Below are 139,296 nucleotides of genomic sequence, written 5' to 3'. Positions count from 1 at the left end.
ACCTCATGGTCATTCTTACCAACACCGGAGGAAAATTTGGCATCCCCCCTTTAAAATAGCATCCTCTGATAATATGATCAAATCCAAAGCTCTTAATCTTTGTATACACCTCTGTTATGTACTGCATAAGAGAGAGATGTGTCTCTCAAAAATTTGAAAAATTCATTCTCTTTGCCTCCAAATGCCATCTTTTCATTTCAATCTATATTACCATGAAATCACTCATAACAAGCACTGTTTTCTTATTTGTTAGGCTAATTTGCCTATACATTTCCTTCTCACTGTCCCTGTCTTCCACATTACTGTCTCAAAATCACTGCCACTAACTATTTCAGCTTTTTTTTTTTTTTTTTTTTTTCCATTTTGGATGGGCATAACTCCTCTGCTATCAACAACACTCCTCCCTTTCCAACTGTCTGTCTTCACAAAATACATCATGTCCCTCCATTTCTATTCCTGTCAGAATGTCATTCTCATCCAACCATGTATCTCTTCCAACAATTTTGGGATGAATAAACTTGACTAATGCAACAATTCCATTCTTCTGATTTTGTGATTTTGGAATCTTTGGCATTTGTAAACAAACATGATAGCTCATTTCCGATTCTATAAGTGCCACTGACACCACTTCTCGGATGTGATCTTCCATACCCCTCCACACCGCCACCACCAGTGAACCTACAACCCTCTATAGACTCAAATGTTCCCCTCTCCACATTTCAGGCCATCTCAATCCTTTCTTATCTATATATGCATTCACTTCTGCACCAACACTTCTCACAGTGTCTCCCTTACTCTCCCCCAATTTCCTGTCTGTCTTATTCCTGTTCTCTCATTCTCATCACTCATACTATTCACCTCTCAATTCAAAAGTTCCACTACAATCTCTCCTACTACCCTACTCTCCTGTTCTACCAGTAATAGGAAGCAATTACCTATTACTTCCTCAGATCTTCCATTCGCCATCATCATTACTCACCCTTTCAGCAACAGCCTCTCAAATGACTCGCACCTAAACCATTTGAATGCAGTCCCAGTTCCATCCATCCATCCCTGAAATTTATTCTACACATTCATAAAATGAACTTCTCTCTCTTCACATGATCTTCACGTACCATCTCAATTCTTACTGTTATACCTAGGCAATATACTTTCCTCCCACATTCTAAATTAATCACCAAACAGAGCTTCTCTCAAATCATTTGTTACATCTTTCACATGGCCATCTTTCATTCCATTTTTTTCTCACTCTTCCATGTATATATACAATTCGCCTTATTTCACTCAGCATATGCTTCATCTCTTACCTCATCTATTTTCATGTCTTGAATCACTTTCTTGCTGAAACAATTCACACTTTGTGCTATGCACAAAGTGTGAATTGCATGGAGAGTATAAGAATTTAAGACATTAAAACATGGAGAGCAGAGGAATTTAAGACATTAGCACAATGGCCATAATGATACTGAGGACGATCTCTTGTAACGTATTTCTAATCCTTAAAGGATAAAACTGATGGTAGAAATGTTTTAAGTAACCTGTGGGTTCAGATCTCTAGCATGTATGGCTACCAAACTTTTGGATATGTATTACAGTTGTTGCCTAATAAATATCCATTCATTGCTGCCTTAAAGTTGCATAAAAAATGCATATTTGGTATTAAAAGCATGTTTCTAGTATTTATTATTAATTAAGGCAACTCCAAGGAGTCCTTATTGAAGGAGGCCCTAAACATCATGTCAAGAACTATTCAGCATTTGCACAGTATCATATTAAACTTTGTTTTGAACTCATTCACAGTCATGGTACCCACAACAGACTCTGGCAGCTTATTTCACTCATTCACTACTCTCCAAGTAAAAAAACCTAGTTCTAACACCCTTGATAACTACACTCCTGCTCAGTTTCCATGGATGGCCCATAGTTCTCACACTACCACACCTGTTCTGAAAAATTTCCTCTGATGAGCTGCTTTAGCCACTTTTGCTATGTGCCCACTAAACTTTAACTCCTTATCCACTAACACTCCCAAGTCTCTGGGTTCATCAATTTCCTGGAGTAGTTCCACCAATGTGGCATACTGCTGATAATCTTTTCACCCCCAAAATACATAACCTTACACTTTGCCACGTTAAGCTGACATCCATTCTAAACAGTTCCTCTCGGATCCTTTCCTATATCATTAATGAACAAATTAAACAGCAGTGGTCCAAGAACAGAACCCTGCAGCACACCAATAGTCACAGGCTTTCTTTTGGATTCTACTCCTGAATAAATTACATTCTGATGTCTCTCCATCAACCATTCTCCTATCCATCTCACCAACCCTATATCCATTCCCATGTGCTGCAATTTACTGATTAGGATTCCATATGGTGTCCTGTCAAAGGGCTTTGCAAAGTTCAGCAGTATCACTGTAAACCCATTACCCTTATCCAATTCAACCATCACTGTATTATAAAATGTAAGCAAGTTACTGAGGCATGATCTACCTTCACAAAACCATGCTGTCCACATACAGTATCCCATTTCCATCTATCCATTCCTGCATTTTGCTCTTTGGAAATTTATACAGCAGTCTTGGAGCCTCCTTTATGCAATGGAACTATTTCCCCCTCAGTACTAACCCAGAGCTGAGACTTAGATTAAACAACATGGTCAAGGGCACTGACAATTCCTTTTCCACTTCACATAAGAATCGAACTGGTATACCATCCAATCCCACACATGTATTCACATTAAGGTTCTGTAATATGCTATTCACCTCCATTTCATTCACCTCAGTTCCCATATAAGCTATCAGTTCTCTCATTCCTGCAATATCACTGCCTGGAATATAGTCTTGTATGATATACTGCCTGGATGATATATTCTTGCAAAGTGTTCACTTAGTAATTGTACTATTTCAAATGATTCAGTTACCTTCCCACTATCGGCATTCCTTAAAATCATTCTGCCGTATACATTTTTTATTTTACTTGCAGCATATCAAAAGAACTATTTGGTATTATTTTTAGCCTGCATTGCTAACTTCATTTCATAATCTGCTTTTGCTTTTCTTACCACACTGGTTACCATTCTAGCCTGTGCCTTGCACTGCTCATTTCCTTCCTCCCATGTGTCCTCTCCTCCCTCCAATCAACGTTAAAACAGCTGAAATCCCCCATAATAATTGCCTGTCCTCCACTCACTGAGTCTATTTGCTGATGCATACGATCTCCATCCGGTGGTCTACAGTAGCACCCAACTGTTTTATAATAAATTTAGTTTAATCCTTTATCCAAGTGTGAGCAAACAAAGTTTGTGCCTGAAAGTATCTTCAGGACAGGGGTAAGGTGGTACAACACCAGGAAACTCGTTGCAAAGGTGTAGCAAGCTAACATCACTCCTATCTCAGTATCTCCCATAATGCAAAACACATCTCCTTGCAGATATGTATAATCTTATGCATTAAGGGAAGGGCCACTACCCAGACTAGTTTCGACCTTTATTGAGGTCTCTTCAGTGGGAGCCGGGCCCAAGTGGAGATACCAGGCAGAAACATTAGCAAGTTCATCTCTACCTATAGGAGTTGCCAAACGGTGTGCCACCTTTTTATTAAATTACTCTGGATTTAGAGAAATATGTTGAAAGTTTATTTTTCTACTTGGTTAGACTATAATAAATTTAGTTTAATCCTTTATCCAAGTGTGAGCAAACAAAGTTTGTACCTAAAGTATCTTCAGGATCAGGGTAAGGTGGTACAACACCGGGCAACTCGTTGCAAAGGTGGAGCAAGCTAACATCACTCCTATCTCAGTATCTCCCATAATGCAAAACACATCTTCTTGTGGATATGTATAATACTATGCATTAAGGGCCACTACCCAGACTAGTTTCGACCTTTATTGAGGTCTCTTCAGTGGGCAAGTGAAAAATAAACTTTCAACATCTTTCTCTAAATCCAGAGTAATTTAATAAAAAGGTGGCACACCATTTGGCAACTCCTATAGGTAGAGATGACCTTGCTAATGCTTCTGCCTGGTATCTCCACTTAGGCCTAGCTCCCACTGAAGAGACCTCAATAAAGGTCGAAACTAGTCTGGGGTAGTGGTCCTTTCCCTTAATGCATAACATTATACATATTCCCAAGGAAATGTGTTTTGCATTATGGGAGATACTGAGATAGGAGTGATGTTAGCTTGCTTCACCTTTGCAATGAGTTACCCGGTGTTGTACCACCTTACCCCAGTCCTGAAGATACTTTCAGGCAAACTTTGTTTGCTCACACTTGGATAAAGGATTAAACTAAATTTATTATAGTCTAACCAAGTGAAAAATAAAACTTTCAACACCCAACTGTTTATTTTGTTCTGCTGTCCTCCATCTCACACCAGATAGCCTCAAATGTGCTATTTTCACTGTCCTGCAGTCGAACTTCTACTCTCTTTGGCTGTAGTTCATCGGCTATCATCAATAACACTCCTCCTCCATTCTTTTCTCTCTATCCTTCCTGAACACACACTATACCCTTCACATTCTATCCCACTAACTATATCATCTTTTGTTAATCATGTCTCACTAATGCCAATAACCTTTGGCTGGGATGAGCCAACCAAGGCCAAAAATTCCTCCTACTTGTTCCTAATGCTCCTGGCATTAGTGTACATAAAGTGAAAAAGCCCCCTAGGCCCACCCCTATCTTGACGACTTACACTAACTATCCCATTCAGGTTTATTACCATTGGTACTAACTCAGGCATATTATACACATTATTACACTCAACAGCACCCCCCCCCCCCCCAAAAAAAGCCCTGGTTTCCCTGTACATTCACTTTCACTTCATTCAACAACAATTTTTCCAGTCTCTGAATACCAAATCCATTCAGATGAAAACCATCCTTCTTGTATAAGTCCTTTCACCGGTCAAACTCACTCCACAAACTCCACACCACTCCTCCTGCATAAAATACACATCAAGTCATTCGCTATTATGGTCCTCCTTCTCAGCACTACTCTGTCATACTGCAGTAACAGACTCACTATCTTAACTCCCTCAATCTTTTCTTTTGCTACTTCCAGTAATTCTTTCAAGTGCTCTTTCGTATGCCATATTTTCTCCTTTTAAATCATTCATTCCGATCACTACAATCATTTCTTTCACCTTACGCTTTTGAGTATATGTAGTAACCAGTGGCATCGCATGCCCATTTAAGGTGGGTGTGCTGTCGTGTGGCTTATGCGACCTGTGCTACAAAATTCATGTTAATTTTACTGTATGATTGCATTTTTATTGATGTATGAAATTTTTAAAAGTTCATGGCACATTAGCACTCATCTTAATTGGTCCAATGCAAATAATTGCAGGATAACTTTGAATACTTTAATTTATCAATTAATACAATTTTAAATATGGCTATCATAAAGGTCAAATGAACATTAGCTATGCTTCAATTGCAGGATAACTTTGAATACTTTAATTTATCAATTACTATGGAAGATGGCATTGATGGAGATGATTTGTAGTAGAGGTTAGTTGTAGGTGTCCTCCCGCGATGAGTCTTCGGACTCCTTGGCAGTATCAGGAATAATAATAATAATAATATAATTTTAAACATGGCTATCATAAAGGTCAAATGAATTAGCTATGCTTCAAGTGCAGGATAACTTTGAATACTTTAATTTATCAATTAACATAATTTTAAATATGGCTATCATAAAGATCAAATGAACATTAGCTCTGCTTCATGCAGAGCGTTTATGTGAGAAGCACAAAGGGTTTACGCTTCATGATGAGATTAGATTATCATTGACAAATACTAGAGTGAGACATGGATAAATTGAATTTTGTTAAAATATTTAAATGCAGCCATATAATGTGCACAGAAATCAGAAAAATTAATCACTTGGGAAATTATTATTTTTCCAGATTGAACCAAAGACAGACTGAATTAACTCGTTTTACTTATACACAAGTTCCAACCTCCTTCAACTATAATCATACAATCTGCGAAAGCTCTGGCAGAAAACGGGGCCTTCAGTACATCGTCAACACTGTTTCCCACTGTAAATATGGGCAAAAAAGTTATAAATTATTTATAGAAATGATAAATATATATTAAAAACTTGTCTCTATCTGTATCATAAACACGTCGGTTCACACTTCACCCACGTAAAACAGACAAAACTCAGAAAACAAAAGCAGCAACTCATTACAAATGACAACATTCAATTGAATTGCTTCACACAATAACCAGTCACAGCCACTAATGATTTCTGGATGCTACTGTATCAGCACACACACACACCCTGCCTCACCTTCTGGGCCATTTAAAACCATTAGAACAATAAGGCACGTCTGTCTGAAGGGCTCAAAGGTGTCAGTATTAGTAACCACACACTTGGGCTATTAACGCAAATGTGATGTGCAATGTTTATATAATATATAGCAATATCACTGTTATATTGCTATTCTGTCGGTGTGCACAGCACACCAGGAATATTCACCCCTGGTGTGAACTTTGGCCCATATGTAATAACCTTTGCTGCCGGTCTATAATAGTTTTTCAACTTTTCACGAACAAAATTGAAATAAAACACACGCACACATATATGTGTGTGTGTGTGTACATTTTATTTATTTATTTACTATCCCTGACTTCATTTCTGTAAAAGCTCATGATATTTGATGATTGCCAGCAGTGTGAAGACCTCTGTGAGAAAAGGGTATATGTGGAACTACAAGGGGGGGAGGGATTATGAAGAGCTCAGGAGACAGCTTGTGAGTGTAGCATGGAATGGGGAGTTAGCTGGAAAAGAGATCAATGCAGCTTGGGGAATTTTCAAAAACTATCTAGTAGATGCAATGTCTAAATGTATTCCAAGGGTGAGCAGGTTAAATAAGGTAGGTGTGAGATGGATGAATAAAGAGAATAAGCATGCAATACAGAGAAAAAGGGCATTATGGAGGCGGATTAAGAGAAATGGAAATCACTAATTCCATGAGGTTTACAAAGACCAGGCAAGGAGGGTGACTCGGTTGGTGAGGGTAGCTAAAGAGAGGTATGAACAGCAGTTGGCTAATGCAGCCAAAAAGAATCCTAAGGAGTTCTTTCGATATGTAGCCAGCAAAAGACAGAATGATTATGGAAGGATGACATTGATTGGAGAAAATGGTATAAAGACAGCTGTTGCGGAATGTGTGGTGGATATACTTAATGAACAGTTCATAAAGGTCTTTCGATCTTGTGAATGGGACTTCATGGAGAGATTGAGAGCAGTTGATGATGGGGAGGAGAGACTGACTGTAAGTGAGCAAGAGGTGTATGGGGAGTTGAGCAAACTAGATGTTAATAAGGCTATTGGACTTGATAATATATCACCACATATTCTGAAGAAATGTGCCAGGGAGTTGACACCTGCCTTGACATATTTTTTTAATATGAGTCTTGCACTCGGTCAAGTTCCCAAGGAATGGAAGGAGGACAAGATTGTGCCACTTCATAAAGGAGGTGATTGAACTCAAGCATCAAACTATAGGCCTATCTGTGTGTCAGGTTTGTGGTTAAGTTGTTGGAGAAGCTTGTGAGAATTAGGATCCAGAGTTGGGTTGATAACAATAGTATTATCTTTGATGGACAGCATGGATTTGCTAGGGAGGTCAGATGATTGTACAATAAAGTGACTGCTTCCTTGGACAGAGAAGGGTACACAGTAATATACTTGGATTTCACAAAGGCTTTTGACAGATTACCTCATAATAAGTTGACAGTCAAACTAGAGCAGATGGGGCTGGACATTCGAATAGTGCATTGGATTGGAGACTGGCTATTAGATAGGTATCAACAAGTTGTGTATTCGGAAGCGATATCCAGGAAAAGGAAGGTCACTAGTGGAATGCCTCAGGGGTCTGTTTTGGGGCCATTACTGTTTAACTTGTATATTAATGATATTTGCGAAGATTTGGATGGAGATATTTAGTTGTTTGCAGATGATGCAAAGTTGGGACGAACCATGAAGAGTAGAGATGTTGCGGCCTTACAAGAAGACTTGAATAAATTGAGTGATTGGGCACGGAAATGGGGATGTGAATTCAATGTTGTAAAATGTAAGGTTTTAAAATTTGGAAACTAAAGATGAGATGAGAAATTTATGCTCAGTGAGGATATATTGTTGGAGGTGGAGGAAATAAGAGATCTGGGGGTAATAGTGGATAAGGATCTGAAATTTAGGGGACACATAGCCAAAATTGTGAAGACAACACAAAGGCTTCTGGGAATGATGTGGAGGACACTGACTTGTAGAAGTAGGGAGATTCTTTGATTAGGCCACACATGGACTACTGTGCCCAGATATGGTCACCTAGTTTTCAGAAGGACGAAGAGATGTTGGAAAGGGTCCAGAGGCAACTGACCAAGATAGTTTCTAACCTCTGGAATGTCGAGTATGAGAAAAGATTGAGAAGATGTAATTTGCAGAGTCTGGTGGACAGAAGGAAGAGGGGGAGACATGATAGATACCTAACAAGTTAGTAAGAGGTTGTTATAGGATCAATCCTGGAGAAGTTCTACAGAAGATAGTGGGAGATTGGGGGAGAACCAGAGGTCATTCCTGGAAACTATAAAGTGGGTGTGAGTAGGGGAGTGAGAAGCAGGTTTTTTTCATGCAGATTTGTAAATTATTGGAATGCCTTGCCTGAGAGTGTGGTGTCTGCAAGGAGTTTGAGTGTGTTTAAGACACGGTATGATGAGCTGTGTGTGTGTGTGATAAAAGGACCTGCCAGATGAGTCCATGAGGTCTTGGGGTAATAATAAGAATAATAATATGCCACTGTCATATTTATTCCAACTTTATCTATGTTCCCACTAACCTAAGAAACAAAAAAAAGGAACTAACAATATATCGATAAAATAGCAAATAGCACTCAGAAATTGTAAATGATGTGAGCTTAATGTAAGATACAAAAATTCCATTTAAGATTTAAAAATGAACAAAGTATTTGACTATTTCTGTAAATGCATTTAAAGTATTTACAGAAAAAAATAATCAGCAATAGACCGGCAGAAAAGAGGTCAAAATTTTTACACAGTTGAAAAATACTTGTGACGTTTTCTATTAAATTAAAAGTAACACTAATTGCCTGAAGAAATTCAATAATTTATATACAAAACCATATAGACATTATCTGAGGTTAAATGTGAATTTTTAGTTTTCAAAGTAATATGTATATCACATTGGTCCAGTGCATACTACTTGATAGGAAAGTCATAGCAAAACCAATTACCTGTAAGTATACAAAAAAAGATATGATTCTGAATATAATTAATGTGCAAATGCTTGTCTGCAATATACATGACTATAATACTGACATAAGCAAGAGTATACCTTCACGCATTTTATAATTATTATTTTATTACCATAATCCCTCTACTGAGACTCACTGGCAGAGATTTGAAAAAAATCTTCACACTGTGGAAAGGGTACAAAGGCAAATAACAAAGACTGTACAATGTTAGTTATGAGGATTGGCTGAGGGAATGTGGACTGCAGAGTTTGGCGGATAGAAGAAGGAGAGGTGATATGATTGAGACTTTTAAACTGTCAAGAGGTGGTTACAGGGTTGACACTGGGGAGTTCTTTCGCTTGGCCGAACAGCAGGAAGGAGTGATGACAAGGGGCCATCCCTGGAAGTTACGAAAGGAAACTGAGAAAAAGGGTGAGGAGTGGTTTCTTTGCATGGAGGTTGGTTGAACCATGGAATGCATTGTCTGATAGAGTCGTGAGAGCAAGAATGGTCAATGAATTTAAGGAGTGGTATGATAGACTTTGTGTTTCCTAGGAGGGACCTCCCATAATGAGTCTTGATAGACTTTGTGTTTCCTAGAAAGAACCTCCCACGATGAGTCTTTTGACTCCATGGAGGCCTTAATAATAAAAATAATAATCTCACTTCACATGCATTCATTGATGTAGACAACAGAATACTACTCAGCTTGATGCCTCAAGTCCAATCAAAAACTTCAAAACTGTTATCTGAATTTCTTCAGCCCAGAGCTCAAGTTAGTTTCACCTATGTGGTCTATAAGTAGCTTCATTTTCTTCTCATAACAAGAAAAGTGAACTTTAACAAGAATTAACAATTAATTGTATAATAAATATCCATTCATTGCTGCTATAGCACTGCCTTACTGCCACAATTAACAAGAAACTGTATAACAGTTATCAAAACACATAATTTGATTAAAAAAACATCATTATTAACATGAATAGTCAGTAGTAAGTCATATATAATTATTAAATGGGATCTCTCATACTGTACTTTAAACTCATTCGCACTCTCCTATTCACATTATCTCATTCACACTTTACATACTTGTAAACAAAAGATGATGGTGTGTATGTGTGTGTGTGTGTGTATATATATATATATATATTACAATAATCTAAATAGCTTTCTTTAATTAGCTATCAACTGTCTTTACTAAAATGAAGAGCTTTCATTTTAGACAGTTAATGATAAATTATTTTATGGTTCATGTGTTAATATAAAACACATGAATATTATTATTATTATTATTATTATTATTATTATTATTATTATTATTATTCAGGCCTCCAATGAGTCAAAAGACTCATCGAGGGTGGTCCTTCCTAAGACATAAAGTCTGTCAAGACTGATCGAGGGGAGGTCCCCCCCTGAGAAACACAAAGTCTATCATACCACTCTTTAAACTCACTGACCATTCTCGCTCCCACCACTCCATCAGGCAATGCATTCCACGGCTCAACCACCCTCCGCACAAAGAAACCGCTCCTTACCCTCTTGCTCACAGTTTCCTTTCGTAACTTCCAGGGATGGCCTCTTGTCATCACTCCTTCCCGCTGTTCAACCAAACGAAAGAGCTCCCCAGTGTCAACCCTGTAACCACCTCTCAACAGTTTAAAAGTCTCAATCATATAACCTCTCCTTCTTCTATCCACCAAACTCTGCAGTCCACATGCTCTCAGCCGATCCTCATAACTATCCTTGTACAGTCCTGAAACCATCTTTGTCATCCGTCTTTGTATCCTTTCCACAGTTAATTTATCCCCTTCAAATCCTGGGGACCAAATCTGAGAACAATAGTCCAAGTGTGGTCTGATCAGAGACTTATACAATGGAATGATAACCCTCTTATCTCTGCAGGTCAGTGTCCTTCTCATAATAGCAGCAATCCTCTGTGTTACCTTCACCACCTTTGCAATATGTCCCCTAAACTTCAGGTTTCTATCAATCATCAACCCCAGATCTCTTGTCTCCCCAACTTCCTCCAGTATAACTCCTCCCATAGAGTATGCAGCATCCCATCGATGTTTACCAAACCTCAAGACCTTACATTTTGCTGCATTAAACTGACATCCCCATTCATTTGCCCATCTATCTAGCTTATTCAAATCCTCTTGCAGGGCTACCACATCTGCACTATTACTAATAATCCTTCCCAGCTTCGCATCATCTGCAAACAACTGAATATCCCCTTGCAATACACTGGCAATGTCATTGATATAAAGGTTAAACAATATAGGTCCTAGTACTGAGCCCTGTGGGACCCCACTTGCAACCTTGTGTCTCCTTGAAACTGCTCCACGATACACAACTCTCTGATACCTATCAGACAGCCAATCCTGAATCCAGTTGACCAAACTGACATCCAGACCCATGTGTTGCAACTTAAATATCAGCTTATCATGTGGCACCCTATCAAATGCCTTTGCTAAGTCTAAGAAAATTGCAGTATATGCCTTTCCCTCATCTAATGTTCTTGTAACTTTATTATAAAAGGCTAGCATATTGCTAAAACAAGAGCGCCCTTTCACAAATCCATGTTGACCCTCACAGATAACATTACCCTCATCTGCCCAGTGCTGTATACGGTCCCTCACTACTTTCTCCAAGATCTTAACAACTACTGATGATACACAGACTGGTCTATAATTAGACACTTCCAGTCTGTTACCACCCTTATGCAATGGCACTATCTTACCTTCCTTCCATTCCCTGGGCACCTTTGCCAAAGCCAGACTTTCATTGAAAAGCCATGTTAAAGGCACTGTCAATTCCCTAGCACATTCTCTCAAAACTCGTGGTGAAATACCATCCAGTCCCACAGCTTTACTGAGATCCAAAGTACTCAGTATCTGAAACATACTCTCCTCCTGTACCTCCAGACCTCGGACCAGTCCTATCCCTCTAGCATTAAAACTGACTCCTCTAGGATGAAATACTCCAATAAAGTGTTCATTGAACAATTCCTCTGCATCAGTCACTCTATTCCCATTTTTATCCCACAATATCATTCTTCCACAGTCATTTCTCCTCCTACTGGCCACATGGCTAAAAAATTCCCTAGGATTTTCTTTGGATCTTAGGGCCAATCTCCTCTCATATTCCAGTTTTGCTTTCCTTACCACACTAGTCACTCTTCTGGCCTGTGTCTTATATTCCTCATGCATCACTTCACCTGTCTCCTTATATCTCTTCCGTAGCCTCTTTTTCGCATGCAATTCCTGTTAATATTGTTTGTCATCCACTTTACTCCAAATTGCGTCCTCTTCTTCACTCGTGGTATACAACTTACCATTGCTGATAACAAATATTTTTTCACAATTTCCCACGCACTAGTGATATCCCGGCCTTCCAATTCCTGCCTCCATGAAACTTCCCGAAGTTGACGTCTAAGACTATTATAATCACCTGCCTTATAATTCCACATAAGTTCCCGTCTCTTTGATACTCCTGCATGTCTATTCATTTTCCAAGTCAACACCATATGGTCACTCTCTCCAACTGGTGGGAGAGACATCAACTCAGTTATTATCAACTCTTCTGATGCTATAACCAAATCCAAAACTTTTGAACCTCTTGTTCCCTCTGTTACATGTTGCCTAAAACATTTGTCCCTCAAGAATTCTAGAAATTCCATTCCCCTATTGCTACATGCATCTTCCTCTCTCCAATTTATACTACTGAAGTTAAAATCACCCATAACAATCATTCTTCTTGCACTTGCCAAACTTAGCTGTCTAAACATCTCCTGGTCCCCATCCTCTGTGCTCCTGGGTTTGTAGCAACACCCCACTAAATATCCTGTCTTGCCTACCTCTACCTCACACCATACGCTCTCAAAATCATTTGTCTCACTTCCTTCCAAATTCTCCACTCTTAGAGGACATAGGTCATCACTTATCATAACCAGTACCCCACCACCACGCTTTCCCCTCCTATCCTGACGAAAAATGCTATACCCAGCGACTTCTATTCCTGTTGTTATATCCCCTTCTGTCAATGACGTCTCAGTGATCACAATAATTTTGGCCAGGCTGATGCTATCTGCGCCACCAATTCCTCTCCCTAGAAAAATTTCCTCTAGTCGCCGACTAGACTCGAAACCAAGTCTTCTTTCATGCGGCCAAGTGCCGTGGTGGGCAAATGCCACATCCACTGAGCTACACAGGCTCCTGTATATAAATGTTTGTTTTGTGGCTTAATACCATCATTTAAAAATTTTATATAATATTCTATTGCTTATAATATATAAAATATTACAAAAGAAATATATATCTACTAACAAAACTCAGGCCTGGCAATGGGGAACTTTCTATCACCTGTCCAAGCAGATATCTATATGGAAACATTGGGAAGAAAGAGCCACGAGCACTTACCTTTTAAGGCCAAGACTGGTAAAGATGTGTTGATGATGTTTTCTTGATATGGAGTTATGGTCATGACACACTCCTGGAGTCCTCAAATCATGTGAACAACCAACATCCAAAAATCAAATTTTATGACAGAGTTAGAAACCAATTCTTCTCTTCTCTTTCTAAATGTTTGACCTTCTTGTTCTTCAGAGAGGTCAAAGATATACAGAAAAACCAACCTTATTAGATATTTTCATGCTCTAGTCTCAATATTACTGTTTCCAAAAATTAGAGATCATATCAACATTAGGTGCTCAAGCATGCACTCTAATTAATAATGATGATGAAGAAATAACCAAAGAACTAAAATTTCTTTAAGCCACATTCCAGAAGAATGGCTACGATAAAAGAACCATTACCAGACTTTTGTTCCATCCACAAACATGCCATGTAATTAATAATAGCAAAATAACAGGTGGTTTCTTTCCCATATATCAGATCCATTACAACCAGGTTAATGAAAATTCTGAAAAAACACAAAATCCAAACCATATTTATACCTCTAACCAAACTACAATCCTTGCTTCACCTAATAAAACCAAAACATGGCAGCTTGAAGTACCCATGTGTTTACTATCTTTGATGTAATTGCAATGTCCCATATTATGGAAAAATCCATGGAACAATGTATAGGGTAGCATGTTAGTATACTGCACATGTAAGCTCCATGACAACCAATCTACTAGATACCTAGTAAAATGAGGAACATCAGAGAATTTGCATGGATGCTATCATGATTGAAAGAAAGATGGTAATTGAGTAGACTGTTATTCAATAATTCAGCTATGGCAAATGCAAGACTACCATGTCCATGTATTCAACAATACCAGTAGGTTCAGAATAGTTTCAAACAACAGCAGTCCATTTTTAATGTGTGTGTGTGTGTGTGTGGAGCAAGAGAGAGAGAGAGAGTAAAAGTGAAATAGATAAACCTAAATGAAAAACTGTATTCATGAAAATAATGAGCAGCACAGTTTGTGCGATCCAAGGATAGACAGTGAAGATTATGATATAAATTAAGGATCAGTAAGTCAATAAATGTCTCAAATTCTATCAAAGAAATAAAAAGTCACTTAGGTAATTCTGTGACCCAGTATGGAACCACTACTTATACTGAACCAGTATAAAACCCATGTCCCATTTCAAATTATTTAATTCTTAGTTCATCTACCACTCTACTGGTGTATAATAGAAGTGCAGCCTTCCTTTTGGTAAGTGGAGTTACCACAGAAAACATCCTTGGCAAAATGTCCAGATTATCGGCCTTTGATGGTGATACACCACACAAAACAGGAAGGCAGCAAATAAAAGCCCCCCCCCGCTTCCACTCCAAAAATAAAAAAAATAAGAAATAATAAATGATATGGTAGTACAGTTTTTAGTTTGCCTTTCTCCTCCCCCTTGGATTTATAAGCATAACTCATTGAGCCAAATAATTCACACGAGAAAGCAATTTATAAAAAAATTCTAAGTAACTGCATGCACTAGTATTAAATTACGTTTTCTGGTCCACATAAATAAAGGTTATAGTATACACTGTGATGGTCAGTTTACAAAGAAAAATAAATACAGAGCTTGCCTTCTATCTAAGGTAAGCTCTAATTTGCATATAAAGATCCAAAAATCATATTCAGACCATACATAAGGATGAAACTAATATTTGCAGTATTCTGTTGTTGCTTCCTTTCAACAAAGGCATAAACCTTTATTTGTGTCTACACTGACAGTTTGTATTTCACAATTATATATATATAATTAAATATATAAAATTATTTTAAATTACAGAAAATAAAGTGCTTATTTAAGGTGCCCAATCTAATTGCAATTCTGAACAAATTTAAAGATATATGCAGTAAAGGATATAATGCAACATCTGCTAATAAAACAACTTTCCAGTGTATGTCATGGGTTTCTGAAATTTGTGAAAGCTATAGCAATAGTGTTAAGCTGAATTTAGGATTACAGGAGGGAGCAGTTAAAATATTTCTGCATGTACTATATAATGTGTGATGAGACCTGTCCCTAACATTGAGACATCACTAGTGGGGAAAGATAATTTTTTCCAAGAAGTTTTCATACCACTATATCTGTTGCTGTCTGGTATCTCATTGGATAATACTGTCTGGTATCTCATTGGATAGTTAGAAATCCTACTTATTTCACATCCAATTGGGGATTCTCACCAACAAATAGTTATGAGTGATATACAGTTATACTGAAATTATCCTGCGTTTAGTAGAAAAAAGATAAGATTCACCACTAAATACCACCATGATGGTAAAGGGTGAGTTATCTTCTTTTTGAGAAAAGTTAATAGTCCTCTATTTCCAAAACCTCAAGCAAGCAAGCACCCAAGTTGATTTGCTAGCTAACAGAACACTAGCTTAGGGTATGAAGTTGAACTATGAGAGAGATTCAACATAGCTCCCACAGTACATATATCAATGTTGCATCTTTAATACAACCATTTTTTTTTTATTAAAAACATTTAGATACGTAAAAACTTATGTTTTCTAATTTATTATTGCTATTTTGAAACTATTTATTTACTAAAAAGAAAGAAACAATGATATAATATATAAATTACCGTATGATATAACATTCAAAATGTGATAAATCATCTCTTATCTGATTAGGCTTTCTTCTTCTTTTTTTTTTTTTTTTTTTTTTTTAATATGATAGTGAAGCAATTCAATTGTTCATTCTTGCCGCACAATCAGGCAAGAAACTTAGACATTTACCGAGAAGCCATTTGAAATTTCGTATTTCTTTTCAATCTGTTGTTAGTTTATCTGATGCTTCGACAATAAATACACACACGTACATGCTGTTGTTCTTGTCTACATTCAAAAATTGTAGTTCTGTGATCATCAGTTTTTTGTTTTTTTTTTAATTAGCACTCGTTTCAGTTAATGAGTAATAACATAGCTATATGATATAATGAGTTACCTCGAAGAACAAAACCTGCAACATTACGGTTTGGCCAAGATGCAGTAATTTTCTAAATAAAAAGGTCAGTGTATCATAACTTTATTTCCCATATGTATCTTCAAAGATTCACTACACTTAACTTGTACTTTAAAAAAAAAAAAAATGTATAAAGATGCGAGCACAGCTAACCGCCGGAAATTTGGAAATAATCATTTTGAAAACGCATTAACTGCATTCCATTTATTCATTTGAATGTCATCATTCCACGTGCACGCTTATGTTTTATAACCTTTTGCGATGGTATTTTCGCCCAGGTGATTGGTCACATGGCACTCAAGGCTTGATCTTGTGACAAATGCCTTCCCACAAACGCCACAGTGATAAGGTTTATCTAATGCCGGTGTGCGAGAATGAAGCTTCATATGCGTTTTCATGTTTCCTTTCTGCGTAAAGCATTTACCACAAAGTTGGCAAGCATGAAGTTTTTCGCCACTGTGTGCACGCATATGTGTTTTCAGGTTACCTTTCTGGGTAAACTTTTTACCACACACTTCACAAGCGTAAGGCTTTTCAACGGGTGGGCGAGGGTGACTTGGGTGCCCTGCATGGCTTGGATGGCTTGCATGATTCGCATGGCTGGTATGAGTTGCAGGGCTAGGGTGACTATTCATATGATATTCCATGCTTGTTCACTCCGGGAAATAGTTTTCGGCACAATCTAAATAAGAATGATTTGATTCTTACAAGAAAGAATAACTCAGTTCACATTTCAGAGCAACTTACATTCGTCCATCCGTTAATATTCAACAAATATTTTAAAGAAAGGGGTAGGTAACTTTTTAATTCACATTACATTTTTGCCATTTCAGGTGCAAGAAACAACGTCACTTCCGTAACGTCACAAGATTATGGTTCCGAAATAAAAATTGTTAAAGCTGCGCAAGAGAAAAGACGAAAAATGCGTATTTGTTTTGCGTCTCTTTTTGAAAGCATTATTTTCGAGAGAGGAAAAAAAAAAAGTTCCGGAAGGGAAAAGTACAAAATGATGAAATATCTTTCTTTCTTATAAAATATTAGAAGAGTGCTATATTGAAATACTATGTGAAATGCAGCAGCAGCAAAATAAGAATTACATTATAAGCAGACTTACATGTTAGTAAATTACATTGAGTAATTACATTGTTGTTAACCATTAACAACAACAAAAAAGTAATATAAACAAATCGAACACAGTATATATATGATAAACAACATTCGCTTTGTATATAAAATATCACAAGAGTGTGATATTTAATTCTCCTGTTCTAAAAAATGTGATACCAAATTGAGAATTCCATGTTGACCTAACATAAGGAGATATGACGATTTTATCGTTAGACTCAGATTCCTTAAATAATATATGTACATGCATAATTTTTATTTTATATATATATATAATAAATTTTTTAACTTGGGGATATTGTATATTAGGATAACCAAGTAATTTTATAAACTTGGTTATTTTTACTCCTCATCCCAAGTATGCAAACAATTAAGTTTGCGCCTGAAACAAAGTTCAAGTCTAAAAATGTTATAACACCAGGGCAACTCATTATAAAGGTGGGTAAAGCTCTGATCACTATTCTTAATATTTTCCCATAATGTAAAGCACATCTCACTAGAAGATGTATACTGCAATGCATTGTGGGTGGGATCACTACCCAGACCGGTTTCAACCTTTTTTGAGGTCTCCTCAGTGAGTAGCTAGACCCTAAATACCAAGGTTTTAGTAATACGGAGCCTTATCACCTTTACCTATAGAAGTTGCAACAAGACGTTTTTATTTTTAAAAATCTCTGGAGGAAATATAGATGTAATAAATTTTTTAACTTGGGAATATTATAGGTTTTTAATAATATCCCCAAGTGTTGCTAATTGTGAGAGGAGTTTTTCTAAATGAAATTGATTAAGAATTACTATGAATTAGACCTCGTACCCGCGCGGTTAGCCTAGTGGCTTTGCGCTCTTCACAACCATATGCCTGGGGAAGGAGTGTCCCAGGTTCGATTCCCGTTGTAGACGTGAGGAATTTGAGGATCTTCCTCAGGCATAGCCAAGTTAGCCGGTCTTGGGCGCGGTCAGTAGGGCTTTTTTCCGCCAGTTTATCTGGCGTTTTTCATCCCGCAATCAGGCAAACCGGCCCCATGAACATACGCCTCTACAGTCAAAATTATACTCCCCCCCAGCCACAGACCAGGCGACGGGTCGGTTGGGAGTAGTACTAACAAGAAGTCGCATCTAAAGTAACACGCGGTCGTAAAGTAACAAGAAGTCGAATCTAAAGTAAAGACCCTGCATGGGAAGCGGGAATAACGCGTAGTAGAAGAAGAAGACTATGAATTAGAACTCGCCAATGTCATCGATGATTTTGCTAACAGAAAAGCAAGAAATATAACATTTTAGAATGTTGAAATTAAAGTTTTACTTCAAAAATAAACAGAGCGTTTTTATTCATTTCCCTATACTTCGTTTTGACTTTTTGTAGTATTTTTAGAGTGTATTGAGAGGGGCGGCAAACTCAAAGACCGCCCCGGGCGACAAAAACTCTAGCTACACCACTGTACACAGGTGAATACAGTATAAAGATTTAATTGATTAACTAAATCTACAAATATTTCGGTTTAAGTATCTTAAACCATCACCAGTAACAAACAAAAAAAAAAGAATTGGGAAATTCAAATAATAGCAATGTAGGCGTACGTCCGAAATAGATGTGTAAATATAACTTTCAAAAAAACAAAAAAAAAAACTAAGAGATACTCTTGCCGTTAACAATTTTGGATATAGATAATCCATCGATGAGGTTGAGGTTATGGCGGTGGAGAAGGAAAACTCAAAGACCGCCCCGGGCGACAAAAACTCTAGCTACACCACTGTACACAGGTGAATACAGTATAAAGATTTAATTGATTAACTAAATCTACAAATATTTCGGTTTAAGTATCTTAAACCATCACCAGTAACAAACAAAAAAAAAAAGAATTGGGAAATTCAAATAATAGCAATGTAGGCGTACGTCCGAAATAGATGTGTAAATATAACTTTCAAAAAAACAAAAAAAAAAAACTAAGAGATACTCTTGCCGTTAACAATTTTGGATATAGATAATCCATCGATGAGGTTGAGGTTATGGCGGTGGAGAAGGAAGGACCTCGGCACTTGAAAAAGACATTCGAGTTGATGGGAACAGCTGCATAATCATTAGCATTCCCAGAGGATCACGTGGATAGTAGAAGTACAGTAATTCCATTTTCAAAAAGGCGATTATGACGCGTTTTGGTTCGGCATAGGAAAGTGTTTAGAAACGCATTTAATGACCGATTGGCCTCATTGACGGAAGTCAATTAACCTACAAATACATGGATATATTTTTTATATTAAAAAAAAATCAGCTAACGCCTTTTTATTCCCGTATACGGGAGTAGGCGAGGCCATTTAGCCCTATCTAACTTTTGGAGACTGAGTGGGCAGTTCAATCTCCACTGGTACCCAATCAGAGACAGATGGCCCAAGGCTATCACTAATTAAGCGGTACGCAGTGAAGAGAGACGGCTCAAATGTGCCGCCATCTCGTGGTCCCTAACCCTAACACAATATATTTAATGTCTGAAAATAATGTGGGTTCTACGGTCGATTTTCTTGAGTTTACAGGACGAAAAACCCGAGTTTCCGGGAGGAAAAACCTGCTTGCCCGTGCCAGAGATCGACTAACTCGGGAACCGGTCGAAAAAAGGCTTAGAAAAATTTCCTCTAGTCGCCGACTAGACTCGAAACCAAGTCTTCCTTCGTGCGGCCAAGCGCGGCGGTATGCAAACGCCACATCCGCTGAGCTACACAGGCTCTCTATTTTTTATATATATATTTATATATATTTTTAAAACGCATATTTTTTTACCTACTAGCTTAAAAGAAGAAAGGATATAATTCATCCAATCTCAGACGAAAAATATACATCTGCAGAGAATTCAAGAGGATTAGTGCTGGCCATCGTATATCTATACGGAAACCACCGGAAAGTTGGTGTTCAGTGGTTTAATGAATACCGTGGCTGGATACTCGGAGACTGGAATAAAGTCATGTGGTCTGATAAGTCAAGGTAATCCTTATTTAGGCTGACCACATTTCCTTGAGACAAAAACTGGACAGTGAGATGGCAAAACCGGGACGGGGGTTATGTAATATTCTGTATTCATGAAAAAGACGATAAAAAATTTTATTCCATAAACATAATGCGCTTACCATTGTTCTTCAATGACAGAACCCATACAAAAAATTTAGGTAGACGTAGATGGGGAATGTATTTCACCACGATCGTACCATGAATATTTCTCTGATGAAGTGATCTTACGCAGCAAATTTCGGTCTTTCAACGCCTTATCATAAAACTTCTCACACTCCATGACACAACTTTGTCTTACAACTAACATAACCGTCTCAATCTACAATATTACAAAATATCTACAATATTTTGTAATATTGTAGATATCTCCTTTGACCCTGTTCATGACAGAAAATATTCTCTCAACAGGTGCTGTACATCCTGGAAGCCAAAGAATAAACTCTACAATATTACAAAAGTCTTGAAAGACTAGGCGTTTTTTTCTCGTTTCAGAAAAAATCCCTACCATCTATCAGATACAGGTTATTCTATGTATCCAAATGCCTCACAATTATAGATTTTGAGGGTCCACTGATCGAATGCACGAGTTTATTCTGTTTCTGTGCGTGTGGTGAGTGCCTTGCTCATGCTGACCTGCATTTCTTTCCATTCAGGTGTTTTAGTAGCACCCACTTGAACCTCTGTTTCCTAAACTGCACTCCCACTTGTTGGCATATTCTAAGCTGGTTTCATAGCAATTCTCAACTACCTCAAAAAACTTAGCCTCATTAATTTCTCCTGAATCTGCTAAATTTTTTTGTTGTTCTTTGACATCAGTAGTTACAAACACTTAACTTTTTTGGACTTTAAATTGTTTACAAGATTTTCAACGTTCATGGCTTCTGTAGCTGAAATATTATCTTTCTCAATAAAACTAATGCATGTTTGGAACGTAGACACTTGATTTCTTGCAAATGACAGTCACAATTTCAGACTATTTTCGCAACATAACAGGGCATTTTTCTTGAGAAAGAAAATAAGAACGAAACCCATCAAACATGCTTAAAATTCTGTCAGTTGATGGACCCAAGGACAAAAAGCTTCCATGCTCTAACAATTTAGCGTAATTGTTTCTTGCAAAGTCACAAGTTTTTCAGTTCTTCAACCTGACTATGTATATATTGAAGTACAGTATTTGTATACTTTCACTGCAAAACATTGTCTCAATTGATAAACAGTTGACAGCAGGAAAACGCTACAGCAGAACAGACGCGCAAGTGTTGCCAACATGTATTTTTTATTTTCACTGCAGATTCGATATTTAGTTTCGAACAATGCGACTCCATTGTTATATAAATTACTGATAGCCATGATATTGATATACGATTATAGGTTATGAATAATAATTTATGATTGACCAATACTGATGTATATTTATAGTTTTTATTAAAAACGGGACAAAATTGACATTTTTATTAAAACGACGGGACGGTCGGGAAATATGAAAAAAAAAAACGGTACTGTTCCGTTCAAAACAGTACGCAGGGTCAGCCTATCCTTATTCTGTATCGAATGTAGGAAAACAATTTGGCTGTAGTCCCATGAAGCAACGAACCCATACATTCCCCATTGGGAATGTATGGGCCTATCTGAGAAACAAATCTGACAGCAAATTCCGCTGCTCTCGAATCTAAGCCGGTAAAAGGACTGTTTAGTGAACGCTTGATATCCTGAGCACATAGATGCAATTCAGCACTTTGTGGAATCTATGCTAAACAGCATATTTGCTGTAATTCGGGATAAAAGAGGTTCAACCTAGTATTAAATAAAAGTTTCTAATTCAGTAGCCAGTATGGTGTCCAAAGCCTGAGGACGAATACTATTTCTGAAGATTACAACTGCAAATTCAGACCAACCAGTTATGGCAATTTGTACAACTGACGATTTCCAATAGAAAGTGGGTACACATTCATATCTTCGAATCGCACACAAAGGGATCACATGGTAGCACTCAACAGAATAAAAAGGCTGCGCTAAGCCAATTGTGCTCGAAGGAAGCTATTTTCGTAAAGGAATAAAGTTCCAAACTTGAATATTTTGTAATGTCTCAAAGACATCATCTAGATGATTTCAAGCAGGGAAGAATTATTGGAAGGCTAGAAGAAAGCCGTGGAATTACTGATATTGCCAGAGAGTTTGGAATCTCACCTAGCATTGTATCCAGGTTTTCGGCAGCGTTTCGAACCAGTGAAATATATTCCAGACGTTTGCTAAGAGATTTCCCTCGCTCCAGCAGGAAGCACAAGGACGAATTTTTGGTTATAACAGCAAAACGTAATCGACGTATCAAGGCTAGTCAGCTTTCGTGTTGACTCCATTCCAAGCACAGGTACGTGGATATCTCGAAAAACTATAGCAAGAATCTGCGACAATTAGGCCTATATGTCCGAAGTCATAGTCTGTGTCCCCTTTATCCATACCTCATCGTGCTGCACCTTTTTTTCAGTGGTGTTGTATCCATAGAAATTGGACAAGACACCAATGGGCTATGTACCCGTTACAGATGAGAGTCGCTTTAGTCTTTCCTACGATTCTAGACGACACTTGATTTGGCATGAAAGTGGTACTGCTTACCATCGCGAAAATGCTCTTGAAATGGACAGATACGGCGGTGCTGCAGTCATAGTGTAGGGAGGCATTATGCTCAATGGGCGTAACGAGCTACAAGTGCTGGAAAATTGGACTGTGACTGATGAACAATGTTGCAATGAAGTTCTTCACTATCATGTTGGATTGCTCCGTTGTGTTGTAGGCGAAGAATTCATTTTTATGGATGACAATGCCATATTGTACAGGAGCAGTGGAAATACTTCTGGAGACTGAGGATATTAATCTAATCTAGTCGCCACTTGATTAGATTAATTAACGTGTTTGGGACTCAATAGAGCAATGCATTGCTTCTCAAAATTCCCCCCTCTAGAAAACAAACCAGGTCCTATCCGTGCTTTGAAGTGGGTCAGTTTGCCTCAAGAACTCCTGAATCACTTGGTGATAAGCATGGTACGACGTTGCGATAGATGTATCGCAGTTCGGGGTGGACACATTCCATACTGAAATGTCTTTCCACTGGTTTTCGTAAGCACCATGCATTAATTCCTCAACTACCTCAGGAAATTTGTAACTCTTGGCAAAATTATATTTCAATTTAATTTGTACAAAATTTATAAGACATTTTTGTGTAATATAATTTATTAATATACTGGAAATAAATTTGTGACCATATTTGGCTAAAAAAATAATCAGCTAACGCCTTTTTTATTCCCGTATATAGGGAGTAGGCGAGGCCGTATTAGCCCTGTCTAACTTTTGGAGGCTGAGTGGGCAGTCTCTTCACTGCATGCCACTTAATTAGTGATAGCCTTGGTACCAGTCAGAAATAACTGGCCCAAGGCTATCACCTATTAATATCAACATGATTTCTTTATTTGGGATGCTTTTTTTTCTAGTTAAACCCACTTTCGGCCTGCATCAATGGGTAGGCCGTCTTCTATTGGGGGGGGGGGAGATTGATGTCTCACAAATCCCACTGTTGAATTCGAACCAGCAACCTATTGGATGAATTATGAACATGCCAATTATGCACAGTTATAAAACTAGCATTCATATGCAATTGTATTTATATAAAATGATTGAACTCCAAAAACTTCGTAAAAGTAATGCAAATTGTGGAATTATCTGAAACTCTGCTCTTCAGCGCTTACCGGAACCTTCGGTCTCCGCAGAGTAGAACACAGAACATTACCGTTTCATAGGGTGAAGCAAAATGCTTTTTTATACTTCCCGTTGTCTGATATCGAGGATACAATAAAGGGGAAAAATTATGAGTTTTAGCTCGCTCTGTGAGGGCATGGGGGATTACGTATCTTCACATGACGTTAAAATGGTGTTAGGTCTTTTGTGTTTGTAGAGATCTTTTCATTGTAGTTCGCAGCTTGTACCAGTTCATTAGCTTGTGTAGTCGTTTTCAAGAACTTCGCTGTTAGAGGGTGTAAGAATGAGGAGATATATGGAATGTTTGTGTCCCAATAAATCTGAACTTTCTGACGAACCATGGAGCATTTAGTATCATTCGTTAACATTTGCTTTGCAATTTAAGAATCTTAGCATTGGACGTATGACTCTAAGCTGGAGAAGCATATGTAATTATAGACGAATCATTATCTGGTAGAGTAGCAGTTTGTTCTTGCGTTTAATTTACTGTGTTTGTTAATTAAGGGGTAGAGCTGGGTGATGGCTTTAGATACCCTTGCACATATGTTCATAATATGATTGTTGAAGCTTAATCTTTTGTCCAGTAGAATTCCGAGATATTTTGCTTCTATTTGCCATGGAATTTTGGTATTAACACGTTCATTGCCAATCACGCGATATCGCGCGATGCGAGTTCTCACCTGGCGGCCGATCACGTGTTATCGCGTGGACGTCGCTAACTAAATAAAAAAATAAAAAAAATTTGGCCACCACACGAAATTCCAATTTTCAGCTTGGCAATGAACGATATCGCGCGATCACGCGATGCGAGTTCTCACCAAACGGCCGATCACGCGTTATCGCATGGACGTCGCTAACTAAATAAAAAAAATTAAAAAAATTTGGCCACAACACGAAATTCCAATTTTCAGCTTGGCAATGAAAGTGTTAAACAGAAAGATGTCCGTTTTGGAGATGCTAATCTCCAAAGGTGACAGTAGACTAATTTGCTAGTAAAGAGTGTAGCTATGCTTTTCTGAGGGTTAACCTTGCAATTTCCAGTCAAATGTTTTCTTGAATTTTTTTACTTACAAGATATGGATGAAGTGATCTAGCTAATAGAGCCATGTCATCTGCATGAAGGCATGGCTAATACAACCATGCCTTCATGCAGATTATGGATGGCATGGGGTTAAGCAGGATATCTGCCATATAGATTGAAATTGGAATCAGAGCCAGTAAGGATCCTCGTGGAATCCCAGCCAAAATACGAGGTTGGGCTGAGACCATTTCATTTTTCTTGCATTGTTCTGTTCATGAGATATGATTTGATTAATAGTATCATTTTCAATGGAATGTTAGAAATAATGAGTTATACAGCATCCCATAGTGCCAAATTTTGTCAAAAGCTTTTGCGATGTCAACGAATGCGCCTCCGGTGTGTTGTCTCCAGTTGTATCCTGTGGTGATGTATTCAATCAATCTGTGAATATGTTGGGTTGTGCTATGATATCGACGAAAAATAGCTAAAGAAATCATTCTCTCTAGACCCCAAGATTCAGTGGATAATCTAAAAATCATCCAGCAAGAACAATTTTTCCTAGATTTGAAAGCAAGCTTAATTTTGAAGTTGATATGGGTCTTTGGCCGATTTGTGTATTTGGACCAAGTCGGCAATTTTTCAAGAGGGAGGAAAATAATGTAGTCTGAAGATTGCATTTATTATGTTAGTAAGACATACTATACCTTTATGGGGTAATAATTTGATAACGTTGTTTGTGATGCCACCAGGTCCTGATGCTTTTTTATTCTTGAGGTACTTTATGATATCAATTATTTCTGCTGGTGAAGTAGGTGTGATTAGACTGGAATTATTGTCAGATTGAGTGTGCATCTGACATGGCGATCAATTCTGTATATATGATTGATGTTTAAGTTTTCATATGCTGGTTTACACTGGATTTCTAAATTTCTTGCTATGGCTTCTGCTTTTTCAGCATCCGTGTGTACAAGGCCCAAGTCTGATTGGAGAGAGGGAAGAGATTTCCTCTTGTGTCTGAGATTTTTTAAGACTTTCCAGATCAGCAGGGTTGATAGATGTTAACCTATTTTCCCATTGTTGATTCCTGTGATTTTTGAGAGCATCTCTGACTGAGCTAATCAGTTTATTAAGATTTTTTTATCTTGAGGAGCACATTTCTCATGATATCTTTTCCTTGCTTTGTTTTTCTCTCTTATTAAATTCATGATATCTTCTGGAAGACGATTGGGCTTGAGGACAGCTGTAGTTTTGGTAACTGCTGCTATAACTTTATTTATTGATTTGTCAGATTTTTTATCAAAAAAAATCAGCTAACGCCATTTTATTCCCGTATATAGGAAATAGGCGAGGCCGTTTAGTCCTATCTAACTTTTGGAGACTGAGCAGGCAGTTCAATCTCCACTGGTACTCAATCAAAGATAGCTGGCCCAAGGCTATCACTAATTAAGTGGCATGCAGTGAAGAGAGACGGCTCAACAAATGCCGCCATCTCGTGGTCCCTAACTCTAACACTCGTATTTAATGTCTGAAATAATGTGGGTTCTACGGTCGATTTTCTTGAGTTTACAGGACGAAAAACTAGAGTTTCCGGGAGAAAAAAACCCGCTTGCCCATGCCAGAGGTCGACTAACTCGAGAACCGGGTTAGTCGACCTCTGGCAAAGTTGCCTTTTTGTTCCCATATAGGGAGTAGGCGAGGCCCTTTCTTAGCCCTATCTAACTTTTGGAGACTGAGTGGGCAGTTCACTCTCCACTGGGGGCCTATCAGAGATAGCTGGCCCAAGGCCATCACTAATTAATCTGCATGCAGTGAAGAAGGCGGCTAGTAATTGCCGCCATCTGGTGATCCCTAACCCTAACACAATATTTTTAATGTCAGGAAATGGTGTGGGTTCGACGGTCGATTTTCTTGAGTTTACCTGACGAAAAAGCCGAGTTTCCGGGAGAAAAAACCCGCTTGCCCGTGCCATAGATCGACTAACCCTGGAACCGGTCGAGAAAAGGCTTAGAAAAAGTTCCTCTAGTTGGCGACTAGATTATAATTTTAAATAATGTTTATATCGCCGAAATGAAGCCTATTGGTTCTTTATATTTAAGTAACTTAATCGGTGCACCTGTTTGACAACTTGTATAGCAGAGTATATAAGTTCTTTTCGCTATACCCTTTGGTAATAATTTGTTCTAGTTACTCACTGATGAAGCCTCAAAAAAGGCTGAAACCGGTCTGGGTAGTGACCTCCTCCCATAATGTAATAACAGCATACATTTCCTAGGAAATATGTTTTTACATTATGGAAAATACCAAGAATAGCGATCAGAACTTTACTACCTTTGCTGCGAGTTGCCCGAGATTGTACTACGTACTAGGACTACTTGCATTAGCTCACGCTGGTATTCGCCGATATTTTTATAGTTTTACTATATTCGGCATGAAACGCTGATTCCAATCTTTTTCTAGTAATAAATTTATGGAACTCAAATTATAATACTCACCAGTATTTTGTTGTCTGTTCAGTTCGTCCGATTCTGCCTCCGGCGTAATCAGTTGCGCCGTGGGTGGCGGCGTTTCTTTGTTCTCTCTACAGTTTAGGCACTTCCATTCTTCTCGTTTGGCATTGGATTTGCGTTGCCATGTTGTTTCTAAAAGTCTGGAACATGTAAAGTGAAAATTCCTATGGCATTTCCTGCAGGTTATATGACATCCGTCGGGCAGTAATTCCTTCAGGCACTTGTTGCACTTTATGACTCACCTTTCTTCCTTTGGACAGCTGTAAAGATGGCGACGTCCTTTGTTCTATACTCGTTAGCAACCGCGGTATACCCTTCAATTTTTAGCACACTGAGATTTTGAATTCCACTTGGCCGATTTCGATTAATTATATGTCACTGTCTTCAGCGTGACAAGTAGAGTTACTTCATGACACTTTTAAATTAAAAACATGAGTTAGAACCACATTAAAACTATAAAAAACGGGACCAACGATACAACCATGCAACCATTCGTATGCCTACACAGCGCCCTCTCTCAATAATAATAATAATAATAATAATAATAATAATAATAATAATAATAATAATAATAATAATAATAATAACATATGAGATCTAATTAATCGGAAACAAAAGTTTGGAAATGAGTATTTTTTCAGAAAATTCATAAATTTCATTCTTCTCTGCATTGCTTAATATAAACGAAAAAAATGGATTCCATTTTTAATTTGCATGGTAATTTCGTAAGCCCGAAAAATTAATAGTATTTATTAATTGCTGAAGCAAACAGAACAACACTAGCTGTTCGTTCGGAGGTGTGGTGCAGCAGTGGTCCCTACCCAGGTTTTGTGTTCTGTATTTCTGCATGCATTCTAAACAAGTCAGAGGAAATGCAATCAATTTTCTTTGGGGGTGGGTTGGTGGGATAAGAAAAGCATTTTACAGATTTAATTAATCCGTAAGTAGACTGAGTATTTTATACAGCACATTTACGGATTAAACTAAGATTGTGGATTAATAAAAATCTAAGGACATTAAATCTAATTTTTCTTCGGCTTCATTATTTCAATTAATAGTGTTAAACAGTCTTTAACATGTTTTGCTTTTGCTGCCTCGATCATCAATGTGCGTGTGTATCATGAGCAGATTTCATAAAAAAAAATCAATAGAATAGACCAGGGGTTCTCAAACTTTTTAAATTTTGTACCACATAAATAAGAATCAAAAAATATATGTACCACCATAAAAGCATTTCCTGATAAAAATCAATACAATTTAAATATTTTGTGTAAAAATTGTACCACCAAAAATAACGTAATGTACCATTAGTGGTACATGTACCACAGTTTGAGAAACGATGGAATAGACAATTCATAACTTGGACGTAACTGTATGTACAAAATGTTCATCTGACTTACTATACTCAATAATTATCGAGGTAATTATTATTCTAGCAAATAATTAGTACTATTGATCTATTAATTGGGAGAAAGTGTGCAATCACCACCCTTATTAGACGAATATGAACATAATGTCTTCATTTATATATACCCTCGTGCCATGCCTAAGATCATATGTTGATAACATGCAACACGCACTGCCGCTATTAATTTGCTTGCCTCTCTATATGCAGGATCTTCAAGAAGGAATCTGTCAAACTTCAGAGCTTGATTTCTAATGATTTTAAACAACATACATAACTATAACCACCACCACCACCACCAATAATACAGTATCAAGATGGATCCAACTGCAAGTAGTTCGGCTGCTAGCAACAGCAGGCGTACTTGACTATGTACATATCGTGGTATAGTTATGTAGTCTAGTTTTCACAAGTGTTCCCAGAACTTGCAGAATTTCATTATGTGCTTTTACAAAAACGATGCCAAATAAGTTTTAAAATAAGAAGTATGTTGATCTCCATTTCAGTTAGAGTTTTTATGATTTATTTATTTAATGGAAACACGTCGGTTGCTATTGAGAAATGCTGACAATGATTTCGTGATATATATATATTCGGAGATAGCTAGTCGAAGAGTTTCACTAATTAAACAGTACACAGTGAAGAAGACGGCTAACATGTGCCGCCATCTCGTGGTTCCTAATCATAACACAATAATTTTGATGTCTGAAAATTGCGTGGGGTTCGACGGCCGATTTTCTTGAGTTTATGGAACAAAAAATCCGCTTGCCCGTGCCAGAGATCGACTAACTCGGGAACCGGTCGAGCAAATGCTTAGCAAATGTTCCTCTAGTCGGGGACTAGATTTGAACCCGAGTCTTTCTTCTTCCGGTCAAGTGTCGTACAGTACAAATGCCATTTCTACTGAGCTACACAGGTTTTGAAATTGAAGTGAATGTAAATGTGTGTGCTATTTGAAATAAAATATGCAATAAAATTGCCATGAAATAAGCACACAACTAAAATAAATAGTACACGAGAGTGACTACCAATCCTCTCACGAAAAATGTAAGCTTGGCTAATTTTAATGATCAAAAATAAAAGAAATGGAACATTCGCGTTATTTGATATGAGTCCTCCGTTTCTTTTCTTTTTTAATAGTTAGCGAACTCCCTTTTTTTGCAAAACATACTTCATCAATTCCAATTTTGTAACTGGACTATTTCAAGCCACTTTTATAGACTAGTTACTTTTTTTTTAAAGCCCTTCACACAGCTCTGAGTTGCTTACTCCTTGAATAAACTTTGAAATAAGCCATCTGGGGATTTGCAGAGCGAACAGTACTCCCTCTTTAACTAGTGGCATGAATGTCTTGAGGTGGTTAAATGAATTTCATTGCATAATCTGAGACTGCCGTATTGCTTATTGGAGGCTTGAAAAAGTGCCATGTTTGTCTAGAGCAGAGTTTCTGCAGTACTTAACCCTTAGCCTTTTCACAATACTCACGTACAATAGATTTACAATCTTTCGTTGGGTCTGACTGATATAAAAATAAAAACTAATAAAATAATAATTCTCAAAAAAAAAAAAAATCAGCTAACGCCTTTTATTCCCTTATAGGGAGTAGGCGAGGACTTTTAACCCTATCTAGCTTTTGGAGACTGAGTGGGCAGTTCAATCTCCACCGGTAGCCAATCAGAGATATCTGGCCCATGTCTGTCACTAATTATAGCAGCCACCGATGAAGAGGCTGGCAAACAAGTGCTGTCATCTCTTGGTACCTAACCCTAACAAGATATGTTACTGTCTGACATAATGTGGGTACTACGGTCGATTTTCTTGAGTTTACGGGAGGAAAAACCCGTTTGCCCGTGCCAGAGATCGACTAACTCGGGAATCGGTCGAAGAAAGGCTCAGAAAAAGTCCTCCAGTCGGAGACTAGACTTGAACTTAAGTTCTGACTTCAAGCGACCAAGCGCAGAGGAAGCAAGCGTCACTTCCACTGAGCTACACAGGCCTCAATAATAATTCTCTTGACATATTAATAATTATACCAATAGAAATCGATAACATCCTAGAAGTGATAATGGTTCATTGTTTATTCGCACAATTTTATATGCAATTAACCCTTGTACGGCAAGGTAGGTAGGTAGGTTCCTATAAATTATCGTGTAGTGCGAAATCATGTTATATAGGACTAAGAAACAGTATAAAAGGGGAAATTACGTTCCAAAAGCTAACTATCAGAAACTTATTTTTATTTGAAATAGTAACATATCTTTATTTAGAGTCCGGATTGTTGCTTCGTTTCAATTTAAATTTTTGTAAGGTATGATACCCTTCCCTCTTTTTTAAGACGATGCAAGATTTGTATCTCTGATCCTAGAGAAATAAAGTTTCATAACGTAGCAAATCCTTAGCGGAGATGCACAAAAAAGAATGGAAATGTTGAAAAATTATAACCCACATAGCAGCCCCCCCCCCCCCCGGTATAAAAGCTCAAAAATACTGTGTTATTTTCTTTACTGTGTTAGGTTTGCCGCAATTTTCTAACCATGTCTAGAGCGAAACTATGTTGCAAAAATACGTGTTATATGGGAGTTGCTGTATTTACTTACCTCTTGTAAATAAGTTTAGAAACAGCATGAAAACTAATTAAAATGTTTTCAGTTTTGGAGTGAGTGAGCAGGGGCGGCTCGTGTATGGGTACTGTGCAACTGCAGCACCCCCAATTTTTCTCGATATATAAATATATTTATTAATTTATATTTACTTGCGATATTTAATTTTATCATCAACAATCCTATACAATTCTCTTATTTTGTATAAAAAATAATAAAAATCCATCTTGTAGCACTTAGGAGGGCGGACGCTAGCAGCACTGTGTTTACCACAGTGTCATATTGCTACCCACAAGCATATGCACGTCACAGTGAGATGTGAGCTATTAGGGTAATGCGGCACTGTCCGTCGCGCAGTTCCATTGTTGTTTATATGCAGTTTGCGCCAGTAGTACAGTGTTCGTAGTGCTTATCGTGTTTACTCCGTCTCTTTAAATATTTGGACATTACAATTAAAGACATAACATATGTTATAGTTTTTATTTTAGAACATTATTGGGGTTATGATAATGGATTTTATTTTTAAGTAATTTTTAATTATACTAAACTGTATAATTTTATCGATAATAAACAATATTTTTTCATGAAACAAAACAAGAAGAATATATTTTATTTTTAAGTAATTTTGAATTATATCAAACTGTATAATTTTATCGAAAATAAACGATATTTTTTCATGTTTAATATTTTTTTTAATTTTTACCATAATTTTGATATTTTATCCAAACACGTATACACTGTACTTACAGTGTGTATGTATATTTCGAAGTTGCAGCGCCCACACGATTTCAAGTCACGAGCCGCCACTGTGAGTGCCTGCAGTTTGTAAATATCGAGTCAATAAAAGAGGCCAAGCTCCTTTTTTTTTTTTTTTAGTTAGCTCCGTTGCGCAACATCCGAAGCTGTTTACGGATTTGTTTTTACGTGGTGAATGCCGTAGAAAATATTGAAGACACAAATACCTATATATATGTTTATATATAAAACACATTTTATATTGTTATTGTTATACAGACATCTCCAGAGAGTCAGGAAAGCATAAATAACTCAACGACTAAAATAATAAGCAAATACAATAAATAAGCTAATATTATAAAGCTACATTCTTCACATGTATACAACCTAGAAATCGGTGGTTGACATTATAGCAATTAATACTAGAAAGGGAAGGAGGCAGGATGGAATGGGTGTTCAGGCCCAAGTAAGACATCCAAATACATTGTATATATACAAAGCATTAATATATGTTCTTCTTTTTCTTCTTCTTCTTCTTTAGCTTTTTTGCATCCACTGCTGAATTTAGCATATATATATATATATATATATATATATATATATATACATATATATATATGCTAAATAAATATGCTAAATAAATAAAGTAAAATAAAATTTCTAGCTGCAAACCTGTTTTGAGATGGACTATTAAAATGCCTGTATGTACTACACTGTATTCACAAAAACTAAATATGAAAACAGATAGGGATACAACTAAATATAACAACCATATTGTGAGTGTCACAAGCTGTTGATTGTGCGCAGATAAAAATTACATGCTGAGATGCGGCTTTCAAAAAATCGGCATTTTTCATGCACTTAGTTCGATGTTCATTCCGCCGGTGATCCGTAATGATATAGAGCTTAGATCAATAAATGGTGCATCAGTTTGCTGGAGGCCTGTACTGACTGTTGCCATGTTTCGTCTCAATAGGAAGGTATCCCATGCACTGCATGGGATACCTTCCTATTGAGACGGACAGGATACAGGATACTCTTCAGGGCCATATTTGATACGCTTTAATTGACCAGGAAGCCAATATCTTCTCCATGAAGTAAAGCGGTTCTTCAGGTTGACCACTAAATAGTACACAGGGAAAGAATCTAATGAAAACGCATGTGTCTTCTTCCCCCGAAATGCTAGCAAATAACCTCAGTACGACTTACTCAGGCAAAGTACCCGTAATGCAACAACATGCGAGGAATACAGTCCAGCCATAAACTTCAGGACCGTGGACACATGTGCAGGAGTCTCATTACCACAATGTATACTGTAGTTTTTTTATGAACTCTTTCATGCCATTAAGAAATGAAAGCTGTCATACGTAAATATAAAAACACTACATATCAGGGAAAAAAAAATTCTTTCGCAAATCACTAAAAACAAGAACTATCCAACCAAAACAACAAACATTCATACCCCCCCCCAAAAAAAAAACACTGTCAACCAATATATTGTCTCTCTCAGAACCTCAACAACTATTGTTTATCTCAGATATATGAATTGCACCCCGTCTAATTCCATTCGCCACACAAGAAGATAGGTTCTCCTCCATGCGATGTAGTCAGAGAATGCCAAATTTGAACACTCCTCTCTTTATGGTTTCTTTTGTTTCAAATTTTCTTGGCAACGTGTTGTTGTTCATTCATGTGATGTCATTATAGCTCTCCCAGTTCTGTTCACTACTCTGACCTTTATTTCTACCTCTGAAGGCTGATTTTCTACAATCGAGATACTCTACTCGAACAATGAGAATACTTCCTTTGGCTACAATATTCACAACTCTAAGTAACTTTCCTTTTTCATTTTCGCCCATCAAGCTAGAATAAATTACAAAGTATTGGCTGTTAGCGTTAGCTGTTCATCCATCCACTTAATAGCATATCAGATATCCTTGTCATCTTCTCAATAACCAGACATTTACTTAACCAACTCCCTCTCCTTTTCTTCTTTCTTTCTTTTTTTTTTTTTTAATTTATTTATGGAACGTAGGTCACGTAGGCAATTTCAATGTCATGTATTTTGAGTGTACAGAATACCTACCTACTGTCACCAAATAAATGAAATAATTTCTGTCCAAGGCAGTCCAAATAACTATACATCTACAGTTTAGACTACACTGAATGAACAAAAACATAAATTCAAAGTCTGGAAGAGCCAATTCAAGAAAACGTACTTCCTACTGAACTCAGCCTTCCAGTTTTTCACAAAGAATATTGTCTGCGCTTCTCACGCATTGTTCTACCTACCTAACATCCAGAGGATACTATCAAAACATCACCTAAAGAAAACGATGATCTTCTGATATTATTATCCTCCAACTTCTGCATAGCTGGTAGACGATTTCATCTTGGAAATTGCCTACCCCTTATATTAAGAGATGCAGGAATAGGTGATTCTAAGATTCTTTGCAGTTTGATGATTAAATCGCTAGACATTCATTAAATGTTGAGGGTTTCCTCTATTCAGATTTCTCTTCCAGTACTTGAGTTATCAAATTAATGAAAGGAATAAGCAACTTGAAAAACAGTCAAAAATGACCGATAAACCACATCCTCATCCTTTGCATAAATGACTTTCATTCACTAACTTCAAAATTCTATGTATAATGTTTTGAATGATAATATATTCCTCTCCTCTAAGAAAACCATATAGTTGTCAAATATTTCAAGCATCAGTTTCTTCCCTGACCTATGCCTTAATGAGGACAATAATATGAACTTCGATGCTACCAAAAACAGTCTTATCTTATTTCTTGCAAGAAGATCTCGCTTCACTTTAGTTCTCAATAGCTTTGGTGATATTAAAATCTCCAGACAATATCATATTTCACTTGTTGGGCTAATATACACTTTTAGCTTTTTCTGATACAAATGTATTACCATTGCAGCCTCCAAAATAATTAGTGTCCGCTTCCATTGGAGACACTATAGTATATAAACGCCTAATCCTTTGAATACTGGTTTCACATTTGAAATGGGGACACTAAAATCTCCCGAAAAATGATTGTGACACACACACAGGCTATCACTTAAATAGATAACTCTTCTCTGATAAGACCTTCTAATCATTTCTCTATGAGTATTTTCATGGGTTCCCTTCTACTGAAATGACATTCCTCTGCTTTCCTTTAAGTTTGTAGAAACAGAAACAGCTATTTTTTAAAATTCTACAGTTTCCTTTCCGATTCCCCCCCCCCACATGAAATGAAAATATCTCATCAAGGTCGATCAAATCTGATATAGGTATTCATTCTACACCATTCTTGAATCTGCCGACTTTATTTTAGTCAGATGCGCTCAAATGGATGGATGGATGGGGGGGGGGGGGTCCGTCAAGATTACGTCTTCTGAAAATGTTCCTAGATGTCACATTGTTTGATTGATTTTGAGCAAATTTGAAATAAAGCCCTGAGGATGTCTGCAAAATCTGACTCAAATAGAATAAATAATCTTTTTTTAATGAAAATTCCGCCATGAAATGTTGGAAATCTATAGCATATTCAAATGAAGAATTATTAAGGATAATCTAGCAAAATATACTCTAGAGACCGAGCATGGTGTTTACATTCCATTATCTGTGCTCCACCTTTTGAATGACTGGATGGCCTGTTAATTAGGCCAAAATATTTGCAGTTATAAAATTATTAATTTAATAAAAAATAACTAACACTGGGTACATTTGGTCGTAAAGTTTTAATACTACTAGTCACCTACTAGTTTCGCCACATAAACTAGTGACTTTATCTGGGTTTGGAATGAATATACAAATATAAATAAACAACAAGCGTTGATTATGAATCAATACATTACTAAAAAAATACCGAACGCATAGGAACCGTTGCACAAGTACGATAGAAATACGTGGAGCGCGGATGTTGGCACATAGTCAGTCATTGTTCAACAGGTGCGTCCGATAGTTTGCAGAGAAATTAAACTCTGATGTGTTTAGAGATTTGATGAATGACTTCCAAATGTCATACAGAACCATCCTTTGTTTTCTGTTTAGGGTACCTTGTGAGTGATTACCACTGTAGCCTCTTTGATGTTGCAGGAGCTGTAGTCTTTCTCAGTGGCGTAACCAGAGTGGGGGGCGGTCCTCCCCGGGCACCAAGCTGAATGGGGACCAAGGGCATGGGATATCATTACTATTCACCATATATTTGTATAAAAATTTTTGTATCATTTTCAGTTCTTAAAAATTATTTAATATTATTGATATTCGGAAATAATTTTTAAAAAAATATGGTGCTAAATATGACATACGTATACAATATGTAGATAGTTAATTCGAATTCAAATCAAAACGCGCGAATTTTGTTTAGTTACTTTTGTATTATTGCAACGTCAAAGCTAGAGGGCGTATAACATCATTCTAATTTACGGTTAGTGGGGATGTGATGTTAAGGCAGAAATAAGCGTGACCTTGATTGAAAACAACCAATAAACTTGACTATTTTAAAATTTAAAATTTTATTGTTTTAAAACCAATCAAAGCAAGGCGAAGACCAGCGGAACAATTTCATAATAAAATCACACATTATTTATCCAAACATGTAAGTGTACACATTCGTATTTTTGTGTTTATAGTCGGTGATAGAATACTGTGTGTTGAAAATAGGCCGATTATAAACAAACTTGAAAGAATAAGTATTTTTGTGTTTGTACTACATAGCAGATACAGTCGTAAGTACAGTTTTTAAAAGTACAAATTCAAAACTTTTTTCTACTATTATTTGTTGATTTTCTTCTGATCGATACAATCTATACTAGTCAAACACTAATCAAACCCTATTTTAAAAATTATAGGAACATGAAACGACAAAGACCAAGTGGATATCAAAGAAGAAAAATAAAAAAATGAAAGAAGAAGCTGTTACAAATATGTCGGGAGCTATTATAAAATACATAATGCCAGCGACATCAGTTTCAACCATAGCAGGTGAAATAGAAGAAATGGTGGCGGATGAACTGCAAGAAATGGAAGATACTTTGAAACAAATAGTCCAGCAGGATAAGAAAAATATTGATGGTAAAAAGAATATTGAACTCAATACGACAGAAGCAATAGAACAACAAGTAAAGAACGTCGATAGTAAGGAAATGAAATGGAGAAACACAATTGAAATATTCTGCGATGTTGCTGCATGGCCAATCCGAGTACCAGACGAAATTAAAATTGATATTATTAACCAAGGAAGTGAAGTATTTCAAAATAAAGATGGACCTTTTGATGCAACAGATAGATCTGGAATAGGAATTAAAGGAGATCGTCGCCAACTTACAAAATCATGGCTTTATAAAGACCTACCAAATGGTGAAAATGTTCTTAGAACTTGGATGGTTTATTCTCGGACAGCAAAAAAATTATACTATTTTTGTTGCCGTTTATTTGCATGCGGTGATACAACTAGAGTATCGAGTTTTTTGTGAATGGTTTTAATAAATGGTGGAAATTAAATCCAAAGATTTCACAACATGAAACTTCGGAACAACATCTTAATTGCTTAGAAATGTGGAAAATTTTAGCAACAAGGTTAAAAGCGAATAAGATTACAGATCAAGTTACTCGAGATCAAATTATTAAGGAAAAGACAAGAATGAAGGATGTTTTGAAGAGAGTTTTGGATGGAATTCGCTTTTTAGCTCGTCAAAATCTTCCTCTTCGAAGTCATAAAGATTCGTCAGCGACAAATAAAGGAAATTTTTTGGAGTTAATTCAGTTTCTATCTCATTATGACCCTGTTCTAAAAGAACATTTATTAAGAAATGAACATCGTGCTTTACATAATATACGAGATACAGCTCAATCTCTCAGAATCCAAATTGAATTCATAAATTACTAGAAACCATGTAAAAGACAAAATATTGGCGGACATAAAAAAAAAGGCTAAATATTACTGGATCCTTTTCGACAGTATTCCTGATGTAGTTCACGTGGATCAAATGTGTGCAGTTATCAGATACGTGCACATCGAGAATGGAAAAGTTGAAGTAAAGGAGTGATTCTTTTTTTTTTTTTCTATCTCAGGAAAATATACAAATGATATTACTTCTGATATTCTGAAGAAATTAGAAGATGGCTAAATAAAAAAAAAGGCTAAATATTACCGGATCCTTTTCGACAGTATTCCTGATGTAGTTCACGTGGATCAAATGTGTGCAGTTATCAGATACGTGCACATCGAGAATGGAAAAGTTGAAGTAAAGGAGTGATTCTTAGTTTTTTTTTTTCTATCTCAGGAAAATATACAAATGATATTACTTCTGATATTCTGAAGAAATTAGAAGAAGACACACGACATCAACCTATGCCGTAGCCAGGGATATGATAATGCTGCAACTATGCCTGGAATGCATGATGGAGTTCAATGTAAAATAAAAAGTATCGATTCTAAAGCGTTATTTATGCCATGTGCAAATCACTCACTTAATCTTTGTGGAGTTCATGCTTTTGGAAGCATTTCTACTTGTGTAACTTTTTTACACTTTTGGAAAAATTATATTCATTTTTTTTCCAAGTTCAACTCACCGTTGGGAGGTATTGAAGGAAAATGTAGGACTAACATTAAAAAAATTATCAGACGCAAGATGGAGTGCTCACTATGAAGCAGTTCATACTGCAAGATATAATATCTAAAAGTTAATTTTAAGTTTAGAAGCACTATGTGATATAAAAGAAAATATTGACACACACGAAGATCAGCTCAAAATTTACTTGGTGCAATTTGAGAGTTTACTTTTTTGTGTTATCTGTCTTTTTGGAATGAAATTTTAGAAGTAAATAGTATTCAAAAATACATGCAAACTAGCGGAATAAGTTTAGAAAAATGTAGTGCAAGACTTGAAAATCTGAAACTTTTTCTTGAAAATGAACGAGAAGGAATGGTGAATAGAGCAATCGCATATGCAACAACAAAATGCGATAAATTAGACATTACTATAGAAAAAAGGGGCAGAAAAAGACTAAAAAGAAAAATGCTGGGAGAATTGTTGGACAATGTTGGTCTTACACCAAGAGGAGGTGAGAAGATCAATGTTTGTGTACCTCGATCGCTTTTTTCTAGAATTATGTACCCGTAACAGAGCAATGGATGAAATAATGACGATTTTTAGGATTCTACAACCCAATATTTTAATACATGGCACAGAAAAAGATTTCGAAAATTGCATCCGCAATTTAACAAATGTCTATGATGAATTTGAAAGCGAAGATATAATTCCTGAAATAAAAAGATTCCAGCAACATCTAACAGCTGTTAATATCAGCAAACAAGAAGCAGAAAAATGGACAGCTCTTAGTATTACAGTTCATTGTAGAGTGGGATTTTGTGGAATCTCTTCCAAATATTTCACTGCGTTTAAGACTTTTTTAACTATTTGTGTATCAGTGGCTTCTTGTGAAAGAAATTTTTCTAAATTAAAATTAATAAAAAGTTACCTGCAGTCCAACATGACAGAAGAGAGACTAAGTAATTTATCCATACTTTCTATAGAAAATAATTATGCCAGCAAGATAAACTTTGACAAAGTTATTGAACATTACGTAAATGTTAAGTGCCGCAGATGTAAAATAAAATGTCTTGAAAGTTAAAACAGATGTTTTTTTTTTTGTTTTTTTGGAATGGGGGGAGAGGGGGACAAAAAATGTCGCCCCGTCTACCAAAGATTCCGGGTACGCCAAAAGAGTTCCATGCCATACAACACTATGTATGGCATGGAACTCTTATCCCATTCAGTGTTGTGGTGAGTGCTGGAGAAATGGAATGCCAATCCTGAACTGTCCTCAATGTTGTTGTTGACGTCACTAATATGATCCTTTTGTCTTATTTCTAAACTTCTCGAAGTTTGTCCTATGTAATTAAATAAGGCCACAAGAATATGGGATGTAAACTCCAGGATGTTTGCTGAAAGAGTTGTGGTTCTTGGGTGAGCATAACAGATTTCGTAATGTCATAATTGGTTTGAATGCTACTTGAATGTCATGAGATTTTAGGAGATTAGCAATTTTTTGCTAAAGTTCGCCAACAAAAGGGATGAAAATTGAAGTTCTGAATTGAATATAATGCATTTGTTATGGAGAGGGATTAGAGAGTAGTATTCTTTGTGGCAATGGATATCCTATTTTTTTAGGATATCCATTGCTGATCACTAGATATGATATATGGTGCAACAGGAGAAATGTAGAGAACGACCTGTGTGGGTCGGTACATACTAAGAGAAATGCCTTCGTCTGCTTGCTTCGTAATTAAAATGTCTAGAAAAAGTCATTTTCTTTCATTCTCAAGTTCTAAGGTGAATTTGATTTTATGGTGGAAGGAGTTAATAGATGCCAGAAAATCATATAACTCAGCTACACTGTGTTTCCGTATTATGAATATGTCTTCTATATATCTCCACGAAATTGACGGTTTAGAATTTGTAGATAACAAGACATAATTTTCGAACTTTTCCTTCCATGAATAAGCCCGGACAAGGAGATAGAGAGCTTCCCATTGCAAGGCTAGAAAGTGGTTTGTAGATTTTTCCATCCCATCGGGGAAAACATTGAGTTGAGACAGTGTTTATAGAGTTAAGAGATGTCTTGAGGAAACAGATTATCTATAAGTACCATAACTTCCTTCACAGGAACATTTGTAAATAGCGATATAATATCCAACCTCCAACCTAGCTAGAATGTCTGTTCATGAGATATAAATTTCTCCTTTTTCTATAAAGTGTTGCGTATTTTTGATATAAGCCCGTGTCTAATGAGCTCGTTTAGAAGATGAGCAAGATGTTTTGATAACAAATAAGTTGGCGAGTTAATACCATCTACGATTGATCGAAGAGTAATATTGGTCTTGTGTACTTTTGCCGATCCATATAAACGTGGAGTTAACGGATACACGGATTTCAATTTTTTCTTAAGATCCGTGGGCAATGTGGTCATGTTGCGTAAAAGGATGTTATTTCTACATGATTTATCCAAATAAGGTCATAATCTAACTGAGAGTAAGTAGGGGTATCAGAAAGTAAAATTGAAAATTTGGCAATATAATCCGTCGTATTCAAGATCACAGTTGAATTGTCTTTGTAAGCCTTAAACACTATCTTTATTCTTATTTAAATTAGACAGCGCTCATTTTTCTAAGGAGCTGATATTCCTTTTAGGAGGACAAGAAGACGAGAGAAAAATTGCAATCTTTAATCTAATGTCATTTGCAACAGGTTCAGGTAGAAAGTAAAGGGCCCTCATCTATTACACATAATATCTATTTCAGGAATGTGCTCTGGCTCGACTGCAAAATTAAACCCTTTCTTTAAGATGCTAGTTTCTGCATGTGTCAAGTTGTGAACCGAAAAGATGAACAGTACCTTATCATCGGGCAGGGCAACTCTCGATTAAAATCTTCTCGTATAAAGCGTTAAATTTCTTGATATCCCTGTTTTTGGTGCTAAGATAAGTTTTATTGTACGTATCGTTGATCATATTACCTAGACGGGATCACAGGTGAGCATCTATGCTGTTAGATAGTGTAAATCAAGACACAAAGAATCAACTGGGTTCAGAGCATACCTTGTGAATTGTATTTTCTCATGTAACATAGCTAATGACGTTTTCCGATAGATCTGTTTAGCTCTTCGAGAATGGAAACGTTCTTTGAAAAGTAAAAACTTCAGAATGATATTATTGTTTTAGAAACGTAACTTGATTCAGAAGTTTGGCTTTCTTCCATTTAAATTGTTCTAATTGATAAGTATGTTAATTTCGATCACAAAACTAATGCAATAAAAATAATTAAGATTTAAGACTTAACTAAGATTTAATACTATTAGTCACTTACTAGTTTAACTAGTAGGTGACTAGTTAAATCTTTAACTAGTATTAAACTAGTATTAGTATTAAATCTTTACGACCAATATAGCCAGTATTAGTTATCTTTTTTACTTTAATTTTGTGGTCGTAATTAACATACCTATCAAAATTATTAATTCTTGTGCCTACGTGTTTCTAATAATCCTTACATGTTACAAATGTGCCATTAAAAAAATAATAATGTGATAAAAAATAATAATAATTAAAAAAATTTACGTATGTTGAGTTGCATTAAAAATCTATAAAGGTCCTGTTAAGATGAAAAAGTCCTAAACAGGACTTTTTCATCTTAACAGGATTTTATTTTACAGAATTTTACAGAATTTTGAAAAATTCTGTAAAAACCGTATTTTTCAATGTTTGTTAATGTTTAGTTTATTCTTTCCAGAACTGGATTCGCAGTCTTTAAACTAGCACAAACATAAAAAATTATTCCACCCCCTTCAATTTTGCATTTTCGTAAATTTTTGACTTCATTTCTTAACATGCATTACTTACTTAAATGGCTAAATGATTCTGCAATTAAGCTACTTTGCGATACTCGATAACAACATGCGTTTATATATATATATATATATATATATATCTAGTATGATGCATTCGGTACATGCCTGTTTTTGTAGCAAATACAAAAATAGGTTTCCTGTTTGCTAAATGATGGCACACAGGAGATCCGCTACATAAAATCACTTGTTGTTACACGAGTCTCTACAGTCATCCTTCCAGAGAACAGTGTTTATCAAGTTTTTTTGAATGGTTCCTTAAGGAGTGCATTATCGTTCATGCAGGTATTCCAGATTAGTGTATTAATATTTACAAAGTAATAGATTTATTGGGCGTATAAAATTCCATTATTTCTAGAAAGTTAAACTGTATAAAGTTCGTTAGTTCTATAAAGCGTAATAATAATTAAAAAGGAAAATTGTTATGTATTATTATTATTATTATTTTTTTTAAAAATCAGTATTGAACTGGCTACTACTTACATTTCGATCTTTCGTCACATTCGTCTGTCATTTATTACAGACGCATCACATCCTTTAAAAATATCAACGCTTCAAAATATATCGAAAATTAAATATATTTTGTATAATAAATAATGAAAAAAACTTTCATTAGTGAATTATATTGAGAAGTTTTAAACATAAATTTCACAGATTCCTAGTTAACAAGCATGCAATCTAAATTCTAAGTCCATTGCGAATATCTATGTATCGCAATGACACTATCATTAGTATTACCATTTTAAATAAATAATTAAATATAATATATATTATATATAATAATAGTATATACAATAAGTAAATATACTTATTATATGTCACCCCAAGATTACAGAGGTTATACGCAATTTACGACAAAAAAAATACTGTTTGGTGATAGGCTGTAGATGGGGGTGATGGTAGTTGTGTGTAGAAGTTCAATAAGTCTTTGGACTCCTTGGAGGTGTCACGTATAATAATAATAATAATAATATTATTATTAATAATAATATTGTTATAAAAATACTTAAAATTGTGTTTACACTTTTTATCTGTAATATCTGTGTTTTTGTAGAAGGTATGCACACCAACTGTAGACAAGAAGGAAACAAACGAGTATGCATAAATGCAGTTCGATGTGCCATAAATTTTACAAGTTTCATGCATGACAATATTAAATAATAAATAAACAAAACAGCAAACGTATTTTATATAACCGGGTTTTTCTATTGAATTTGAGTTAACCGATCCCATATGGCACAGAAGCAGGATTTTTCCTTCTCGAAACTCGGGTTTTTCATCCCGCATACAGGTAAATTTGCCATGAGAACACACGTAATTTAAAGACAAATTGTGGTAAGCGGCAGATAGCATTGTGTATGTGTGTGCGCGCGCGTTCATGGTGGTAGTGTTCTATAAAGGTCATGTTAAGAACAGAATGAAAAAAATCCTGTTTTGAAGAATTCTGCAAAACCGTATATTTCAATGTCTGTTAATGTTTATTTTATTATTTCCAGAACTGGATTGATTCGCAACCTTTAAACTGGCACAAACATAAAAATAATCCCCCCCCCCCCTTCATCTTTGTATTTTCGTAATTTTTTGACTTCATTTCTTAACATACATTACTTATTAAATGGCTAAATAATTCTGCAACTGTGTATTGTAGTTAGAGGATTAAGCAGGAGAAATAGTGAGTTGGATGTAGTGCAGTAGTGTGCCCTCCTATGATGAGTCCTTGAACTCCCTGGAGGTGTTGCGTAATAATAACAATAATAATAAACATGCCTTTATAATCACATTGATCAATCTTTAATGTTCTAATTTTAAATAAATATAAATATATGCCCAAAGAATTATTCAATATTTAGATATTGTCTGCAGATACTTGTCATACTCAGATTGCTGGAGATTTTCTAAATATTTTTTTCCAACATTCTCTATTCTATAAGGATTCTGAAGTTTTTATTTTTATTTTATTTTAATAAATAAAATAATTTGTAATTATTATTTGCTAATAATAATAATAATAATAATAATAATAATAATAATAATACTGATGAATCTTGAATGTTCAAAGAAAAACCTGTGTAGTCCTGCAGAAATGATGTTTGCATCCAGTAAAACTCGGACTTGTGATGAGTGGTAAAGCTGGTGAAAGTCTTGATCATTACGCAGAATGAATGCTCGCTTATAAGTATACTTTTAGAGCACATTCATACGCATTTCACTGATGTAACAAGTGATGTTATTTATTTCTGAAAAACTTGAAACAAACTTGCTTTACAAGATTCTTGAAACTAAAAAAACATTATAATTTGCTTTCAAACACTAATGTTGTACTTATTCTTTCACTTTGGGCACATTTAAAAAAAAAATGGATACCACACACAGCGGAAACTTTGCTAACGAAGTCCTAAGCGTCGTCTGCTTCTGTCACGACTGCAGCGCTTCCTCGCCACCAGTACACAGTTTAAAGAGAATTCGTAAGTCTGTGACAAAAATCCTTACACTTCCATAGTGCTATGTCGTTCGAAGAATTCCATTCTAGCCTCTGACGAGAGGAACTTTTTCTAAGTCATTCCTTGGTCTGTTCCGGATCTGTAGGGGCAAGTAGGGTAATTTCTTCTGAAACTTCGGTTATTTTTAATTCCATAACTCAAGAAAATAGACTATTAGAACTCACTATTTCAGACAATAACATACTGCCTTAAGAGTAGAGATCCTGTGGCGACCATAAGCTGCACGCGATCCGTGCAACTTATGGTAGCACGATCTCGCACTGTTTTTTGCCATAAGATTGAGAGTTTTATGCCATAATCTCTTCAATGAGTGCCATTTAAAATCATTCATGGTTTTGACCAGCTAACTGTGATTGACTAAAGATGAAGATTAACAGTCCCACCTTAGTGTCCAATAGTTTTAAATATGGATAAAACACCTGGCCTACTTCGTTTGTGGAACAAACGGCATTAGTGGATTATATATCAATTTTTGTGTGAAGATCTCAGTTGAAGGGATTTTTTCAACTTGTTGTACCCTAAATGGTTTCTAAAGTTAGTCTCATGCTGTTATTTATATTTTATTTTAATAAATAAAATAATATATAATTATTGGCAAATTAATAATAATAATAATAATAATAATAATAATAATAATAATAATAATAATAATAATAATAATAATAATAATAATAATAATAATAGTATGTTTTGGAAATGTTTAAGGCAAATTAGCTTTCATGTGATAAATGGCGGATCGTTATGGAAGATTTTATCTTTAATAACACAGATTGCATAGATGAAACAGCATGTGATAAAAAAAAACCGAAATTTCTGGAATTCCTAAGGGAAAGAGATCTGCAGTATTGTGGTAGAGAGGCGTACGACATCAAGTTTTAGATTTGGTCATAGCATCAGTGGATTTAATTGTGACCGAACTGTCATGCAGTCTTCGCTACATGCAAAAATATACTTTAAGGAAACAGTAGTTTATGTGGAATTATAAGCAGGTTGTTATAATTGGTTTAGAAACTAGAATGAAGCAGTACAGTCGTTGGAAGCATTTGAAGATAAAGTGCTCCATAATGAATGAGTGCATAAGGTTGTTAAAAAAAAACTGAACATCTAGACCAGGGGTTCCCAACCTTTTTGTTTCCTAGAGCACATTCTAAAATACCGGTAGGGCAACGGGCACCATCTATTTTTTCAAGCAAATTTTTTGAATTTTTTTGTTAATTGAATACATACAAAGTTTACATTATAATCAAATGTTTTATAACTTAAAATTTTAAATTATATAAAAATTTAAATATATATCTGTAAGTTAGTGTGAGGCCTGTGTAGCTCAGTAGAAGTGGCGCTTGCGTTCTCTGCGCTTGGTCGCTTGAAGTCAGACTTAAGTTCAAGTCTAGTCTCCGACTGGAGGAACCTTTTCTAAGCCTTTCTTCGACCGATTCCCGAGTTAGTCGATCTCTGGCACGGGCAAGTGGGTTTTTCCTCCCGGAAACTCGGGTTTTTCATCCCGTAAACTCAAGAAAATCGACCGTAGTACCCACATTATGTCAGACAGTAACATATCTTGTTAGGGTTAGGTACCAAGAGATGGCAGCACTTGTTTGCCAGCCTCTTCATCGGAGGCTGCTATAATTAGTGCTAGACATGGGCAAGCTATCTCTGATTGGCTACCGGTGGAGATTGAACTGCCCACTCAGTCTCCAAAAGCTAGATAGGGTTAAAAGGCCTCGCCTACTCCCTATAAGGGAATAAAAGGCGTTAGCTGATTTATTTAATTATTTAAGTTAGTGTGATCTTTGGCATTGCATTTCATTGGCCAGTGCTTCATAATTAGGAGAATATGATGATATTCCAGTTCTTAAACTGGAATGAACAACTTCGAATGCGCGTGTACTTTACATTGTATGCATTTAATACTCGTCATGTGTCATTAACGCATGCGTCTTATAGCATGCCATGAATTGTTGCATGATTATTTCAAGCTATACCGCTCACGGTTGAACAGCGGCGGGCACACACAAATTGGTCAACGGGCGCCATGGGGCCCGCGGACATAGGGTTGGGAACCACTGATCTAGACTATTAACTTTTTTTTTGTTTTCTAGTTGTGAAGATTTTTGAGAAACTATTAAGAGCTCCTACATAGACTTCATTTTAGCCTACTTTAGTTTATATGGATTTACCAAAGCAACTTGGGTTATGAGGCCATTGGATCATGTCTGTTAATTCCTTGTGTTTTAATGGTTTGGGGGATGAAAAGAGATGAAAACCCCGAGTTTACGGGAAGAAAAACCCTGTTACCTCCGTATGAGGTCGGATAATTCACCTTCAATTGAAAACGCCTGACAAAAATATTTCGCATCCTAGACAGAATTCGAACCCATGTATTTCCAAAAGGGCATAGTCGAAACTAACTGAGCTAAAACGTTCTATATATACTTGAGAAAATGCGCAAAATATTCTCTGTGAGAGTTATGGGTTTGTAAAGTAAGGGGAATCTGTAATCAAAGTAATCTATTTGTCTTTTATAAAAAAAGTAAAACAGTGGTGATTGATGAGGGAAATTCAAATACTATAATTTTTCTGGATTTTGTAAAAGCCTTTGGTAGATTTCTGACCTGACAAGTTGATATTTAAGTTGTAACAGTGTGTGTGTGTGTGTGTGTGTGTGTGTGTGTGTGTGTGTGTGTGTGTGTGTGTGTGTGTGTGTGTGTGTGTGTGTGTGTGTGTGTGTGTGTGTGTGTGTGTGTGTGTGTGTGTGTGTGTGTGTGTGTGTGTGCGTGCGCGCGCGTGTGCGTGTGTGCGTGTGCGTGCGTGCGTGCGTGTGTATGTCAAGGAGAATGAACGCGTTAAAAAATGGGAGTTCTACAGGATCAGTTCTAAAACCTTTACTATGCACAATATTATCACTGGACTGCAAACAGATCTGTTGTTTGCAGAGGATGTGAAGCTATAAAATTTAGTATATTTAGTGACTCTTCAAAAAGATCTGATTAATCTGGAAAAATGGTTAATTAAAAGAATGGAAAGAAGTAGTTTATCGTCGTTTAGTGTAAAGTTTTGAACTTGGGAATCTACCAATGGGAGACTGCATATACCCTATTTGCATAGATATACTTTATGAAGTATATGAACAATGCCAACAGAGATAGGCAGAAATGGTTAATTGTAATAACTTGTCACACTTTGACTTTAAAAATATTTTCTTCGATGAGTCTTTGTCTTCAGAAAAATGAAAACAATCATAGTGCCAAATTTTACTTTTTATTTATTATTTTTAAACACTGCTATCGAGCAGTAACGGAAAACGGTTGGTTTATTATTTCTAAAAGGATTTTTAGGGCTGCCAAAATGTGTAAGTACTTATTACATACGTTTTGTTCTTCCGTCCATGAGCAATAAATCTGCTAACGTCTTTTACTCCCGAAAGCTGTTAAGCGAGGCCGTCTAGCCCTAATTACATAAGTTATTCTGGGACTGGCTATATAGATCTTAAACTACAGTTCCTACATTTTGTCACAGGTAAACCATTTTGAGGAGCAGAACGTCGCTATTGTCTTGCAATAATTTTGAGATAGAAGGAATCTTATAAAATTTAGCATATTTAGCAGTTTAGCATTTAGCAGTTCCAAGTCTGCTGTTGTAAATTACCACCGATCAACATATCAGAAATCGTTGTCAAGGTCTTGGAGAAAATAGTCAAGAGAAGAATATAGGAATGGATAGATGAAAATTGGATACTGTATTGGGAGACAGCATGGTTTTGTGAACGGTTGATCATGACTCAGTAACTTGCTCACGTTTTATAACACAGTGATGGCTGAACTGGATAAGGGTAATGGGTTTACAGTGATCCTACTGGACCTTGCTAAGGCCTATGACAGGATACCACATGGAATTCTAATCAGTAAACTGTAGCATATGGGGATGGATATAGGATTGGCGAGATGGATAGGGTGGTTGATGGAGAGATATCAGAGAGTGGTTTATTCAGGAGGAGAGTCCAAGACGGCCTGTGACTAGTGGTGTGCTGCAGGGTTCTGTTCTTGGACATTACTGTTTAATTTTGTTCATTAACGATATAGGAAAGGATCTGAGAGGAACTGTTCATTTGTTTGCTGATGATGCAAAGTTGGGTACAGCAATAGTGAATGCCCAGAATATTGAAATTTTGTAGGATGATTTGAATAGTTAGGAGGGCTGCGCTAAGGAGAATGGATGTTAACTTAATGTGGCAAAATGTAAGGTTATGCATTTTGGCGTGAAAAGATTAGCAGCAGTATAACACATTGGTGGAACCGTACTTCAGGAGATTGACGAGACCAGGAATTTGGGAGTGTTGGCAGATAGGGAGTTGAAGTTTAGGGGACACATCGCAAAAGTGGCTAAATCAGCTCATCAAATCACTTGGTTGCTGAAAAATACTTTGACGAGCAGGGACAAACAGGCTATTGTTCCTCTGTACAGAGCCTTGATAAGACCCTACCTAGACTACTATGCCCAAATTTGGGCATCAGGGTTTCTTCTTGATTGGGGAGGTGGATAGGATTCAGAGACAAGTAACGAAGATGATAGCAGGTCTATGGAATGAACCTTATGAGAACAGGTTGAAGATTTGTGGGTTGGAGAAATTGGTTGATAGGTGGAAAAGCAGTGATATGATTGAGACATTCAAATTACTGAAGGGTTTCTATAAGATTAATTCAGAAGATATTTTTGAGAATAGGACTGGTGGTGGGAGGACTAGGGACCATCCATGGAAGTTGGGCAAGCGCATGGTTAGCAGGGGTATTAGAGCTAGGTTTTTTACTTGGAGGGTGATGAATGAGTGGAATAAGCTGCCAGAGTCTGTTGTGGGTGCCATGACTCTGAATCAGTTCAAGGCGAAGTATGATAGATACTGTATGAATGTTGAATATTTGTTCTTGACATGATGTTAGAGCCTCCCTCGATGAGTTTAAGGACTCCTTGGAGTTGCCCGTACTACTACTACTACTACTAATAATAGTAATAATAATAATGTTATACATGCTAAATTTTATAAGGGCTTCAAGCACAAGTCCTAGTCGATGGAATGTTAACCGACCTATTTCCTATCTCTATTGGAGTCTTGCAAGGGGACATTCTCGTCCCCTTTCTCTTTATTATCGCATTGGATTACATCTTTCAACAAACTAACTCACATTTTGGCATTGAATTACACTTCAATCAAGAAAGTGTCAAGTTGCAAGAACTCATCAATGCAGATGATGTCGTGTTGTCTTACTTGATCCAGATTCAACAACATGTGGATGAACGTATTATCCTCACCATCATGGTGGGATTAAAAATTAATTTTTCCAAAACTACAGTTCTATCCATTTTGGCTGATGGTTCCTTATATCACCTTAACTACAAAATCGAAAATGTACACATCTTCAAATATCTTGGCTCTTATATTATGGACACTGAATACGATATAAAAGCCCGAAAACAAAATTTCTGCGAAATTTTGTTTTCGGACTTTTATTCGCAGAGAACAATATCATCGGCAAACATGCTCCCTGGCGCTTCCTTCTTGACGTCCTCCACTAGTACATCCATGACCAAATCCACGCGGTAGGGGCTCAGAGTTGATCCCTGATGGAGCCCTACGACAATGGGGAACCCGTCTGTCATGCCGACACTAGACCAGACCTGAGTTTTCGCTCCTTCATACATCTCCTTCACCAACATCATGTACTTTTCCGACACCCTCTTCTTCCTCATACACCTCCATACCTCCTGTCTGGCCACTCTGTCATACGCCTTTTCCAGGTCTATAAACACCATATGTAGATCCCCCTCATCTCCCCATATTTCTCCATCAATCACCTTAGCGCAAATATTGCATGAATTGTCCCTCTTCCTGCATAAATCGAAACGGCTCCTCACCAATTTTTGTTTCCCACTGTATCCTTCAACGTGTGTGACATCAGCTTGATCCCTCTATAGTTGCTACAATCTTGAACATCTACTTTTCCCTTGTACATTGGGACAAGAATGCTTTTCCTCCATTCCTCTGGTATCTTTTCCTGTTGGGATATTTCCGAGGGAGTAGACATGTTATGGGATCATCAGATCCCATAACATGTCTACTCCCTCGCTGCCCAAGCTTCTCCACACTTCTCCAGGTATCTGGTCCGTCCCCACAACCTTTCTATTCTTCGTTTTTCTCAGTGCCCAATACACTTCCTCTCTGTTTATGTCCTGCGTCGATCCTTCGTTTGCCTCTCCATCCTCACACCTCTCTCTGGGATTCTCCTCATTTAGTAGATTAAAAATATTCTTCCTATCTTCCTCTGATTTTGTCCTCCTCTTGTGGTACTTCCTGTGGCGTCGTTTATCTGTTTAACTGATGTTATGTCTTTTGAGACCTTATCTCTAGCTTTCGCTATTCTCAACAACTTAGCTTCACCACCGTTTCTCTCCAGTACTTCATAAACCTCTTCAACTGCCATCGCCTTCGCCCTTGCCACAGCTCTCTTTGCTCTTTTCCTCGCTAATCTATATGCCTCCTTGTCGGCTCTGGTTTCAGTCATGCCCCATTTTTCTTTGCCTTTTTCTTTTCCCTGATCTCCAAATGCATCTCCTCAATCCACCGTCATGCCTCCTTATCCTCGGGTGGCCCGTTTCCTGATGTTATACCGAGCACCTCTTCTCCAATTTTTCTAATATTCCGACTATTTACGTCCCACCATTCTTCCACATCCTCTGGTAACTTCATTCCTTCCTATACATTTTCTTTAAACTCATTCCTTGGACCTTCCTCTTCCAATTTCCACCACTTTATTTTCCTATCTTTCAGCCACTTGCGTCTATTCTTCTTTTCCCCTTTTATATCACAGTCTACCACAACCAACCTGTGCTGTGCCGCTACACTTTCTCCGTTAATCACTTTGCAGTTTTTCACCTCCTTCAGATGTTTCCTTCTGCACATAATATAGTCAATCTGACTCATTCTATCCCCTCTCTTATAAGTTATCAGGTGTCCAACTCTCTTCTTAAACCACGTGTTAGCTATAGCCAGGTCGAAGGCCACAGCATGCTCTACGATTCTTTTACCTTCTTCATTTCTTTCACCACTTTCACTTTCACCCCCGTGCACCCTTTGTTCACCACATTCAGGTCTGTTCCGACGATTACTCTCTCACCATCAGGGATTTCCATTACTACCTGGTCTAATTCTCTCCAGAATGCTTCTTTCTTCTCCTCATCACAACCTACTTGTGGAGCGTATCTACCAGTATTACAACCACGCTTTCTCCAATCTGAAATTTAACACTCATAATCAGATCGTTCTTCCGGCACACCCTGCAGACTACACCCTTCAGCTCCTTGTCGATGATGATTCCAACTCCGTTTCTTCCATTCTCATTCACCCCACTGTAAAACAGTTTATATCCTTCCGCAGCTCCTTTGCTTTATTGCCCTTCCACCTTGTCTTCTGCACGCACAAGATCTTCAGCTTCCTTCTTCACATCATGTCTACGATCTCCCCACTCTTCCCATTCATTGCATCCACATTCAGCGACCCGATTCTTACTTTACACACTCTCTCTTTCTGTTGAACTCGCTTCTTTAGCCAAACCTGTCCTTGGTTCGGTAGCCCAAGCCCACTTCTCACAGTCCTCGGGCGACAGAACTGCGCATCGCTTACGCCGTAGCCGTTGTCCTTTCTCTGTTATTCGACATTTCATTCCTGTTTTTGGCATGTTTTTATGGCCGGATACCCTTCCTGACGCCAATCCTCTCCATTTATCTGGGCTTGGGACCAGCACTCAGATGGGATAATTTACCCTCCCCAGTGGCTGGGCTAATTTTTATTTTATATTTTATCTGCACAGTTGCAGATAAAAGTATAAGAGGACTTATATTTATTATTTTACTAAAATCTGTCAAATTGTTTCGATTTTTGGTTTGAGTCGTTCCATTCCCATGGTAAAATAAACAGAACAAAATTATGTCTAGAGTACATAAGTTAACACTGATCAACATACTATAAATGCGCTGCAACATTTGATGTATTCGTGAAATTTTTTTCAAAAATATCAACATGCAGTCTTATGTGCCACCAGGCACGGAATGCATTGACGATGGTGATAATGTCAACATGGATCAACATGGCTTTGGAAGAGTCGCTGATGCCTCAGTAATTTACTAACTTTTTTTTATAAAAGCGTAACAGCTGAGTTGCTACATAATGATTTGTCTGTATTTTGCAAAGGTTTATTATTATTATTATTATTATTATTATTATTATTATTATTACACGTGACTCTAGGGAGTTCCCCAGACTCATCGAGGGAGGTCCTAAACATCATGTCCACACAACTATTCGGCATTCTCACAGTATCTATCATACCTTGCCTTGAACTCATTCACTGTCATCACACCCACAACAGACTCTGGCAGCTTATTCCACTCAATTACCACTCTAAAAGTAAAGAACCCAGCTCTAACACCCTTGCTAACCACACTCTTGCCCAGCTTCCATAGATGTCCCCTAGTTCTCCCAACACCAGTCCTGATCTCAAAAATATCCTCTGAATTAATCCTATAGAAACCCTTCAGCAATTTGAATGTCACAATCATATCTCCCCTTTTCCGCCTATCAACCAATTTCTGCAACCCACAAATCTTCAACCTGTTCTCATAAGGTTCATTCCATAGACCTGCTATCATCTTGGTCACTCGTCTCTGGATCCTCTCCACGTCCTTCCTATCAAGAAGAAACCTAGGTGACCAAATCTGGGTACAGCAGTCGAAATGCGGTCTTATCAAGGCTCGGTACAGAGGGACAATAACTTGCTTGTCTCTATTCGTCAAAGTATTTTTAAACAACCAAGTGATTTGATGAGCTGATTTAGCCACTTTTGCAATGTTCCCCCTAAACTTCATCTCCCTGTCCACCAATACACCCACGTCCCTGGCTTCATCAATCTCCTGGAGTACAGTTCCACCAATGTGGTATACTGCTGCTAATCTTTTCATCCCAAAATGCATAACCTTACATTTTGTCACATTAAATTGAAATCCATTCTCCTTAGCCCAGAACTCCAATGTATCCAAATCATCTTGCAAGATTTTGACATCTTCTGTATTCACTATTACCCTACCCAACGTTGCTGCATCAACGAACAAATGAACTGTTCCTCTTAGATCCTTCCCTATATCGTTAATGAACAAATTGAACAGCAGTGGTCTAAGAACAGGACCCTGTGGCACACCACTAGTCACAGGCCATCTTTTCGACTCTACTCCTGAATAAACTACTCTCTGTTATCTCTCCATCAAGCACCCACCTATCAATCTGACCAACCCTATACCCATTCTCATATGGTGCAGTTTATGGATTAGAATTCCATGTGGTATCCTGACAAAGGCCTTAGGCATGTCCAGCAGTATCACTGTAAACCCATTACCCTTATCCAGTTCAGCCATCGCTGTTATAAAACACAGTGATGGCTGAACTGGATAAGGGTAAGCATGTCTCAGCAAGTTACTGAGACATGATCTACCCTTCACAGAGCCATGCTGTACCCCCCGTACAGTGTCTCATTTTCCTCAATCCATTCCTGTATTTTTCCCTTGACTACTTTCTCCAAGACCTTGACAACCACTCCTTAGAGAGAATACCTCATGGAACTCTGTTATGTAAATTAGAACAAATGGAGATGAATATGGTTAAATCAATAAGAGGGTGTCTGCTGGACAGATATCAAAAAGTGGTATGTGGAGAGACAAACGTGAGAGAAAAACAGGTGGCTAGTGGAGTGCTGATTATGCGAAATTAGGTAGAACAATAGATAATCACGCCAATGTGGAGAACTTGCAGGAAGAATTAAATAGGCTGTTAGCATGGTAAAAGATTATGGGTATCAGTTTAATGTCGAGAAATGTAAAGTTAGGCATTTCGAGAAAAATAGATTACAAGCCGTGTATCATATTGATGGCACTGTACTAAAGGAAACAGATGAAACTAGAGATTTAGGGGTGGTGGTAGAGAAGGAGTTAAAGTTTAGAGGATATGTTATTAAAGTTGCTAAGGTAGCCTATAAGATTACTTAGCTATTGAAGAACACAATTAACAAGTAGAGATTTTGTTATGAATGAAATAACAACTTCCTACTTGTAGAAAGTATTTTACCTTGGGTATAATAAATGTTAAAAATACCAAGCTAATTGCTTGGTATTTTCAACAACTTCCTATTTGTTATTAGCAAATAGGAAGTTGCTGTTCCTCTTTATAAAACCTTGATATATCCACATCTAGATTGATGGACTCGAGTCAGGTTTCCTGGGATTGTTGGGGATGATGACCCAGTGGAGAAAATTCAGAAGCCAGTAACGAAGACTGTGAGTGGTCTGCAGAATGGTCCCTATGAACATAGATTGAGGGTGTGTGTGGATTACAGAAGTTGATTGATAGTAGAAAAAGAGCAGATATGATAGAAACATATAAGTTGCTTAAAGGGTTTTATAGAAAAGATGCAGGGGTGTTTCAGCAATTGGCTAGAGGAACGAGAACAAGGGGACATCCCTGGAAGTTGAATAAACGTGTAGTTAGTAGGTATGTGAGGAATATATTTTTTGCTTGAAGAGTAGTGAATGAGTGAAATGGGTTTGCCAGAGTTAGTCATGAGTACTTTGTCTCTTAATGAGCTGAAGGAGAGGTATGATAGATTGTGTGGATACATTGGGGCTCCCGCAATGAGTCTTTGGACTCCATGAAGGTGCCCGTAAATTATTAATAATAATAATAATAATAATAATAATAATAATAATAATAATAATAATAATAATAATAATAATATATTTTTTAAATTCTGTAATAACATTTTATTTATCATCTTACAAGTAAATATGTGTATATATGTAAAATACAAGAGCCTGCGTAGCTCAGTGGATGTGGCGTTTACACGAAGAAAGACTTCGTTTCGAGCCTAGTCGACGACTAGAGGAAATTTTTCTAACCCTTTTTTCGACCGGTTCCCGAGTTAGTCGATCTCTGGCACGGGCAAGCGGGTTTTTCCTCCCGGAAACTCCGGTTTTTCGTCCCGTAAACTCAAGAAAATCGACCGTAGAACCCATATTATTTTCAGACATTAAATATATTATGTTAGGATTAGGGACCACGAGATGGCGGCACATTTGAGCCGTCTCTCTTCACTGTGTACCGCTTAATTAGTGATAGCCTTGGGCCATCTATCTCTGATTGGTACCAGTGGAGATTGAACTGCCCACTCAGCCTCCAAAAGCTAGATAGGGCTAAATGGCCTCGCCTACTCCCGTATACTGGAATAAAAAGGCGTTAGCTGATTTTTTATTGTATTTTTTATGTAAAATACATATATACACATATTTACATATATTTATATATTACATATATTTTTTACAGTGAATTTCATATAAATTTTTCCGTTTTTTTGAATTCTAAAATGCGTTAATAGTTACTATTGATGGTAATTTATAGTTTGCAATTGGATAAGGTTACATTTTTAACAGCATTTATAGTAGAACAGCAAGTTATATATATATATATATTACAATTTTTGCTTTTTTAATGTTTTTAAACGCTGTAACTACAGCACTTCAATTTAATAAATAATTCTTTCTTTTTTTTTTTTGTTGATCTCAGTTGAGATATAATGTCTCTGCTTGAATCCGCAAAGCTTTTTAATGAGCTTATCTGAGGATGACCCGGTTAGATATATGTATTTTTTTCTTGATTTGATTGCTGGGCTTGAAGTAGGATGATGTTTGGAAGGTCAAATGAATGATCTGAAAGGTCTGATCAAAGTGAAATTGCCGGCATGTTCCAGTGTTATTGCATCTGTCTTGGTAGTTCACATTCATTTTTATTGTGGTCTTCTTTTTGAACTAATTAGGAGACTTTTTTTCACTATGGCAGCCTTTTTATGTCTTCTGAGCTTTTAATTTGTGACTTCCACAAGAATATCTTGGCATCTCTGATCCACAAAAATTGGTAATTTTTTCTGTTTTTTGCTTTTTTTGCTTGGTACAACAGATTCTGGTTGAATGGTGTTAAATATTCGGATAGGAAGATTAGTGTGTTGTCTTGCAATGCGTTCAAGTCCTGCAACTGGTTTTTTTCTGTCTGCTGATTTTATGAGATTGTCACTTGTGGACTTGCTTGTAAGACGAACTATGACTGTTGCAGGTTGTGGCAAGCCTTGTTTTTTGCTCTTCCTACGAATCCGATTTATGGTCTGAATGTCGTTAAGCTGTTGGGGGGATATCAATTGCATGGCCTAATATTAAAACTACATCTCTGAGGTTTTCTGTAGGCGCAGTTTCAGGAAGACCGTTTATGATAAGATCTTCTTTATGTTATTGCTGATTTAAACATTCGTATTGTAGTTTTAGAGAATGAAGTTCTTGACGAAGTTCGCATGTTTCTTTAATCAAATTGTGTTGCCTGTCATTTGGTGCGTTAATGCTGATTTTGAAGTCTTTTACTGTTTGCAACACTTCTATCACTGCTAAATTATTATTTTGACCAAAGCTTCATATTCGGTTGATTTTTTTATTTGTTCGATCTGTTTTTCGAAGAGTTCTTGCACAAGATCTACTAAGCTGGCTTTTATAGTCTCTAGACCGTTTACTATTAGTATATATAAGGAGCTGAAATTATAGGACTCACCAGCATTTTTTTGTCTGTTCAGTACGTCATCTGATTTTGCCTGTGGTATAATCGACTGGGTCGAAGGTGACCACTGCCTTAGGTGCGTTTCTTTGTTAAACACGCAGATTACACACTTCCATTCCTCGCGTGTTGCATTGGTTTTACATTGCCATGTTGTTTCTGTAAAGCCGGCACATTTTAAGTGCAGAATCCTACTGCATTTCGTACAGGTTATTGGATTTCCGTCGGACGATAAATCCTCTAGGCATTTGATACACTTGACGACTCACGTTTCTTACTTTAAGCAATTGTGGCATGATTGTAAAGATGACGACGTCCTTTGTTCTTCGCTCGTTGTTGACCACGGTCCTCTCTGTTCACTTTTCAACACTTCAAAATTTGGTTTCTTCTTAGCCGATTTCGATGAATTTTATATCACTGTCTTTGGCGTGCCTGGTAGAGTTACTTGGGAATACTTTCAAATTAAAAACAGGAGTTGGAACCACTTTAAAACTATAAAAAAAAAACGGGGACCGCGATATCACTGTGCGCCTGTTCGTATGCCTACACAACGCCGTCCTTAAAAATTGTGAACCATTAAATTTCTCATGCAATTAAAGAAGGAACTCGAGGTCGAAGAATGTTGGATTTGCTCATAGAATCAGAAAGGATATCTGTTAAGAATATGACTATTTTACAACCAATTGGTGACAGTGATCATGATGTGCTTTCTTGAGAAGTACCTAATTTTATTGATGCTCCGATTAAAACAGGTTACATGCTGAACTACAAAACTGGAAATTGTTATCAACTTAGGAGAATATTATCTTTGGTCGCATGATATCAGTTACTAAATAAATAAAAAAAATGTCAGCAATGCATGGAAATCTTTGAAAAAGTGATTAAATGAGGCGGTATCTGAATGTATCCCTAGTGTTTGAAGAATAAATAGGTTGGGAGTGAAATGAATGTGAAACCTTATTAAGCAAGAGATCCACAAGAAGGTGATGATGTGGAAAGAATGTCGTGAGAATAAGAGTGAGAGGAGTTATCAAAATATAAAGATCAATCCAGAAAAGTAAAGAGTATTGTGCAGGAAGATAAATCGCAGAATGAAAATAAATTTTCGGTGCAGGCTAAAGGCAGTCCAAAAGAACTTTATCGTTGTGCCGCAAGCTAAACAAAGAATGAATGTAAAAGAATAACTTTGTTGAATGAAGACGGTACATTGAATGAAGAGTTAGAGGTTCATGAAAATTAGGTACAAGAGCTGTTGCATAAACTGGATAAGAATTTGTCTATAGAAACAAATGGAATATCAGTCCGTTTTCTAAAGGAATTTTCAGCTGAATTGGCTAAGCCTTTCACATGTTTGTAGAACTTGAGTCTCAGCTCAGGAATGATACCACAGGAATATATGATAGTTCCATTATACAAGGGTGGCACAAAAACTGATGTGCCTAACTACTGGCTTATCGGTATCTCTGGTGTTGTGTTGAAGATTTTAGAGAAGTTGGTAAGAACTGGCTTACAGAAATGGGTAGACACGCATGCAATACTCTGCAAGAAGCAGGATAGGTTTACTAAAGGAAGGTCACATTTTAGCAATTTACTCATATTTTATGACAATGTTACGGTCGAGTTGGATAAAGGGAACGGATCCACTATAATAATGTTGTTTTTTTTCTAAGGCATTTGATAGGATACCATACAAAAGGCTGTTGCATAAACTGGAGAATATGGGATTGGAATATAAACTCTTGACTTAGATTATGGGATGGTTGAGAGACAGATATCAAAAAGTGGTATACAGTGGGTGTGAATCTGCCAGATTTAAGTGACCAGTGGCAGGGGCACGCCAAGGGTATTTGCCTCTAGGGTGCAAACTTTTATTGGCCGTCCCTAATACTGCATTGTATAATCCAAACTCAGGGTTCAGTGCTTGGGCCATTATTGTTCAATCTATACATTAATGACATCAGGCAGGGTCTAACATCAGAGGTCCAATTGTTTGCCGATGATGCGAAGACAGGCGGGGCAATCGGGGATGCTACTGATATTCACCACTTACAAAATGATTTGAATAGGCTAGAAATTATGCTCCCTGGATGAGTCCTTTGGCATGATTAGAGTTCCAGTTGCATATTATATCAGCGGGATTATGCTACAAGAAACTGAGGAGGAAAGGAATCTTGGTATTGATGGATGGGAATTTGAAGTTCAAAGGTCACATAGCAAAAGTTGCATATAAAACTCAGAGGATAATTGCGACGTTGAAGCGAACCTTGACATGGATAAGGAAGTCATTTTGACTCTTTATAAGGCTTTGATAAGACACCACCTGGATTATCGTGTGCAGATTTGGTGTCTCGGGTTCCAACAGGGGGATAAAGAAGCGTCGGAAAAGGTGCAAAGAAGAGTTACAAAGATGATATCCGGATTACGGGATTTAGATTATGAGGACAGATTGCGAGTATGTGGATTGCACACTCTGGTTAACAGGAGAAAGAGGTCTATAAACTTTTGAATGGGGTTATAGAATATCATCTGATGAAATTTTTCATTATATGGAAGGTGGGGAGAGAATACGGGTGCATCGATAGAAGTTAAGTTTGTTTGCAGTCAAGAAAGGGGTAGGAGCTAGGTTTTTATCCCAGAGAACAGTGAATGAGTGATAGTTTGCCTTTAGAGGTAGTGAGTGCATCTAGTGTGAATGAATTTAAGAGAATGTATGACAGCTGGTTTGGGTGATTTATAGCCTCCATGGATGAGTCCTTAATTCTCTGGATGTCTCAGATAATAATAATAATTAAACTTTAAACTTGTTTTTTTTCCTTAATGCTATTTCAAAATGGTACAGAATGTCGATGCATCGATAACAAATTCTTTTGCAGATTTACTTTTCTTCTTCCTAGAGTGTATTTATTTTATTTTATTATCTTCGAAATTGATAGATTTTCTTTTACTCTGAACTGTTATCATTTTTCGTTCTTTTTGTACATTTTAATGACCACCAAAATAGAAAAAAAATCACTTTGTAATATGCAATAATTCTACAAGATTACACAATGCAATATCCAATACCCTCGAGAAAAGACAATTACTCCAAAAAAAAAGGGGGGGGGGAGGTGGAAGGCAACCGTACTTGAAATACCGTATTTTCTTTTCTATAATACATGTGTTATTATGCATTCCAACACAGTCCTAAAATCCGTACAACACTTTCTTTAAAACTAGCGTACTCTTCCCAAAATCTATCTCTATACCTACCTATCTACAGCAAAGATAAAGGTAGTCAATGTTTGCTTGTTTTCAGATGTATGCAGTACATGTGCCGGTTTGGTTGGCCGAGTGATTAATGTATCCGCTCCTCAGCCAAAACGCTGCGGGTTCGAATCATGCCGTGGGCATGGATGTTTGTGATTGTCTGTGAAAATACTAGTGGTGATGGTCAGTACATGGCGTTGGTGTAGATGATACGGTTCGCTGTAATTGGTGAATTGAGTGGTGGCGACAGAGAGCTGTAGAGTATGTGCCCTCCCTTTATGAGTCTTTGGACTCCCTGGAGGTATCACGTAATAATAATAATAATAATAAATATGTTTATTTGTTCATTTCATAATGGATTATTGCACTTCAGGCGACACCTAAATAATCATTCAACAATGCCGTTGAGCATTAAACTAGCAGAAATTAATCCCAATTAGCAAAGACATAAAACAAATAAACAATATAAGGAGAAAATCAGAGCCAATGTAGTTCAGTGGAAGTGGTGTTCTCACTCCACAGCGCTTGACCGCACGAATTATGACGTTCAAATCTAGTCGCAGTTTGTAAACCTTTTTTTGATCAGTTCCCTAGTTAGTCGATCTCTGGCATAGGAAAGCGGGTTTTTCTCCCTGAAACTTTTTCATCCCGTAAACTCAAGAAAATCGACAGTCGAAACCAGCCTATTTTAAGACATTAAAAAATATATTGTTAGGGACCACGAGATGGCGGCGCTTGTTAGTCTCTTCAGTGAGTGCAGATTAAATTACTAACCTTGGGCTAGCTATCTGTGATTGGTTACCAATGGAGATGGAACTGCCTACTCAGTCTCCAAAAGTTAGACTGGAATCATTGAATGAATTATCATCAGACCACAATCGTATTCTGCTCCAACTGGGTTATTAGAGGGGACTTTCCCCTTTGCCTCACACCTTCATTCCATGGGAAAAACTATCCAAAATGCTTCCAAACTACATTGATCCCGTCTGTCATATTAATTCCAAGGAAGAAATTGATTCTGCAGTCAATAAACTTACTGATCAAATCAACACAACCATAGCATCAATCACCTCAAATTCAATTGCTTTCAAGCCTAAATGACTACCAGATGACATAATGAACTTAATCAGGGAGGGAAAAATACCACAAAAAAGAAAAAGATACCACAACATCAGAGCACTCTAAGACAAAAAATATCTCAACAAAATGAACAGTGTAGTGAGAGATGTACTTAAAGCCCACAGAAACAAACTATGGGAAGACAAATTAGCCTCCATATCACCTGGTGATCAAACCGTCTGGAAGTTCCTGAGAAACATCAAAAACAAAAACAAATTTCTTCCTGCTCTCAAATCTGATCTGAACACTGTTTACACAGATGCAGAAAAAGCCAAAACTATAGCTAAAAATTTAGAAAAACAGTGTAGCCCTTCATACAATAATCTAAATTTCAATCATATTTACAAAGTCCACCACCACGTCAGACACGTGTTAAAACGGCCTGATACCTGTACCAGCCAACTCACACCTACTTCCCCAGCTGAAATGTATGATATTATAAAGAACTTAAAGAATAAAAAAGCTCCAGGGCGTGACGGCATATCCAACAAAGTTATTAAACTGCTTCCCCGAAAGGCCATCGTACATCTTACAACAATAATAAATGCTATGTTCAGGTTTAAGTACTTTCCCTCTGCATGGAAGTTGGCAGACATAGTTCGTATACAAGCTTGGCAACGATCCTCAGCAGCCTCAATGTTATCGTCCCGTAAGTCTGATTTCTAATTTGGGCAAAATAGCAGAAAAAGCTATCCTTTCCAAAATTCAACTTTCAGTAAAAAAAATTAAACATCCTTCCTTCAGAACAGTTTGGTTTTCGCCAGTTTCACAGTACCACGCAACAAATTCATAGACTAATCGAATTCATTACCACAAGTTACAATTGGCACCAATACACCAGAGCAGTTTTTCTTGACTTAGAAAAGGCTTTCAACAAATTATGGCAGTTTGGACTACTATACAAGTTGATTTTATCTGGCATTCTATTAGATCTAGTCCAAATTATAAAGTCATTTCTTAGTGACAGACGAATGCAAGTCAAACTAAATGATATATTATCTGCCCAGTGACGCATCTTGGCAGGAGTGCCTCAAGGGTCCCTACTGGGATCGATACTTTTCACGATTTACATGGCGGACATTCCGCACAATCCAATGTCTTCCATCATTGCCCTATACGCAGACGACACATCTATACTAATCAGATCCATTAAACCGCACCTTGTCACCAAGAAACTGCAAGAAAACCTGCAGAGATTAGAGCACTGGTTCTCGGAATAGAGATTGCAAATAAACCCTCAGAAGAGTATTGCCATGCTCTTCACTAAAAACTCAATATCTCCCAAAGATGACATCTTCCTATTTAATATCAAGATTCCCTGGAAAGCAGAAGCCAAATATCTGGGTGTATTGCTGGAGAGAAAACTAACCTTCAGTCCACATATAAAAGCCTCATGTACAAAAGCATCAAGAATCACTGCACAGCTTTACCCTCTTATCAACAGGAATAGCAAGCTGGATACCAAAATAATACTGCTCCTTTATCAGTTGATGATTCGACCCATTATTACTTATGGTTCTCCAGCTTGGAGCCACACCTCAAGTACAAATATCCTCAAACTACAGAGAGTGCAAAACAAATGTCTCAACATTATCTTAAATGCACCATGGTATATCAGCTCCACCAGGATACAAATATCCCCTACATCTACTCTTTCCTGCAGTCTTCAGCAGTAAAGTTCTTCTCAGCATCCTCTTCACATCCAAATGAATTAGTGCAACAAGCAGCAAATTATGATGAAACAGACTTCTCCAAATATAAGAGACCCAAGGCCATCCTACTTCCAAATGAAGATCTTTGAATCGCACCCACTCAGGCAGAGCACTTAGCTCATAAACTTTTCCTCACACAGCAACCTTATCAGCTAGCAGGGATTATAAAAGCATTTTGCTTCACCCTTATTGTCAGCAACGTCTTGCGTTTTTATAAAAAAGGAAAAAAATCGGCTAACACCTTTATTTTATCAGTAATTTTATCCCATCATGTATTTTGTTTTTCTTTTTATATGATGGGATAAAATTACTGTCGGAAGAGAATAACGATGCCAACACAAGAAGGGATTATCAGATAAACGGGATACAATAAAAAACGAAACAAACACACTGTGGAAACCTTTAAAGATATTGTACATAAAGTAGCAAAAGATGTATTCGAAAAAAAAAAAGTACATGACTAACCAGTGATAGGCAATTTGGTTAAAAAAAAGAGGGGGGGGGGGGTTTGAAAAGCTTAACAAAAGAAAACAGAATTTCAGAGATATTTGAATGGCAAACCTAGTATCTTGATGTATGAAATTAATAAATAAAGTAAACAGTGAAGCAGAGAAAATTAAATAAGAATACTGGAATAACAATATATCAACAGTATTGTTGATACATTTTTGGGGGTAAAAAAAACAAAACATTGAAATTCCAGTTAAGATAGGTATGTGTGGAATTGTAAGACAGGTGATTATGACAAACAGCCTGTGTAGCTCAGTAGAAGTGCCGTTTGTACTCTACAGCGCTTGACTACACGAAGAAAGGATTTGGTCGTTCAAATCGAGTCGCCCACTAGAGGAAATTTTTCTAAGCCTTTTTTAGGCCGGTTCCCGAGTTAGTCGATCTCTGGCACGGGCTAGCGCGTTTTTTCTCCAGGAAACTCGGGTTTTTCATCCCGTAAACTCAAGAAAATCGACCGTAGAACCCACACTATTTTCAGACATTAAAAATATTGTGTTAGGCTTAGAGACCACGAGATGGCGGAACTAGCTTGCCGCCTTCTTCACTGCGTACCGATGAATCAATAATAGCCTTGGGCCAGCTATCTCTCTGATTGGCTACCAGTGGAGAATGAACTGCCCACTCAATCTCCAAAAGTTAGATAGGGTAAACGGCCTCGCCTACTCCCTATATGGGAACAACATAGGCGTTAGTTGATTTTTTTATTTTATTTTTATTATTATTTTGACACCTCCAGGGAGTCCAAAGACTCGTCGAGGGAGAGTGTGTCGACAGCATCGAACGTTCCAACTACTAACCGCGCTCAAAACTTACTTAACTGAGCCATTAGTAGCAGAGGCTCTACCAATCGACCAACCTTCGCCGGCATACTTAGGAGTAGGCTAACCATACGCAACGTTTTGAACGGACAGTACCGTTTTTTTTTTCACATTTCCTTGCCGCCCCATCGTTTTAATAAAATTGTCAATTTTGTCCCGTTTTTTAATAAAAACTATAAATATATTTTAATATTGGTCAATTATAAATTATTATTCATAACTTATAATCGTATATCAATATCATGAATACCAGTGATTTGTATTACCACGGAGTCGCATTGTTCGATACTAAATATCGATATCTGCAGTGATTTATTCAGAGAAAAAAAAATAAAATAAAAATACATGCTGGCAACACTTCCGCATTGCTAACATTTATTGGGTTGATGGACCCAACGCGTGTTGGATCCATCAACTGATAGAATTTTAGGCATGTTTGATGGGCTTCGTTCTTATTTTCTTTCTCAAGAAAAATTCCCTGTTATGTTGCGAAAATTGTTTGAAGATCCCTGTTTGAAATTGTGATTGTCATTTGCAAGAAATCAAGTGTCTCCGTTCCAAACATACATTAGCTTAATAGAAAAAGAATAATATTTCGGCTACAGAAGTAGCCATGAACATTGAAATTCTTGTAAACAATTTAGAGTCCAGAAAAAGTGAAATGTTTGTAATAGAAAACAATGAAAATGTTAGTAGATTCAGGAGAAATTAATGAGGCTAAGTTGAGGTAGTTGAGAATTTCTATGAAACCAGCTTAGAATATGTCAACAGTGGAAGTGCCATTTAGGAAACACTGAGAACTTCAAGTGGGTGCTACTAAGAAAGATACCTGAATGGAAAATAATACCAGACGGCCTGAACGAGGAACTCATCACCCACCCACCCACCCACACACACACACATACACACACACAGAAAGAGAGGAAACTCGTATATTCGATCATTGGACCCTCATAAAATCTATAATTGTTAGGTAGTTATGGAATAAAGAAAACATTTATGTATCTGATAGATGGGTACAGATTTTTTCGAAAATGAGCGAAAAGTTTGTAATATTGGAGTTATTCTTTGTCTTCTAAGAAGTACAGCACTTGCTGAGAAAATATTTTCTGTTATGAACAGTATATGGTCAAAGGAGAAATCTAGATTAAGTGTTGAGACAATGAGGGCTATGTTAGTTGTAAGACAAAATTGTGTCATGGAGTGTGAGAAGTTTTATGATAAGGTGTTGAAAGACCGAAATTAGCTGTGTAAGATAATTTCATCGGGGAAATATTCATAGTATGATCTTGGTGAAATATAGTCCCCCGCCCTCGACGCCTACCTGAATTTTTGCATGGGTTCTGTCACTGCAAAATAATGGTAAGCTCAGTATGTTTATGTAACAAAACTTTTTTTATCGTCTTTTTTATGAATACAGAATATTACATAACCCCCTCATCCTGTTTTTGCCATCCTAATATCAAGTTTTTGTCTAAAGGAAATATGGTCGGTCTATTGTTGGAAGTTTTTTCACTTGGTTAGCCTGTCATAAATTTAGTGTAATCCTTTATCTAAGTGTAAGCAAACAAAGTTCATGCCTGAAGAATCTTCAGGACTGAGGCAACTTGTGGTATAAGTGGACCAAGCTCTCATCACTCCTTGTCTTAGTATCTCCCATAATGCAAAGCACATCTTCTTGCAGACATGTATAATGCTATGCATTAAGGGAAGGGCCACTACCCAGACCGGTTTTGACCTTTATTGAGGTCTCATCAGTGGGAGCCAGACCCAGAGGTAGCGATACCAAGGTGGAAGCAATGGAGAAGTCATATTTATCTATATGAGTTGCCAAAAGGTGTCTCACCTTATTATTATATTACTTTGGATTTAGAGAAAGATGTTGGAAGTTTTTTTCACTTGGTTAGACTATAATAAATTTAGTTTAATCCTTTATCCAAGTGTAAGCAAACAAAGTGTGTGCCTGAAGTATCTTCAGGACTGAGGCAACTAGTGGTAAAGGTGGACCTGTATAATGCTATGCATTAAGGGAAGGGCCCAGGTCCTGGGTGTGTGAGAGGTAATGAATGATAATGCTTTAGCCCATGAAGTTAACTGAGGCATGGATGTTAGTCCCCTCAGATGACATATGAGCAAATGAGCAGCTCTGCTTGGTCAGGGCCACCCTTAGGAATTTTGCCACCCCGTCTCCCTTATTTTTTGTATAGTTTATGGCAACTTTGCCGCCCCCCCCAAAAAACTTGCCACCCCATGCAAATGCACATCTTGCACCGTCGGTAGAGCCGGCCCTGTGCTCGGTGGTGGGGGTGAGCCTGCCATGGGGTAGAGCCAACGCTGAGAGTTCTTCTCAGTGGCAAGGTGAGCCTGTTACTGAGGGGAACAATGCTGAGTTTTTAGAGTTTGACCTGTACTTGAACATTCAATAAAGGTTGAAACCGGTCTGGGTAGTGGCCCTTCCCCTTAATACATAGCATTATACATGTCTGCAAGGCAATGTGCTTTGCATTATGGGAGACACTAAGACAAGAAGTGATGAGAGCTTGGTCCACCTTTACCACGAGTTGCCTCAGTCCTGAAGATACTTCAGGTGCAAACTTTGTTTGCTTACACTTGGGAAAAGGATTGAACTAAATTTATTATGGTCAGCCTACTTAGGAGGCATCTTGAAGCAGTACCATGGCATAAAGTTCTGCAAGGGGGGGGGGTGTTCACAGTGCATGGGGGGGTAGTCAAGGGATATCTGGAGGAAGCAATATCACGATGTATATCCGAGGTCAGGAGAGTAAATCGGGTAGGAGTTAGATGGAGGAGTAGTATAATTAAGCATGAATTGTGATAAAATAATATGTCATGTAGAGTATATAAGGAGAAAGGTGACCAGCTAAGTAATGAACAGTACAAGGATCAAGCAAGAAAGGTGGCCAACATGATTAAGAAGGCAAAAACATATTATGAGAATAAATTAAAGATGCCAAGAAATTATATTCTTGGTTTAATCCTTTATCCAAGTGTAAGCAAACAAAGTTTGCATCTGAAGTAATTTCAGGACGGGCATATTCGAGTTGCCCAGTGCTGAAATTACTTCATGTACAAACTTTGTTTGCTTACACTTGGATAAAGGATTAAACCAAGAATATAATTTCTTGGTATCTTTACTTTATAGAATAATAATAATAATAATAATAATAATAATAATAATAATAATAATAATAATAATAACCAAGTGGAAAAACTTCCGACATCTATCTCTAATCCAGAGTATTTTAATAATAAGGTGTGATGACACCAAGATACTTGTATATGGAGGAAATATGACTTCCGCATTACTTCTACCTTAGTATCACTTCTGGGTCTGGCTCCTACTGATGAGACATCAGTAAAGGTCAAAACCAGTCTGGGTAGTGGCCCATCCCATAATGCATTGCATTATATGTGTCTGCAAGAATATGTGCATTGCATTGTGGGATACTAAGGCAAGTGATGTGACGTCATCATTATTATTATTACTATTATTATTACATCGCACCTCCAAGGAGTCCAAAGACTCGTCGAGGGAGGGCATCTACTCTACAGCTCTTCGTCTCACTACTCCACCAATTCATCATCTAATGCCGACTACCACCACTAATACTTTCACAGACAATCACAACATCCATGCCCATGGCGGGATTTGAACCCGCAGCCTTTTGGCTGGAGAGCGGATACACTAAGTATTCGGCCAACCAGGCCGGCATTAGCTTTTATATATGAATTGCCCATTCCTGAAATTACTTCAGGTGCAAATCTTGTTTGCTTAAACTTGGATGAAGGATTAAACCAAGAATATAATTTCTTGGCATCCTTAATTTCTAGTATAACCAAGTGGAAAAACTTCCAAAGGATTATGAGAAAAAATCAGCCGATCATGTGAAAGGAAATCCCAAAGAGTTTTTCATCATGTGGCAAATAGGAAGAAGAATGACTATGAAAGGATAATTTTAATGAGTGCAGAGGGTAGAGAGGTAACAGAGGATAGATGAAATTATTATGCTACTTAGTGATCATTCTGGATGATTATATCATGTAAGTGAAGATATTGTTATGACAGGGACTGATATGAGAAAACAGACTGATGAATTGTAGGTGCTTAGGATATTTCAGAATCTGAATGCAAATATGGGATTGGATGGGATATTGACTCGGATTTTAAGAGCATGTGCTGGGAAAACTGGTGAAGCCTTTGACAAGGCTGTTTAAGTCGCAGCTCTGGCAAAGTCTTAAGAGAGTAGGAGGGGAAAATAATTCCTTTGTGGAGGATCTGTTTGTGGTAGCAAGTTATAGACCAATCAGTATCTCAGGAGTGGTGGTAAAAGTACTGGAAAGTTGGTCAAAAAAAAAAAAGAATTCAGGAAGGGGTGGATAAGAATACAATATTATTATTATTATTATTATTAAACAAGACCTCATGGAGTCAAAGACTCATCTAGGAGGTCCTTTTATCTCACACACATCTCATCATACCGAGTCTTAAACACATTCAAACTCCTTGCAGACACCACACTCTCAGGCAAGGCATTCCAATCATTCACAACTCTGCACGAAAAAAACCTGCCTCTCACTCCCCTACTCACACCCTCTTTATACAGTTTCCAGGGATGACCTCTGGTTCTCCCCTGATCTCCCACTATTCGCTGTAGAACTTCTCCACCATTGATCCTATAGCAACCCCTTACCAACTTGTAGGTCTCTATCATATCTCCCCTCTTCCTTCTCTCCACTAGTCTCTGCAAATTACATCTTTTCAATCTTTCCTCATACTCGACATTCCAGAGGTCAGAAACTACCTTAGTCAGTTGCCTTTGGACCCTTTCCAACATCTCCTCATCCTTCTGAAAACCAGGTGACCAAATCTGGGCACAATAGTCCATGTGTGGCCTAATCAAAGCCTTATACAATGGAACAAGAATCTCCCTACTTCTACACGTCAGTGTCCTCCTCCTCAATATGCTATGAGGGGGGGAAGCATGGCTTTGTGAATGGTAGGTCATGCCTTAGTAATGTACTAACTGTTTTATAATAGAGTAACAGCTGAGGTGGATAAAGTAAATGGCTACAGGGTGATTTCGTTGGATTTTGCAAAGCTGTTTGACAGGATACCACATGGAACTCTATTATGCAAACTAAAAAGCCGGCCGAGTGGTTAGCATATTTGTTTTCCAGCCAAAAGGCTGCTGGTTCGAATCCTGCCATGGGCATGGATGTTTGTGATTATCTGTGAAAATACTAGTGGTGGTGGTCGGTGGTAGATGGTGTTAGTGTAGATGATGAAGGTATTTTTGGTTGGAGGTAGTGGTGGAGACTGAGAGTTGTAGAGTGGGTGCCCTCCCTTGATGAGTCTTTGGACTCCCTGGAGGTGTTATGTAATAATAATAATAATATCAAATAAATGTAGATGGATATGAAACTAGTGATATGGATAAAAGGATGGTTTATGGATAGATACCAAAAAGTAGTATGAGGAGGAGCAAAAGGCAGGTGAAGAGTGATATGCCACAGAGCTCTGTGCTTGGACTGCTGCTGTTTAATTTGTACATGAATGACATAGTAAATAACTTGAAGGGAGATATTCAGTTGTTTGTTGATGATGCAAAGTTAGGTAGGGAAATATTAATCAAGGTGGTGTAGAGCTTGCAGGATGATTTGAATAGGCTAATAATATGGGCAAAACATAATGGATGTCAATTTAATATGAAAAAGTGTAAATTTATGCATTTTGGGTTACAACGATTAAAAGCTATATATCACACTGAGGTAAGTGCACTCCAGGAAATTGATGAATACAGGGATTTGGGGATAGTAGTAGATAGAGTGTTGAAGTTTGAAGGGCATATTACTAAATAGCTAGGTTAGCTCATAAGATTACTTAGTTATTGAAGAGCACACTAAAAATCAGAGATAAGGAATTTGTTATTCCTCTTTATAAAGCCTTAATATGAGTACATCTGGATTAGTGTGCTCAAGTCTAGTCAGGTTGGGTTTCTTGGGGAGGAAGAAGTCATGAAGAGGACCCAGAGGCCATTGACCAAATGGTGAGTGGTGTGTGGAATGCTCTTTATGAAGATAGATTGATGGTTTATGGACTGCAAAAGCAAAAGTTGGTTGATAGGCAAAAAAGATCAGATATGATAGAAACATATAAGTTACGTAAAGGATTTTATAGTATTGATGCAGAGGAAATGTTTAGGCACTTGATGAGAAGAAGCAGAATCAGAGGTCATTCCTAAAAGTTGGGTAAGAGTGTGATTAACAAGGGTGTAAGGACTGTATTTATATCTTGAAGAGTGGTGAATGAATAGAATGTGTTCCCTGAGTCAGATGTAAATGCTTTGTCTGTTAATAGTTTCAATGAAAGGTATGACAGATATCGTGTTGATAGTTTGGGTTTCCCACGATGAGTCTTTAAACTCCATAGAGATGCCCATGCAATAATAATAATAGATACAGTATTTATATTACATCAAATTACAGAGAAATTATTATAATACAATATACAATAAACCTTTTCACATGTGTTTTATTGATTTAACTAAAATAGTTGATAGATACACTTAAAAGACAACAGATTAATAATGTACTAAAAAAAATTTCAGAACTAATTAAGAATTAGTTCTGAAATCATGGTTATTTCTATAACCACGGTGTATGTTGCCATAGGTAACTATTTTGCCATTCCTAAATTCAAGAAAACATTCATTTTTTTAAATAAGATATTCATTTAAATCAGATATCAGAGTGTGTGTGTGTATATAAATATATATATATATATATATATATACATCTTCAAGGCCCACTCTTCCTAATTGGGTTGTGGGGGCAAAAGCTGCAAGAGGAACTTCCAATGGTCACGATCCTCTGCCACCAAGCTCAGGTGTTCTGGCGGGATTCCCAAATGTGTCCACGCAAGGTTTTGGATATAGTCTATCCAGCGAGTCCTTGGCCTTCCATGTGGCCTCCCACCCTCTGGCTTGGCAAAGAGGGCCTGCTGAGGGAGCCTCTCTTGCGGCATTCTGACCAGGTGCTCGTACCAGCATAACTGTGATCTCTCAACACGGAGAAGCAGCGGTTGAGTATTGAGGGTTTCTCGAATTGCAGAGCTTCTGACTCTGTTGAGTTTAGTCAGCCCCGCAATCCCCCGAAGGAACCTCATTTCAGCCGCTTGGATTTCTGTCCGCATTCTTTCGGTCATTACCCAACTCTCATGACCATAGGTGAGGATGGGACATAGACTGTATTGAAGACAGCCAGCTTTGCCTTCTGGCTTAACTCCCACTTCAATACTACCGAACGGCCAAGCTCCCGCAATATTGAGCTTGCTAAGCCAATTCGAGTATCTAGCTCTATGTCCCATTTTCCATCATTCGTGAATATGGACCCAAGGTATTTAAACTTCTCCACCTGTCTCATTGGGACTCCACTTACATTTAGAGTGCACTGGGATGGTTGTCTTGAGACCACATACGTTTCAATTTTGGCCACACTGATCTTCATTCCAGCGTCTGCACAAACAGCTACAAACCTATCCAGGGTCCGCTGGAGGTCATCTGTGGAAGAGCTAAGCAGAACTAGGTCATTTGCAAAAAGTAGACGTCCAATGCTAATTTTCCAATTCTGACACACTCGCTGCCTCGGCTGTGCCTATCGATCCAGTCCATAAATATTATGAAAAGGAGGGGTGACAGAACACACCCTTGGCAGAGGCCAACAGAGACTGTAAAAGGTTCAGACTTTGTGCTGTTTACCCTGACACAAAACTCTGGGCATTCATACAGGGACTTGATGGCAGCTAATAGTTGACCATCCACTCCATACTCCTGTACTACTTGCCAAAGCTTATCCCGAGGAATAAGCCTTCTCCAAGTCCACAAAACATGTGTAGACATTCTTGGCATATTCCCAAGATTTCTCAAAGACTTGCCTTAAAGTGAAGATTTGGTCAGTTGTGCTTCTACCAGGACAAAAGCCACATTGTTCTTCCTGGAACTTTGACTCAACTATGCTCTTGCACCATCTTTCCAAGCACTTAGCATACACTTTCCCAGGCAGGTTGAGCAGAGAGATGCCACGATAGTTACTGCAATCCTTCTGGTCTCCCTTCTTAAAGCCTGGTATTATTATGCCTGTCTGCCATTGCTTTGGTGCTCGCCCAGATATCCAAGCAGCCTGACACACTCGAGTCAGCCAGAGAACACCATCTCGATTTAAGGCTTTTAGCATTTCAGGCCGAATTTCATCATCGCCAGCAGCATTGCCCGATTTTAGCGATTTTATTGCTAAATGGACCTCTTCTGCTGTGAGACTAGTCATTGCCCTGATCTGCACCTCTTGGATGTCCACAACTGCTGGGCCACCCGGGTTAAGAAGGCTCTCAAAGTATTCCCTCCATCTGTGAAGGATATCCTTCTCGGTTGTTAAAAGTGCACCATCAGAGGCCTTAATTGCCCTTGCTGTGCATGATTTCCTCCCTCGAAGTCAGCAGATGGTCTGCCAGAATACTTTGTTCGCATTTGCATAGGATGAATCTAATCTTTCTCCAAAGGATTCCCAAGCCTTCTGCTTTGCTGTCTTTACTGCCTTAGCAGCAGCTTTTCGTGCCTCAGCATACCACAAACGCATCTCAGGTGACCTGACTCTAAGCCATGTTAGTTAGGACTCCTTTTTTGCCCAGACAGTTTTTTGGACTTCTTGGTTCCACCAAGGTGTCCTTTTCTCACTGCCCATCGCCATGCCGAGCCACTTTCTGCCACACCATGAGAGTGCAGAGGCAGTGACAGCTGTTCAGAACAGCTTCCATTCCTCCTCAACATCTGCAGTATGCTTGGGAATCTCTTTGAACCTGGAGGAAATGTCATCTGCAAAATTCTTCCTCACAGCCTCATTTTCCAATGTCTCCCATTTCACGCGGTATAGCTGCTTAGGCCTACCAGCACTGATGGTAGCATCTGGTTTCTGAAGCCGTAGAGTGCACACAACAAGGTGGTGGTCAGTTGACAATTCTGCCCCTCTTCTCACACGAACCTCCAACACTGAGGAAAATAGGTCTGCTGAAACTATAAAGAAGTCATATATATATATATATATGTGAAAAGTTTTTTACCTTGTGGATAATATATATTAAGGATACCAAGTAATTTTATAAACTTGGTTTTTTTTTTTTTTTTACTCCTTCTCCCAAGTAAGCAAAACGGTTAAGTTTGCACCTGAACATGGTAGTGCAACACCAGGGCAACTCGTTTATAAAATTATTTGGTATCCTTAATATATATTAACCCCAAGGTAAAAATGTTTTCACATCTTTATCTCATCCAAAGTTTCTTATTCAAAGTAAAAGCACCTTGTAGCAACTTGTATAGGTAAAGTTGATAAGGCTCTGTATTACTAAAAATCTTGGTATTTCAGGGTCTAGCTACTCACTGAGGAGACCTCAGAAAATAAGGATATATATATATATATATATATATTATTATTATTATTATTATTATTCCTGATACCTCCAAGGAGTCCGAGGACTCATCGCGGGAGGACACCTACAACTGTCTCAACCACTACACCGAACCTCTACTACGAATCATCTCCATCAACGCCATCTACCGCTTGTTTTTTGTCTGTAAATTGCGTGTGTTCTGAAGGGTCGATTTGTCTGTATGCGGGATGAAAAACCTGAGTTTCCGGGAGAAAAAACCCTGCTACCTCCATATGAGATCGGCTAACTCACCTTCGATTAAAATCGTCCAGATAAAGATTCCTCCCGTCGTGATGAGAATCGAACTTAGGTCTATTCCAATCGAAGGGTGCAATGTACCGTCGTTCTTCCAATTGTGCTACGGAGGCGCTTATATATATATATATATATATATATATATATAATATATATAAATATATATATATATATATATATATAATATATATAAATATATATATATATATATAGCAGTGCAAGGACCCCTATGAAAAAAGGGTATACGTGGAACCACAAGGGGGGGTGATTATGAAGAGCTCAAGAGACAGCTTGCAGGTGTAACATGGAATGAGGAGTTAGCTGGAAAAGAGATCAATGCAACCTGGGGGATTTTCAAAAACTATTTAGTAGATGCAATGTCTAAATGTATTCCACGGGTGAGAAGGTTAAATAAGGTAGAGTCGAATATTATAACTTTATAATTGTATAGCTTTAGAGTGTCTCAATGTTATTTTCAGTGTCTTTTAATATCTTTCTATGTTCTTAACGCCTGATGAAGTCAATCTCGATGAAACATGTTGCGTTTTCAAATAAATCTTATTTTCTTATAATTCTCGAGTTTTAAGTCAGTTAATATTAAAAATGAACATATCCCAACCCCGAGTTAATAGTAGTAGTTATCATATATATATATATATATATATGCCTTGCACTGCTGGCAACCACTCAGAGCTGGGTGATTGCCAGCAGTGCAAGGACCATTATGAAAAAAGGGTATATGTGGAACCACAAGGGGGGGGGGTGATTATGAAGAGCTCAGGAGACAGCTTGCAGGTGTAGCATGGAATGAGAAGTTAGCTGGAAAAGAGATCAATGTAGCTTGGGGGATTTTCAAAAACTATTTAGTAGATGCAATGTCTAAATGTATTCCACGGGTGAGAAGGTTAAATAAGGTAGGTGTGAGATGGATGAATAAAGAGATTAAGCATGCGATACAGAGAAAAAGGGCATTGTAGAGGCAGCATAAGAGAAGTGGAAGTAACCAATTTCATGAGGTCTACAAAGAAAAGGCAAGGAGGGTGACTTGGTTGGTGAGAATAGCTAAAGAGAGGTATGAACAGCAGTTAGCTAATGAAGCCAAAAAGAATCCTAGGGAGATCTTTCGATATGTAGCTAGCAAAAGAAAGAATGATTATGGAAGGATGACATTGATTGGAGGAAATGGTATGAAGACAGCTGTTGCAGAATGTGTGGTGGAGATACTTAATGAGCAGTTCATAAAGATCTTTCAATCTTGTGAATGTGACTTCATGGAGAGATTGAGAGCAGTTGATGATGGGGAGGAGAGACTGACTGTAAGTGAGCAAGAGGTGTTTGGGGAGTTGAGTAAACTAGATATAAATAAGGCTGTGGGACTTGATAATATATCACCGCGTATTCTGAAGGAATGTGCCAGAGAATTGACACCTGCCTTGACATATTTTTTTAATATGAGTTTTTGCACTTGGTCAAGTTCCTAAAGAGTGGAAGGAGGGCAAGATTGTGCCATTCATAAAGGAGGTAATCGAACTCAAGCATCAAACTATAGGCCTATCTCTGTGTCAGGTGTTGTGGTTAAGTTGTTGGAGAAGCTTGTGAGAACTAGGATCCAGAGTTCGGTTGACAACAATGGTATAATCTTTGATGGACAGCATGGATTTGCTAAAGGGAGGTCATGTTTTAGTAATCTACTTACTTATTACAATTAAGTGACTGCTTCCTTGGACAGAGGAGAAGGATACACAATAATATACTTGGATTTCGCAAAAGCTTTTCATAGAGTACCTCATGATAAGTTGACAGTCAAACTAGAGCAGATGGGGCTGGATATTAGATTAGTGCATTGGATTGGAGACTGGCTGTCTGATAGGTATCAACAAGTTGTGTATGGGGGTGCGATATCCAGGAAAAGGAAAGTCACTAGTGGAGTGCCTCAGCGGTCTGTTTTCGGGCCATTACTGTTTAATATGTATGTTAATAATATAGGTGAAGATTTGGATGGTGATATTCAGTTGTTTGCAGATGATGCAAAGTTGGGACGAACCATGAATAGTACCGAGGATGTTGTGACCTTGCAGGAAGACTTGAATAAATCGAGTGATTGGACACAGGAATAGGGATGTGAGTTCATTGTTGCAAAATGTAAGGTTTTAAAATTTGGAAAACAAAGATGGGATGCAGAATTTATGCCTGGTGGGAATATATTGTCACAGGTAGAGGAAATAAGAGATCATGGGATAATAGTAAGTAAGGATCTGAAATTTAGGGGACACATTGCCAAAATTGTGACGACAACACAAAGACTTCTGGGAATGATGCGGAGGACACTGACTTGTAGAAGTAGGAAATTGTTGTTCCATTGTATAAGACTTTGATTAGGCCACACATGGACCATTGTGCCCAGATTTGGTTATGGGTTTTCAGAAGGATGAAGAGATGTTGGAAAGGGTCCAAAGGCGACTGACTAAGGTAGTTTCTGACCTCTGGAATGTTGAGTATGAGGAAAGATTGAGAAGATGTAATTTGCAGAGTCTGGTGGAAAGAAGGAAGAGGGGAGATATGATAGAGACCTATAAGTTGGTAAGGGGTTGTTATAAGATCAATGGTGGAGAAGTTCTACAGAGAATAGTGGGAGATCAAGGGAGAACCAGAGGTCATCCCTGGAAACTGTATAAAGAGGGTGTGAGTAGGGCAGTGAGAGGCAGGTTTTTTCGTGCAGAGTTGTGAATGATTGGAATGCCTTGCCTGAGAGTTTGGTGTCTGCAAGGAGTTTGAGTGTGTTTAAGACACGGTATGATGAGATGTGTGTGTGATAAAAGGACCTCCCAGATGAGTCTTTGACTCCATGAGGTCTTGTTTAATAATAATAATAATAATAATAATAATAATATATATATATATATATATATATATATAAGGCCTTTCTTTGACTGTTTCCTGAGTAAGTTGATCTGTGGCTCAGTCAAGGTAGTTTTTTTCTCCCAGAAACTCGATTTTTTTGTCTAGTTAACTCAAGAAAATCGACCATAGAATCCACACTATATTATCATTATTACATGACGCTTACAGGGAGTCCAAGGATTCATCAAGGGAGAGTACCTCCTCTTCAGCTCTCCGTCTCCATCACTCAATTCACCAACTACAATGAACTGCCACTGCACCAATGCCATCTACCTCCAACCACCACCACTAGTATTTTCACAAACATCCATGCCTATGGCAGGATTTGAACCCACAGCCTTTTGGCTGGGTAGTGTATCCGTAAAGTATCCTGGCAATCGTAAAGTGGTGAAAACCAATGAAGTTTTAAAATATATCAGACAATAATGTCCTGTTGGGGTTCAGTACCAAGAGATGGGAGCATATGTCTGGCAGGCTTTTCATTGGTTGCCACTTATAATTAGTGATAGTCTTGGACCAGCTACCAGTGGAGACTGACCTGTCCACACAGTCTCCAGGGAGTCCAAGGATTCATCAAGGGAGAGTACCTCCTCTTCAGCTCTCCGTCTCCATCACTCAATTCACCAACTACAATGAACTGCCACTGCACCAATGCCATCTACCTCCAACCACCACCACTAGTATTTTCACAAACATCCATGCCTATGGCAGGATTTGAACCCACAGCCTTTTGGCTGGGTAGTGTATCCGTAAAGTATCCTGGCAATCGTAAAGTGGTGAAAACCAATGAAGTTTTAAAATATATCAGACAATAATGTCCTGTTGGGGTTCAGTACCAAGAGATGGGAGCATATGTCTGGCAGGCTTTTCATTGGTTGCCACTTATAATTAGTGATAGTCTTGGACCAGCTACCAGTGGAGACTGACCTGTCCACACAGTCTCCAAAAGCTAGATAGGGTTAAAAGTTTCATCTACTCCATATAAGAGAATAAAAGATGTTAGCTGATTTTTTTTTTTTTACTATCCTCCAAACTTTCAATTCATAGGCATTGTCTTAGTTGTTTAGTGGGTTAACAGCCCTGCATGTAGGTAACAGCTAACATCTGTCAGTATCTCCAGAGTAGCAGTGAAGATTTTGAAAAAGTTGATAAGAGCTGGCATATAGAAATGATTGAAAGTGAATTTATACTTTGCAAAGAACAGCATGGGCTTACTAAGATGAAGTCATTTTTGATCAGCTTACTCACATTTTGTAATAATGTTATGTTATGTTGGAGGTTTAATGGACTTTTTTAAGCCTCTACACAAGAATAATAATGTTATGGTTGAGTTAGATGCCATTATACCTTTGGACTTCACTGAGGATTTTGACAGGATAATATGGGGGTGGCTGTAATGTAAGGTGGAAGATATGGGACTGGATTAATAACTATTAGTTTGGATTTGAGGATGACTGACCGACCTATATCAACAACTTGAATATGGAGGGGTGAGTCTGCAAGATTTAAGATGACTAGACTGGTCATCTTAAATCCAATCCTTGGTTCATTGTTATTCAGTCTTTACAGCTTTATCTTGTTATATTTTTCTTTTAGGATATATAAGAAGACATGTCAGAGTTTTGAAGAAATTCAAAGACACCAAGGTGCGGGCCATCATCAAGTTTTTTATGCTGCAAGAAAAATCAGTAACCGAGATTCACCAAACTTTGTATAAGACTTTAGGGTACTGTTTCCAGCATATCCAACAGTTTCCAGATGGGTTGCCAAGTTTAAAACTGGGCATCCTGAGACAACAGATGCCCCCAAGTCAGGAAAACTTTCCACAGTGATCACACCTGAAAACACCAATGTAGTGCATGCCTTGATCCTTGATGATAGATGAATACCAGCCAAAAACATTGTAAAGACTCTGGGGATATCCAGGGAATGAGTTGGGCTCATTACACCAACATCTGAACATGCAGAAGCTCTCAGCAAAGCAGGTCCCAAAATGTTTGAATGCTGACTAAAAGAGAGAATGTGTACTGTCATCTCAAGGGATTTTGGGTCATTTTGAGAAATCAAGTGAAATTTTTTGGATCGTATTGTGACTGTTGATGAAACATGGCTTCATCACTATCACTCAGAGACCAAACAACAGTCAATGGAGTGGAGACACAAAGATTCTCCATGGCCAAAGAATTTCTGAATCCAAAAGTCAGCAGGGAAGGTTCTTGCCATTGTCTTTTGGGATGGTGTAATCCTTACCAAGTATCCCAGGAAAGGTGAAACTAATACAGCAGCAGTTTATTCAACAGCTCTGAAGGAATTGAAGCAGGTACTGAAGGAAAAATGCTGCAGGAAAACTGAGCAGAAGTGTGTTGCTTTTGCAGGACAATACACCTGCTCACACTGCTCATGAAACCCAACAGACAATACACAACTTGGGCTTTCAATGTCTGCCTCACTCACCCCTATTTGCTAGATTTGCCCAATCTGACTATTTCCTATTCCCATATTTAAAAAAACGCTTGAAAGAAACAAAATTTATCACAGGCAATGAAGTAATATCTGCAGCTGACTGGTTTGTGCAACAAGGAACAGACTTTTTCTCAGAGGATTGCAAATAATGCAGCAGCATTGTAACAAGTGCATATTCTACATATTCCCCGTGATGTGTATATAACACACCACGGGGAATATGTAGAATACTATGTAAATTACATGTTTCTACCTCAATTCCTTCATGGTGATTATCACAAATTTTCAGTACACCCTTGAGTTGGAGGGTACTGTGTTGTAATGTGGGAAGGCACTGTTTTTGTGTTTACAGGTGATATTCATTTGCTTATTGATGATGCAAAGTTAGGAAAGTTATAAGGTTAAATATTATTATTATTAACACCAGACCTCCATCCACGGAGTCAAAACACTCGCTGTAGGAGATACTGTCACACACAATGCTCGTCAGACTGAACTTTAAACTCATTTAACATGTCAGCATTCTAACAACACTGTCAGGCAATGCATTCCACTCATTAACCACTCTCCATTTAAAGAACCTTTCCCTAACTCCCTTGCTCCTTATACAGTTTTCAAGAAAAGCCTCTTGTTCTACCCTCCTCTCCCATTGAATGAAAAATTTATTCTGCATTAACCTGGTAACAATCACTAACCAGCTTATATGCCTCTTATATGTCATATCCCCTCTCCTCCAACTCTTATTCATGAGCTTTGCAAATTATATCCCCTCAGTCTGTCTTCATTCTCACATTCAAAAGACCTTAGTTGTTGTTCTCTGGACTCTTTCTAATATATCCTGATCACCATGAAAACCAGGTGACCAAATTTGTACACAATAATCCATATATAGCCTAATCAAGGACTTATACAGTACAACCATAATCTCTTTATTTCCATTTTTTAAGATCCTCCACATCATTGCCATAATCTGATGTGATGACTTCACAACTCGTGCAATGCAACCCTGAACTTCAGGTCCTTGTCCACCACCACCAAATTTCACACCTTTACACTTTGCAACATTGAACTGATGGTTCCACTCACTTGCCCACTCATACAATCTATTCAGGCTCTCCTGTAAAGTCAAAATCTGCTTGACCCCTCATTCTCTCCAATTTTACATCATCTGCAAATAGTTTCATATATCACCAGTTATATACATCCCAGTATCATTAATATACAAGTTAAAAAAGAATTGTCCCAAAACAGACCCCTGTGGCAAACCACTAGTAATTTTCTTCTCTATAAGGATATTGCCCAAACACAACTTTCTGATACCTATTTGACAACAAGTCACCTATCCAACTCAGTAATATACTATCCAATTCTATCCTTTTCCAATTTAGTTACCCTCTCATGTGACAATTTATTAAAAGCCTTGCAAAATCTAAGTATACCACTATACAGACTTGTGCAATTCATTCATCACCTTGATATAGTACATCTGTAAACTGGCAAAATATGACCTGAGTTTAAAAAATCCTTTCATTCCTTTGGGATTAGTGCTATAGTATGACTCATTAAACAAGTATGCCAAGGTTAACGCTAATTCCCTGGCACATATGGTGATATATCAAGTCCTATTTTCTTACTGACTTCAAGCTTACTTAACTGCTCATATACTGTTTACTCGCTCAGAGATAAGCCATCTTCTCTCACTCCCTCTACACTTGAGTTTCTTATGACACCCTGATGAATTCATCACCTTGACCTGTTACCTGGCCTGTTCTTTATACTTTTCATGCAACTGATTATTACCGTTATTCATATTGTGCTAACTTCACAATGTCTTCTTCCAGATTTAATCCCTTTAATCATCCATTTGACACCTTATTAAGCCTTATGCCATCAGAATACATTCACACACTGATGCTGTTAAATATCTCTTTGTTGGTGCCAATTATCTCCTTCGCACTTAACTCCTTACTAATTCTATAACTCTAACCTGTTCCTAAGCTTTTCATAATCATTGGCCTTGTAGTTCCATATATATACTTTCCTCAGAGAAGTCTTCATATAGTTGACCACTTACTAACTGGAGGAAAATGCAGCATCCCACTTTTCAAAACGAGTCTAGGGTAGTTTCTTAAAATAACAATAACAATAAGAATGTCCTGGATTTTGTGAGGTTATATTATTATTATCAGCATTAGACCAAGTTAAATAGTGATGATCAAAAGAGACTCCACTTCCATGGCAGACCACTAGTGACATTCCTTTTCTGGGATACTGCTCTTCCCTCCACCATACAGAACTTTCGCTGATACCTGCCAACTGCCTTATTTTTCTACTTAATTGTGGAGTTACCAACTTATCCTGTGGCATTTTATCAAAGTTCTTTGCCATTGCTGTTTAAGATGTTTAATGTTAAATGGATTTTTAATGTTAAACTCTTAAAATGTTAATATTAATATTAACATTATTGTTAATATTATTCAAATAACAAATTGACATTGAACATTATGAAACATAATTAACTTTAATTGAAAACGAAAAAAAAAGTAGTAATATATGCCCAGGTGAGATTTTTAGATAGCATAATTACAAGTTTTATTAAAAATTCGAGTATTAATTTATTTTTGTTTTGCATCTTTAGTAATGACATCTTTGAAGCTGACCAAACTGTACCTCCTTATAGCTATAACAGGATTCTTCTGTATAACTGAGTTGGTATGCAGTCATTATAATGGATCATTAGTACAATTAGTAGATTCCTATCATGTGTTATATAATCTGGTATCTTTATTATTGGCAGTGGCATGCTGTCAGGTAAGTAAAAAATATTATATATTATTATTATTATTATTATTATCCCAAGACCCCCCCCCCATGGAGTCAAAGACTCATCTAGGAGGTCCTTTTATCATACCGCACCTTACACATACACACTCAAATTCTCTGCAGCACCACGCTCTCAGGCAAGGCATTCCAATCATTACAACTCTGCATGCAAAAAACTTGCTTTTCACTCCCCTGCTCACACCCTCCTTATACAGCTTCCAGAGATCCTCTGGTTCTCCCCTGATCTCTCACTATTTGCTGTAAAGCCTCTTCAACATTGATCCTATAATAACCCGTTACTAACTTGTAGGTCTCTATCATATCACCCTTTCTTCCTCCTATCCACTAGACTTTGTGAATTGTATCTTCTCAACCTTTCCTCATATTCAACATTCCAGAGATTACAAACCACCTTAGTAAGTCATCTTTAGACCCTTTCCAACATCTATTCATCCTTTTGAAAACCAGGTGACCAAATCTGTGCACAGAAGTCCATGTGTGGCCTAATCAAAGCCTTATACAATGGAACAAGAATCTCCTTACAAGTCAGTGTCCTCAGCATCATTCCCAGAATTCTTTGTGTTGTCCTCACAATTTCAGCAATGTGTCCCCTAAATTTCAGATCCTTATCCACTATCACCCCAAGATCTTTTGTTTCCTCTACCTCCAATGGTACATCCCCACCAAGCATACATTCTACATCCCATCTTTGTTTCCCGAATTTTAAAATCTTATAATTTGTAACATCGAAGTTGCCTCTCCATTTCCATGCCCATTCACTCAATTTATTCAAGTCTTCTTCTAAAGCCACAACATCAACATCTTTACTCTTCATAGTTTGTCCCAACTTTGCATCATCTGCAAACAACTGAATATCCAAATCTTTGCCAATATCATTAACATACAGATTAAACAGCAATGGACCTAAAACAGAGCCCTGATGCACACCACTAGTGACTTTCCTTTTCCGGCATATTGCAACCCCATACATAACTTACTGACACCTATCAAATACCCACTCTCCAATCCAATGCACTAATCTATTATCCAACCTCATCTGCTCTAATTTGACTATCGACTTATCATGTGGTATTCTATCAAAGCCTTTGCGAAATCTAAGTATGCTACTGTGTTTCCCTCTCCTCTGTCCAAGTAAGCCAGGAATACTTACTTATTGTAATAAGTAAGTAGATTACTAAAATATGACCTCCCTTTAGCAAATCCATGCTGTCTGTCAAAGATAATTCCATTCTTGTCAATCCACTTCTGGATCATAGTTCTCACCAGCTTCTCAAACAACTTAACCATAACACCGGACACACAGATAGGCCTATAATTTGATACCTGAGTTCTATCACCTCCATTATGAAGCTGCACAATCTTGCCCTCATTCCGCTCCTATGGAACTCGACCCAATGCAAGACTCATATTAATATATATATATATATATTAATATGAAAGAATGATTATTGACTCAGTTAACATACATATTTTTTAAAAATAATTGAATGACTAAAACCGAGATTTAAGTAAAAAGGTTTTAATATTAAATCACGACTAGTTTCAGCTTGCAGCAGCCTTCATCAAGTGACATTATAAAAGAAAGAAAAAAGAAAAAACACTAAAACACTGAAGTTGAGAGTTTATTTTTCACTTGGTTAGAGTAGAATAAATTTAGTTTAATCCTCTATCCAAGTGTGAGCAAACTTTGTTTGCTCACACTTGGATAAAGGATTAAACTAAATTTATTCTAAAACACTGAAGCTTAAATAAACTATGAACAACATAGAGAGTCTCTATACATAATTGACATTAAAACGTTGTGGTTGCATTTAAAGCTGTTCTTTCGTTTGTTGTATTGTTGGGAAAGTGCATGCTAGTAGCATCTCATGAATGCCAGTACATGATTACAGCTGAATGACTATCTTGGAGGTTGTAGCTCCAGTTATTATTTAGATGAACAGGAATGAAGATGATTTCTCTAGATTCCATGATTTTTCTCTCTAGTTCATCATTGCAACGGAAGATGTTAGTAGATTTTGTGTCCCAGTATGATTTTGGCTTTTTTCTGTGTGACTTTGGCTTTCATCATTAGGATTAGCCGAGAAAAGAATATGACTTGATAATGCACTGGCTCACTGTCTCTTGTAAGTAATGTCTTACAAGAGATTAATGACCGAGTTAGTCAATCTCTGGCACGGGCAAGCAGATTTTTTTTCAGGAAACTCGGGTTTTTTGTCCCAGAAACTCAAGAAAATCAACTGTAGAACACACACTATTTCCAACAATAACATATCCTGTTAGGGTTAAGTACCAAGAGATGGCAGCACTTGTTTGCCATTGTCTTCATAGATTGCCACTTATAATCAGTGACAGTCTTGGGCCAGCTAAATGAAGTTTTAAAATATATATATCAGACAATAACGTATCCTGTTAGGGTTCGGTACCAAGAGATGGCAGCATATGTCTGCCAGGCTTTTCATTGGTTGCCACTTATAATTAGTGATAGTCTTAAACCAGCTATCTCTGATTAGCTACCAGTGGAGACTGAACTGCCCACTCAGTCTCCAAAAGCTCGATAGGGTTAAAAGTCCTTGAAAACTCCCTATAAGGGAATAAAAGCCTGGCAGACATATGCTGCCATCTCTTGGTACCGAGATGGTACCAAGAGATGGCAGAGGAATTGGAAGGCCAGGATATCGTTAGCGCGTGGGAAATTGTGAAAGAATATTTGTTAGCAGCAATGGTAAGTTGTATACCACGAGTGAAGAAGAGGACACAATTTGGAGTAAAGTGGATGACAAACAATATTAAACAGGAATTGCATGTGAAAAAGAGGCTATGGAAGGGATATAAGGAGATAGGTGGAGAGAGGATGCGTGAAGATTATAAGACACAGGCCAGAAGAATGACTAGTGTGGTAAGGAAAGTGAAACTGGAATATGAGAGGAGATTGGCCCTAAGATCCAAAGAAAATCCTAGAGAATTTTTTAGCTATGTGACCAGTAGGAGGAGAAATAACTGGAAGAATGATATTGTGGGATAAAAATGGGAATAGAATGACTGATGCAGAGGACATAGTGGAATTGTTCAATGAACACTTTATTGGAGTATTTCATCCTGAAGGAGTCAGTTTTAATGCTAGAGGGATAGGGCAGGTTGAAGGTTTAGACAGGAGGAGAGTGTGTTTCAGATACTAAGAACTCTGGATGTCAATAAAGCTTTGGGACTGGATGGTATTTCACCACGAGTTTTGAGAGAATGTGCTAGGGAACTGACAGTGCCTTTAACCTGGCTTTTCAATGAGTCTGGCTTCGGCAAAGGTGCCCAGGGAATGGAAGGAAGGTAAGATAGTGCCATTGCATAAGGGTGGTAACAGACTGGAAGTGTCTAATTATAGACCAGTCTGTGTGTCATCAGTAGTTGTTAAGATATTGGAGAAAGTAGTGAGGGACCGTATACAGCACTGGGCAGATGAGGGTAATGTTATCTGTGAGAGTCAACATGGATTTGTGAAAGGGTGCTCTTGTTTTAGCAATATGCTAGCCTTTTATAATAAAGTTACAAGAACATTAGATGAGGGAAAGGCATATACTGCAATTTTCTTAGACTTAGCAAAGGCATTTGACAGGGTGCCACATGATAAGCTGATATTTAAGTTGCAACACATGGGTCTGGATGTCAGATTGGTCACCTGGATTCAGGATTGGCTGTCTGATAGTTATCAGAGAGTTGTGTATGGTGGAGCAGTTTCAAGGAGACAGAAGGTTACAAGTGGGGTCTCACAGGGCTCAGTACTAGGACCTATATTGTTTAACCTTTATATCATTGACATTGCCAGTGGATTGCAAGGGGATATTCAGTTGTTTGCGGATGATGTGAAGCTGGGAAAGATTATTAGTAATAGTGCAGATGTGGTAGCCCTGCAAGAGGATTTGAATAAGCTAGATAGATGGACAAATAAATGGGGATGTCAGTTTAATGCAGCAAAATGTAAGGTCTCGAACTTTGGGAAACATCGATGGGATGCTGCATACTCTATGGGAGGAGTTATACTGGAGGAAGTTGGGGAGACAAGCGATCTGGGGTTGATGATTGATAGAAACCTGAAGTTTAGGGGGACATATTGCAAAGGTGGTGAAGGTAACACAGAGGATTGCTGCAATTATGAGAAGGACACTGACCTGCAGAGATAAGAGGGTTATCATTCCATTGTATAAGTCTCTGATCAGACCACACTTGGATTATTGTTCTCAGATTTGGTCCCCAGGATATGAAGGGGATAAATTAACTGTCGAAAAGATACAAAGACGGATGACAAAGATGGTCTCAGGACTGTACAAGGATAGTTATGAGAATCGGCTGAGGGAATGTGGACTGCAGAGTTTGGCGGATAGAAGAAGGAGAGGTGATATGATTGAGACTTTTAAACTGTTGAGAGGTGGTTACAGGGTTGACACTGGGGAGTTCTTTCACTTGGTTGAACAGCAGGGAGGAGTGATAACAAGAGGCCATCCCTGGAAGTTACGAAAGGAAACTGTGAGCAAGAGGGTGAGGAGTGGTTTCTTTGCATGGAGGGTGGTTGAGCCATGGAATGCATTGCCTGATAGAGTGGTGAGAGCAAGAACGGTCAATGAGTTTAAGGAGTGGTATGATAGACTTTGTGTTTCTTAGGGGGAACCTCCCCTCGATGAGTCTTGACAGACTTTATGTTCTTAGGGAGGATGAGTCTTTTGACTCCATGGAGGCCTGAATAATAATAATAATAATAATAATAATAATAATAATAATAATAATAATAATGTAATGCACAGTTTAATTGTGTGTGCCTTTTATGCCAAGTAACTGCAAACAAAAGTTACTTGACAAACAAATCAATGATCATCCTTCCTGACTAAATTATTTCAATAACTTTTGTTATTTTACACATAATATCATCAGTGCAGGACAATTATCTAATAATAAGACTACATGATTGGTTGCCGTAAATCCAAGTTTTTTTTTTGTTGTTGTTATGCCTAATTACTTTGGGTACAAAATGATGTGTGAATTATTCCTGAATATTTGTTTCTTAATCCATGCATTTTTCTGGCCTCTATAAAAATGATGGGAAGAGATACTCCAGGAAGTGCTCAGATAATGACTTTTGGAAGTCACAAGGGATTTGCATCTGTGGGGTTCAGCAGCATTGGCACAACACAAAACATTAACTCACACTTAACTGTTTATATAGTTGATGTGGGCAACATCTGCAAAACAAGATGATGTCATCTGCATTATACACTTATTAGTTTCTTTGAAAGCTTTTACAAAGTCTGCAGCAGCCTCAAAATCCGATGACTACTTTTCTTTACAAATGACTATGCATTTGATTCTACGATGGTACTTGAACTTGTATAAACATCCCTCACTATGCATGCAATTTGAAAGTATGTTCATATTCTCATGAAAGTATTTTGCCTTTTCTCTAATTAGTCAACTTGGCATGGGAATCTTTGTTTCTCATTACTGCTGCTACTATTAACACACCACTTCATCAACGATCTCTGTTCTTGGTTTTGTCAGGGTATGCCACTATCTTATATATACAGGTATACTACTTTCTAACCAATGCCTTGAGATATTATTATTATTCGTGACACCTCCAAGGAGTCCGAAGACTCATCACGGGAGGACACCCACTGTACACCTTTCCATCTCTACCATTACACCGGCCTCTACTACCAATAATCCACATCAATGTCATCTACTGCCCACCACCACAGCTAGTATTATTTTGTCTGTAAATTGCATGTGTTCTGAAGGGCCAATTTGTCTGTATGCGGGATGAAAAACCTGAGTTTTTGGGAGAAAAAACCCCGCTACCTCCGTATGAGATCGGCTAACTCGCCTTCAATTGAAAAAGTTCATATAAAGATTCCTCCCATCATGATGAGAATCGAACTTAGGCCTTTTCTAATCGAAGAGCACAATGTACTGTCGTTCTTCCAATTGTGCTACGCTTAAAGGGGAAAAACCAAGGCCCTCACAGCTCATTACTACACTAGAGTTTCATTGTTTAACAATTGCAGACTGTCACACAAATGAGAATTGGAGAGGTTAGGCAGCCAATAGTCCCTTGCACCCAACACAGCACAACGGGATATACCTGTACCAGTCGTCAGCTTCTCCCTCAGATGTTATGCAAATGTTTCCTATGAAAATATGCTACAGCATCATACTATGGTCTTGGAACATGCAACGTTCCAAAACACATTGTGATGATGATATGTTTGATCAGATCATTCAAAGAGAAGCTGCCTTTGTGGATATATCATTTGGAGCAGAAATCTCTCAATCATTTCCCAAATCTGAAGAAAATGATTAACAACAGCGAATTTGTCTTGAAATCATTTGTAAAATCACTTAAATTGCTTTAGAAAGGTCAAGAGATTTCAGCAGTTCAACACCATTGAGCCAATAGTATCGTTTTTTTTTTTTTATAACCATTTTACAGGCTTAAGTGTGATTAAAATTATTGAACTCATTACAAACTTTAACAACAAGAGAAGTAGAACTGGAAATTTTAGATCTCAGGAATGATATTACATTAAAGTCATATAAAGGTGATGAAAACTTTTGGAGGTCGGTGGATAGAGAAAGATTTCCTGTTTTTAAAAGTTGTGCATACAAGATAAAGTTTGGGATCAACATACCTGAGTGAGTCATTTTTTTCCACCATGAACATTGTAAAATCTAAATACAAATTGTGACTAAAGGATGAACATCTCAATGATTGTTTGCAAGCTGCAACATCATCTTATATTCCCAACTACGAAAGACTGGTCAGTGATATGCAACTCCAAAGATCCCATTAAAATCCATTTTTCTTCATAATTTATTTAAAACATTTTTGTTCCTTTCCAATAAAAACAAAATGATAATGATCTTTTGGTTTATTTATCCATCCATCCATCCATTTACTCGTCTGTCCAAGGATGGGTTGAGTCCCCTCTTAATGAGGGGCTTACTGGCGTATTGATGCAGTCGGCTTGCCACCCCTCTGCCGCATCCCGTAAGGGCAGTATTCTTGTCTGTAATCCGTGTGTGTTCACAGGGCCGGTTTGCCTGCTTATGGGATGAAAAACTCCAGATAAACTAGGGGTAAAAACCCTGCTGCCCACACCCAAGACCGGCTAACTTGGCTATGGCTGAGGAAGATCCTTAAGCACCTCATGTCATCGACGGGAATTGAACCTAGATCACTCCTTCCTCAGGCATATGGTTGCAAAGCACAAAACCACTAGGCTAACCACGTGGACATTTGTTTATTTATCCATAACATAAGTTTATCTTGATTGTTTGATTGCTTTAAGAAAGATGGCAGGGTAAGGGGAGGAGTGCTCCCAGTACTGTTTCCTCATCTTAAAAGTGTTCTAGAGCTCAAAAAAGATTGGTAATCCCTGGTCTAAGATATTTGTTCCTTCATTTATTATTATATGCTGTTTCCTCTATCCAGTTTATATTACTCTAGTTAAAATCCTGCATATCAATCACTTACTTCATACATGACAACCAATTTTCCTAAAAATGTTCCACTCATTAACCTCTCTCTGTGTTCCATAGTATTTAGCAACTGGAGAGTAGTTTTGAAAATCACAATTCTCTATAAACCAGCCACTAGTGTTTGTTAATTTATGGAAATACCATTCAAATTTACACTTAGTGATGCCATATTTGATATGTTAAACTGTATATACTTTCTACTATATATATTTACAAAGTGACTATCTGATATATTTCAATAAACATTTTATTTGGTTTAAATACTGCATTTTTATTTCAGGTATCACAGATGCAGACAATAAAGAATACATTTGGTTGGGCTCGTATTGAGGTCCTTGGTGCTCTTATGAATGTTCTCTTTTTGACAGCTCTCTACTTTACTGTTGCAATGGAAGCCATCCAAAAATTATTCCAGCTATCCAGTGCTGTTGGAAAATCCCCAGATCCCTATGCACTTCTTGCATTTGGCATAGTTAGCATGTTTCTGAATGTCTTGTGCTTCTTCCTCATCGGAGGTGCAAAAATAAAATTAAAAAAAAAATATATATATATATATATATCATTTCATTTCATTTTTTACCTGTAATATTCATAACTGCTGCTCTTTCTTTTTTTAATGACTAATTTTGATATGTTAAACTGCCAGCCTGGCTGGCCAAGTGGTTAGCATATCCACTCTCCAGCCAAAAGGCTGCAGGTTCAAATCCTGCCGTGGGCATGGATGTTTGTGGTTGTCTGTGAAAATGCCAGTGGTGGTAGTGGTTGGTGGTAGATGGCGGTGTAGTTGTGGCTAGTTGGTGGAGACAGAGTTGTAGAGCAGGTACCCTCCCTCGATGAGTCTATGAACTCCCTGGAGGTGTCAAGTAATAATAATAATAATAATAATAATTTTTTAGCTTGTAGGTAAGCAATGATATGGATCTTCAGTTGGAATAGGGACATCACCATACAATAAAATTACAGGATAGTTCATTAAAAATTAGACCCTAGTATAGAAAAAAATTTAACCATAATCATTCTTATTATACATTTAATAACTTTATAAACTATTAGATATGAGATGACAAAAAAAAACAATATTGAATATTAACTTTCTTTGAAAAGTATCAGAAGTCACTGACTTTATCACATGTTGGACACTGGAAAGTTATTTAAAAGAAATTTCTTCTTACACTAATTTCTGGATTGGTCATTCCTATCATCAAGTGGATAATATTTTCATTCTTCATCTAACATGCAGTGGATTGAAATCCTACTTAAATATCCTATGGATGTAAATTAAAGATACCAAGAAATTATATACTTGATTTAATCCATTATCCAAGTGTAAGCAAATAAAGTTTGCACCTGAAGTATCTTTCAGGACTGAGGCAACTCATGGCAAAGGTGGTATGACTTCACATCACCTGCCTTAGCATCCCATAATGCAAAACACATCTCCCTGCGGACATGTATAATGCTATGCATTATGGGAAGGATCACTACCCAGACCGGTTTTGACCTTTATGGAGGTCTCATCAGTGGAAACCAGACCCATAGATGAGATACCAAGGTTGAAGTAATGCAGAAGTCTTATTTTCCTATATGAGTTGTCACTTTATTATTATAATACTCTGGATTAGAGATAGATAGTTGTTGAAAGTTTTTCACTTGGTTATATTATAAATTAAAGATACCAAGAAATTATATACTTGGTTTAATCCATTTTCTAAGTGTAAGCAACCAAAGTTTTCACCTGGAGTATCTTTCAGGACTGGGGCAACTTGTGGCAAAGTGCAAACTTTGTTTGCTTACACTTAGATAATGGATTAAACCAAGTATATAATTTCTTGGTATCTTTAATTTATAATATCACCAAATGAAAAACTTTCAACAACTATCTATCTCTAATCCAGAGTATTTTAATAATAAGGTGTGACACCTTTTGGCAACTCATATAGGAAAATATGACTTCTGCATTACTTCAACCTTGGTATCTCACTTCTGGGTCTGACTCCCACTGATGAGCCCTCCATAAAGGTCGAAACCAGTCTGGATAGTGATCCTTACCATAATGCATAGTATTATACATGTCTGCAAGGAGATGTACTTTGCATAACGGGATACTAAGGCAATATTGTGAAGTCATATCACCTTTGCCACGAGTTGCCTCAGTCCTGAAAGCTACTTCAGGAGCAAACTTTGTTTGCTTACCTTTGGATAATGGATTAAATCAAGTATATAATTTCTTGGTATCTTTAATTTATAACACAACCAAGTGAAAAACTTTCAACAACTATCTATTCTAATCCAGATCTGAATTAGATTAGAAATCTGGAAAAAGAAAGTACTTTGGAGGAAGTAGTACAAGATGAATAATGGTAATAATCAGTCGTATGAAGAGTATAAAGAACAACGAGCCAGGAGAGTGACTCAGTTAGTAAGGAAAACAAAAGTAGAGTATGAGCAAATGGCAAATCAGACAAAGAAAAACCCTAGAGATTTTTTAGATATGTGGCAAGAAGAAGGAAGAATAATCATGATAAGATGAAGTTAATGGATGAAAGTAGTAGAATGGTAACTGCTACAGAAGACATTGTTGAGATATTCAGTGATCAATTTATAAGGAGAATGATTATGGAAAGAACAAGAGAATTTTCAGAAGGAAGTATTCCTCCTGAAAATCTGTTTTATTGATTATAAAAAAACCTTTGATTATAGGATCACAACAGACTGTGGATTGTAATGAGATCAATTGGAATACCTGAACATCTGATTCTCTTGATAAGAGAGCTGTATGACAATCAAGAAGCTTCAGTAAAAACAGTCTTTGGAGAACTCTTTTTAATATTTATAGTGAATATATTATGAGAATGGCTAATTTAGACAAAGATCCAGCTGGAATTAAGATTGGTGACAGAAAAATAAATAATTTAAGATATGCAAATGATACAATCCTCATAGCAGAAACTAAGGAAGACTTGGAACGGTTGATTCTATTGGTTAAGATGGCAAGTAACAAAGCTGGGCTTAATTTAAATATCAGCAACACAAAAGTGATGGCTTCTTGTAATTTAAATGAATTTATAATAGAGAGAGATAAAATAGAAATCATTTAAAGTTATGATTTACTACGGTCCACAATCAGAAATGATGGTGAATGTAATTATTATTATTATTATTATTATTATTATTATTATTATTACCCAAGACCTCATGGAGTCAAAGACTCATCTGGGAGGTCCTTTTTTCACACACACAGCTCATCATACCATGCTTTGAACACATTCAGACTCCCTGCAGACACCACACTCTCAGGAAAGGCATTCCAATCATTTACAACTCTGCATGAAAAAAACCTGCCTCTCACTCCCCCTACTCACACCTTCTTTATACAGTTTCAAGGGATCACCTCTGGTTCACTCCCGATCTCCCACTATTTTCTGTAGACCTTCTCCAGCATTGATCCTATAACAACCCCTTACCAACTTGTAGGTCTCAATCATATCTCCACTCTTCTTCCTGTCCACCAGACTCTGCAAACTGCAACTCCTCAATCTTTCCTCATACTCGACATTCCAGAGGTCAGAAACTAGCTTGGTCAGTCGCCTTTGGACCCTTTCTAACATCTTTTCATCCGTCTGAAAACCAGATGACCAAAATCTGGGCACAATAGTCCATGTATGGTCTAATCAAAGCCTTATACACTGGAACAAGAATCTCCCTACTTCTAAACGTCAGTGTCCTCCGCATCATTCCCAGAAGCCTTTGTGTTGTCTTCACAATTTTGGCTGTGTCCACTAAATTTCAGATCCTTATCCACTATCACCCCCACAGATCTCTTATTTCTTCCACCTCCAACAATGTATCCTCACCAAGCATAAATTCTGCATCCCATCTTTGTTTTCCAAATTTTAAAACTTTGCATTTTGCAATATTGAACTCACATCCCCATTTCCGTGCCAAATCACTCAATCTATTCAAGTCTTCCTGCAAGGTCACAACATCCTCACTACTCTTCATGGTTCATCCCAACTTTGCATCATCTGCAAACAACTGAATATCTCCATCCAAATCTTCACCTATATCATTAACATACAAATTAAACAGTAATGGCCCGAAAACAGATTCCTGAGACACTCCACTAGTGACTTTCCATTTCCTTGACATCGCTCCCCCATACACAACTTGTTGATACCTATCAGACAGCCAGTCTCCAATCCAATGCACTAATCTAATATCCAACCCCATCTGCTCTAGTTTGACTGTCAACTTATCATGAGGTACTCTATCAAAAGCTTTTGCAAAATCCAAGTATATTACTGTGTATCCTTCTCCTCTGTCCAAGGGAGCAGTCACTTTATTGTAATAAGTAAGTAGATTACAACATGACCTCCCTTTAGCAAATCCATGCTGTCTATCAAAGATGATACCATTGTTGTCGACCCAACTCTGGATCCTAGTTCTCACAAGCTTCTCCAACAACTTAACCACAACATCTGACACACAGATAGGCCTACAGTTTAATACTCGAGTTTGATCACCTCCTTTATGAAGTGGCACAATCTTGCCCTCCTTCCACTTCTTAGGGACTTGACCGAGTGCAAGACTCTTATTTAAAAAATATGTCAAGGCAGGTGTCAACTCCCTGGCACATTCCTTCAGAATACGTGGCAATATATTATCAAGTCCCACAGCCTTATTAACATCTATTTTACTCAACTCCCCATATACCTCTTGCTCACTTACAGTCTGTCTCTCTTCCCCATCATCTACTGCTCTCCATGAAGTCACATTCATAAGATTGAAAGACCTATATGAACTGCTCATTAAGTATCTCCACCACACATTCCGCAACAGCTGTCTTTATACCATTTTCCCCAATCAATGTCATCCTTCCATAATCATTCTTTCTTTTGCTGGCTACATATCGAAAGAACTCCTTAGGATTCTTTTTGGCTTCATTAGCTAACTCTGTTCATACGTCTCTTTAGCTACCCTCACCAACCAAGTCACCCTCCTTGGCTAGTCTTTGTAGACCTCATGGAATTTCCACTTCGCTTATGGTGCCTCCACAATGCCCTTTTTCTCTGTATTGCATGCTTAATCTCTTTATTCATCCATCTCACACCTACCTTATTTAACCTTCTCACCCGTGGAATATATTTAGACATTGCATCTACCAGATAGTTTTTGAAAATCCCCCCATTGATCCCTTTTCCAGCTAACTCCTCATTCTATGTTACACCCACAAGCTGTCTCCTGAGCTCTTCATAATCAACCCCCCCCCCTTGTAATTCCACATATACCCTTTTCTCACAGAGGTCCTCACACTGCTGGCAACCACCCAGGTAATCACCTCATGGTCACTCTCACCAATTGGTGGATGATTTGACATCTCATTTATAATTATCCTCTGATGAGATGACCAAATCCAAGACTCTCAATCCTCGCGTGCCCTCTGTCACATGCTGTCTGAGGTAGTTATCCCTCAGAAACTAATTTTCTTTACTTCCAGTTGCAATCTCATCATTACAGTCTATATTGCCATAATGATCACCCTTTTCTTATTTGCTTGGCTAATTTGATTATACATTTCATTATCACCACCCCCCACATTTCCTGGTCTATAACAACATCCAACCAAGTATTTGATTCTATTCACCTCTATCTCACACCATACTACCTCAGAACCACTGGCACTATTTCCCTCTTGCATCTCTACTTTGTATGGACATAACTCTTTCTCTATCATCAATAGCACTCCCCATCCCTTTTTATCCTTTCTATCCTCACTAAACACATCATACCCTTCCATCTCTATTCCTGTCAGGATGTCGTCCTCTTCCAACCATGTCTCACTTATTCCAAAAATCTTTGGGTGAACAGATGCAATTAATGCAAACATTTCATCTGCCTTGTTTCTTATACTTCTAGCATTTGTATACAAATACAACAGCCCATTTCTGGATCTACAGATAGTTCCACTGATACCACCTACTCGATGTGATCTCTCAATGCTCGACTGGGGCCATTTCCCTTTCTGCTTATTCATTTTAAAACCCTTTTCAATTCCAACTGTTTCCTCTTGATCCCAGGTCATCGCATTCCTTTCTACACATGCTCTCACCTCCTCTCGGAGCATCCACCTTTCTCATGCTGTGTACCCCTGTCCACCCTGAGCCTCCCCATTTTCCTGTTCCTCTTGCACACCCATTCTCACATTTTCTATACTCATACCACTCATTTCCTCATTCATAACCACCTCTTCAATCTCTCCTAACTTACTCTCCTGCACCTCCACATCGCTTCCTGCTTGATCTGGTTTATTTTCTTTCACTCTACTCACTTTTCTACCTTCCAGCAGTAATCTCTCCAAGCCACTCACACCATAACCACTCAAATGCAGCCCATCGCTCCCATACAGCTCACTTCATCCCTCAAACTCATTCCACACATTAACAAACTGCACTCCCATCTCCAATGAAACTTCTGTCTCTTTAATGAAATTAAAAGTGATGTTAAACCTGACAAAAATTATTATTATTATGATGATGATGATGATTCATGCTTCCATGGAGTCAAAAGACTCATTGTGGGTGAAATCCTTCCTAGAAAACACAAAATCTATCATACCACTCCTTGAACTCATTGACTGTTCGTGCTCTCACCACTCTATCAGGCAATAGATTCCACTTTTCAACCAACCTCCATGCAAAGAAACCACTCATTATCCTCTTGCTCACAGTCTCCTTTCGTAACTTCCAGGGATGGTCCCTTCTCCTTGCTCCTTTTACCTCCTGTTCCACCAAGCGAAAGAACTCCTCAGCCCAGTGTCAGCCCTGAAGCTACCTGTCAACAGTTTAAAAGTTTCAATCATATCACTTCTCCTTCTATTTACCAAACTCTGCAGTCCACATTCCATCCTCATAACTAACATTGTATAGTCCTGAAACCATCTTCGTTATCTGCCTCTGTACCCTTTCCACAGTTAATTTATCCCCTTCAAATCCTGGGGACCAAATTTGAGAACAACAGTCCAAGTATGGTCTGATCAGGGCTTTATACAATGGAATGACAACTCTTTTATCTCTGCCAGTCAGCATCCTTCTCAGTATTGCAGCAATCCCCTGGGTTACCTTCACCATCTTTGCAATATGTTCTCTGAATTTCAGGTTTCTATCAATAATTACCATTAGATCTCTTGTCTCTCCTACTTACTCTAGTACAGCTTCTCCAACAGAATATGCTGTCTCTCAAACTTCAAGACTTTACATTTTGCTGCATTAAACTGATATCCCCATTCATTTGCCCATCTGTCATGAAAGACAGAGGTGTGAGTAAGGCCACGAAAGTTAGAATTGTCAAAGCAATGGTATTTCCAGTAGTGATGTATGGATGTGAAACTAGATTATTAAGAAGAAATATAGAAAGCAAATTGATTCATTTGAATTATGGGTGTGGAAGAGACTACTAAGAATCCCATGGACTGCAAGAATGACCAATAAGGATTTAGAGAATATAAACACAGAATTCTCCTTAGGGGCTAAACAAAAGTTGATGTATTTTGGTCATATTATGCGAGCTGATGAATCATTGGAAAAGGCAGTTATGTTGGAGAACATAAAGGGAATGAGAAAAAAGACCACAAAAGAGTTGGATGGAAAACATAAAAGAACTTACCAACTTGAACTTACAATTACTTAATTATTTCTTGTGTTGGTTTTTTAATTATGTCCTGTACAGTTTGCTGGCAAATACCAAATTTGACTGCAAGTTATGAAACACTTTCACCTTTTTTCACATCTTTTAATAATCTCCAATTTATTTTCCATTTTTAAAATAAATATTTTTCTTTTCCCCAACGTTTTAGGGGTTGAAATGCTAGATAAATTTGGTAACACAAGAGGATCACACGAAAAAGCTTTTGTATTGTTTAACAGACGAAAGAGAATAGATTAAATTTGTAATATGCTTGACTGCACACTCTGGCAACAGAACAGGAAAGTGTAACAGTGATGACAAATAAGTTCTGCTAGAAGGACTACACACAGCGTTGGGCAGATGAGGGTAATGTTATCTGTGAGAATCAAAATGGATTTGTTAAGGGGTGCTCTTGCTTTAGAGTAATATGATTGCCTTCTATAATAAAGTGACATGAGCAGTTGATGAGGAAAAGGCATATACTGCCATTTTTTTGGATTTTGCAAAGGCATTTGATAGGGTACCACATGATAAGCTGATACTTAAGTTGCAGCACATGGGTTTAGATGTCGGGGTAGTCAACTGGATTCACGATTGACTGTCTGATAGGTATCAGAGTAAAAGTGGGGCAATATCAAGGAGGCAGAAGGTTACAAGTGGGGTTCCACAGGACTTAGAAATAAAGAAGAAATATAGAAAGCAAATTGATTCATTTGAATTATGGGTGTGGAAGAGACTACTAAGAATCCCATGGACTGCAAGAATGACCAATAAGGATTTAGAGAATATAAACACAGAATTCTCCTTAGGGGCTAAACAAAAGTTGATGTATTTTGGTCATATTATGCGAGCTGATGAATCATTGGAAAAGGCAGTTATGTTGGAGAACATAAAGGGAATGAGAAAAAAGACCACAAAAGAGTTGGATGGAAAACATAAAAGAACTTACCAACTTGAACTTACAATTACTTAATTATTTCTTGTGTTGGTTTTTTAATTATGTCCTGTACAGTTTGCTGGCAAATACCAAATTTGACTGCAAGTTATGAAACACTTTCACCTTTTTTCACATCTTTTAATAATCTCCAATTTATTTTCCATTTTTAAAATAAATATTTTTCTTTTCCCCAACGTTTTAGGGGTTGAAATGCTAGATAAATTTGGTAACACAAGAGGATCACACGAAAAAGCTTTTGTATTGTTTAACAGACGAAAGAGAATAGATTAAATTTGTAATATGCTTGACTGCACACTCTGGCAACAGAACAGGAAAGTGTAACAGTGATGACAAATAAGTTCTGCTAGAAGGACTACACACAGCGTTGGGCAGATGAGGGTAATGTTATCTGTGAGAATCAAAATGGATTTGTTAAGGGGTGCTCTTGCTTTAGAGTAATATGATTGCCTTCTATAATAAAGTGACATGAGCAGTTGATGAGGAAAAGGCATATACTGCCATTTTTTTGGATTTTGCAAAGGCATTTGATAGGGTACCACATGATAAGCTGATACTTAAGTTGCAGCACATGGGTTTAGATGTCGGGGTAGTCAACTGGATTCACGATTGACTGTCTGATAGGTATCAGAGTTGTGTATGGTGGGGCAATATCAAGGAGGCAGAAGGTTACAAGTGGGGTTCCACAGGACTTAGTACTCGGACCGGATTGCAAGGGGATATTCAGTTGTTTGGGGATGATGAGGGGTTATTAGTAATAGGGGAGGATTTTTAGTAATAGTGCAGATGTAACAGCCCTTCAAGAGGATTTGAATAAACTGGATAGATGGGCAAATGAATGAGGGTATCGGTTTAATGCCGAAAATGTAAAGTCTCGAAGTGTCGGATACATCAATCGGAGGCTACATACTCAATTGGAAGAGCTGTACTGGAGTAAGTATGGGAGTCAAGAGATCTGGGGGTAATGATTGATAGAAAACTGAAATTTGGAGCATATTGCAAAGATAGTGAAGAGGATTTGAACCCAGAGGATTGCTGCAATACTGAGATGGATGCTGACCTGTAGAGATAAAAGAGTTATCATTCGTTGTACAAGACTTTGATCAGACCACACTTAGACTATTGTTCTCAAATTTGGTCCCCATGATGCATACTCTATGGGAGGAGTTAAACTTGAGGAAGTAGGAGAGACAAGAGATCTGGGTTTGATGATTGATAGAAACCTGAAATTTAGGGGACATATTTCAAAGGTAGTGAAGGTAACGCAGAGGATTGCTGCAATAATTAGAAGGACACTGACCTGCAGAGATAAAATGGTTATCATTCCGTTGTATAAGACTTGATCAGACCACACTTAGACTATTGTTCTCAGATCTGGTCCCCAGGATTTGAAGGGGATAAATTAACTGTGGAAAGGGTACAAAGGCGGATAACAAAGATGGTGTCGGGACTGTACAATGTTAGTTATGAGGATCAGCTGAGACAGTGTGGATTGCAGAGTTTGGTGGATAGAAGGAGGAGGAGGGGTGATATGATTGAGACTTTTAAACGGTTGAGAGGTGGTTACAGGGTTGACACTGGGGAGTTCTTTTGCTTGGTTGAACAGCGGTAAGGAGTCATGACAAGAGGCCATCCCTGAAAGTTACAAAAGGAAACTGTGAGCAAGAGGATGAGGAGTGGTTTCTTTGCAAGGAGGGTGGTTGAACCATGGAATGCATTGCCTGATGGAGTGGTGAGAGCAAGAACGGTCAATTCATTTAAGGAGTGGTATGATAGACTTTGTGTTTCCTAGGAGGGACCTCCCTCGATGAGTCTTGATAGACTTGTGTTTCTTAGAAAGGACCTCCCAGGATGAGTCTTTTGACTCCATGGAGGCCCGAATAATAATAATAATGATGATGATGATGATGATTTGAAGGGGATAAATTAACTGTGGAAGGGGTACAGAGGTGGATAATAAAGATGGTTTCAGGACAATGTTAGTTATGAGGATCAGCTGAGGGAATGTGGACTGCAGAGTTTGGTGGATAGAAGAAGAGGTGATATGATCGAGACTTTTAAACTGTTGAAAGCAGTTACAGGGTTGAATACTGGATAGTTCTTTCACTTGGTGGAACAGCAGGAAGGAGCAATGACAAGTGGGCCATCATTCATCCCTGGAAGTTACGAAAGGAAGCTGTGAGCAAGAGGGTGAGGAGTGGTTTCTTTGCTTGTAGGGTGGTTGAACAGTGGAATGCATTGCCTGATAGAGTGGTGAGAGCAAGAACGGTCAATGAGTTCAAAGAGTGGTATGATAGACTTTGTGTTTCCTAGGAAAGTCCTCCCACAATGAGTCTCTTGACTCCATGGAGGCCTGAATAATAATAATAATAATAATGCTGTTTAATTATGCTGCAATATTATTTAAAATAAGCAGTAATGACTTCTATTGTTTTCTGAATCCACTTGCATAGAGAATTTTTAAAAAAATGAAATTCGTACGTACTACAGAGGACCACTGTTAATCAAACTCCATGGATAATTGAGCTCCAGATAATTGGCGTTTTACTCTGTCTTAACTGTTCTATGTCTCAATAAAATTTTTACTTGCATTTTTAAAAAAAAAGCTCTTCTATCTATATTTACATAAGCCAATAATCATATAGGATGCTCCATAATCCTGATATTGTTTTGATGAGTTGTCTCTGTGCATTCTCTACCACCTCCATTGTAGATCCAAATATTATCTAAATTTCAAGTTCAAAAAGGCAGCAGTGCAGAAGACAAAAAAATTGTTTATTAATTTTTTTTGCCTGGTTGGCCAAGTGGTTAGCGTATTCACTCTCCAGCCGAAAAGCTGTGGGTTTGAATCCCACTGTGGGTATGGATGTTTGTGATTGTCTGTGAAAATAATAGTAGTGGTGGCAACAGATGGTGTTGGTGTAGATGATGCAGTTCATTGTAGTTGGTGGACTGAGTCTTGGAGAAGGAGAGTTGTAGAATAGGTACCCTCCCTCGATAAGTCTTTGGACACCTTGGAGGTGTCACATAATAGTAATAATAATAATTGCTAATAAACTATAAGTTTTATTGTTAAAAATGATGATTTTTAAATATGACTAGACCTCTAAACTCCAAGGCTGAATTTATTTGGAGAAATCTTTATTGATTACAACACTATGGTCAACAATCAGAGCCATAGGAAATAATGATATCAAATAATTCTGCAAAAGATTGTTTTCTCATTCTCATTTTTAGCATCAATTGCAAATGATGCTTGTATCAAGCATCATTTGTAATTATTTAATCACGTAGCCAATCTTAATGCTATTAGAATTGAAGATTCTATTGAAGATTGTAAGTTTCATGCTATGATAGAGGCAAACTGAGGAGGAGGACACTGCTAATGAGTAGTGTATTTGATCGAAAGAAGGATTTGTACAATGCTGATGGACTACATCTAAATGGTTTGGGTGTTGAATGTCTGGTAAGAGCTTTGTTCACTGAGTATGCTGAAGTGCAAATTCAGGAAAACTTAATTAGGGTGGAAGCAGGTGACTTTATGTGAAGGCACCCATGAGGCGAGTGAGTGTGAGAATGGCCAAGTGCTGAATCTAGTTTCTCAAGCAAAAATATTGAATAGGGTAGTCAATTCAGGAAGTAAAGGTGGGTGGTGGCAGAAAGGGATGCTGTAGTTTCTATATACTAATGCCAGAAGTATCAGGAACAAGAGAGAGAGAGAGAGGTGTTTTTGGCATTGGTTAGTGCAACTTTTTCCAAAAGTTATAGGCATTAGTGAGACTTGTCTAACAGCTGATGATGCAGGGATAGAATGTGAAGGGTTTAGTATTTTCACGGAGGATGGAGAACATATGATGGAGGGGGAGGGGCACTGCTGATGATAGCAGATGAATTGCAGTTAAAAAGAATAGGAGATAGGTGGGAGGATGGCTGTTCTTTTGAAGCAGTGTGATGAGAGATTAAGGCCAGTAAGACAAATTAGCACAATGCAGTACAGGTCGAGTGATTATTATGGGGAACTTCAAATATAGCACTATAGACTGGAACAAAGAAAGATCAATCACATGGCAGGAAGGAAATGGGATTTTATACACCTACTGAGAGATAATTACTTGAGGCAGCATGTGATGGAGGGGACTAGGGGTCTGAGAGTATTGGACATGGTCTTAGTATCAGAAGAGCTATCCATAACCAAGCTGAACACATTACCTCTGATTGGTGAAAGTGACCATGCAGTCTTGACTTGGGAGATTGTAAAACATGAGGAATATTCTGTCAAGAAAGAGTATATGTGGAACTGCAAGGCAGGTGATTATGACAAGCATAGGAAGACGATTAAATCTGTGCCATGCCATAAAACACTGCAGGTAAGGATGTTAGTATTGCATGGGAGATAGTTAAGGGTCATCTAGAGGAAGCAGTATTAAATTGTATACCTAAGGTAAGAAGAGTTAATCATGTAGGAGATAGATGGATGAGTAATATCATTAAGCACGAGCTGCAGAAGAATGCTGTGGAGGATATATAAAGAGAAAAGTGACCAGCAAACCCATGAACAGTACAAGGCTCAGGCAAGAAAGGTGACCAGCATGACACAGAAGGAAAAATTTGGTCCAGTAGGATAAAGGAAATCCCAAAGATTTCTTTTGTTATGTGGCAAGCAAGAGGAAGAATGACTATGCAAGATTAACCTTAATGAGTAATGATGGTCACAAGGTGACAGAAGTAGATAAAATAGTGGAGTTACTGAGTGACCAATTTGCAAAGGTATATCATCCTAGTGAGTTTACTGCTATAACATATATGACAGACACTAATGTGAGAAAAGAGGTGGATGAACTGGAGTTTCTTAGGATATTGCAGAATCTCAGTGTAAATATAGCTGTGGGATTAGATGGGATATTAGTTTAGGTTTTCCAAGAATGTGCAAGGGAACTCTACAAGAGACTTTAATTTGTCTCAGTTCTTGTAGAGCTCCAAGAGAGTGGAAAGAGGACCAAATAATTCCCTTGTATTGCATTTGCAGATTACAGACTAATCAGTATTTCATGCGTGGAGGTAAAAGTACTGAAAAATTGGTCAAAATTAGAATTCAAGAATGGATGGATAAAAATATGATACTGTATAAGGAGCAACATGGCTTTGTGAAGGGTTGGTCATGCCTTAGTTATTTACTATCTTTTTCTAATATAGTAACAGCAGAGTTGGATGAAGGAAATGGTTACACGATGATTCTGCTAGATTTTGCAAAGGCATTTGGCAGAACACCACATGGAACACTGTTATGGAAATTAGAACAAATGGAGATGAATATGACACCGGTTAAGTGAATAAGAGGGTGGGTGCTGGACAGATATCAAAAAATGGTATATGGAGGGGCAGAATCAAGACAAAAACAGATGACTAGTCATGTGTTGCAAGGTTTAGTGCTGGGACCATTGCTGTTTAATTTGTACATAAATGATATAAGAAATAATCTGAAAAGAAATATTCTGTTGTTTGCTGATGATGTGAAATAAGGTAGAGTAATAGTTAATTAAGGTGATGTGGAGAGCTTGCAGGATAATTTAAATAGGCTGTCAGTTTAATGTGGAGAAAAGTATTGTGATACACCACTTATCACAATCATTGTGATACACCACTTATAATCTGTTTATCCCAAGTTAGATATGCTTTGGGATAAACAGATTATAAGTGGTGTATCACAATGATAGCCCTGTACTCCAGGAAATAGATGAAGTTAGAGATTTAGGGGTTGTAGTAGACAGAGAGTTAAAGATTACTTGTCTACTGAAGAACACATTATATTACTTGGCTATTGAAGAACACATTAACAAGTAGAGATAAGGAAGTTGTTATTCCTCTTTATAAGGCCTTGATATGCCCACATCTGGATTACTGTGCTCAAGTCTGGTCTTCTTGGTTTCTTGGGGATGAGGAAGCAGTGGAGAGTATTCAGAGGAGAGTGACCAAGATGGTGAGTGTGGATTGAAGAAGTTGGCGATAGGAGTAGGGGTGTGAGGACAAAATTTTTTGCTTGGAGAGTTGTGAATGAGTGGAATGGGTTGCCAGAGTCAGTTGTGAGTGCTTTGCCTGTTAATGGGTTCAAGAAGAGGTATGATAGATTGTGTAGATAGTTTCAGTTTCCCCTCAGTGAGTGTTCAGACTCCATGGAGGCACCCATACAATAATAATAATAATAATAATAATAATATTATTATTATTATTATTATTATTTTTTTTTTTCATCTTGAATACATAATTTATTAGATCCATACTACAAAATAAAACTGAAATTAGATTCTGCAAAATATTATTTTATCATTTTTATTCAGCAACATTTGTAAATAATTCATTTGAATATTTATATGGTCCTGATAACTGCACTACTAAATAACATAATGTTTAAAACACACATTTTTTTTCTGAAGGATATGCAAGACATCATAGTAAAAACTTGAACATTGAAGGAACTGATGTATATGTGAACTTCCTAATAAAAGATCCTGAGAAAAGAGATATACCTGGTGAATCGAATACCATAGATTCTACTATAGAGAGAAGTATGCATTTAAAACTGCCATCTTAGTAATACATTCTTACTATAATACTATAATTACAATATTTAATATTAAACATATAAACAAATGATATTATTATTATTATTATTATTATTATTATTATTATTACCCAAGACCCCATGGAGTCAAAGACTCATCTAGGAGGTCCTTTTATCATACCATGCTTTAAACATACTCAAATTCTCTGCAGACATCACACTCTTAGGCAAGGTATTCCAATCATTCACAACTCTGCATGAAAAAAACCTGCTTCTCACTCCCCTACTCACACCCTCTTTATACAGTTTCTAGGAATGACCTCTGGTTCTCCCCTGATCTCCCACTATTTTCTGTAGAATTTCTCCAGCATTGATCCTATAACAACCCCTTAATAACTTGTAGGTTTCTATCATATCTCCCTTCTTCCTCTTGTCCACCAGACTATGCAAGTTGCATCTTCTCAAACAAAGATGGGATGTATAATTTACTTTTGGTGGAGATATATTGTTGGAGATACAGAAAATAAGAGATCTTGGGATGATGGTGGATAAGGATCTAAAATTTAGAGGACAGATTGCCAAAATTGTGAGAACAACACAATGAATTATGGCAAAGATGCAGAGGACACTGACTTGTAGAAGTAAGGAGATTCTGGTTCCACTGTACAAGGCCATGATTATGCCACACATGGACTATTGTGCACAGATATGGTCACCTGGTTTTCAAAAGGATGAAGAGATGTTGGAAAGAGTCCAGAGGTGACTTAGGTGATTTCTGATCTCTGGAAGGTTGAATAGGAAGAACAATAGGTTGAAAAGATGCAATTTATAGTCTAGTGCATCGGTTCCCACGGTGGTATGCATCCCCCCCCCCGGAACAACTTTGCTGAGCCGTTCAGGGATACACAAAAAATAAATCAGTAATGACGTAAAACAAGTAAAGTAAATAAAATGCAAAATGTTAGTTATGGAACAATAAATGTTAAGTTTGAATCACCGCTAATGGAGACACTTCAAAACCTCTTGCCATTTACTAATACTGAACTAGTGGAGAGAGCTTTTTCTTCTTACACCTTCATAAAAAATAAGCACCACAACAAGCTTAATGCAAGTCTGGATTTAAGACTGTATCTTGCATCTTTCGAGCCTGATTTCAAGAAACTAAGTGCATCAAAACAAGCTCAACGATCTCACCAACAATGTTTCAGTTAGCTAGTGATCTGTATGCCAATTATTACAGACTTTTCAGATAACACAAATAAATATTATTAATAATAATAAATCAAAAGTTTGTTGATCATCATTATCAATATTTAACATGAAGCTATGCTTATTTCTGTGTTACGAATATTGTAAAATTAAATCTGTGGTTTGTACTTTTAGTGTAGTAATTTTCCTTTCACAACTCATTACCTCATTTCCACTATTTTACATTAGTGTATATAGGCACTGAACAAAAGTGTCAGTATTTAAAATCGGCTATTTTAAAAACAAGGGGTACAATTCATAGAAATGGTTTTAAAGGGGGTACACAAGTGGAAAAAGGTTGAAAACCACTTGTCTAATGGATAACAGGAAGAGAGGTGATAGAGATGTACAAGTTAGTAAGGGATTGTTATAGGATTAACATTAAAAATATTTTTCATAAAATGGTGGGGGAGAACAAGAGGTCACTCCTGGAAGCTGTATAAGGAGGGTGTGAGCAAGAAAGTGAGAAGCAGGTTTTTTTAACTCTGTGAAAATCTCCACAGAAAACTCCCATTTTCTCAATCTGTTCTGATAATTGGCATTCCAGTATCCCAATATTATCTTTGTTATATGCTTTTGTGCCCTTTCTAAAGTTTTAGCATGTTTTCAAAATCCAGGTGGTCATGGTCACTTTCTCACTATTTCAGCAAACCACTGACTATTCTTCATTATCTTTGCAATGTGTTGCTAGAAGCTTTAATTCTTGTTGTATCACCCTAAGATGGCCCTGAATATAATTTTGCAAGAATATAAGTGAAATAAGTGAATATAATTGCAAGAATATAAGTGAAATGAGAGAATAGTTGCTATAAAATATAAAGAGATTGGTGAATATAAGAGAACAATAAATGTAAAATGGAGAGTAAATGTAAAACTGATTCACATTTCTAGTGTTAACGATACCTTTTGAGTTCATTTTACTCACCTACCACTTTCTGTATACAGAATGTATACTCCTCACTCCACTTTAATTTGGTGTCATCATCTGTTCATTGGGCATCCACAGATACCGTGTGGTCACTCCGATGCTCGGTGATGTGCTACACCAGTTCCTTGCCGTGGTACTGTTGTATGCTTTTCTGGAAGCTTCGACTCTCTGAATATCAGTCACTCCACACACACACACACACACACACACACCATCTATCTATCTATCTATCTATCTGTCTCATTGATGGTCTACCTCTTCCTCTTTTTCTTTTTTTTCTAATCTGGTGAACACCCTCAAAAACTTAAATGTCTCTATCATATTACCACTTTTCTGCTTATCCACTAACTCTACAATTTATATTCCATCAACTTCTTTCCATAACCAGTAACATAATCTTGATATTGCTTTAATTACTTTCTCTGGTTCTTGTCTCAAGAATTTCCACATCACATAGGTGGTCAAAATTGGACATAACAGTCCATGATTATTAATATAGCTTTTTTAGTGTACTATGAACACAGTAGTTTCTTTCTTTCTTTCTTTTTTTTTTTTTTGTAAAAATCAGCATTTCCTAAAGTGTTGTCTATAGCGTGGCATGAGTCATTTGAAGAAAAAATTAATTAATTTTTTTTTTTTAGAGACTGAGTAGAAGGCTATTAGGGTTTCTGTCTCAGCAATTCCAGGGATGAAATTCCCAGGAAATTATCATTATCATCATCATGATTATTAATTTGGCCTCCATGTAGTCAAAAGACTCATTATGGAATGTCCTTCCTAGGAAACACAAAAGTCTATCATACCACTCCTTGAACTCATTGACATTCATGCTGCTCTCACCACTCTATCAGGCAATGCATTCCACAGTTCAACCACCCTCCATGAAAAGAAACCACTCCTCACCCTCTTGTTCACAGTTTCTTTTCGTAACTTCCAGGGATGGCCAACTTGTCATCACTACTTCCCTCTGTTCCACCAAGCAAAAGAACTTCCTAGCGTGAACCCTGTAACTACCTCTCAACAATTTAGAAGTCTCAATCATATTACCTCTGCTTCTATCTACCAAACTCTGCAGTACACATTCTCTCAGTCAATCCTCATCCTTAACTTTATACAGTCCTGAAACCATCTTTGTTATCTGCTTCTGTATCCTTTCCACAGTTAATTTATCCCCTTCAAATCCTGGGGACCAAATTTAAGAACAATAGTCTAAGTGTGGTCAGGGTCCTATACAAGGGAAAGATAACTCTTTTATCTCTGCAGGTCAGCGTCCTTCTCAGTACTGCAGCAATCAATCTTCACCACCTTTGCAATATGGTTGATGATTGATAGAAAACTTTCAGTTTTCTATCAATCATCAACCCCCAGATCTCTTATCTCCCTTACTTCCTCCAGTACAGCTCATCCAATCGAGTATGCAGCCTCTCATTAATGTATCCTAAACTTCAAGACTTTACATTTTGCTGCATTAAACCGATACCCCCATTTATTTGCCCATCTATCTAGTTTATTCAAATCCTTTTGCAAGGATGCCACATCTGCACTATTACTAATAATCTTTCCCAGCTTCACATCATCTGCAAACAACTAAATATCCCCCAATCCACTGACAATGTCATTGATATAAAAGTTAAACAATACGGGTCCCAGTACTGTGTTCTGTGGAACCCCACTTGTGACCTTCTGCCTCCTTGACAGTGCCCCACCATACACAACTCTCCGATACCTATTGAATAACCAATCCTGAATCCAGTTGACTAACCTGACATATAAACCCATGTGCTGCAACTTAAATTATCAGCTTATCATGTGGCACCCTGTCAAATGTCTTTGCGAAATCAAAAAAAATGGCAGTATATGCCTTTCCTCATCAACTGCTCTTGTCACTTTATTATAAAAGGCAATCATATTACTAAAGCAAGAGTGACACTTAACAAATCCATGTTGATTCTCACAGATAACATTACCCTCATCGGCTCAACGCTGTATATGCTCCTTCATTAATTTTTCCAAGATCTTAACAACTACTGATGAAACACAAACTGGCCTATAATTAGACACTTCCAGTCCCACAGCTTTACTGACATACAGAGTACTCAGTATTGGGAACACACTTTCCTCTTGCACCTCTAAATCTCAAATCTGCCCTCTCCCTCTAGTATTAAAATTAGTTCTCCAGGATGAAATACTCCAATAAAGTGTTCATTGAACAACTGCACAATGTCCTCTGCATTAGTCACTTTATTCCCATTTTTATCCCACAGTGTCATTCTTCCACAATCATTTCTCCTCTTACTGGCCACATAGCTAAAAAATTCTCTAGGATTTCCTTTGGATCTTAGTGCCAATCTCTTCTTGTATTCCGGTTTTTCCTTTCTTATCATACTAGTCACTCTCCTTGCCTGAGTCTTATATTCTTCATGCATCTGCTCTCTCCACCCCCTCTCCTTATATCTCTTCCATAACCTCTTTTTCACCTGCAGTTCCTGTTTGATATTGTTTATCATCCACCTTACACCAAATTGTGTCCTCTTCTTCACTTGTGGAATGCAGCTTACTATTGCTGCTAACAAATATTCCTTCACAATTTCCCAAGCACTAATGATATCCTTGCCTTCCAATTCTGGCCTCCATGGAACTGCCCCAAGTTGATATCTAAGACTATTATAATCACTCGCCTTTGAGTCTTTGACTTCATGAGGTCTTGGGGTAATAATAATAATAATTCCACGTGCATTCCCTCTTCTTTGATACTCCTGCATGTCTATTCATCTTCCAAGTCAAAACCACACAGTCACTCTCTCCAATTGGGGGGAGAGATGTCATCTCAGTTATTATCAGCTCTTCTGATGCTATGACCAAATCCAAAACTCTTGAACCTCTTGTTCCCTCTATTACATGTTGCCTAAGACATTTGTCCCTCAAGAATTCTAGTAATTCGATTCCCTTATTACTACATGCATTTTCCTCTTCCCAACTTCTACTGCTGTAGTTAAAATCTCCCATAACAATCATGCTTGTTGCACTTGCCAAACTCAACTGCCTAAATATCTCCTGCTCCCTACCCTCTGTGCTCATTGGCTTGTAGCAAAACCCCACTAAATATCCTGTATTGTCCACCTTTACCTCACACCATTTGCTTTCAAAAACCATTAGTGTCATTGTTTTCCAAAGCCTACACTCTTAGAGGACATAAGTCATCACTTATCATAAGCAGTACTCAGTACTCCACCACTGTGTTTTCCCTTCCTATCCGACCGATAAATGCTGTACCCTACTCCTTCTATTCCTGTTATCATATCATCTTCTCTCAACCACATCTCAGAGATCTCAATAATCTTTGGCCAGGCTGATGCTATCAGTTCCACCAATTCATCTCCTTTTTTCCAGCTACTCCTGGCATTAGTATAAAGCATAAAAATGTCACTGCTTCTATACCTATCATTATCCCTTCCAGACTCCACTGGATTCAGCATTACCTGATGTCATCTCCACTCCCCCAAGCACCCATTCCTGCAAGAGGCCACCCCTGCTACAATCCGCCCTGGGAATTCTGGTTTCTCTACATTGACACACCGACTCCTTCAGAAAACAGCAAATCTCACCTTCCTCAGTCATATGTAAGCAGTCTCTCGCATACAGTTCCTTTCTGTCCTCAAATGCCCTCCAAGCATCCACATATTCAAAACTTCTCTTCTGACACATTCTGGCTATTATGCTATTCATTATTACTGTTCTTCTGCTCAGCTCGTCATTATCATACCTGGGTAACACACTATCTTTCCTCTCTGCATTTTCTTTTGTACAACCTCAAGTAAGAATCTCAGATCGCTCGCCACCCGATTTACACTGCCTCTCAAATCATTCATGCCCACCATCACAATCATCTCATCCACCCTTTCACCCTGCTTACTTGCCATAGCCGTACTTTCTATCGTTCCTCTAGATAAACACTCCTCTGGCATTTTATCTTGCACACTATGGATCATTGAGTTTCCATACATATTCAACCTCTTACCACTCTGTTGCTTGATTGCTCACCTGCATCCCGGAATTGTAGTCATATAGGTGGGCAACCAATAGGCCCTTGCACCTAATACAATGCAATGGGATATACCTGTACCAGTCCTCAGCTCCTCCCTTGAGGAAATTTTGTAATCTTTCTTGTCTGAAGTCTCGAAAAAATAACTCGAGATTTGAGACCTTTCATTAATGTCCATGTCAACAGTTAGTTCACAATCATTTGAAAGAAGCAGTATCTAATTATTCCTAAAGTTTGGAGAATAAGCAGAACAGCTATAAAGTAGATGAATAATGAAACAACTTCTGCAGAAAATGTGGGAAGTGAAGGGATACCAGGTCTGTGATGGTTCTTCCAGAAGCAATGGGTTGAGCACTAGTGTCACTGGTATTTATCATTATACCTGCACATTTTGTGATATGTGTTTGATCTCCAGGGCTGGTCCGAGAATATCTGATGCCCCTAGGCAAAGAAAATTTAGTCTTAGCACCCCTAAGCGATTGCCTAGGTTCGTCTAATGATAAAACCAGCCCTGTTGGTCTCTCATTGCAATAGACTATCGCTTAACACCATGTAATCAAGATGTAATGAATAAATATGGAGTATTAGCTACTTTTTCCTAAGTGATTCTCACAAATGTCTGTGAAGACCTGGAACAAATTTAATTGTTACAGATATGACAATGAGCATTCATTAATTATTATAATTACTGCACAATATATATTGCACATTCATGTCTCTTGTATATTACAATGTATGAAAGAAATTTAATGATGAAATTAAATTAATAAAGAAATTTAATTTAAAAATTATATTAATAATATAATTTTTAACTTAAAAATAGATCATCCCTTGTCTCAAAAGCAAATATTTTTGAATATGACTGAAGACAGTGCAAGCAGTATATTCCTAATATTTTCTGCCAGCTTAATGTATTTACTGCAAGAGAAACGAGGCAAATTCATCGACCCTGTTCTTAGTTTGCTAGCTGTCACTGTGGTAATGGTGATAAGTTATCCTTTCTGTAAGTTAGCCATTTCTTTCTTTTAATTAGTTATGCAGTATATCTTTGACAGTTAATTTCTTCCTCAGTTTTCAGAAGTGGGAACTTGGTATATCATAGTTAGAATGACCTATGTTCAAATCACATTGAAGATTCAGTAAGATTTATAAGAACTTTTTCATCAAAGTTCGTCAGCTGGTTTTATATATGTTTCAGTAAGGAAATACCATGAGTAGACATATTACTTAAAATTATAATAAAGGAATTAACGCACATAAAATATTATTTATTAGTAGAATTTTTGCCTGAGTATCACAGGAATCTTCAGTACATGTAAAAAAGGCATTAAACAATAACTGACAATTTTCCAAAAGGCCCACCTAAGTAGCTAATGTAAGATAACTAAAAATGGTCATTAAGTTTCCTAACTTATTTAAAATAAATAACACACACACATACACAATTAAAAAGTTAGGAGAGATTAGCTGATTAAAAAGTACTATCTCCCACAAAGGGGTTAGATGTAGACCATTGGATCTGTTTAAGTTAGGAGAGTGAAGTAAAGTTTCACATGTTTCTTTATAAAGCCATTCCATGAGGAACCAACTTTTGTGAAAGACTCTTGTCCTTCACAGTTGTCTTGTTCCAATGGACTTTATGTCTAGTGTTGATGGCAAGCTCTATTTCTGGGATTCCCTTCCCAGAAATAGAGTTTGCCATCATCTCTTCCTCCATTACTTCTCTTCATCTTCATTACTCCACTACATCTCTTCCTCCATTAGATCAGCCAGAGGATACATTAATTGATAGCACTGATGTCTATGCATGCAGGATTACAAATCCTATCAAGGTTAAGTATAGAAAAGGCAGATTATTTGGCTGTAATTGGCCTAATTAACTGAATTAACTAACATTACTGATCATCTTTAACCTAGATCGTGAATTAAAATACTATTTCATGAATATCTGGGAATATCTTGAAGTAACAGATGATTTTTGTCATCTGCTGTGAGACCACCCTTTCTGTTCATTCACAGGCCAGTGAGATCCCACACTTGCTGGTCTAGAACAAGGTTCATGAATTATATAACTTTCATCCCCCCCCCCACGGCACTAAATATACTATAGGTTTCTAATCAGGCATTTGAAGAGATTGTTGTTTTCTTGCCAAATGAATGTGTTAGGACAATTCTTACCATTATTAATCTTGTACTGCCTCCAAAGTACCTTTTTGCAGATTTCATGCTTAAGCATGAAATCTGCAAAAAGAAGCACTCCTCATTCATCCATTTTACACCTACTTTATTTAGCCTTTTGGCCTTCAGAATACATTCAACATTGATGTTATGTATTTCTTCGTCAGTTCCCAAGCAGCATTTATTTCCTTACTGCTCAACTCCTCTTTCCATTATATAGCTCCAAGCTGTCTCCTAAGCTTGTCATAATCACCAGCCTTATAATTCCACATATATTCTTTCCTCACAAAAGTCTGATGGCTAGCCACAACTCAGGTGATCACTTCACGATCACTCTCATCAACTGGAGAAAAGTGTGAAACCCCACTCACAATTACATCCTCTGATGAAATGATCAGATATAAAACTCTCAATCCTTGCATTCCCTCTTTTATGTGCTGTCTGAGATAATTATCTCTCAAGAACTCGAGAAATTAATTTCCTTATTCCCAAATGCTATCTCTGCATTCCAGTCTATACCACCAAAATTAAAATCACTCATAATAATTACTTTTCCTTTGTTCACTAATCCAATAATCCAATTTAAAAAACACACACACACACACACACACACACACACACACACACACACACACACACACACACACACACACACACACACACACACACACACACACACACACACACACAGCTACTTTTGGTGAGAATCAATTGTTATCCCTTCAGCTATTAAATAGAATAAAAGAATTACATATTGAAACAGAGTTTCCCATCATTTGCATTGCTCTCAGAATATTTTGCACATTACCTATAACTGTGGCCCAAGCCAAAAAGTCATTCAGTGTATTGATAAGAATTGAGAATATGTTAGGATCTACTATGTGCCAAAATCATCTCAGTAGTCTAGGTACTTTTGCTCTTGGAACAATGTTAGCCAGACAGATTTTGATCATATTATTCAAATATGATCAAAATATTGTTCACAAGTACAAAAGCCAGGAAAGCTCTAATATAAATGCAATTATATGTAATATAGTACAGTTGCCAACAGATTTTTTTTGTAAGAAATAAATATTAATTATTGCTATTATATTATATTATAAGTTTTGTATATGCAATTTTTATTTTGATTTTTCTAGTCTAATACTGTATATTAATTTTTTTGGTATTAATAAAACAGCAAAGTATAAAACTATTTTTTTATTTATTTTGGGGCCTGCTAAGAGCTTCCCCCCCCTCCCCCCAGGCCTGGCATTGGCTCTTGACACCCCTGATAATGAGGTGACAGCAGAATTGGATAAAGGAAATTACTTCACCATGATACTGCTGGACTTTGCAAAGGCATTTGACAGAATACTGCATGGAAAACAATTACATAAGTTGGAGCAAATGGGAATGGATATGAGGCTGGTATCTTGGACAGGGGTGTTGGCTGATAGACAGACATCAGAGGGTGGTGCATGGTGGAATGAAATCAAGGCAAATGAGGGTGACTAGTGGAGTGCCTCAGGGCTCTGTACTATGACCACTACTCTTTAATTTGCATATTAATGATATAGCAGAAATTTGAAGTGAGACATTCAGTTGTTTTCCAATGATGCAAACCTAAGGAGGGCAATAGGTGATAAAGGTGATGTAGATATCTTACAAGATAATTTAAATAAATTGGCAGTGTGAACAAAGGACATTCGTTGTCAGTTCAATGTTATAAAATGTAAGGTAATGCACTTCGGAGTGAAAAGATTACACACTTCACTTCATATTGATGGTACTAGTTTACAGGAAATTGATGAGGCTAGGGATCTGGGATGATAGCGAATAGAGATTTGAAATTTAGAGGACATATTGCAGGAGTTGGCAAAATAGCTCAGAGGATTACTTGGATGCTGAAGAGCACACTGACAAGTAAAGACAGGGAGGTTATTATTCCTCTTTATAAGACTATGATTCAACCACATGTTGACTACTATGACAGATGTGGTCACCTGTGTTTCTTGGGGACCAGGATGTTGTGGAGAGGATTCAGAGATTGAGTGACCAAGCTGGTGACATGTCTGTGGAATGTTCCCTATGAGAACAGATTAAAGGTGTGTGGGTTGCAGAGTTTAGCTGACGGGAAGAAGAGGGGATATGATAGAAACTTATAAGTTAATAAAGGGACTCTCTAAGGCTGACATAGAAGAAATTTTTCAATACATAGGAAATAGGGGGAAAACAAGGGGATCACACTTGTAAGCTGTCTAGGAGTGTGGTTAGTAAGGATGTGTGGACTTGGTTCTTTTCTTGGAGAGTGGTGAATGAGAGGAATGGATTGCCAGAGGTGGTCGTGAGCACCTTAACACTGAATAGGTTTAAGGAGATGTATGCAGGACTGTACTTATTTTCCCGAGGCAGGTGGGGCCTGAGATGCTAGAGTGTTCTGAGGTCCCCCCCTCATTGTTTTGGGCCCTTAAATTGACTCTAATCCCCCCCCCCCCCCAGCTAGCGCCTCGTGTGCTTGTGCATAAGTATGGCCCTCCTGGATGTGTGATAGGTATTGTATTAATGAACAAAGTGGATCTCCCATGATGCCTTTTTGACTCCATGGAGTGCCCATATAAATTAATAATAATAATAATTTATGATTCTGCCCACCTAAAATTGTCTCCAAAATTTAGTTTACTTTTGAATTTGAATTTGCAGCTAAGTTTACTTTCCATCTATATGTAATTTCATAAACAGCATACATGATTTTTTAAGAACTGCCAAATTTCCATCTATTTCAATACTTTAAAATAACAAAATTACACAATGGCCACAACAATAAACTTTAATGAAAGTATAGATGTTTCATACTGAATATAACAGTACATCATCAGTGTGTAGAAACAACCAACAAATCAAAGAATAGGAATACAAGATACATACAACAATCAGTTTATCAATTAAAAATGACTGCTGCATGATAGAAATTAATATTAATATTAATAAATAGTATTAAAATTATTTCTGATGTTTACATAAAATGAGAATCTCCCAAACTTTTGGGAAAGAGAGTATAATTCCAATTCAGGTTAGGATGATGTAAAAGGGCTTTCAAACTTTCTTTGAAAAGCTGCGCTTATTTCAAACTGCTACTATGGAGAAGATGAGTTTCATCCCACAGGATACTGGTTTAGTGTCAATACTATGCTGTGCCAGACCAGACTTTTGAGGTTTCACTTATTCAGTGTAGTACTGGTGTTCATTAATTCCATAGAATAGCCTGTCTGCCCAAAATATCTCAAATTACATTCACAAGGGATCTGATAAACACCAGCTAAAGATAGAGGTGACAAGTTGTCTTTTGTAGATGGTAACAGATGATAAAATTTGTTGATATGAAAATATTCAGGAATAAGATGATATTTCTTCAAAATTTTACCAATAGGTTCACAGATACCAAAAATATAAGGGACTGGAACCCTGCAGTCTGATGAGGAATCCTTAGGTGTTGTCACGTAGGATGGATAGGAGTCAATTATATGTTGGATTTGATGAGGGATGTAACCATTTAATTCCATTAAAGTTCTGATAACGAGAGGTAAGCTTGAGGGAGAAGAGCACAGAAATAAGTGAAATATGGTCGAATGAAAATGATATTCTAACAAGAATAAAATCTGATGCTTGCATCAGATAACAACAGAGAATGTTAACTGATCTGATGAAAGCATTCCTCTAAATTCCATTCCACATACCCATCTCAATGAATCTTCATGCATTACACTCCTCATGGCCTCATCTATTTCCCTTACATTAACATCTCTCTCTCTCTCTCTCTCTGTGTCATTTCTTCCTTTTTCACTCCTGTCATCTTTGCATTTCTCTTTCCCTTCATCCCAGACTCTCTTGACTGCTTGTTTCCTTTCTTTTTTCTGTACTTTTCCCTCTCTAAATAGTTCTCCCATTCTCTCATCTTTCTCTCACTTCCACTCATGTTTTCTTCACATCAGCTAGCCTTCTAATTTCACCATTCACTCTTATTATTATTACAGGTATCTCTGTGGAGTCAGTAGACTCATCACGGGAGACCCAAACTATCAAAACAATATCTATCATATCTCTTCTTGTGATTGCTTCCTCTGTAAATGAATTCAAAAACTAAAAGGTTTTTATAAGATTTATGCAGGGGAAATGTTTCAGCTGTGTGATAGTGATGGAAGAACAAGAGATCATCCCTGGAAATTAAGCAAAAGTGTGGTTAACAAGGGTGTGAGAACGAGGTTTTTCTCTTGGAGGGTGGTGAGTGAGTGGAATGCAATGCCTGACTCAGCACTCTCCAAGAGAAAAACCTCATTCTCACACCCTTGTTAACCACACTTTCGCTTAATTTCCAGGGATGACTTCTTGTTCTTCCATCACTATCACACAGCTGAAACATTTCCCTGCATAAATCTTATAAAAACCTTTTAGTAACTTAAATGTTTCTATCATATCCCCTCTTCTCTGCCTATCAACCAACCTCTGCAATTCACCAGCTCTCAATCTATCAATGTAGGGAGCATTTTTTACATCACTCACCAACTTAGTCACTCTCCTCTGAACCCTCTCCACAACCTCCTCATCTCCAATTATCAACTATCTCCATTATCAACTAATTCTTCATGGTTTCCTTCATTTATTTCCTTGTGATATTTATTGCTCTCTTTCTCTCTTTTGATAGAGGATGAAAATGTAGCCATTGTGATGGCTACATTTTCATCCTTTATCAAAAAATAATCATCAAGTAGTTGTTTAACAATAAAAACTACTGCACTATAGTATATCCATTCAACTACACTGATATATCAATACCACTATGGACAATCAGATTTGGCAGATCACATCCTGAACACCACCCACAGAATCTACTAAATGTACATACTACATCACAAAAAATATAGACAAGAAATACTTTTCTTAGAATCTTGCTACCCTAAAAAATCCACCTAAACCTCCACAAATGTGAAACTTGCAAGAATGGGAACCAGTGATATTAAGTTCTCCTGCCCAACAAGACTCTCTCATTCTGTTTTTCACTGTCTTTGTGTTTTCTAATGTACATACTATGTTACAGATTCGCACTGCATGTCTTTATAATGATGTACTGTATCTTTAGTAGACAAAAATATCAGAATTGTTAAGCATATGTTTATTTATATTCCTTGATGCCTTCATTCCATGTAAATCAAAATGTGAAAAATAAAAATAAATACTAATGTTCATTTCTTTTAATGCAGTAAAAGAATCTGGATTGATACTTCTACAAACCATTCCTCATCATCTTAATTTATCTATACTGAAAAAGAAACTTCTTCAAAAGGTAAGCTGGTACAAGTCAAATTATTTCTTATTTTCAGTTTGAAAGGAACAGAAAAGAGAACTGTAATTTTTCATAATTACTAAATATAAAATAAGCTAATGGACACTTTTTGTATATTTTAAAATTTCTTACACTGAAGAATCATAAGAATGAATATATAAGTTTTGATAAATATAGAAATTGTGAGAGAATGAGGAGTGGTTGCTTTGCATGTCAGGTGGTTGAATGAATTAAAGAAGTAGCATGATAAACTTTGTGTTTTCTAGGGTGGGCCTCCCATGATGAGTCTTGTGACTCCATGGAGATCTGGAAAAATAATAATAATAATAAGCGTGTAATTGTGAAGAAGTAAAGGAAGATACAAGAAAGCAGAAATGGATGAAAAGGATATAGTGATAAATAGTGATTCTGTGATGGAAAAATGATAACAAAAGCATGTTTTCTGGGAACAAAGATTTGTGCCAAAGCTATGTAAGTGTGTATGGTAAGATATGAAAGTTGTTGAGTGAGGCAAAAAAAAAATTAATAATAAAATAAAATAAGAGCAAAAGAGTCAAGATTGTGAGTCAGTTGCCACCACATAACAAGAGAGCTGGATTACACTTGAATGGGTTTGATGTTAAGGTGCTGGAAGAAAATGTTGTTCAGTGGATCTGAATAGTTAAGAATACTAAAAGTATCTCAGTGGACTGAAAGCACATTAAGAGGCTAAAATTGTGTGTAATAACACATGAGAATGACCACCCTAGGAATAACAGGACAAGTTTTGTGAAGGAAATAATGTGAAAAATGTGGAAATATGGTAGGGATTAGCAGAGGTCCACTTCAGCTTCCTGTTTGAACTGATTGTGTTTTAAGAGTTACTAGAACACTCCTGGTGATTGGTTATCTTTCACAGACAGTAATATGAGAAGCATAAGGATAAAGGCAAGGATTTTTAGCATTTGGGGACATAGTGGGAACAGAATATGATGAGTTCAGTATATTCAGCAAGGGCAGACAAGAACAGGAAGGACAGAGGAGATTGCAGAGAATTAAATCCAACTAAAATAGAAATCTTCAGTGATGGCAGTGGTGGTATTACTGGCAAATGGGTTTGAGGATGTTTGGTGTGAGATAGCAGTTAACAGGGAAAAATATTCAACTGACTACAAACCAGGACCATCTAAAGATGACTGTGAACTGCATAGACAGATAAATCTTATGAATGCAAGAAAGACTATCATTATGGATGATTTGACCTATGGGGATACTGACTGCAGGGATGAGAAAGCATCCAGGACAAGGGAAAGAGAATTTATAGAATTACTGCAGAATAACTACATTAAGAAGCATGTGATGGAAGGAACTTATGGTACAAGAACCTTGGATCTAATAAAAGCATTTGAGAATCATCTCTCTATATGAATTGACCATTATGCTACCAGCTGGTGAGAGTGATCATGCAGTTTTGACTTTGAAGGCTACAATGCATGTGAGAACTATAATTAACAAGAGGTGTGCGTGCGTGCGTGTGTGTGTGTGTGATTATAAGGTATATGATTACAATAAACTGAGAAGGCATCTTGAAGCAGTGCCCTGGTTTCAGAAACTGCATGGATGGTAGAGGAATCAGAAGTGTATGAGAATTAGTGAAAGAGTGTATATAACTGCATCTCTAGAATTAGGAAAATAAATTACATGGGAGATAAATGGATTACTAACACTTTAAAGCAAGAGCTGCATAAAAAAGAGACTGTTATGGATCCAGTATTGTTAGAAGAGGCTCAAAAACAGCATAAAGAGTAGGTCAGAATGCTAGCCATAATCAGGATGGCAGAATTAGATTTAAAAAAAAAAAATATTAGCCAAACATGCAAGAGAATTTTATTGCTATGTAGCAAGTAAAAGGAAGTTAGAACATTTAAAAATTATCTTAATGATGGCTGATTATGAGATCATCTCCTGATCTGAAGTCGGAGAGATAAGTCGGAGAGAGAGAGAAAGTGATAATGGATGTAACTGATACAGAATCTCTGTAGGATGACTTGAACAGACTGGTTATATGGGCCAATGAATAAATGTCATTTCAATGTTTCCAAGTGTATGGTTATGTATTCGGGACTTGAGGACATTGCAAGAAAAATGTTATATTAATGGGAATTTGGTGCCACATCAATGAAGCTAGAGATTTAGGGTAACCCTAAATCAGTAAACAGAGAGTTAAAGTTTAGAGGCTACATTGCAAAGGGGGGGGGGGTTAAGTCATTACACCAGATAACAGTAATCCTGAATATGGACTTAAAAATAGGAGTATATATCCAATTTCAGTTCTTTTCTGGGGATATAATGACTCCATAAGTCCTACTCCATGGAGGAGACTGACAATGACAACAGGCCCTCGTGTGGTGAAAGAAGTAGCTGTGTGTAAAGAGGACTCTGGTTTCAGATAAGTTTTTTGAAATAATTAATAGCATATAAGTTGTGTGTTCACGAGTAAGAGCTGCTATAAAGGTAGTGTTAGTGTGTGGGATATTTTGTTTAAATTTATTTACGAATTCATTGATATTAGTGCTTAGCGTAGTAAGCAGCAAAGGAAAGATGATGGTGGCTTGGGGACCAAAGGGTCTCCAAGAAAAGTTTTATTTTCTGTGCATTTTTATATAATGTAAAAGTGTTGGTTGTCTATAAGAACTTCTAATTACTAATTATAAATCATTAGTTCCTAACATGATACTTCAATAGCTTTTCAGTGAGTTGCTTTTAGTATCAGTATTACTTTCAAAAGCTTTCATGAAGTATGAAGACTTGCAGACCACAATAATTATCATACTTACCTTGAAACAGTCAGTATTGAAGCACTCACTACCCACTCTAGCAGTGCATTATATTCATTCACTACCTTTCAAGGAAAAAATCTCCTTTTGACTTCTTTACTCACATGACCTTTGTACAGTTTCCAGGGATGAGCTCTTGTTTTTGCATCACCCGTTATCCTATGCAATAATTTTCCCTGTACCTTTTGGATAGCAGGGTATCTTCTAGGTATCTTTTGTCTTTTGGAGAGTCTACCAGAGGACAAGATTATACTCAAACATGTTACGAGGCAGCAGTGAAAAAAAAAAAAGAAGTTTTTGTTATTATTTATTAGAGTTTTTATTTTAAATTATAGGGAATCTAAGCTAAGTGCAATGTATAGTTTGTGGGTAATTTGCAGTTGGGGAATTTATACTTAAATGTAATATTTCAGTACAGTTTGTAGTATTCTTTGTGCAGTGTTTAAGTAATGGCAGCAGCCACAGCTCAGTTTACCAGTGCTTATCACCAAGTCCACCCTCATTTATACATTTTATGCAGCATACTACAGGATTTCGTGGTATATGGTGCTTGCGACATGTACACATCCTGGTAGTTAGAAATAAGGAAGTTGAGAGATCAGGGAGTGCATGTCTGCAGAAAATATAGAAAATGGAGAGAACTTTGTGATTTAGAAATTAGCATGATGGATCTCAGCAGCGTTACATTAGAAACAGGTGACTAAAGACAGAGAGAGAGAGAGAGAGAGAAAGATAGATGAGTATCACGATCGAGGATGAGGAAAATGAACAGAATGTGAATGAAAAAAAAAAAGTAGGTTTCAAACATCATGAGGTTTTTGAAGATGGTGTTAATTGGGAGGGTGAATGTTGAGCAAGAGTAAGCGGCTTGTAGAGAGAGAGAGAGAGAGAGAGAGAGACAGATGCACCAAAAGAAGAAGTGGAATGTATCAGGAAGTTGAGAAGTGTGAAAGAGATTAGGTGATTGGAAACAACAAATACAAAGCGAATCAGAGTAGGAATGAGAGAGAGTTATGGGAATGATAGAAGGGAAAAGAATAGGAGAACCAGTAAACCAGAGGGAATGACAGAAAGGCAAAACAGTGCTGGAACCAGGGATGGAGAGATGGCAGGTAAGTGGGAGAACAAACAAAGTGTTAGAGGAGAGAGAGAGAGAGAGAGAGAGAGTGAGGGATGCAAGTGAGCAAGAAAGAAACAGAGTGGTAAGAGTTGATGTATGGATACTCGATAATATGTTGTGTACAAGATAGAATGCCAGAGCTGTGTTTGCCTAGAGGAATGATAGATAGTGTGACTATGGCAATCAAGTGAGGTGAAAGGGTGGATGAGATGGAAATGTGATGGTGGATACAAATGACTTGAGAGACAATGTGAATTGGGTGGCAAGAGATCTGATGTTCATGCTTGAGGTTGTATGGTAGAAGACTGAGAGAGAGAGAGAGAGAGAGAGAGAGAGGGAAGATAGTGAGTGTTTTGCCCAGGTTGAAAGGGTAGATGAGATGGGAATGTGATGGTGGATACAAATGACTTGAGAGGCAATGTGAATTGGGTGGCAAGAGATCTGATGTTCATGCTTGAGGTTGTATGGTAGAAGACCGAGAGAGAGAGAAAGAGGGAAGATAGTGAGTGTTTTGCCCGGGTATGATAATGCAGAGCTGCAGAGAAGAGCATCGATAATTATTATATGTGTTTAAAGAGAGGCTTGGATTATGTGGATGTTTGGAGGGCATTTGAGGACAGAAAGGAACTATATGCAAGAGATGGATTGCATTTGAATGAGGAAGGATGTAGGATCTGGAGAGAATGTTGTTCTCTGAACATGTCAGTGTGCCAATACAGGAAATATCAGGGTGGATGGTAGCAGGGGTGGTCTCTTGTGGGAATAGGCATTTGGGAGAAGGGGGAATATATCAGGTAATGCTGAATCCAGTGGATTCTGGAGGAGATAATGATAGGTATGGAAACAGTGAAAATGCCTTGATTCTTTATAGTAAGAGTAAGACTCTTTATGTTAAGAGCATCCAGAATAAAGGAGATGAATTAGTGACACTGATAGCATCAGCCTGTCCAAAGACTATTGGGATCTCTGAGACATTGTTGACAGAAGATGATATACTGACAGGAATAGAAGTTGCAAGATATACAATTTTTTGACAGGATAGGAAGGGAAACACAGTAGTGGAGTACTGCTTGTTATTATTCAGGCCTCCATGGAGTCAAAAGACTCATCATGGGAGGACCCTCCTAGGAAACATAATGTCTATCATACCACTCCTTAAACTCATTGACCATTCTCGCTCTCACCAATCTATCAGGCAATGCATTCCATGGTTCAACCATCCTCCATGCAAAGAAACCACTCCTCACCCTCTTTCTCACAGTTTCCTTTCGGAACTTCCAGGGATGGCCCCTTGTCATCACTCGTTCCCACTGTTCAACCAAGCGAAAGAACTCCCCAGTGTCAACCCTGTAACCACCTCTCAACAGTTTAAAAGTCTCAATCATATCACCTCTCCTTCTTCTATCCACCAAGAAGTGGTATGATAAGTGATGACTTAAGACTGCTCAGAGTGGAAGATTTGGAGGGTAATGGCACTAATGGTTTGAAAGCATATGGTGTGAGGTAGAGGTGAGCAGGACAGGATATTTAGTGGGGTGTTGCTATAAGCCAGGGAGTACAGAGGATAAAGAACAGGAGATGTTTAGTCAGTTTGAGCTTGGCGAGTGCAAAAAGAATGATAGTTATAGGAGATTTTAACTACAGAAGTATAATATTATGTAGTAGTAAAGGAATGGAATTTCTGGATGGGAACTTGTGAATTAATCTTTATTAACAGCAATATTATGTAACAATAATATTATGTAGTAGTAAAGGAATGGAATTTCTGGAATTCTTGGGGGACACATGTCCTAGACAACATGTAGTAAAAGTAGCCAAAAGGTTCAAGAGTTTTAGATTTGGTCATAGCATCAGAAGATCTGATTATAACTGAGATAGCATCTCTGCTCCTAGTTGGAATGACCAGGTGGTTTGACTTGGAAGATGAATAGACATGCAGGATGTATGAGTATCAAAGAGAAAGGAGTGTATGATGTTAACTGGGAGGGTCAATGTTGAGCAAGAGTAAGCAGCTTGGTTTCATTCATAAGGTACGCGATTATCATAGTCAAAGATATCAGCTTAGGCAATTCCGTGAATGAAGGAATTGGAAGGGCAAGATATAATCACTGCTTGGGAACTTGTGAATTAATGTTTATTAACAGCAATAGCAAGTTGTATACTGCAAGTGAAGACAAGAACACAATTTGGTGTAAAGTGGATGACAATCAATATCAAATGGGAACTGTAAGTGAAAAAGAGGTTATGGAAGAGATATAAGGAGATGGGTGGAAAGCAGATGCATAGGACAGGATTTCTGGCCTGGATGGCCAAGTGGTTGGCATATCTGCTCTCCAGCCGAAAGGCTGTGGGTTCAAATCTCGCTATGGGCATGGATGTTTGTGATTGTCTGTGCAAATGATAGTGGTGGTGAATGATAGATGGCATTGGTGTAGATGATGAAGATGATGGTAGTTGCAGTTTGTTGTAGTTGGTGGACCGAGTAGTGAAGACGGAGAGTAGGTGCCCTTCCTCAATGAATCTTTGGACTCCTTGGAGATGTCACGTAATAATAATAATGAAGAATATAAGTCTCAGGCCAGGAAAATGACTAGTATGGTAAAGAAAGCAAAACTGGAATATAAGAAGAGATTATCCTTGAGATCCAAAGAAAATCCTAAGGAATTCTTTCATTATCTGGCCATTAGGAGGAGAAATGATTGTGGAAGAATGATATTGTTGGATAAAAATTGAATAGAGTGACTAGTGCAAAGGATATAATGGAGTTGTTAAATGAACACTTTATTGGGGTATTTCATCCTGGAGAAGTAGGTTTTAATGCTAGAGGGATAGGGCAGGTCTGAGGTTTATAAATGCAAGAAGAGAGTGTGTTTCAAATACTAGTATTTTCGATGTCACCAAAACAATTGGACTGGTTGAGATTTTGCTAGAGGTTTTGAGAGAATGTTGCAAGTTTTTTTCACTTGGTTATATTATATATTAAAGATGCCAAGAAATTACATATTCTTGGTTTCATTCTTTATCCGAGTGTAAGCAAACAAAGTTTGTGCGTGAATTCACTCCACCACTGAGCTACTTGTATATAGAAACTAATGACTTCACATCAATTGCCTTAGTATCCCATAATGCAATGCACATATCCTTGCAGACATATAATGCTATGCATTATGGGATGGACCACTGCCCAGACCAGTTTTGACCTTTACTGAGGTCTCATCAATTGGAGACAGACCCAGAAGTGATACCAAGGTTGAAGTAATGCAGAAATCATATTTCCATATACAAGTAGTCAAAAGATGTCACACCTTATTACTAAATTACTCTGGATTAGAGATAGACTTCCTTCTGCATTACTTCAACCTTGGTATCACTTTTTAGTCTGGTCCTCCACTTACAAGACCTCAATAAAAGTCAAAACCAGTCTGGGTAGTGGCTCATCCAATAATGCATAGCGTTATACATGTCCGCAAGTATATGTGCATTGTATTATGGGATACCAACAACTGATGTGAAGATAAAAAAATAGCAAGAATTTCGTGATTTTACCATTGATTTTGGAAGAAGCTGTGCTTGCTTGCTTGCTACTTACAAGCTTATTTTATATGTTGTGTTTATATATATATACTTTGTTAATAAAACATAAAAAGAAAACATGGTTTCATGTATGAGTCATATAGCAAAACACCAAATATATAGGTCATATAGGTCTAGGGAAAGATCCTGTAAAATGCAGGAAAAAAAAATGTATATATATATATATATATATATGTGTATATATATATATATATATAATTGAAATTAGGATTTACTCAGGATGTATACATTTATAAAAATAAATTTAACTGACTAGAACCCGATGGAAGAGTGTGTGTGTGTGTGTGTGTGTGTGTGTGTGTGAGAGAGAGAGAGAGAGTTCCTGCAGCTGATAGAAAATGCATCTTCAGCTAGCTGAAGATGCATTTCAGCTGGAAGTTTCAGAGTCCTTGGAAGTGCATTTCACATGGCACTTCCAAGGACTCATCATGGGAGGATACTCTACTCTGCTATGTGCATCTTGCCATCTACCCTATTACTCGAGTCTCCAATTACAACATAATGACACTACTACCATCAATGTCATCTATTACCTGCCACCACCAAAAGCAATAATTTTTGTCTGTAAATTGCATGTATTCTCATAACTTATTTGCCTGTATGCAGGATGAAAAAACCAAGTTTCCAGGAGAAAAACCCTGCTATCTCCATATGAGATCAGCTAAACAACTTACCTTCCATCAAAAAAATCCCATATAAAGATACTATAAATGCTATGTTCAGATGAGAATATATTTAGTGTTTATGTAAATTCTGGTAGAAAGTGCTTTTCTATCTCATGATAAAATGCTTAGTGAGCAACTGAAACACGTTAAAATGATTTTGAAACTCAAGATGTATCAAACCATTTTCAAAACGAATACTGTTAAATTTCATTCTGATGTCCAAAATAGGCTTCCAAGTAGCTTCATCAATTTTCTCTTAACATGCTGTGTCTTTTATGCAGTTCTTTAATTTTACTTTTGCATATAATTTCATATTATGAAGAACTGTAGGATATTTACAATTTCTAGTTCTAATGGTTGCTTAGGAATGATTTCTTATTCTTAAATTCATTTCATAGCAAAATTATGGACTATACATGCAGTAATAATATTCATGTAAATTATTTCTTAAAGCAAAATCCAAAAATACTATCAGGAAAAAAAAAAAAGACTGGATTAAACATTTCACAAATTCTTATCTCTTGTGCATTTTATTTCCTTTAATGAACTACTTTTTCAAAAAATAACTAACTAAATAAATAAAAGTAACTAAATGATATATATAAAACTCATTTGGCAGTTTCCAGGAATTCTGAACATTCATGATCTTCATGTATGGCGTTTGACTAGTTCTGAAGCAATAGCCACTGTTCATATAGTTTTCCAGTCACCCTCTGTATACCTACAAGTGTCAAACGAAGTGAAGCATTTTTTTCACAATGAAGCTATTACTCATGTCACTATACAGCCAGAATTTTATAAGGTATGTACAAATATTTAAAAATTTGTTTTATTTAAAAAAAGGTAAAACTTATTTTTACTTACTGCAACAACATGCTGTACTATGGAATTTTACAAATTTCCAAATTCATTTTAATTAAACTTGTCCAGAAATTATATCGTTTAATCCTTTATTCATATATAAGCATTGTGATGTATTTTCATGACTAGGCTAGTTATATATAGAGGCTGGTGGCTTAACATCAACTGTCTCGGCATCCCATAATGTATCTCACTTCCTTTCAAAAGTGTATATTCCTTTGCATTATGGGAAAGGCCACTATTCAGACTGGTTTCAACTTTTATCAAGTTACTGTTAAAGAACAGGGCACACCTCTCTCTCTCTCTGAAAACTCTGAGCGAATTTCAAGATCACTTTAAATCTCGCTGAGTGATCCTAAAGAGTCACTGCTAAACTCATTAGTATTATTTCCAAGTCTCCATGGAGTCCAAAGACTCATCATGGGAGGTTAAATACTCACAGACTACAATAAGTATCAGACCTTGCCTTGAACGTATTCAATGTTGGAGCACTTGCCACCCATTCTGGCAACATATTCCATATCACCCATTATTATTATTATTATTCAGGCCTCTATGGAGTGAAAAGACTCATTGTGGGTAGGTCCTTCCTAGAGAACAAAGTCTATCATGCCACTCCTTGAACTCATTTACTCCAGGGATGACCTCTAGTTCTTATATCACCCATTATTATTATTATTATTCAGGCCTCTATGGAGTCAAAAGACTCATTATGGGAGGTTCTTCCTAGAGAACAAAGTGTATCATGCCACTCCTTGACTGTTCATGCTCTCACCATTCTATTCTTATTATTACACCCTCCATGGAGTCAGCAGACTCATTGTGGGAGGTTCATTCAACTGACAATATATTTATCATATAGAATCTTAAAATCCTTAACGCTCCTTGAATTAACAACACATTCTGGTAATGCGTTCCATTCACTGACAATTCTCCATGTAAAAAATCTACTCCTCACCACCACCACACTTTTGCATAACTTCCAGGAATGACCTCTGGTTCTTCCCCATTCACCTTCTACTCTCATTATAATCCCCCTCTTGATTAATCTGATAAAATCCTCTCACTAACTTAAATGTCTCTATCATAGCCAGCCTTCCAAAGTCCTGACATTGTCTTAGTCACTTGCCTCTGGACCCTCTCCAATGTTCCACATCACACTGAAAAACATGTGACCAGATCTGAGCACTATAGTCCAAGTGTGGTCTGACCAGTGCCTTATACAGTGGCACAACCACTTCCTTATCCTTACATGTTAAAGTACTTCTTTAACATCATAGCAGCACTATGATGTGCAGCCTTTGTAACACTAGCAATATGCCCTCTAAATTTATCAATATGCCCTCTATAAAGAGTAATAACAAGTTAGTTGTTCTATACTTGTCAGTGTATTCTCCCTGTCAGTAATCACTCCCAAATCCCTACCCTCACAAATTTTATTATTATTACTATATGGGCTTATATTATTATATATTCAGTGTAAGGATGAAGACGATGAAATAACACACAATTAAGAGCAATACACTGAAGAACTTTATACAGGAGAGAAATTAGATTTTTCCTAGTAGAAGAAAAGCAGGCAGAGCTAGATGAAAAAGGACCACTTCTGTTACAGTCAGAATTTGATAAGGGGTTCTTAAAGAACTGAAACAGTATAAAGGTTAAAGTGTTGGAAAGACTGGTGAGAATCAGGATCCAAAATTGGATTGACAACATTAACTTTGATGGACAGCATGGATTTGCTAAAGGAAGGCCACATCTTAGTAATCTACTTACTTATTACAACAAGGTGACAGCAGTATTGCATGCAGGAGATGGATACACAGTAGTATACTTAGACTTTGCAAAGGCTTTTGATAGATTACTGCATGATGAACTGATAGCCAAACTAGACCAGATGGGTTAGATATTAGATTAGTTATATTGGTGCACTGTATTGGAGATTGGCTATCTGATAGGTATCAACAAGTTGTGCATGGGGGAGCAATATTCCAGATCAGAAAAGAAACTTGTGGTGTGCCTCGGTGGTTTGTTTTAGGGCCATTGCTATTTAGCCTGTATGTTAATGATATTGGGGAAGATTTGAATGGGGATATACAGCCATTTGCAGATGATGCAAAGTTGAGAACTATGAGGAATAGAGTAGAGCAGAGCAGATGTTGTGGCCTTACAAGAAGGCTTGAATAGACTGAATCAATGGCACAGGAGTGGGGATGCCAATTGAATGTTGCAAAATGTAAGTTTTAAAAATTTGGAAAAGAAAGACTGGATGTAGAATTTACTCTTGGTAGGGATATATTATTGGAGGTGTAGGAAATAAGAGATCTTGGGGTGATGGTGGATAAGTATCTAAAATTTAGAGGAGATATTGCCAAAATTGATAGGACAACACAGCTAATTCTGAGAATGAGGTAGAGGACACTGATTTGTAAAATTAAGATTTTGGTTTCATTGGTATAATAATCTGATTTGGCCACATATGGATTACTGTGCACAGATTTGATCACCTGGTTTTCAAAAGGATGAAGAGATGTTGGAGAGTATCCAGAGGCAATTGACCAAAATGTATCTCATTTTGTATCAGCATTCCAGAGATGGTTGAATATGAAGAAAGGTTGACTTGATGCAGTTTACAGTGTTTAGTGGATAAGAGGAAGAGGGATATGACAGAGACATACAAGTTAGTAAGGGGTTTTAATAGGATTAACACTGAATAGGTTTTTCATAAAATGGCAGGAGAACAACAGGTAATCCCTGGAAGTTGTATATGACAGCAAGGGAGTGAAAAGGGTTTTTTGCATTGAGGGTTGTGAATGATTGATGAGCTGCGCATGACAAAAGGGACCTAGATGAGTCTGTGACTCCATGGGATCTTAGGATAATAATAATAAAAACTGAATAGTTTCGCTGTATAACTTATCTTTATAATTTATAAATTTATTTTTATAAGTCTACATAATCATCAAAAAGCAATATTTTGTTATAATGGACAGTTTACTATAGAATTTCCAGCATTGTACTTGTAAAGCTTTGGTCAGAGTTTTTCAGTTTGGTTCCAGAGATGGTATCTCTGGAACCAGAAAAAAAAACATTGAAATAAACGTTCATTACGTTTATTATAATTGTGTTTGCTACAGTACAAGTGACTATATAATGTAGAAACTTTACTTGTTCTTTCAGGATCAAGATCAGCAACTCACAACAGAATGCATGTTGAAGTGTTCTGAGAATTATAACTGTGGAGCTCTAACTTGCTGTGGACCTCTATTACAAACAGACCAGAAAGAATGTGCTGCTAGACTTCGCCACTATGAAAGACACCTCATTTATATGCAGATGTCAAACAGTTGTGAAACGCAAGGATGTCAATAAATATTACTGACATTCCAAATCGTTTCTCTTCTTTACTAAATAAAAATACCAAATGAAGACCCTATATCTTTCCTATATTTTTTTATTCATTTAATAAGTTTACTTTAACTTTTTTGAATCCTCCAGGAAGTTCTTATTTTTTTATCTTTCAAGATAGCCTCACCAAATGCTTTCTTGATCGAGTTAATGAATGTTGCCTTCAGATTCTATCAATCATGCTATATATATATATGTAAAAATTGCCACTATATATATATATATATATACAGGGTGTTCGGGATAAATTTGACATATTTATAATTAATTATATTTTTCCGTAAGTTACATGTATTAACACACACTTCTCTTCATTTAAAAGTTTGGACCCTTCTTCATTCATATACAAGATGTTAGAAAGGATGGATAGCTGGAACCCACCTGAATCATGGAAGAGAATAACTTGTATCATGATGATTTGTGCCCGCCATCAAAATAAGGATATTACGACTGCTGCCCAATGCTCCCTGAATACAGTAAAAACAATCAGGCATGAACTAGAGACTTGCAATGGTGACTACGAGGATGTAGCAAGAAGAAAGATCCCTAGCAGACGATCTGATTGCGTTCGTACAGCAGAATTCCTCGCAAATCTGCAGGAACAGGTGTTGAAGAACCCTGGCATTGGAATTCGGGCTTTGTTCGTGGAGTTGCTAACTGTAGTCAAGCCCTGGATAACAAGGGTAGCCAATGGTAGGCCGTATGTATGGCAGCAGGATTCGGCCCCTTGCCACACCTCTGGGAAAAGTCAAAAATGGTTGTCTGAAAATTTCTACGACTTCACCAGTCCAAATGTTTGGCCTCCAAACTCCCCAGACCTTAACCCCATGGATTATTTTGTATGGGGCGCAGTTGAAAAAGACACCAATCGCACTTCCAGTAATACAAAAGCCCAGTTAATGGATAAAATTAAAACAGTTTTTGCGGCCCTTCCCAGGGAGACTGTAGCATCAGCTTGTTCGAGGTTCCAAAGCAGAATTGAAGCTGTGATCGACTAATGGTGGTTATTTTGAGTAAATCTTGTTGATAGTATTGTAATTAACTCTGCCTGTAATGTTTTTTTGTCAATTCATTAAATTTAATAGATACAAAGAAGATTTTCTTTTTCCTTACGAAACTGTCAAATTTATCCAGGGTGTATATACAGGGTGTTCGGGATAAATTTGACAGTTTCGTAAGGAAAAAGAAAATCTTCTTTGTATCTATTAAATTTAATGAATTGACAAAAAAACATTACAGGCAGAGTTAATTACAATACTATCAACAAGATTTACTCAAAATAACCACCATTAGCATCGATCACAGCTTCAATTCTGCTTCGGAACCTCGAACAAGCTGATGCTACAGTCTCCCTGGGAAGGGCCGCAAAAACTGTTTTAATTTTATCCATTAACTGGGCTTTTGTATTACTGGAAGTGCGATTGGTGTCTTTTTCAACTGCGCCCCATACAAAATAATCCATGGGGTTAAGGTCTGGGGAGTTTGGAGGCCAAACATTTGGACTGGTGAAGTCGTAGAAATTTTCAGACAACCATTTTTGACTTTTCCCAGAGGTGTGGCAAGGGGCCGAATCCTGCTGCCATACATACGGCCTACCATTGGCTACCCTTGTTATCCAGGGCTTGACTACAGTTAGCAACTCCACGAACAAAGCCCGAATTCCAATGCCAGGGTTCTTCAACACCTGTTCCTGCAGATTTGCGAGGAATTCTGCTGTACGAACGCAATCAGATCGTCTGCTAGGGATCTTTCTTCTTGCTACATCCTCGTAGTCACCATTGCAAGTCTCTAGTTCATGCCTGATTGTTTTTACTGTATTCAGGGAGCATTGGGCAGCAGTCGTAATATCCTTATTTTGATGGCGGGCACGAATCATCATGATACAAGTTATTCTCTTCCATGATTCAGGTGGGTTCCAGCTATCCATCCTTTCTGACATCTTGTATATGAATGAAGAAGGGTCCAAACTTTTAAATGAAGAGAAGTGTGTGTTAATACATGTAACTTACGGAAAAATATAATTAATTATAAATATGTCAAATTTATCCCGAACACCCTATATATATATATATATATATATATATATATATTTCAAAAAATAGATTTAATGACTCCAAGACCGAGATAACATATAAAGATTTTAATGATAAATACTACTAGTTTCGGCATATAGCAGCCTTCTTCAGGTATTTATAAAGGAAAGGAATACTAATAAACATTGAATTATTTAAATAAACAAACTGGAAATTACAGGTACAAATTGCCTCACATAATCGATACATAAAAACGTTGTATTTTTCAAGTTGTTCCAACTGGCGTGCCATTGTTTGTTGCAATTGTGCGTGCAAGTTCACGTGAACGCCAATATTGAATAACTGCAGCATGGCTATCTGGGATGTTATAACTTAAATTATTATTTAAGTGGACCGGGTTCAGTAGGATTTCCCGTGATTCTACGATTTTTCTTAGAAAAATCGTAGAATCACGGGAAATCCTACTGAACCCGGTCCACTTAAATAATAATTTAAGTTATAACATCCCAGATAGCCATGCTGCAGTTATTCAATATTGGCGTTCACGTGAACTTGCACGCACAATTGCAACAAACAATGGCACGCCAGTTGGAACAACTTGAAAAATACAACGTTTTTATGTATCGATTATGTGAGGCAATTTGTACCTGTAATTTCCAGTTTGTTTATTTAAATAATTCAATGTTTATTAGTATTCCTTTCCTTTATAAATACCTGAAGAAGGCTGCTATATGCCGAAACTAGTAGTATTTATCATTAAAATCTTTATATGTTATCTCGGTCTTGGAGTCATTAAATCTATTTTTTGAAATGTATAACAACCGAGTAAAAACTAATCGCCACATATATATATATATATATATATATATATAGTGGCAATTTTTACCTGTAATTTCCAGTTGTTTTAGATACTTCAATGTTTATTACTATTCTTTTCCTTTATGAATACTTGAGGAAGGCTGTTATAAGCCGAAACTAGTTGTATTATTCTCATTAAAATCTTTATAAGTTATTTTTTAAGTCATTAAATCTATGTTTTAAAATGTATCACAACAACCGAGTAAAAGCCTATGATCACACATATATATATATATATATAATTAAATTTTATTTAATGACTAAAAACCAAGGTTTTGAGTAAAAAACTTTATTAATACACACAACTTCTTTCATCTGAGAACAGACTTCATCAGGTGTAAGTGAAAAGGACAAAAAATATCAGAGAAAACCATGCAAATACTGGATTTCTACACAGCAGAATGTATAAAACAACAGAGTTAACATTTAAATGGAAGAAAGGACTCTGGCTGTAGCAACATGGCCATACATGCATGTAAGGTCTCGTGATCTTCAGTATTAAATGGCAGAGCTCTGAGAGTCTGGCAAACTAGCTCAGGTTTGCTACTGATATGGACGGGATTAAGAACAATTTCTTTAGATTCTAGAATCTGTCTCTCTAATTTGTCATAAGGTCTGTGAATGTTGTTAAATTCCCATGTGTTTTTGATGTTGTAGGCCTTCTTCATTAGAGTTTGCCGAAAATAAAACATGGCTGGATAAGGCACTGGTCCGAGTTTTGTTGTAGGAAATATCTCTTTTGTGCTCTTCTAGCCAGAGTTTGATGGATTTTTCCGTTTGACCGTAGTACGATTTGCCACAATCGCAGAGGACGCTGTAGACAACAGGATATCGGAGATTATTATGTCTGTCCTTTGGATGGCTTAAGATGGAGCGGAGTTTTGGTAAGGTAGCGAAAAAAAGTCTTGATATTGTATTTCCTTAAAATTTTTTGCTAAAACATATTATTTTTGGCAAACTCGAATGAAGAAGGCCTACAATATCAAATACACTGGGATTTAACTAACAATGTTCACAGTTCTTATGACAAACTAGAGAGACAGATTCTAGAATCTAAGGAAATTGTTCTTAACCCCGTCCATACAATATCAATAGCAACCTGAGCTATAGTTTGCCAGACTCTCACAGCTCTGCCATTCAATATTGGAGATCATGAGACCTTACATGCACGCATGGCCATGTTGCTACAGCCAGAGTTCTTTCTTCCATTTAAATGTTAACCTCAGTTGTTTTATACATTCTGCTGTGTAGAAATTGTAGTATTCGTATGGTTTTCCTCTGATATTTTTTATGTCCTTTTCACTTACACCTGATGAAATCTGTTCTCAGACAAAACTAGTTGTATTAATAAAATTTTTTACTCAAAACCTCAGTTTTTAGTCATTAAATAAATTTTAATTATCAAACCAAGTAAACCTTCCATTCAATAATATATATATATATATATTATTATTATTACATATTATATATATATCACTCTCCCACAATGCAACAAACGAAAGAACAGCTTTAAATACAACCACAATGTTTTCATGCTAGTTAAGTCTTTTAACCTTCAGTGTTTAGTGTTTTTTCTTTCTTTTATAATGTCACCTGATGAAGGCTGTTACAGGCCAAAACTAGTAGTCTTTTTATATTAAAACCTTTTTACTTAAATCTTGGTTCTAGTCATTGAATTCTTCATAAAAATATGTATGTTAACCGAGTTAATGTTCATTCTTTCATCTTTCATATATATATATAAAAATGTTTCATGTTTTCAAACTGTTTTTATTATGTGCCATCCAGTCGTTTTCGACTCTTGGTGATCTTTTGAACAAAGGCTCTTGAGCTCACTCATCCTCTTCTCTTTTCTTTCAGCAGCTGTAAGTTTCTTTATGTTGTCCATCCAACTTTCTTGTGGTCTTTCTTTCCTTCTTGTAGCCTAAATCTTTCCCAACACAACTGCCTTTTGCAATGATTCATCACCTCGTATATTATGTCCAAAATATATTATTAACGTCTGTTTAGTGATCATTGCCTCTGAAGAACATCCTGTTTTATACTCTCTAAAATAAAACCTTCTTATTGGCCATTCTTGCAGTCCATGGGATTTTAAGTCTCTTCCACACCCATAATTCAAATGAATCAATTTGCTGCCTTTCTTCTTAATAGTCCAACATTCACATCCATACATCACTACTGCTTTGACAATGCTAGCTTTAGTGGCCTTACTCACACCTCTATCTTTCATAATTTTTGTCAAGTTTAACATACCTTTTTTTCCCCATGGCTATCCTTCTTTTAATTCATCTTCACATTTACCATCATTTCTGATTCTGGATCCCAGTAAATCATAACTTTCAACCATTTCTATTTTATCTCCATCAATCATAAATTCATCTAAATTCCTATTAATAGAAGCCATCACTTTTGTGTTGCTAACATTTAAATTAAGCCCAGTTATTTGCTTTCCCTCTTAACCAATAGAATCAACTACTCCAAATCCTCCTTTGTTTCTGCTATGAGGGTCGTATCATCTGCATATCTTAAATTATTTATTTTTTTGCCACTAATTTTAATTACAGCTGGGTCTTTGTCTAAGTTAGCCATTTTCATAATATATTCACTATAAATATTAAAAATATAGGGCGATGGTATACAACCCTGCACATCCCTTTTTCCATTCAAATACTGTCTCTCCAAAGACTGTTTTTACTGAAGCTTCTTGGTTGTTTTTTTTGCTAGCTCCTTAACAAAATTTATATATTTGAGTTTGCTTTTAAATATGTTTAACTTTGATCCTTGTTTAAAACTCTCTTATGTTTCTGAGTGTGCTGTTCATTTATCTTTAACATTGATGAAATAGGCAGTGATCACCATTTGATTTTAAGTACCCTCCAGACTCTTGTATTTTGAATCAATTTGAAGTTGATCAGTTCAAAGATATTACCTTTAACAATAATACATTCAATAAGGTTTTCTTGTGCATGTGTGTATGTATTTGCTTGCATGTATTCTTTGCAAATAAATTTATTTGCATATTTATGCTGGTGTTTGCAATTATTAGTTTCCATCCAGAGCAGAAATCTGCAATTTTTTTTCTTAGTGCACAAACGTGAACGTATTTTACATTTTTTTTTTTTTTAAATCCCAATCTCATTTAGGTACTGAAAATGCAGTTTTTAAAACCTTAACAGAAAATGAATGCTGGAAACACAATGAAAGCTTTAAGAGAAAATGAACACTGCAGTGAAGTATTAACTTCACTGCAGTTATTTCCTGTTAGTTTTTTTACCATTGGGTTGAGCTGCATATTACACTTGATTGAACGAATTAAATCTGGATTTCTGTTATGTTTTAGTGATATACAGATGATATTAGATCTCCAGTTATCGCCAATTAACCATATGTACATATGTCCCTATGGATGAAATATATCACTCCTCATACACTTCATATCCATGATATTTCTATGTAGTATCAAGAATATTAAAATTTTAATATGCATCATTGTTGATGTGCATACACATCACTGTTTCTTATAACCACTTGATTAGGTAGTTAAAAGAAAGGGTGTTATACTTGTCAGGAAATGTTCTTGTCATCCATATTTTATCTTACTGGAAGCAGACAAAAGTTTTACATCAAGGCAGGGCTATGATGTGATGTATTATTCTAGACAATTATGTGATTGCCAATTGGACTGTCTGTTTTGTGTGAAAATAAAGAGCACTAAATTTCTG

At 37.2% G+C, this 139,296-nt stretch overlaps 2 protein-coding genes across 2 annotated transcripts; both read left to right on the top strand.

The window, feature by feature from the left end:
• Positions 1-37,727: 37,727 nt before the first annotated feature.
• LOC150105966 (uncharacterized) lies at positions 37,728-38,300 on the top strand. The gene has a single exon (XM_090394601.1). The coding sequence runs from the start codon at positions 37,728-37,730 to the stop codon at positions 38,298-38,300; it is 573 nt and encodes a 190-aa protein (XP_090250727.1).
• A 5,111-nt stretch (positions 38,301-43,411) lies between these two features.
• Positions 43,412-132,710, top strand: LOC150105965 (proton-coupled zinc antiporter SLC30A1-like). The gene is made up of 8 exons (XM_090393726.1): positions 43,412-43,514; positions 83,574-83,746; positions 91,584-91,818; positions 106,373-106,504; positions 113,542-113,721; positions 120,134-120,216; positions 129,031-129,213; positions 132,453-132,710. The coding sequence occupies exons 2-8, from the start codon at positions 83,576-83,578 to the stop codon at positions 132,642-132,644; spliced, it is 1,176 nt and encodes a 391-aa protein (XP_090249852.1). The 5' UTR covers positions 43,412-43,514; positions 83,574-83,575; the 3' UTR covers positions 132,645-132,710.
• Positions 132,711-139,296: the final 6,586 nt, after the last annotated feature.

The sequence above is a fragment of the Typopeltis vanoorti genome, chromosome 6, assembly GCF_054136105.1.
Source record: "Typopeltis vanoorti isolate ZY-2024b chromosome 6, IOZ_Tvanoo_1.0, whole genome shotgun sequence".
NCBI classification, from domain to species: Eukaryota; Metazoa; Arthropoda; class Arachnida; order Uropygi; family Thelyphonidae; genus Typopeltis; species Typopeltis vanoorti.
Note: the sequence above shows the minus strand (reverse complement) of the source record. Positions and strands in the feature narration are given on the sequence as shown.

Bases quoted from the DNA above. Each gene is read 5' to 3' on its own strand.
- LOC150105966 (XM_090394601.1), top strand. From the start codon at position 37,728: ATGAAAGAAGAAGCTGTTACAAATATGTCGGGAGCTATTATAAAATAC.
- LOC150105965 (XM_090393726.1), top strand. From the start codon at position 83,576: ATGACATCTTTGAAGCTGACCAAACTGTACCTCCTTATAGCTATAACA. The intron at 91,819-106,372 runs GTGCAAAAATAA...TTTTTTCTGAAG, and splicing joins GTGCTTCTTCCTCATCGGAG to GATATGCAAGACATCATAGT. The intron at 106,505-113,541 runs GTATGCATTTAA...ACTTAAAAATAG, and splicing joins AGATTCTACTATAGAGAGAA to ATCATCCCTTGTCTCAAAAG.